The sequence below is a fragment of the Phalacrocorax aristotelis genome, chromosome 11 (genome assembly GCF_949628215.1).
Source record: "Phalacrocorax aristotelis chromosome 11, bGulAri2.1, whole genome shotgun sequence".
In the NCBI taxonomy this organism is placed as follows: domain Eukaryota; kingdom Metazoa; phylum Chordata; class Aves; order Suliformes; family Phalacrocoracidae; genus Phalacrocorax; species Phalacrocorax aristotelis.
The window spans coordinates 24,347,964-24,489,105 of NC_134286.1; the positions used below are offsets into that span (position 1 = coordinate 24,347,964).

The following is a 141,142-nucleotide window of genomic DNA, read 5'->3' on the forward strand; positions in this document are numbered from 1 at the left end:
ACCGAGATCCCACCACCACCTTCTGTCATGGGACACACAGCAGCACAGGCTGGCTGGAGCAGAGCGGCAAGAGGATGGATGAAGGGGATGGGGTTGGGACAACCACCTGGCAAGCTGCAGATGGTCTGGGGCTGTCTCACCTGCCAGCTCTGGGTCAGGGAATGTCAGGTCTGGAAATGTCGGCTGTGACCCCTTGGGGCTGCAGCGAGAGCTTGCTGTGGGGCTCTGGATTAGCGGGGTCTTCAGGCTGATGATGCTGCACGGAAGAAGCAGGAGCAGTAATGTCAGGCCCCAGCGAGTGGCTCGTTAGAGTCGTGTTTGTCAGCAACACCACACCATGAGAGCAGAGGTCTGAGATAATGAAAATGCCACAGGCTTGTCCCATAATGAAAGCAGCTACTCAGCGTTGAGGCCAGTTTCCATGTGTTGGTGGTTAATGTTTATTGGGAAAAAGCCTAAAGCAAAGGAATAAGGTAAGAAATATTTAATCTACAGTGTTGGTTTGCACCATATGTTTTCCACTTAATAAATATTTTAGGCACTTATGCTCAACAAAGATGGGCTCTGTCTTCGATGGGCTTGTGTGTCTCTGCTTCCCCTGGGTGAGGCAGGTCCTGGGCTCCCCCCCCTCGGCCGGTGCCCCTTCTCAGGCAGTCGGGGGGAGATTTGTGCCCTGTGGGCCCATCTCAGCCTGCACAGCCCCTGCACAAAGTCCAGCTTTGTCTCAGCGGGGAGAGGATGGGGCAGCACGGGTCGTGCTCCTGGTCGGCCAGCCCTGCCCTGCCTTCTCCCAGGGACCCACAGTGGGTCGGGGCAGGGGCTCAGTGCCGCTTGGAGCCCAGAGCTGGGTGCTGAGCAGAGGGTCCCGCTCACGCTTCTCCTTGCTGGGGCCGGCTGAACTCCTGCCTCTCGAAGCAGCTCTCTGGGGCAGGGGCAGCAGGATCGGCTCCCTTGGCCCACGGCCACAGCTCGTTTTACCCAAATACCGCCCTGCACGCTGGCAGAGCCTCACCTCCAGTGACACGGGATGGGGAGGGTGCGTTTACAGCCGGGGCCGAGCTCTGGGGCTTTGGCAGGCGGCTTGAGGGTTTGTGCTGGGGCAGGGGGACACGGGGAAGGCTGGCACGGCCCTCCTGCGACAGAGGCACGGGAAACCGGTATGCGCCGCGGGCGATGAGCTGGCTGTCAGTCCCGCTGTGCTGGGGCAGGGGATCCTCCGCAGAGGGGAGACGCCACGGCCAGCGTGCAGCCCCACCATGAGCCCAGTGCAGCACCACAGTGAAGGATGGGGTCAGCCTCCATCCCTGCCCTCCCACAGCTCTTGAGGCATTTGTGGGCGGGGGGGTGTGCGGGACCTGGGCTCAAGGGCAGCAGAAACAAAGCTCCAGGAGTATCTGGCTGGGACTCAGAGCTTTCCAGCAGTCCCTGTGGCCATTAAAGCCTTGGGAAAGGGAAGGCTGGAGCACTTGATGGCCCGACGACCTCCACAATGTGCCTTTGCGTGACATCCTCTGGGGCTGACAGCAGGGTGCAGAATATTTATGTGGATGGGGCTGCAGCATATCGTATGACCTGCCACCCCACCCCAGCTCTTAAGTCTGAGTTGCAGTCCAGGTCAAGAAATGCTGTTGTTGGATGGTATCACATATGGCCCCGCTTCTGTGGATGCACAGCCACGTTTGGCAAGTCCCCCTGCATGAACATGACACGTAGCGTCCCCCCCGGCGAGCAAACCCTCCCATCTCCTGCTGAGCTGCCCCACGGAGCCTGCTGCGCTCTCAGGGGCCTTGCCAGCCATGGCTCAGCTGGGCTGGCTTCTCAGCGCCAGCCTGAGGTCTGGTATGTAAAGGCCGCCTCTTCCGTGCTGTCGATTTATTGCTACACCTGTGACTCGGTAACCCTGAGGTTTGTGGTCTGCGTTTTGTCAGAGGGTTGGAGAACACCAACTGTGATGGCCAAAGAGATCATCCCAGGACCAGGGACGTCACAGACTGCACAAGCTCCGCCACACACAGACATATCCAGTAACGTATATATATTATATTATATTTTTTTATATATATATATATACACATTAACAAAGAATTTGCAAAAAAAGAAACCAACAAAAAAAGGGAAAAAACATAACAGGAAGAACAACCCTCCCCCAAAACAAAACCAAGACAATTATGTTACATATGGAAGAGGAGAGCCTGACGGGCCACACGGCAACCAGTTCACCACGTCGCAAGTCTATACAGTGGAGTCACCAGGAGCGGGGGCCAGCGGCAGCACCCAGCCCCGCGGGAAGCCCCGGCCCCACCATGGCCCCTCCACCCGTGTCCTGCCCCTCCCCAGGGGCCGTGGGAAATGTGTTCATTCATAACCCAGGGTTGCGGAGCCTGCAGGGGCTCGGATTGGATGAAACTACTGCTGTGTCATCGTCATACACCAGGCAGTTTTAACCAATGGGGTCTCTCGCTCATGGGCTGGGGGCATCATTCACAGAGCAGGGACCAGGGATGGGGCAGCTTCTCCCATCCTCCCAGTAACACTCAGGTGGGTTTTGCGTTTCCAAAACCAGGAGAGGGGAAACGCGGGTGACTCGGAAAGGGCTCCCATCCCCAGAACCGCCCGCTCGGGGTGCGGGGTCCCCTGGGCACCAGCCACGTGAGCTCCCCGCTTCGTCCGCCTGCCTGGCCCGGGGTACGAGACGTGTGCAGTGGGGTAGGGGGATCCCACCGCGATTAGTGCAATTTCATCAGGTGCAAATGTCACATTAATGGCTCGTGTGCTCTGAGTCCTCTAGCAATAAGCCAGTCAAAGCGGTGCCGGCGGAAAGCTTGGCACCTGCGCTGCAAATGCTAAAATCCATCTCCAGTGCTTGGCCTCTGTTTGAGGTTGACACATTATGAGCAGCCCCAGACGGGACCGGCACACAGGGAAAAGACTTTAATGACAGCCCCATGCGGTTCTCAAAAAAAAAAAAAATCCCACTGAAAATGGCAACGTATCCTCTTAAAATTAATTGTGTTCGTGTGCTTAGCTGTGGGGAATGGCAGATGCGACCGTACTGCATCCCCACCCAATGCTCTTGCATGCTGGGGCCAGAAGAAGCAAATAAAACCGCTCTGTCTGCTCGGGAGGGATGCAGCGCCCGCCACGAGCCCCTGCCAAGCACCCCGGGAAAGCAGCCTGGATCAGAGGCAAAATCGCCCTCAGCTTGGCAGCGCAGGCAGCAGAACCCTTCCCTGCAGGTGACGTGTGCTCCCTTCCCGCAGCGGCAGACAGCCAGCCACCAACAATGTCAGCCAGGTAAAGCGGAGGGGTGCTGTGCTGAGAAACAGGCTCTTTTTATACACGCTCTGCCTGGACAAAGCTATCGCCTGGCAGCTGCCCCTGCCAGACTTAACAAGGGTCCCCCAGGCTGGGTCACTGGCGGGGAGCACCCACCTTTGGACGGGGCCAACTGGCTCCAGCGGGATCAGCCAGCCTCTCCTGCAGCCCTGTGAGACAAGCGCCGAAGTGCTGTCACCCTGTCTGAACCGGCCACCTACCCCTCCAAGGCTGGGCTCTGAGGTAGTTCCCTATCAGCAAGGTCCAAAATAAGACAGGAAAAGGCCGGCTAGGAGGTCTCGGCCTGACGGTCCCTGTGCGATGCCACCAAGGCATCTGACAGCACCACATCCAGAGGAGAAAAAGGAGTTTTCAAACACCACGGACCGAAGCTCAAGCACCAGCTCGCCTCGGGCCAGCGTGCTGCCGGAGCCCCCCACCCCGGGCATCCCCGCCGCGCCGCACCGCCTGCCCGGACAGTGCCAGGACCCTGCTGCAGGTGCCCGCATTGCGTGTTCGCTCCCTGCGATGCAGGGACCGGCGTGCCCGGCCCAGCCCCTCCTGGCTTTTGAGCAAACTTGGGAACTGAAGCTTGGCCAGGGGACTTGGTGTTTGTGGCTACTGGGAGCACTGGTGGCAGCCGAAGAGCTCCCAGTAACCAGGGGCCGGAGGCCCTGGGACGGATTCAGTCCTTTGCCACAGAGCAAACAGGACGGCTCCACGCTCACACCACCATGGTGGAGAGCAAACCGAGAACCAAGATTTGGGGCTGTAAATTGAAATTTTGGGTCACAAAGCACAGAGATGGTCTTTGGGCAGGGTTTGACCATCTGCTCAGCACGGGGAGACGTGTTTTTTTCTGCAGGGACGCCAGACATGAAACTAACAGAGGTCTACGCGGAGACGCACGTGGCGGGGCACAGCCGGCCGGACCCTGCGTTGGGAAGGAGCATCTGCCAAACCTCTGTGCCGGGGGCGAGAGCTCCTCGGCTTGCTCCTTAGGGGTGGGGGCCTCCCTGACTCCTGGTGAGCTCCTGGAGGAGGAGACACGGTGGGCTGGGGGTCCGCAGCTGGCTGCCCTCCGCCGTGGGACTGCAAAGCCAGCCAGGCGCAGGGAGCGCTGCCCTCGCTCTGCAGCCCATCTGCCACACAACCAGCGTCGGCGCTCACCAAGCGCAAGGGGTGCATGCAGTTATCTACCCCGCCAGAGAAGCTGCCAAACTTCAGCCAAACAGAAAGTCCTCCCCAGCAAATGATGCTCAGGTGCCACCTGGCTCTCAGGACAAGCTACCAGTGGGCTCTGGAAAGCCAATCCCTCCTGTTCCAACCTGCACCTTGCGGGGACGCGCGAGACGTCCCCCTGGCCGCGGCAGCGTCTCAGAAGGGCACCCGAAAACCCGCCCCAGCCTTTCCAGCCCCCAAAAGAAGACAAAGCCATCCAGGTGACAATCCGCTTCGGGAGAGATCGGAGCACGCCACCAAGGAGTTGCACAAGCCGCACTCGCACACAAGCGGAGCTCGCCAACAGGAGTTTATTTTCAGCCACGGTTAGAGGTTCTTCCTCCTTCCCCTTAAAAAACCATGGCGCTGCATGTGGGAAGGTGCTCGCCTGCTGGAGCGTCACGGCGGCTCGCGGCTCTCCGGCACAGCTGCCGGCAGGCTCCCGGCGGCCGGCTCGGAGCGCCAGCACCCGCCAGCATCGCTGGTGCCACCGCGGGGCACGGGCAGGGCTGGGGCAGCCTAGTGACAGGCTTTCATCCCTGATACGTATGGGGACTCCTGGGGCCTGCAGTTACACTCCTGCTGCTCTGGGTAATCTATGAAGTCTGGGGCGGGCAGACCCGAGAGGATCATCAAGGATTTGTTCCAGATGGTGAAGGTTGGACACACCGGTAGGACGAAGGAGACTTCGAATGTGTGCAGGTGGAGGGAGTTGGCTGGGTCATAGAAGGAGAGCGCATTGTTGTCGTAATCCAGGAGGATGCCGAGGCGCTTCATCTGTGGGTGGACCTCCACCAGCATCTCCTTGTTGTTGTGCCTCACCACGAAGTTGTTGTTGCAGCGGGAGAAGACCCAAGACGAGGAGTTCTTCCCGATCCACTCGTTCTTGGGGGCTGACTTGTAAGCCACGCCGATGGCGTACCTGCAAGAGCGGAGAAGCTTTGCTTAGCGACCTTCAGCCTTGGCACAGGACAAAGTCCAGCCCCGATGGCTGCCGGCACCCCGTGCTTTAAAAGTCTGCCTGACTGTGGAAGCAGCACGGCAACAGCTTTATGCAACTGAAAAGCCGCTTGCAGAGGCTGGGCTGGGGAAAAGCATCACTCCCTCCCCATACAGCCTCCTGCTGCCAGGCGGGGCGAGAGGCAGAGGAAGCAGTTCAGCAGGAACCGTCCATTTTAGCCCCACTGTGCTGCACAAGCAGCTTTAACAACGCAGCAGCTTGATAACGCTGCTGTCATGCCTCCTGGCTCAGCTCAGCAGCAGAGGCTTTCTGGGGATCTGCCTGGTAGGGGCTTTCTCATCATAAACCCCAATTGTTTCACTTCTGAGCGTGCTTTGTGCGAGGGCATTTTTCATCCCGGGGGTGGATGGGAGGCTGAGCCCGATGGGAGCGAACGCTGGGAGCGGTTTCTGAGCTGGGGCTGCTGCTGTGCTTGCTCCTTGAGCCCCCCCTTCCCCAGCAGAGACTGGAGATGGGCACAGCCAGAAACCAGAGCCGGCTCTCCGGGTCAAGGGAGAGTAGTTTTCTCCATTAACAACAGCCGAGCACCAGCTCCGGTGTTCTGCCTCCGGCAGCAGCCACAAGCACGGGGTTCAGGGAGAGGCATGAAGTGACACCCCTCTCCTCCAAACCCCCAGGACAAAGAGCTCTGGATCCTCTCCCCCCGCCACTGCGGAGCGGAGCTGCCAGCCCACTGCGAGACCCTCCCTCCTGGCTACGCCCCTGGGAGAAGAGCATCACTTCTCTGAAGCTGGTGGCCATGAGTTAGGGGGCATGAAGAGAGTGTGGGCCACGTCTCTTTGGGTTTGACCGCTGCCACTCTCTGTTCTCAAAAGCCCTGCGGTCACTTGGAAGAACCAGCAAGCTTTGGTCAAGAGCGACCGGCTGGGGAGAGCAGGGTGGGGGAGGAGGGCAAAAACAGGCGGTGATCCATTCCCCAGACCGGGCTGGTGTGCACCGTGGCCCTTGCGGGTCTCTCGGAGGAGCTGTGTTTTACAGCAGCACCCCAACACCAGCTCCTCCTCGGCTGGAGCTCCTGGAGACGCACGTGGGTTTCTAGGACGAGCCGAGCCCTCGCTACACCCCACGAAGGAGGCAGAACACGAACAGCACTGGCACCATTAACCCCTGGGAAAGTATCGCCCTGCTGGCAGCGACGACACCGGGATGGGGTGAAGCGGGGAAGGGCCGCTGGTGTCGGTGCGGCTGAGGTGTGGGGGACCAGGAGGTGGCACTGAAGGCTGCTGAGAGCTGCAGGTCCCACTCCGCCTGCGACCAAAGCATCCTTGCTATGCGCCTCACCAGGACACAGGGCCCTGGGGCTCGCTCTGAGTCACAGCCACAGCCAACTCAATTAGCTGCCTTCGAGCACACGGCCGTGCCCCGAACGCACGCCTCTGCAGAGCCCAAGGAGCTGCTGTATATTTGAAAGCTATTTCCTCCTCTGAAGGTCTTGCAGTATTCAGTCATCAGCAAAACAACACCTGGAACAGATCCCTTTCTAAGAAACGGCTCCAGATATAATTATTGCTTGAGAAACAACTGACAAACCAAGCTGCTGAAGTCAGAAATGGCTTTTTAACGAAGGGTGCACTATGTTGCATCCCTGATTCATCCCCTCTGCTGCTGCCTGTGTGCATTTTGCAGGCAGGGGCTTGAGCTTGAGGGCAAGTCTGGGCTGGGGGCACCTGCTGAGGTGCAGTGAGGAGGTGCTACGGGGTCAAGGGTGCTCCTTGCCGCAACTGAGAGCGAGAAGCTGTACTGGGGGCAGTGCTTCTGTGCAAGCAGCTCTAACAAGGGCGCTGGGGAGAAGTGGGACTAAAGCAATCCTCATCCTTGCTGTCCCGGGCAATGCTGCCTTCATCTGCCCCGGAGCACAGGGAGGCTTCGCTCTCACCCTCCCACCCCCGCAGCATCCGCCTGTGGAGCCTGGACCAGAGAACCTCAGCTGAGAGCAATCACTGTAGAGGAGGCGCTGCATCCCGGGCCGCCGTGCTCCACCACGCCTGGTGGCCTTCAGCAGATGCCAGGGTGGCCCGAGGCCGGGACAAAGCTCAGCATTCCTGCCGGTGGGAGGGAGACACAGACTCGCCCTCCCTCGAGAGAAGCAGCTCGTGGCAGCGAAGGTGGCCTCTCCCGAGGCAGAGGCGCGTGGCAGCAGCGCCAGGCGATGGAGAACAAACAGTGAGTGAAGCATCAGCCCCTGCTTTGCCCCAGTAGCCCCTTTGCCATCACAGGGCAAAGATGTACATCGATACGAGTAGGGGGACCCGCTGCTTGGGATGGTTTCTCCTGCCAGCCTGCAACATGGGGGTACGAATACAGGGTGAAATAGAGTGAAGCAGGCATGGGGCAGGCTCCCCCTGAGCTGCCTGCCCTCACAGGGACACCTCAGTGTCTCACCAGGCCTTTACAAACCTCCTCTGGAGACATCCCTGTCTCCTCTGCTTGGCCATGGCCCCGCTCTGCTTAGCCTTCCAGCTCAGACTTCATAACCATGTCTGGCCTAGCTAAGTGGGACCTTGCATGAGGCAGCCCAAGGGAGGGCACTGCACATGGGAAAAAGAGCAGATTTAAAGCTCCAGGGTGAGATTTGAGCCCTGGCAGGCATTAACAGTTCAGCAGGTGAGGGGAATGGAGAGACAAGCTCCACCTTGCAGCCTGCCTGGATCAGACCCAAAAGCTTCTGGCAGAGAGGAGAAACTCATAAACCTCTCGAAAGCCACAGCCACCCAGATTTAGGGTCTCGACCACCTGCCCATGAGCAGCTCTGCCAAAACCCTGGCCTTCAACCTTAGTGGGTCTCACAACATCTCTGGGGAAGTATGAGGGCCTCTAGAAGAGGGAGGGAAGACCGCAGTGCTGCCTACCAGGTTGAGGATCCCACCACCACCTCCCAGTAGTGGCAGCCGCTGTCAATGAAGACGTTGCCTGCCGCACCGTAGCACCCTGTCCCGCTGAACCTCTCCGGTGTGTGGCTCTTCTTCAAGGAGCTCTCGTCCTTCTCCATCTGCAGTCCATCATTGGAGATCTTCAACTTCTTGTGAGCCATCTTGGGGTCCAGCTTAAAAGGCTGACCTGTTAGGAGAAGACACAAGGATTAGGATTTGTTTGTTACTGTCATCGTGAAGGCAGAACTGGCAGGAAATGTCTGCCCCAGGCTGTTTGGACATCCTCCACGAGCCAAAGGTTCCCCACCAGCCAAGGACACTAGACTGTAGATGCCCAGCAAGACTCTGAGGCACGTCCACGTGCCTTGTGCGCCTATTGTCACGGGCTGATCCGTCAGCTGTCGATCCCTGGGCTGCTCCCGTGCCCCCGGTGCCTGCAGCGGCCTCCCCAGCCCTGCTGGAAGGAGAAGGCAAGTCACTGCTGCCCACGCCTGCAAGGAGACCACCACCCCGGGCACCGCCAGCGAGATGGAGCAGGGACGAGAGCGGCACCTGCACTGTGGCCTCATTCCCCAGCCTGGGAACCACTCACCTTCCTGGGCCAAGCAGAGGGACAGGAGATGGACCTCCGGAGGGAGAGCTCCCCGTTCCCGGAGGGTGCCGACCTGAGAGCAGCCAGGCCGGGCAGCACGGCATGCCGGGCAGGGCTGTGTCACCCTGGCAGGGATCCTGAAGTGAAGGGCTGGAGAATGTCGAGGGTCTCCTTATTGCACATTACCCCCTTCAAATGCCTCATTCTCCACCAGAGCGACTCCCTTTTGCTCTCTGTTTATGGTGTAAAATGCTGCGGCAGGAGCAGGGGAGTGTTTCCAGGTAATGGAAATGGCACTGAAGATGCCATCGAGATGCACTGCAAACCAAACCTACGCAGGGCTTGCAGCCTGAATTCCTGAACAGATCCATACTCTATTAGCAGTAATGAGAGTTATACGAGCACAGGGGAGGGAGAACAGACCCTTAAGTGCTGCTATAACGATACCAAATCACAGAAGTGGCATTGCAGCACCGAGCACACCCCCGAATCCCCGTCAGCAGCTGACACAGACTGCTCCCCGTAGCACGCAGGCTGCTAGTACGTGTTAGAGGAAGCACGCCCGAGGTTTTCCAGCGCTTCTCCACTGCCAGACAAGGTCTCACCTCTCAGAGAAGACAGTCTGGGCTGTGCACGTGGTGGTGGAAGCGAACCGAAGGCGCCGGGTCCAGCCCGTGTCTCACGGAGGCTGGAGGGGAGGTGTGAGCACACGGGCCAGCCGGCGCCCGCCTGCCCCGGGGCTTCCTCCGCAATTAACAGAGTGGCGTTTGATGGCTTTTTCAGATCTCTAATGCTGGCTTGAAACCCAATTGCAAATCCTTTGTAATATCACCAGCACACACAAAGCCAAACTGTTTCCTAACTGACACGCACTGCCTGTCCTGCTGGCTTTGATAAAACCCTCCTGAAGGCCCGCGAGCCCAGGGCAACATCTGCCCTCCCTCGTGTCAATAAACACCGCCTCTTTGGGGGCACCAGCTCTGCAACATAAGCAACAGAGAGTGCTAAGGATTCTTCTGGAAGGCTCCCGTTTTTGGTGCCACGCAAACCAGCCCTCGCTGGCTGAGTCCAGGTCTTGTGCGTGCAGGGACACAGGCGTGGATGGGGGGGGTCAGACAAATACTTGCAGACTTCTTCGGTATGGAGGGTTGGAGGATTTGGTACATCCCCTGCTTGGGCTGCTGGTGGGCAGCCCTGCCAGTGATGCCCAGGCTGATGCCCAGCCCCTGAACCCCCCACCGTCCTGCCAGAGCGGCTCTTCTGAGCCAGGCTCAGCTTTTTGTGGGGTGGGAAGAATTCACAATCCCTTTTACCTCAATGGTTTTTTTTCTCCTGTAATAACTTAGGGTCATTTTAAGACCAGGTGTGGAAAGGAGAAGCCAGAAGGCTGCGTTTTGAGAAGGTGGAAACAAAGCCCTCCGTTTCGGGGTGGTGAGGGGAGGGAGCCAGTGTGCTGGGGAGCCTCTTTGCTCCCTGCTCCAGCATTTTCCAGTCACTCTCTCTGCTCTCGGTTCAGGACAGACTTCAGCTACTCTATACAGCACCATTTATTTTGTGTGGCTAAACGAGTTTGCCCAGCCGTGAGGATCTCCTGGTCCATCCCCATGTGGTCTCAGGCTTCAGGCACGGGCCGTGCCTCTGTTGACAAGCGCAGGAGCATCCCCAGGGGTGCTGAGGGCTGGTGACCCACCCTTTCTGGCTGCTGCTGCAAAAGAAAACCTACTGTGGGAAACCGCTGCTCCGGCCCCTCACCCCTCTACGGGGCGTAGGGCACCCATCCCCAGGGGAGCGGCGGCAGGAGCCCTGCGGAGCCCGCGGGCACTGCGCTGCCGGGGAGGGGCTGCGTGTGGGGTCCCGCGAGAGCGGCGGGTTTTCCTACGGACGGTAAAGCAGGGGTGGAAGTTGTGCACCAAACATTTCTGCAATACTCTGGTTTAGGAGCGCTGCTGGCAAAGCGCGATTGATGAGGGCACGGAGCCTGGCCAGGGACGCGGGGGAGCTCATGGCCCCTCACTGCTGGCACCAGTGGGGACCCCACCGGGGCGTGGGGCCACGCGTTAAGGACTGCTGCATAATGCAGGAATAGCAGGCGTAAAATTAAGTTGCACATGCAATTTAATTCTGGTGCTTTTTAAACCCTGTGCTCTCAGCTCTGCAAATTTAACGGTGGGTGGTTGTGTTTTTTTTTTCCCCAAGAGGTTTCGCCATCTGTAATTCCCTATTTTTTTCCTAACAGGAACTGCCAAGTGGAGTCCTGATATATGATCAGCTGCATGTGAACCCACATCAACAGCGCAGTCGAGCTAGAGCAGCTGCTGAGCAGCAGCGACAGTGATCTCCTCTCCACGAGACAGAAAAAAATCCTCCGTGCTCTGCCCCAGCTCACATCGCTGCAGGAGAGACGTGTGAAATGATGGGGCTGCATCCAGCTCTGGCTCTCCAGGTGACCCCGCGCGGTGCAGGGCCCGCCGCACCAGGGCCCTTGACGCAGCTCTGGTGATAGATCTGCTGCCAAACCGTGTCCTCCTGCAGCGGGGGCTCCTTCTTGGGCCGGCACCACTCCCACGCTCTGTGCACGGCTAGGAGGACAGCCCTGCCCGCGCTCCTCCTCGGGGCTGGCAGGGATGTGACAGCACCGCGACGTAGGTTGTGCAGCAGCTCGGCCAAACCCGGGCGATCGCCCCGGCACCCCCTCATCGCCCGCTTCCAAGGCACAGACTTCATCTGACCACCTTATTTTTCAGTTATTTCCCCCTAGAAGCCCCCAGACTATCCCCGTTTTTGCAAACAAAACACTAAGTTTCTGCAAAGAAGCAAACTGAATTCTAGTGGTTTTTGTTGCTATGCGTTTTCATGCAAGCTACAGTAAAGAGCACATAGATACCGGGTAGGATTTCTACAGGGAGTCATCTAGCTTAGCACAAAGCAAACTGAATACGGCAGCTGCAACAAAACACCTTAAATAACTGCAAACAACTTAAAAACCAGGCTTTGGCGCCCAGCGCGGCCCCTGGCCTGGCTCAGGGGATGGTGCTGCGCTGCACAACGAGCCGTGCCCTCCTGCAGGCTCCCGTCTTCGGCAAGGGACACCCAGTCCTGGCGAGGAGAAATGCCCGTGCCGACGCTACGCAGCGAGGGCGGCTGCAAGCCGGCGCCAGGAGCCCTTGCCAACGGCCGGCGGCGTTGGCTACGGCAAGGCCGGGGGGCTTCCAGGTGCCACCCCGTAATGCAGCTCATCCGCGCTGCGCTCTGACGCCTGATGGTAGCTCGGGTAGGTTTTCCTGGGAGCCCAATTTGCTGGATAATTCAGTTGAGAGGCCTGAAAGTAAAGCTGCAAATTGGGAGTGACCCGCCCCCTCCTTTCCTCTGGCTATTTTAATATTTCTGTAGCTATCTTTTTTCCGGCAGTAATGTAAAGAGACAAGCTCTGAGGAAGGGAGGTATAAAAATACTCGGCTCCGTCGGGAGCGACAGTCGCAGCCCTTTCATGAAGACGACCACTGTTTAAGGTCGGTGTGAACAACTGGAACCCGACCCTTGTCGCTGGTTTGTGCGGGCACATCCTGGCCCAAGGGCTCGAGCAGTAGCTGCGGACAGTGTGCTGCGATGGGCAAGATAGGAGCTGAAAAGCACACAGGCTGGGTTGCAAAACCTTGCTCGGGACAGAGGGCATTTCCGAGGACGCAGCCGGGTGCCTGCTCTGACCCCCCTTCCCAAAATACCACCCTGGCGCCAGGAAACAACACAGATCTCACAGACCCTCAGTGGTCCCAAACCCAGCTGCCTCAAATGCCCGGCGTGCGAACCCAGCTGGGTCCTCTGCATTTGTGGCTGCCTGCACCATGCACCCCAAACGATGCCGGGCTGCACAAGGCGGGTTATGGGAAGATGCTGGAGGATTCATGACTTGAGGAGAGCATGGCTGGGAGAAGCAGAGGGCCCCTGATGCAGGGCGGGTAGCGGCAGCGGGGCTGAGCCGCCAAGGGAGAGCCCAGCCAGGCGAGGGGGCTGCCCACAGCTGCGGGGTGCTCGCCAGCGCCCAGCTGCACCTCCGTCCTGCGGGCAGCACAACCCAGAGGTGCAGGGAGAGGAGAGCGCTGTGTTTTTCCACAGTCAAGGGAAGACAAAGCAAGAGAACAGAATTGCTTGGTGCTGCTGGGCTGGGGGGAGATGCCAGTGTGCTGGCCGGGCTCCCGCCACAGGACAGACACAGCTCTGCACTGTTTTCTGGCGGGGCTTCGACTGCACAAGACAGAGATGGGCAGAGCAGCCTCCACATACCCGCTCCCTGCCCAAAGCCTCCATCATCCTTCCCTGTGCTCCCAGGTTACTGCACCTCTCAGGCCGCCCCAGCGCTGCCTGGCAGAGCTGGGAGTTATGGCGGTGCCTCCCGTCAAGTTTACATTAATGTATATATATCCTGGGCCAGTCACTCAGATAAAAGTTATCTCAGAAATTCAGCTTGCCCGAACATTCCCCATACCCCTTTGCTCGTTTATCCATCCACGGTGCCTCCATGGGGCTTGAGAGCCGTGGGAAACCGGCCAGCTCCAGGGCTGGACACAGCAAGCTGCGCCCCCGGGGTGTTCACCAGCTTCTAACTGCGCTTCCCTTCCCCACGAAGCCTCAGGCGGTGCAGCGTGTGAGCGGCGAGGAGGGCACCTGGCTGGCCTTGGGTGTGCGGGGGCAAAGAGGGCGCAGGGCGCAGCCGACGCTGCCGCTGGCAGAACGTCCAGGGTTAATTAGGCAAGTCAGCGGTGTGCCGGGCACAGGGATGGGCAGAGGGGACGTGCTGGTGGGCAGGAGCCTGCACGACTCCGGCACCTGCCCAGTGTCCCTGGACCTCAGAGGGCTCCTGCCACCCATCGAGAGGAGGAGCAGACGCACCGGCTCCGCGTGCTCCCGCTGGCCCTTGCTCCCTGGAAGAGGTGCACAGGGGAGGGGGGCGTGGAGGCAGGAGCACATGAGGCTCGCTCATCCTGGGTGATCTAATCTAATATTCTTATTCGGTACTCGGCGCGGCCCCTGGCCTGGCTCAGGGGACGGTGCTGCGCTGCACAACGAGCCGTGCCCTCCTGCACGCTGCCGTCTTCGGCAAGGGACACTAATATTTAGTTTTCTAAATTTCTTATTCTAAATAAGAATATTTAGTTTTCTGTCTTCCCAAGCAGTAATTTGTCTGCAAGACAAGGGCTGTTACTGGGGAAGCTACATTGCCAGATTTTCTTTTCTTGACATTTCATGGAAGGAATCAATTATGGTGAAGCTCAACAGGTCTTGCTGACCATGGCAGCTCTGGCATGTCGAAAAAGCCATCCGGAGGGACAGCCGAGGCAGGGCTGCATGTTGGTTTACGTAACAGCTATGGAAACAACTGGACCGAGAGCCCCCAGGAGCCAGAGACAAGCTCTGACCTTCAGCTCACGGATGAGGAGCAGCAAGCCTGCGCCGTTGGGTGGGTCGGAGCAGCGGCCGGTGCCCCGCGGAACGGCAGCTCCCCCCGCACCCCCTCCTCCCGCTGCGAGGGCACGGGCACGGGGCAGAGCAGAGAGGGCAGGCAGCAGGCGACCGCGCCGGGCGGAAAGCATGCTGCGGAGAGAAAGGCAGGGGTGGATATGTGCTGCCGCTCTCAAGAAAGGACCTCCGACCCCGTTGCAGATGCCCACGGAGCCACAGCAATGCACCGCCAGCTCTTCTGTTCTTCCCCTGTGCCCGCAGCAGCAGTGTCCCTGCTCTGACCAGCCATCTCAGATGCCACCCGCGCCTCGTGTTCAGAAGTACCCACGTACAAAACCTGACGGAGCTGTGACCCTGCTGCTGGACTGTCACCCTGGTGCGCAAGCCCTCCGCCAGCTGCCCTGCTGTCACAAGCAAACAGGCTGAAGGCGGCACCTTGCAGAGTGAGCTTGGCGGCAGTGATCACCGTCCTCCCATCAGACATCACCTCGAGGAGGCAAAGCTCCAGGCCTGGAACGCTGAGCTGTCAAGTCGCAGGAAAACTATAAACGCATCCAAATCGATGAATCTTCCAACCATTGCCCTGCTGGGCAGCTCGCTTAGGACCACCCTCCTCCTTGGAAAGCGTCTGCACTAACACGACCCTGTTGTTAACAGGGGCCTCGGAGACTGTCCCCAGGCAGCAAACCCACCCCTCCGGATCAGCCCGACGTTTCAGAGGGGAGGGGGACGTGAGCCACCCCGTACTACACCGGGGGTCTCGGCAAGAGATGCGTACGTCAGGAAGAGACGAAAATGTGAGTGAGAATAAGACCAGTCTGCAATGGTCAAGGCAAGGACTGTAAAAACCACCTTCCCTGCGCTTTATTTACTGCCAGAGCTAGGTCTGTCCCTGTATTCTGGCACTTCCATCCACTTTTGGACACTTGCTAATAAATAAGACCTATTCAGACCCAGACTCAGCAAAGGAAGGTTTCTCTCTGTCACTAAACCAGAACAATTCTCCCCAGCTTTTCTGTTCGGGCAGTTTGGGAATGCAGATTTAGCGCCAGCACTGACAGCACTAATGCTGCGGAAATCAATATGTGTCCTGACACTGACCTTCTGGCGATGAAGGAAACTCCCCAAACATCACTTCAGGAGCAGAAAGAGGGCTGTGAAATATGCTAATTGGCCCGTCTCCTCGTTGAGCTGCTGACATTTCCGCCAAGGTTACGGCAGCTGAAACGCGTGTGCTACCTTCTCATCGCCCGCGTGAGAAGGGGAAAACCCTGCTGCCACATAACGACAAGCGCAGGCAGGAGCAACGGCCAGCGAGGATGTGCTGGGGGTGCAGCACGAAGCAGTGGCGCCTTCAGCCGGCACCACCCCGATCACGGGCAGCTGACCCCCCAAAGGAGCCCTTGTACACGAAGGCTGGCCGCAGAAGGAAATAATAAATATATATTTTTGTTAAACCAAACACCCAGAGGTTTCCCTCAACTCTCTTCCTGGCTGCAGATAAATGCTAAGACAGTGGCAGATAGGGAACGCGTGCCCACGACCGCCGTGCGCCTCCCCCTTCCCATCGCCCGAGCAGGAGGCGCCTGATCGCTTCCTTGGTCATTGGAAGGAGCTCGTGGCCCCCACAAAACGGGGGTCACACACAGCCGCCTGTACAGCGCTTCAGGTGAGGCTTGCTTGAGGTTTTCAAGGCGGGGGAAGCCGCTGCAGGCACGTCCCTGCGGCAAGGGGAGCTCAAAACCTGACTGGGCTCTTATTTGATCTCCTAAATCGAATTCACCTCCGAAGAGGAGCCCTCAGCAGCGCGCTGGCATCTCGGGTGGCTGACTTAGAAACAGCGGCCACAGGAGGGATACATTTTTAATAAACAAGGCAGAATTGGGTTGGCGTTTGCTCCTCGGCAGCTTCCCTCCAGTCCCACTGCTACACTGCCTTTCCTTCGTTTCATTTGGTTTAAAGTCGCGCAAAGAAAATGAGGAGGCGGAGGCGATAAATCATCTTGGATGCCTAAGTCAGGGCAGGAGCGACCGCGACACTGGGAAGGGAAGCACAAGTAAGCACGGAGCAGGCAGCTGCGTGCAGGAGCCTGGAGAGCTGACTTCTTTTCTGCCTCGACATCTCTCGCTGTCTCTCCTGTGGCGTCCCCGGGGCAGCGGGTGCGTACGGCCCCCATGTCTGCTGCGCTTCAGTGGGAAAGGGCCTCCCCCCTCCCACTGCAAACCCGGGAACTCCCTCCTTGCTGAGGCCGGTCTGGTTCTGCTGCCCTCTGAGTTTTAATCGGATCTCACTCTGATTTCCCTAAACATATTTAACCCTCCCTGGGCATCCTCGGGGCGATGTCAAGTGCAACTTCTTTTCTGCTTTGTGTGTGCTACAAAGCCCCATCCACCACCGCACGGACACGTTTCCATCTCCTCATGGCTCCCCAGAATTGCAACTCCCTGTGAGCAAAGCCATGCACAAGCGCACAATTGCCCTGGGACTCCATACATCAGCCCCAAAAAGCCCAGTGAGGTAAAACGACCAAGAAGATGGACTTTTCGTGATCTCCTAAAATGCCAGCTGTCCCAGGGACCCGTAGGGAAGGGTGCTGACAGGAGCAAAGAGCTGATCGGAGCCCCAGGCAGCGTGGGGTAGCAGGGGACCATCCCTCGAGGCAAGGAAGGAGCTGAGACACCAAATAAGATGGGCTTGTTGAATGATTTAAATAAGCTGGGGGTCCCCATCACGCTGCCGGCAGCTGCGGGCTCACAGGGAGTGGCTCAGGCGAACCCGCTGGACTCGAGCGCCGATGAAGCTGCTCTCCCAGCACCCACCAACGCGAGGCGAGCGCCCGGGCACGTACTGTTTGTCTTGAGCCTGGCGGGTTCGCTGTTTCGGCTGCCTGCCTGGTTTATGGCCTTGACGAGGAAGATGTAGCGGGTGCCGCTCTGCAGCCCGTGGACGGTGTAGTGGTTCTGCTTGATGTTGGGGACGATCATCCAGCTGTCCATGGAGTTGTACAGACCTGCAGAATGGGACAGGGGGAAAGATTTATTCACAGGAAAAGACAGAATATGAAGACCATGTGCTGCTAAAGCAGAGCTCACCGACCACGCATCCCTCAGGCTGATTTACCGCCTGCCCATGAGTTAAGAGCACCTGCAGGAAAATTTCCATAGATGATAAACCCCAGCAACTCAAAGAGCCTTTTTTATTATCACAAAGGCAACTCTTGGTAAGGCGAAGCCAGGGGCGGGGTGCTGGCATCTCAAGATGCTGCCGTGGGAAGTGATGGGGAAAGAGGAATTCAGCCGGTGGCACCTTCCGCCGGGGCAGACAGCACGGGCAGCTGCCGGTGCCCGGAGGAAGGTGATGCCCACCTTCATCCCCTTTCATTTCTTCACTCCTGCAGGACAACCCGCCTGCTGCTCTGGAGGCTGCGCTACGCAACGCCAGCAGCAGGAAGGGACAGGTTTGCACCCTAATCCTCCTCCTGCATGATGCTCAGTGCTCTGCGGGGGGAAACATAATCCATGTCCAAATGTTATTTGAAGTAGAAAATAGAAGAGATGAGATACCGATTGCAGCCTACACGCGGAGCTGCGCTCACTGGAGCACTCAGCTTTCAGCCAAGCACTGGTAGGTGTTATCTCCCTGCAGACAAGGACCAGCCTTGGATTCTTCATCAGAAAGGACGTGGCCGAAAGACGATGGTCTGGGAATGATTTGGCCTCCCAAGCAGGTTTCTTTCCCAAAACAAGCAAGAAGGGGTTGGCCTTGAAGACTGAGGACTTCTATCCTTGCCAAAGCTTAAAAAAATCCTTTTTATTGCAGCTTTCGTCATCCATAAAAATATCCCAACTCCTGCCGAGCTCTTGGCTTTAAAGAGAGCATGAAGGTGATGGTTCCACAGGCCAACTGTGTGCTCTTTGAAAAGGTATTTCCTTTCACGGGAAGCCTCCTCATGTTCCTGCTAGGTGAGCCCTAGCGCACTATTTCCAGCGTCTCTTCATGCATGACTTCAGCCAGGACTCAAACGGTTCTCTTCACCCAGACCTGACTGTGTTATTTCAAGTGACAATATATTATTCATTTTCACCTCTGAGATGTTAAGTGATGTTTTCTTTACTCCTTCTATGAAGAGCTACCAAAGACAGCCAAGGAAGCTGCTCGTGACGTGTGCCCCTCTGGGCTTTCTTCCAGAGCTGCCCTTGCTGTTCATCACCATTCATCCACAGCCCCACGTCCCCAGCGCCCGCGCCAAACCCACACAGCCCCCAGAGGCAGGCAGGTGACTAATTCCCAAGCCCCTCGATGGGTTGGCGTCCAAGCCACACGCCCACAGCGGTGTATGGGGGGAGGTGGGAGCCAGACCTTCCCCGAGGGGCCCTGGCACGGCCCCAGGGCGAGGGCACAAGTTGCAGCAGGGCAACTTCTCCTTAGATAAGGAAAAAATTCTTCTAGCTGAGGGTGGGGAAGCATGGGAGCAGGGCCCTGAGCAGCCTGGCAGAGCTCTCGGTCAGCCTGGCTTATGCAGAGCTGGCGCAAGTACCTTCAGGTGTCCCTCCCCACTTAAACAACTCGGTGATACCGGCGTGGTCCATGTTTCCTCCTCAGCTGGCAGGGGCAGGGGAGGTGGGGGCTGGTGGCTACCCAGGAATGGAGCCAAAGAGGGTGCTGGGCTCTCCCAGGCTTTCAGAGAGCAACAGAATTCATGTTGTGGCTGGGGGAGGAGGGGAGAGCTGAGCAGGGGAAGGTAGCTGCTGTAGCACCGGGTACCCGTCGCTAACCTCTGACCAAGAGGAAATAAATCATCTTGTTTTCCAAAATGAGGGCAAAGGCTGCTGGCCAAGGCCAGGGATGCAAGTATTATCCAGCTTTGAAAGTCACAAGCTGTAACTTTCTCTGGCAGCTTCCTGCATATTTTAAAGTGCACTTAGCAGCCTTCCTGTGCCACGACACTGTGCTTCCAGCACTGGTGTCTGACACGTGAGACAAACTGACAGCGGCCCAAAAAGTCCACCCTGAAGCATTTTGTCAGCGCTTCCTACGAGTGCTACTAAGGAAAACCAGGAATAAAGCTTCCTTGCAAGAGCCATGCTGTGGGGGTGCTGCGCTCCTCCGAAGCGCTTCAGGATGGGCAAACTGGAAGCTGTATTTTTAGCCTCCCTTTACAACATCCATATTTTTTTCCCCATATGAAACAATCAGTTTCCCTGGACTCTCTCCTATAACCCAGCCCACAAATTAACTTTCCTCCAGAATGCAAACCCCCTCCAATTTTAGGAAAAAGGCAGCGTTACAAGAAATTGTAACAGGTACCTATTTCTGATGCCTCGAGGACTCACCAGGCACCCAAAGCAGTAAACCACTGCTGCTGAGGCTGGAAGTCGGCCTTGGCTTTATGGTGAGGACAGAAAAGCCAGCTTTTTCTTTTCAGATAAACCTTCCTGATAACAAACAAGGAGGAAGACTAAATGGCTCCTGCTTTTAGTGACACGTCTGTCCTCAGGGGTGGGGGGCACGGTTTCCAGCCCCGGCTTTTTCAACCTGCGGTTTACCAGCTCTCCCTAATAATAAGCCATGGTGCTAAAAAGATCAGAGTGTGAGCCTCTTTCAATAAATTCAGGTGAGTGGGGAGGAAATTAAATGGAATTTGGCACATTCCTCAGGCAATTTCTGGCTCGTTTTACCTCCAAGCCTTCAGCTGATTCAGGATGTCTGATGAACTCTGCCTGGCTGATATTAGAGCAGAACTCCAGCCCCGATGTCAGACGGGGAGCTTTGCACGGGTAAGTACAACCACCCGAAGCCTCAGCTCAGCTCTACTGAGCCCGGCGTTGTTTCGCGCCCCGAGAGCACGTCTGGCCCCGGCCGGCATGGCGCGGCGCTGCTGGGACCCTCTGGGCACACGCTGACGGCGGTTGGGCACCGCCACCCCTGCACAGGGCTGGGATGCCCCTGCAGGGCAACTCTGGTTGTTCAGGTCCTGATCTTCGGAAGAGTGGCAGAAGGCTGCCGGGACAAAGCGATGCTTTGCCAGAGGCACTCTGCCTCCCGCCAGTTTGCAGCAGGTCTCTCCCACCACCTCCTTTTCCCTTCGTTCCTTCTGATTCTTTTACTGCCTTCGCTGCTTCTGTTTTCCATCACACTCAGGCAGCAGGACCAGGGGCTGAGCGCGTCCCTTCAAAGTCACCGCAACCTCGCCTTCTGCTCGCTCTCGTTGAAGATACACCATCCCTCCAAGGGTGCCTTGCAAACGCCCAACCATCCATTGCGCAGGCGTCTCTGGATCCCATCACCTCCCTCCCCAAAGAGTGGAGCCACTGATAAATGCACTGTCAAAATATTCATAATATTAAAACCCCCATAACTACCATAGTCTTCATCAAATAACAAATATTCAGGAAGAAGCTTTGCACCTAAGAGGCTGCTGTCCTGACCTCGTGGCAAGCCTGGGGGCAGGTTCAGCCCTATAGAACTGTTTTGAAGCTGTCCCGTTGCACTCAAAGATATGAATGCATGGAAGATATGCTGAGCACCACAGTCCATAGAGGCCAGGCTCTCCCAGGGCAGCTGGGTGCCGCAAGCTGAGCGGCAGGTTCCCTGCTGTCTGCCCATGGAGCTTCCTAAGTGCTTAGGTACCACCAGAGACCCATCAGCGCGAGCCCTCCTCGGCCCTCGGATCCCATTCCTGCCACGGACATTTGTGGTAGTGTGGAAAAATAATTAGGTACGACAGTCATGTTCAGGAAAAATTACCTGGAGACATGCCTCAATATTGTTATGGAGGGTATATAAATCATGCTTAATTCTCAGCCCCGCGAGCAGCCGGTGCTGCCCTGGCCGTACGCCCGGGGCACGGTGTGAGATGGACCAAACACCTCATCGAGCCAGAGCCTGCAGACACCGAGTGCAGGGCAAAACAACCCAGCTACGGACCCCCGGCACGGGGCAGGTCCTCCATCGTTTTCATTACAGCCCTGAGCCCTGCCCTCGGAGGATCCTTCATTGCAGTCGCCTCCCCTAATTCCCAGCCTTTAAACCTGCTCATTCTCCCCGAGAACCTTTTTCTTCCCAAACCAGACCACAGTCCCCCAAACTGAGCTGGCGTGCAGCGACTTACTGATGAAGTTGGCTTGGCCGGTGAAGATGGTGTACTGCAGCTCGTAGGAGCTGACGCTGAACTCGTCCTCCGAGATCCAGTGGACGGTGATGGTGTCGTGGGAGGCCGTGCAAAGCTCCTCTCGGATGGACGGCGGGTTCGGTGCTGTGGGACATCACAGATAACGTACTTCGGTAAGTTTGTCCTTTCTTTTCTCAATATACCTAGGGCTTTTTTGCTCCCTTAAGGATAGAGATGGGCTTGCGCGGGGAGCAGAGTCTTTCAAGATCAACAACTGTCTCATTTGATCTGTCATCGCGTTTCTTAATTAGTTACACTTTTTAGAGCGATAACAAAACACCCAGGGGCCAGTGTGTTCTCAGGCATGCCGGAGTGAGGGGTTGTCACTGCTGCCTCCGTCAGGTCTGACACCCCCACCCCGAAACGGGCTGAGAAGGCACTTCAAAATCCAGCTATTTCTCAGCACTGGTTGTGGAATAAGTATTTTGCCCCGTAACTGTTCTGGACACAGGTTTGTTGTTAATTTTTCAAGGCAAGCTGATCTGCTTCATGATGAAGGAAATTGGATGTGGGTGAGTAATGATGTCCCCGCTTCCCCGGAGCTTTCACCCCTCCCACGGCTCGGCCCAGCAGCAGCCTGCTGCGGCAGGGCTGCTCCCGGCCGAGGATGAGGGTGCGAGCAACGTGTAGCCTGTGCTACGGGCACCACGGCAGCACCAAGAGGCCCACAAAAAGGACAGCAAAAGGGAAATGCTAAAGCATGCAGTGCATTAGAAGTACAGTAATCGGCTAATTCACTGTTCCCTCTCCGTAACCCACCCTCCCGGATCCTTACGGGCATCAGCCTCCGCCCCGGGCCGTGGAGACTGGCTTTTTCCACCTGCTTTCTGAACTTTTCCACCTGCCCTCTGGCCAAGGCCGAGTGCAAACAGGAGGACGGGGACACGTCACCATCCTGCGGACGGCACGGCCTCTGCTCTGCCGCAGCTGACCAGGCACTTTTTACTGGTGAGAATAAGTAGCAACCTAGCTTGCTTTAAAATACGGCCACCAGCCCTCGGCGGGGCGCGGGGGAGGAGGGCTGCGGGGAAGAGGCGGGGTGCAGGCAGTGGGGAGCGCACCTCTGCACTCACCAGTTAGGTAATCCAGCCCCTCCAGCAGCTTCTTCTCTCTGGAAAAATCTAAAGCAAAGTTTTCAAAGGCATCATTAAAATTGATATCTGGTATCAGAACTTGAGAGGATGCAGTTGCCATGGCGACCCTGAAAGAAAAGAAGAGACCATCAGTACACATCAGGGTGCTCCAGACAACCTGCAGCTGTAGAGACGGGGGATTAAAAGGGTGCAAGCAGCGGTGACATTACTTACCATCGGGAAACCAGCCTGCACCTACTAACCACTGCTCCTGCCCCAGGGGGGTGGCCCAGCCTGGGGACAGGTCCCCAGAGAGGTGGGGGAGGCTCGATTCTTGGGGGCCCCAGCCCTGATCACCCCCCGAGCTCCCTTTGGATTGGCATTCCCACCACCTTCTCCCCCCAGGGAATGATGTTTGCTCCCACAGCAGGTGTTCAGCTTTGTTAGAACCTGCCACGCAAGTCCTGCCCTGCAAGGGACAGGAACCAGCAACGCCCCTGACCAGCAATCACTCGAGGGCAGCACGCTGGAAGTCTGCAGGGGGGAGGCAGGGTGGCCCCGGGCAGGGACCTGTGACCAGGGGACAACCCCAGGGGCATCCTGTCGGTGTCCTCAGCCCACCTCTCGGCCACGTTCCTGGCTGTCTGCAGGAACCGCGCGTGGTCGTTCTCCTTCAGGATGTGCTCGGCCTGGTTGATGAGGACCGTCGAGCGCTCGAGACACTGCCGGCAGTTAGCGACCTGCTGGGCCAGCTTCCGCAGCTTCATCACCTGCGAGAGGAGCAGAGGGAAGCAAAGGGGCTCGGAAGCCAGCACACAGCTTGAAAAGCACAGAGGAGACCCCGTCCTAAACCAGGGGCTGCGCGGGGGAAGCAAGGAGTGGTGCGATGGCACGGAAACGCCCCCAGAGACTCTGGGGAGGGAGAGCAGCAATGCCCTTTCTGTGTTAAATTTTGCTCATGGGTGGGAAAGCCCCAGGGAAAAGCCTCCACGATGCTCGGAGGGTCCCACGCGTGATCAAAGCAGGAGGGCGATGCATCGTCTCCCCGCCCCTCCCATGCAAATGCAGTGTCACCCTCCCTGCGCCGGCTCTCAGCAGCTTTGGCTGGGAGAGGAGCGCGCCAGCGAAGCAATTCAGCACAGGGCAAGGAAACCTCACACTGGCTCAGTCCCAGCAGAACTGCTGCAAAACATCACATCTGCAGCCGCAAATCATTTTGCAATTAAAGGTGAGGAGCTGGAGTAAGACGGGGCAGGAGCATTACCCGCAACACAGGGAAGCGGGAGCTGAAAAACCAGCCCAGGCACCAGCCTGCACCCAAAACCAGGGCGCGTGGCTTGGACAGGCTCTGCTCCATCCACACAAGGGTCCTGTGAGTCCTGCACAGCCCGGGCTCGGGGCCAGGGCTCAGCGCTCTGCCGTGTCCAGTGGAAAGGCAGACCTGGCCCAGCCGCCGTTCCAAAGGGGACATGAAGGGACTCCAGGGAAAAGCACCTCGGGCACTTTGGTCCTTTCCCTGAAAAGCTCTGTGGAAAAGCTCTGTGGAAGGTGTTTACTGACGACTTAAGACAGCCCTGAACAAGCCATCAAGGAATAAACAAAGAGAACAGGTTTGATGGCACCTCTTCTCTCTTCTGCAAAGCACCGGTGCTCAGCAGCAGTGAGGGGAGCAAAGAAACCAGAAGAGAAGTTATTTCTTAGGCAAAATCTCCATGTCTCAGGGGAACGTTGTGCTGCAGCGCTAGGGAAAGCCCCTCTGAAACTCCCAGCTCCTCCATGCAGCCAGGGCAAGCCAAAGGGAAGGCAGGCACATGCCCCAGGTCATTCCCAAAGCTGCTCCTGGATTGTGATGGTCACGTTTCTGTAGGGTCTACTGAATTAGGGCCTACAGCTCCAGCAGCAAAACAGTAATGAGATGTAACCCCCCTTCTTTCCCTCCTGTCTCTACAGGTGCACACACACGTGCGGAGTCACCCCGGTGCTGACTGCCCATCAGACTGCACCCGGGTACCAGTCGCCCAGGGCTCAGGCCCCGCAGCATCCCTTTGTCCCCCGAAGGCCACGGACGGCTCCGAGCAAGAGTTAAAGGGCTGGAAACCCACAGGTGACGGGGGCTCGTCAGAGACCGGAGAGCTTCACCCTGGAAATGGGAAACTCAAATGTGAGCCAGGAGCAGAGCAGGGCGGAGGGAAAAGGGAGGTTACAGAGGAGCTGACACAGATTTTTGGGGTAGTTCTCCTGTTTAAGCTGGGAGCTCAGGAAAGCCTGGAGGCCAATACCGTGTGTTTAAAACCCGCTGTACCATTGCTCTGGCTGTCTGATGCTTCACTGGTGCCAGAGACAATGTTTTGATTCAGGAGGAGCCATCCTGCGTCCTACATTGGCACCAGCACAGACAGAAGAAAGGAGGCGAATCACCACACTGGGAATTACATTGACAGCCAAGCTGGAAGTAATTCTGTATCTGGAAAAGCATCCCGAGAGGGGCAATGAGGCACTTGCTAATGAACCATGAATTCCCGCTGCCCTGTTCCTGCATGCGTCTGCAGCAAAGGACCCTGCAGACACCCAGGGGAGGGGAAAGCAAATTTCAGCAGCTGGGAGTACCCAAAACAGCAGATTCTGAGATAATAAATCCCACCTCAGACCTCTGCCCTGTGCTCTGCAGCTGCACCCCACACAGAGCTCTCCTGAACGCATTGCAAAATATACCTTCAAATGAAACGAGTGGTCCTCCAGGATCACGCCTGCGGCACCAGCCAGACAAACACCATTTCCTCTCGCTTATTTAGCAGACGCTTGTTAGCTGCGTCCTCTCTGCTCCTTACGACCACCAACAGCTCTCCCAGCCCAGCCCGCCTCCGAAGGGAGCAGCCGGTACATTGTGCGGCTCGTCTGCGCGCCTTCACATTATTTCCTTGTTTCCCTTTTTGCAAGCGTCGCGAAGCCGCCGTGACAGCAGCTCCCGGAGCTCCTCGCGTGGCAGCTCCTCGCTCGCTGCCCTGCTGCACGGTGTCGATCCGGCACCCACCCCCATCTGCGGTCTGAAAATCCGTCAGGAAGCAAGAGCAGGAGCTCCCGGAGGTGACGAGAGGCTGCTCAAGCTGCTCTTCCGAGGTGTCAGTGCTGTCAGTGCGTTTACTATTAAGGAGCACACTAATCCCCCGGCTGACAGCAGGGCCCTGCTCCCCTTGCACGGCTGCGGGCATCCTTCCACAGCTCATGGCACCTCTACAGGGGCTCAAAACAGACAAGACCAAGGGTGAAAAAACCCAACAGATGAGCTCCAAGCACCCCAAGGCAAGGAAAAGCCGCAACTTTGCACCCCTCCTGAACATGGGAGGTTTCCATTGCAGCAACACGGCTGGGTGCCAGCGGACGGAGCCCTGCGGGAGCAGCGCAGCACCCACACGGCTGCACCCGCTCCAGCACCGGCCACGGAGCAGCGTGCCGAGATGCAGCAGGAGGGGACCTTGGGGTGAATCGCCAGCGAGGTGAGGGCTCTTGGATATCCTCTAGCCCGCTCTGTGAGCTCTGCGAAGGTGCCCAGCGTGAGGCATCCCTGGGGAACTGCCCGTTGCATGGCCAGCACAGGTGAGGACACCACCCATGAGAGGTGAGGATGCCCCTGGTTCCTGCCTGCTCCAGCCATCCGGCAGAAACACCTGCCAGACCCTGGCACCCACCCTGTGAGATTTACTGCCCCGAGGCACCCCGCGCAGCAAGGAAGCTCAGGTTCAACCTGGCAGGTGACAGTGTGGCCAGGCAGCCGCCACTTGTTGGCAGAGGTGGCAGAGCTGCTCGGTGACCAAGGTATGAGGGAGCCCTGCACGTTCTCCCTCTTCCTTCTCTCAGGCCTTTGGAGGACATCGGCTCCCAGCCCCGTGTCCCCACGGCATGATGCTGGGCTGCGGCAGCCCCCTGCACCCCCTCTGGCACCCGCGAAGGTCCTGGGTGGGTCTGACCACGCCACAGCTGCAGGTCCCAGCGCAGAGCTGCGAGGCCAGAAGCGGCTGGAGGATGGGAGCAGGCAGAGAAGAGGCAGAGAGGGACGGCAGCAGCAGAGCACGTCACCACAGTTTAATCACTCTGCTCCCCCCACGGGGGCTTGCCAGCTCCCAGGCGTGCAGCCACGTACACGTGCAGGGTTGGTGTGCTGGTGGCCGGGAGCAGGACCGGACGAAGCAGGTAGTGCTTGTTACACCGCACGACACTTGGGTTTGCTGCCACCGCTGTTATCAGGACCAGACGTGCAGCCTGCTTCCACCGCAGCAAGAAGCCACGGGCTCCGACTTGCTGTTGACTTAATGCTCGCAGGTAGTTTGAATTACAGCGATAGCAAATAACACTGTGAGTTCAGGAGCACTCCTGCCAGGGCCCCGCAAGCTGCCACAGACCCAACACGCTCCTGGGGTTGTCCTACAAGACCTGGTGTGATCAAATATCCAACCTCTCCGTCAGGGCAGCGGCGCTGGCACCTGGCTGCGCCCAAGGGCTGCACCCTTCAACCAGCCAAGGGAGCTGGGCGGTGCTTTCCCCTCCTGATATGCAATAAGCAGCAATCACCCCCAAACCCAAACTCTCCTGGCCTCTTCCCGGCAAGGCAGGGCTGAAAGCACGGCTGCCTTGGGATCCTGCCCCTCACCAAGCCACCCCACCACACCTCCCTCCTCCGAGGAGGGCATCCCACGGAGACCCAGCGCAGCGCCGGTGCCTGGCCAGGGCTGGGGGGAGTCGTGCAAAGAGCAGGGCAGTTGGCTGGTTTACGGAATCAGACGTGGATGAACAAAGCCAGCAATACAGCATCTACACGATGTTGTGGGTCACTCCGTAGCCACTGCCATTTGCTTCTCACATCCTTCTCGCTCCCCGGCGCGCTGGCAAGACTATTAGTGCGCAAGGTGTGATTCACCCAAGCCAGCATCCAAACAAGACAAACGGCACGGACCCGTGACAGAAAGCTCAGTGAGGGACACATCCGCCCGGAGCCCCAGGGTCTGGGGGGATCCTCTCGGGCTGGTCAGGAGCTCTGCAACCCCACAACGCCCCAGCACCAAGACCTGGGGACGGGGAGCGCTCCCACCCCATGGAGCACCCCGGGGGACGGTGGCGGGGGGAGAAGGGCGGGGAGCAGCATGCCTCAGCTAGCTGTGCCCCGGCGGCACGTAGCGGGGAGGAGCACAGGCTCATCTTCGATAGCAGCAGGCGGGCGCAGCTCCAAATGGCTATTTGCACAAGGAAGCAATTCTCCTGCTGGGGCTTAATGGGCTGATGCATAGTTCATTTTATGACCAGACTTGTCAGAAAAAAATTACCAAAAGGAGGATAAGGAAGAGAAATAAAACTACTTTTGTGTCAAGGGGGGACTTGGCGAGCTCTGGAGTAGCTGTCAGCCTGAGGCAGGGGGAGGCAGCAGAGCCCCTGCCCTTGCCACGACCGCTCCCAGGAGCTGCTGGCACACCCAGACCCAGCTCTCCTCGGCCGCGTCCCTGCGGCCGACCACAGCCACATTAATCCCAGGCAACGCCTCCCCTGTGCCAGGTGCCGCGACACGAGCACTGCACTGCCTGCGCAGGCGACGCTGCCTGCTTCCCTCCCGCTCCTCCTCTCGCACCCCCCCGACCATTTTCTCTGCCTCCTGGGTTCTTCCCACGTATCCCCGCCACCTCGGTGCCACGCTCGCCGCGGGGTGCTGCCCAGCCTCAGGGACGGTGGTACCCGAGCCCTGCGAGGTGCGAGCCCAGCTTGGAGCTGCACGTGGGCTCCTCAGTATCTAATCTGGTCGGTTTCCAAAGACGTGTGCGTGATGCATCCAGGAAGAGCTCTTTTTTAGCATTACTGGAATAAGAGATACCTAAAGGCTGGGCATGGTTTCCTTAAGTCTAAGGTACATGGCCCCAGAGCATGACAGGTGTCATCCTCCAGGCATCCTCACCTGGCATCCCTGGCTCCCACCCACGGCCAAGCACAAACTTTAGGCTGCTTTGCTGGCCCTCACATCTCTCTCGCTGCCTTGTGAAGGCGGAGATGCTTCACCTTACAGCTACCAAGGCAGCTCTGGGACGGAGCAGCCAATTCCTCCCAGGACCGCACTCCAGTGGGAGACAAACCGCTGCTTCAGCATTTTTGCCTGCATAGACTTTCCTTCTCGGGCCCAGGCCTGCCGTTCTTTCCAACGCTGTGCAATCAGGCTGCTCCATGCATCCGTTGGGCCATTTGTCAGGAAAAGCAGCCCAGAACAAATGGAAAACCAAATGGCAATTCAGCAGGAAAGCAGTATTTCTTGCTCCGCAGTTGGAGCACTTCAATCCAGCCGCAGTCTCCGGCGCTTCCTCCTTTCTTTTGTGTTTGGAGCTTTTTAAACTTGCCAGTGTTTGCGTCTGGGGCTCCTCGGAAAGGCTGCTTCCCACTCACACTTGGAAATCATTGCTCGGAGGTGTCGAAAGCAATGGAGGAGACCGGCCCAGCCTCCCCGCAGGCCAGCGCCGGCAGCACAGGGGGCTACAGAGGGGCACTGCAGTGCTGCAAACCCACATGGTTCCATCTCCAGCCCAATTTCACCAGAAAAGAAGCTTATTCCAGTTTCCAGGTAACTTTGGTAACCAGACCCAGACCTCTCCCCATCACTGCCAGCACCACCATCCCCACATCCATCTCCCACTGGTGCAGCGCTGGGTTTGCAGCTACGTGGGCACAAGCTGCTCCTACCCTGGCAATTTATAAGCAGCTGTGCGTTTCTTCTGCTGATGGTTTTGGGCCCTAATCGGGGCCTCTCTCCTCTACCCAGCTGCCAATTTGGAGGAAAATAACATCTTTGAGCCTTCCAGCTCTCTGCCAACCATGGCTGAAACTGGACAACGTGGTCAAAAGACGTTAGGGGGAGAGGGTGGGAAGCGAGAGGCAGACAGACAGATGGACCAGCAGAAGGCACCGTTACATAAAATATGTTCCCCGAAGTGGCTGGGATAAATGCATGCATTTTAAAGCTTCCACTCCTGCCGAGGGTGTCCGAGAGTCGTGCTGGCTGGCTTTCCTGTCTGCATGCAGCGCAAGCCACTCCCAAACCATTGCCTGCAGAAAGATCTGTATCTGGGGCGATGCTGCTCCCTGGCTTAGCTATCGGCACCGCCATGGATGCAGAGCTGGACCCTAGCGCACGTTCCAGCTCAGTAAGAAAGGCAAAGGGCTAGTGCACGCAGGCTGTAAGCTCCCATGGACGCCGCTCAGGGCTAGAGCTGATCCCTCTAGCCTCTCCCTGTCCCATGGAAACCACCGGGAAAAGCCAGGACACCTGCAACGCTGGAGGAAGGGTCCAAACACCCCCTCAAAGAAAAGGGTGAGAAACCAACTATGCCGTAGTGGAGAGTGTGTAGCCTCTCCTTTATCTGCAGTGCAGGGCTCCGATCGCCCTTCCATATTAATTCTACATTATGATATTAGCACTGCAGAGTTAGAAAAGCCCTGAGGAAGCTGTCCGGACTGATCCAAGCAACTGCACCAATTTGTCATGCTAATTGGCATGCCTTCCCTCCTCCGGCCATGTCAAGCACGCCCCGTGTCCTCGGCAGAAAGCCCTGGGGGCAGCAGCAGCAAGGGACACTGGGACTCGCGCACCACTTGCGGCGGCAGGGAGGCGAAGCTGTGTGCACGGGTGGCTGCGCAAAGCCGTTCCTTCATGGGCAAGGTAACGCAGGCCCCTAGCAGCCCCTCCGCACGTGGCTGGGACATGCCAGCATCACGGGCTACCGAACTGCTGGGCTGTCCTGGAGAGGAAGGACAGACCCTGCAGCGGCCGCCCCACGAGCACAGGAGGAGACCCTCGAAACGCGGACGCACGAGCTGGCCCTCCTTACCTTCGTCTCCTTGATCTTGACAGCAATGACCTGCTTGCGCTGGCGGATGATATCCATGAGCTCATCACACTCCTCCATCAGCTTGGCCTCATGCATTGCTGTGTTCACCTGCCAGGAACGGCAAAAGTACACACCGTTAGGAGGGACGCACTCGTCCCGGAGCCTGGCAGCCCCACGGCTCTTCCAGCGCAGACCTGGAGAGACACAATACATATTCTCCATGCTGGGTCCCGGCTCTGCCGCCAGCCAGGGGCTGAGCCGGGCAGGGGGTAACAGCCCTGCAAGACAGGCAGAAGCGGGCTGGCTCGCCCGCATCCACTGCCGCTCCAGCTGGAGGAAAGAAAAAGGCTGAAGAAGGGTGTGAAGCCCTCCTTGCGGCACGCCCAAGGTCAGCGCTGGGTGACGAGGCTGTGCCGGGTGCCTTGTTGGGCACACGCTCCTCCATCGGTACTGCCCGCTCCCCAGGACCTGCGGCACGGGCTGCGGGGAGGTGGCAGCCCGGGTGCAGCTGGCCACGGTTGCATCGCCTTCCAGCAAAGCTTGGGTACCACTGCCCGGCGCCAAACACCCAGCGCTGGCCTGCGGCAGCCCTGCACAAGGATGCTCAGGGATCGCTCCACCTCCACTCCCTGGGCAGGCGGTATGTTTTGGGGTGCTCTGCACAGCCACAGCTGCACTGCTTGGGCTGCTCTCGGCCCTCCCAAGCGAGCCCCCATCCTGCCCTCAGCTGCGGGGCAGCTGAAAGTTATCCTGCCCGAGCCGTCCTGCTCTGAGGTGAGCAGCGTGGCTCCCTGCAGAAGCAGCCAGCTTCGCTGACCCCTCCTCCCGAGCAGGACTCGCAGCGCTCTCATGCACCTACACTGAGGCAGTGCCCAAGTGCTAGTTAAAGCAAGAAGAGGTTTAAAATGAATGAGAACACCCTGCTTGGAAGAGCAAGGGTGGCCGCGGCTTCAAAGCATCTGCAAAAGCGAGACCAAGAGCAACCGCTTGGTGCGGGCAGAGGGAGGGAGCCCAGGCAGGGCCCGCGGGGGGCTGCCAAGGGCACGTCAGGAAACGCCGTGTGGGGTCTTGATGAAAGGGCTGAACAACTCAAGGCAGAGACAACCACGGGCAAGCTGGGCTGGCGTAGCCACCCCACCTCTGCTCTGGCCACTCGCTGTGCTGGGCCGCGGCCCCGAGCTCTGCAGCATGGTGCAGGGCCCCTGGGAAGGAAAATCTTCCCCATCCCAGTGCTGCAGGATGCTCTCGGTGGGGCTCCAGGGGCTCCAGCACCTCCTCGGAGGCGGCTTTCAGCCCACAGAGCGGGGAAGCTGGGCGGCTGCTGGGCATGCCACGACAGTGCTGCCAACCCGGCAGGCAGCCCCAGGCTCCACGGATGCCTCCACTACCCTTATTTTCAGCCACAGCACAGCGCTTGCAGCGCCTGGTCGTCACAAAGCACTTCTTGAGAGCCCCTCTTCGTGCAAAGCCTTTTAGAAATAGCCATCTTCCCCCTAAAAAAAGTATCAGATGCTGCTGGCAGCACGTGCTGCTCTAAAAAGCCCCATTTCTTCACAGTGCAAAGGTTTGGCAGGATGCATGCCCAGACCACAATAAATCTTCACGCTTTCTCCAGCTCAAGGCAAATTTCTTACTGTGCTTGCAGTTCGCTTCCTAAACTGGGGCACCGTCCCCTAATGGGTTTTGCTCTGGGCTCACTACGAGGGGAGCCTGGTGATGCTCAAACCCATAATCTCCTCCCTACACCATCCCCTCCTAACCACAGCTCCCAGTGCAAGGCACGCAGCTTCGGCTGGACTGGCGCCCAGCGGAGTAACAGAGCAAACATCAAACAGCGCGCTCACGATCACGGCCATTCCCGACTGCTGCTGATATTCCTCCCTCCCCAACCTCATTCCTGGTATTTATGGTTCAGCGGCAAAGAAACACAAGCCGCGACACGGCACAACCAGTTCCTCCTGCCACCCTGCCCTCCAGGATCGCTGCACCGAGTGACTTGAGCCAGGGGATGAGGAGACTTAAGGTAGCGCTGGGCATCCGAGCCAGTCCCTGCGGGGGACTGGAGATGACAGAATCAGATAGGCCAGAGCTTCCCAGAAGTCACCTCCAGGTCTGATATGCTACTGCAGACCACCTTGGGCATGATCCGGCCCCTTCTAGACCAGGTCTGCTCTCCTGCGGCCTCTGCCACGCAGACGATAATTCTGCTGCTTAGCATCTACAGGGAGATCACATACGCTCTCCCTCCCCTGCTGACCAGCAAGATACCCACCAACCGGGCAGGGCACTGCCAGCAGTGCACGGCTCCCACCGTGCTTTTGGGGAGAGCAGCAAGGAGACGCTCCGGCTCCTGCGTCAGGAAGGGACGGATGCTGCAGACGGGGGACCGGCGCGCGTGGCTCCTCCGTTAGGTTTGGACTCTGGGGCGACTGATTCTGAAGCTTTGCTCTGGAAGGCGCTACTCAGGATGGCCTTCTCGTGCCTGGAGAAGGGACCAGGCCCTCACCACCCCAGGCTACAGAGCCACGTTCCCTGGCTGAGACAAGGGTGGGAGGCCGCGAGAGAAGGCAGCAGGACGCAATGGCAGACTTGCCCTGTAAGGCTCCAGAGAAGAGAAGCCCAAGCAGGCGACGCATGGATGATTTCCTCCTTCTCAGATCTCCCAAGGCCGTCGCTCCTTCTGCACAGAGATCACTGCTGCGGGTGCAGGGGCTCTGCCACGCGGGTGCCGGGGGCGTCCCAGGAGCACCGCGTAGGAGACTGGAGACCTCAGAGAGCGGGAGCCCTCCCGAGGTGCTCAGGAGCCGAGATGCTGGAGGATTTGTCCGAACTGCAGCTCCTCCATCTAAACCCAAGCATGAGCCCTTCGGACAGATGGGGCAGTAGGGTGCAGCAAGCCAGGGGGACAGCGAGCCGGGGACACGGGGGGCTCCCGCCCTGCCCCTCGAGCAAGTGGAGGTGAGCTTGGTGTCAGCCCCAGGAGGCAGAAGGAAACAGTGGCTTGTTTCTGCAAAAGAAGCTGCATGTGTCCTGCTTAATTTAAGCTAATTAATCCCTGCTGGACCCCTTTTTCAGGCTTCAAATACAAAGGTTTTTTTTTCTTTTTTCTTTCTTTTTTTTTTTTTTTTCGTTTCAAGCCGAAAGGAAGGCGTGCAAAGAGTGTAGTGAAAGCACGGGGAGATCGTTCAGTCCTCTGTCCTCAGGAAAGACCAGCATCCTTGAGGGGGATGGACAAGAATTGAGGATACACTTTACAGAAGGGGAATTGAGCCCTATCAATTAAATTAAATTATGTACTAGAGGACATAACTAGGGTTTCTTCATTTTGTATTCTCAAAGCTATGTGAAACAGTGGAGAAGTCTGAAGGCAGCCCAGAGTTAAACACATTTGATACAAGATCTTTTTTTAAACCTGGCCAGCAGATTATGCAACACTGAAGTGGGAGACAGCCGATGGTCTGCAAAGATAACTCCACCGAGAAAAAACAGTGGATAATCTTCCAAATCTGCTGCAAGGCAGCAGAGGGGGAAATCAGACCCAGGGTTTGGAGCCTGCAGCAACCTGTGCTGGCAGCAGCAGAGGTGCCAGCGCTGCCTTGCAGCCCAGGCTGTCACAGAGGATGCTGGCAGCCCACTCGCCCCTCGAGGCACGAGTGCAGACGGAGGTCGCCATCACTCAAATTTCCCCGGAGCACAAAATCAGGGCTGTTTGCAAGTGTTTGCAGCCCCGGTGTTTGCTGTGGCTGGCAGGAGGGAGCCCTGGGTGCCAGGACTGCAAAAACAACAGCAGGAGGAGAAGGGGCGGGGGGGTCCTTTAGCAAGTACCACGCTCCCCCTCCAGCCTGGCACCCCAAAAATCCTGGGCTCCTGGTTAAATTTATCCTAAATATGAAAACCTACCCAGGGCAAGAAATCTGCAGCTCAGCCAGCATTCATGCTCTGGGAGACCGAAGGCAGATGAAGCCGCGGAGGCCACCACAGTCCCTTTCCCCAGCTGCCTTCTGTCCAGAAAGGAGCATTTCCAGGCCAGGGTCCCACCCCCAAAGCGCCAGCAAAGCACGGAGGTGAGATTTCAGACCAACACAGCTCTGCTGGCAAAAGCCCTGGCTCAGGCACAGCTAGATACCGCCCAAACCACTTTTTATTAGGATGAACCAGTTCCCGGGTAAATGCTGCATTTAGGGGTGAAGACTCAGCGGGTGCTACAATTGTAGAAGAGCTGGGCATGGGGGAGAGCTTACAGACATAAGAAGGGGGAAAAAATACTTCACAGTTCTCAATGTGTGTGGGGAAATGTGCGAGGGACAATACAGCCCTACAATAAAAAGCAAATGGTAAAACTCGAACCTGGAAAAAGCTCACGCTGCAGCTTGTGGAGGGAAGAGGAACATCATCTCAGCCTGAGGCGTGATTCACGCACTGACAAACCTCCTCCTCCACACCCAGGCAGGAACCCAGCTCTGAGACGGAGCAGAGGACCCTATCCCACCCCCACAGCCCTGTCACCCCCAAAACCACCCACAGGTTTCTGACGCTGTAGCAAGGCAGCCATGCCCCAGGGGACGTGCAGCAGCTTGCAGCAAGGCCAGTCCCGCAGCTGCCGTGGCACAGAGGGCCACCAGCCCACCGTGCAAGAGCGGCTACGTGGGCAGCACCTCCTACCGTCCTCCCCAACGGGGACATCGGGCCGGCTGCCTCCTCTGCTGCGCGCCCCGGTATTTTACAAACTCAGCCTCTCCGTAGGGTCGTTACCTGCTCTCTTTGGTCCACATTTTGACCGCTGTTGCAGGATTTGGTCCCTTTGCCCTCTCTCTGCAGCAGCCTCCCACGCACTGTACGGGACGGTGTCAGCCCTTGCGATGCCAACAGGCAGCACAGGCTCGGTGGCTTGGGGACACTCGCAACACTCTTCTCCAGAGTGCCTTGCTCTGCACCCTCAGGGTACTGGTGGCACAGCTTGCTGGACGTGTGGGACTTCAGCTGAGCATGACTCCATGGGCAGAGTACATTGGGACTGCATGTGTCCTTCTATAGGCAACGTCCACAAACAGCTCGAAAGCAAGATCCCCTGCAGTCAGACTCGCAGGGGAGTGCAGAGGGGCAGAGATATTTTCTACTTCACACTTTAATGGGCTGTCTGAAAAGGTGCCTCTAAAGGGCAGGACTGCATAGTTAGTAAGGCTGAGAAATGTATTTCAACTGTTATTTTAAGCAGAAGGACTGACAAAGCTGAAAACTCCTAAACTATGTAGAAAATGACAGCCTAGAGGTCTGAAACTTCCAGAATCAGAACAAAATACCAAATAGCTTGCAATTCCTCATAGGTCAGTTCATTAAGATGCTGGAGCTGGATTCAGAGGAGGAGGAGGTTTGGAAAGACTTCCCATCGTGCTGGCACATCCAGATGCATCCCACCTTGATCCCTGGTGGGTTCCTGGAGTCAAAGCATGACCCATAAGAGCAGCGAGTGCTGATGACTGTCACCACAGCCCTGCAAGGACTTTCTAGCTCCTTCTCTGCCTGCAAGACACCCATTTGCCATCTACTGTACCATACTCGCTCCAAACCCACCTAGCCCTGGGGGAAGAAGCAGCCCAGGAGACACCTCCGACATTCCTACTGCACGGCCAAAAATCCCTCTCTCCACCACAACGCGCTGGCAGAGGGAGAAGCAGGACAAAGCGAGTGACGGGGAGCATGGGCACCGCCACGCTCGGGAAGGCCAGCAGTGCTGCAAAACCCAGGTCTGATTCTTCTTATTTCAGTGTGGAAACTCAGAGCGGGTCTCGGCTCCTTCCTCCTGGCACACTGAGCCGCATCTGACGGGGGGCTGCGGCTGCTGGTGGCGCACGCAGCAATGCTGGCACCCCTCTCCTCTCTCCAGATCGGCAGGACAGCAACAAGGACCTTATTTATTGAGCAAAGAACAAACTGCTGTTGCTGCCCGCAGGAAACGCGGGGGTTAGGAAGCTCCTTCCTGAGAGCACCCGTTGCGCTCTGAGGTGCAGGTAGTGAAGAACAAGCCGCAGCTCCCTGTGCAAACACATCCCCGCGTGCTTCGCTAGGGGCAAACGGCTCCAGACGGCACACGCAGCATCCCCGGCAGCTGCCTGGCCCACGAGGCAGCTCGGGGAAGTTGCGTGAGAAGCCGCAGGGCTTGCACTGCCCCAGCAAGGGCTGGGGTGGCCGAGGGTGAAGCAAATAGCCGCCGTGTTTGGTCAGGCACGAGTCCACACCAGCGACCCCTGCAGCAGCCTAGTGGTTTTATTCTCTGGAAAGGTGTTGGTTCAAGGAACCACTGCTTAATTTAGGAACAACAACAACAACAACAAATCAATAGCCTATTAAGAAACTAATTGCAACAGCCTCTCTTCAGGTATCACTTCAGTAAACAAACCTGCAAATTAATTTGCTATTAATTGGTAGGTGCGCTTTGAAACAACAGCAAGGGATCAACCGCCTTTTTCCTCTCAAATGTTTTCCACGGGAGTGCATCACTTACGAACCCCTGACTCCGGCGCCACAGCCAAGAGGCAGCGTCAGTCTGCTGGCGCAGGCTCTCCCGCGCACAGCTCGCACAAGCGCTTCCCTTGGCGACGCAAACAAAAGATGCCTCATTGCACACCAGGAACACAAAGAGTTTTATAGATGAAGTGGTCAAAGCAGCAAGGTCAGCTGAGTCCCTTTCTTCAGCGGGATTAAAGGTGGTATCCTCTCTTCCGCCGCCGCTGCTTTCTGTAATCCCCTCTACAAAGCCTTTCCCACTTGCTACTGACTTAAGCCTGAACGTTGCCATTCTGCTACAGACAGCAGGGCTCAGGCAGGAGAGATTGCAATCGCCGCCGCTGATGGCAGGAAGGATGCAGGGAGGCAGAGTGCACGTGTTTGGGAGGAGGAAGTAAAGCAGGGAAGAAGAGCAGCCGCTGCAAACCGGCAGAAAGGCTGGAATCAGCCTCGCCCTGCAAGAGGAAGCTGCTGTCAGAGCAAGGACAGAGACACCGTCCCCGCCTGAACCGAGGGGCTGGGGACAAGCCACTCCACCTACGCTGCCACAGGGCGAGGCCAGCCCTGAACCGAGAATCAATTAGAGAGATGAGGAAAATAGCTTTAACGAGCAGGGTGAGGTTCAGCGGGGACCAGCACGGGGCACTGCACCGTCCCGAGGAACGGCAGCGAGGCAGCAGCCTGCAGAGTGGGTCGGAGGCGGGTCGGCTCAAACACTACATGGGGGACATGGACGTGGAAACTGCCGCCACCGCCCTGGGACACAGAAATGGGATAATAGCCCAGAGACAGCCAAAATAACCCTTTCCTCTCTCCTCAGAGCACTGGAGGAAGAGCAGAGCGTTGCTCCGGCTGGGGAACTGCACCGGTTCAGAGCACTGCATCTCCAAGAAAGCACGGACAGCGAGGGGACAGCCTGGACTGTAGAGCAGCTGGGAACTGTGCTGTGAAAAAAAAACCCAACAGTGAAACTTGGTGGCACGGCGGAGCACAAGACAGCAGACGCCACGGGAAGAGGCAGCATCTCCATCAGGACCGGGCGGGACAGGTGTCGCCACGATGCGCCTCAGGACAGGCACCCACGGGGGATGATCCCTTCCAGTCCTGGTCTGGGACCCTGCGCTTCCACGTTCACGGCACAGAGCGTTTGAGTGGCTCAGGAAAGAGCAGGATGAGAGGCTTTCCCAGGGTTTTTTGCCCCGGCTAGCAGCAAATTACACAGCAAAATGGGAATACAGCGGCTGGAGGCAATGCCTGGAAGCCCTCTTTTTAGAGTAAAGGTCAGAAAAAGCACTCTTGTGCTAAAGGGAAGCAAGCCTTGCCAAAGTGCTTAGGAGGAAAGAGACACAAATGAGCCTTGATTTCACCAGCAGGCTCAGCCTCGTTGCTCTGGGTGCCGCACCACACAAAGGACCCTACCCCAAAGCGCTTCCCCAAATCACACCAGACCCCACTTTATTCCCGTGGGAAGAGCAGTCCTCATTAGCAGCCCTGCGGAAGATGTAGGCACGTCCTTCTCCAGCACGAAAGACTTGCCTGCAAACACGGCGCAGCCCCAGCACCCCGGTGGTGGATGCACCAGCCCCGGGGAGCATCAGTGCAGGGAACGACAGCTCCTGCGCCCCAGGCTGCGCTGGGAAGCACCCGCCCCAGCCCTGCAGAGGGGAGGACCGCCTCACCCACAGCGCACCCAGGCATTCCCAGTACCGCTGCCTGTGCCTCCGGCCCCCTCCGACCTCCAGGCTGACTTGAGCTGCTCGGCTTCACTCCTGGGGCAGGGATCTGCTACAGCCAAACGCGTCCCAGGTGAGAGCACGGCCCACCCATTAAACACTTGGAAGCAGCTGTAGGGAATTTATATTGCTTCTTTGCCAGCACCTGCAGACACCCGTCGCTTCCCTCCTCTCCGTAAGGCTGTGGGAATGACTTTTGCTCAACCCACCCCAGCATGGTGGGGTTCCACCCTCTCCTTCCCATGAGGAAATGGTTAAAATATAATTAACGCAGCACAAGCACCCTGGAGCTGAGAAGGGTCCCTGCGACAGCTTCCAACCTGCCTGGGGAGCTGCAGTTTTGGTGCTGCCGATTGAACACACGCTGCAGTTATGTGACCACGACTCCCTTCCCAGGCTGGCCGTGAGGACGGCTGGTCCTGCTCCGGGGCGGCCCCTGCTACGTGAGGCTGCCCCGGCCGTGGCTGCTCCGCCGCCGCCCTGCAGGCGCGACCAGCAGTGTCCTTCCAGGCCTTCCCGGAGTGCTCGTCACTTCGATATTCACGTGCTCTGCAAATATTAATTACTTTAACAGCACCCCCAGACAAGAAACAGGAGGTGTAACTAGCCCAGAGTTTCACAGGGAATTTGAAGCATGGTCAAAAGGATTTGTTGTTTCCGGGAGCGCAGCTGGAGATGCCCCAGCTTTTGAAGGCAGGGTGCAGGCTGTAGCACGCTAAGCATCCACAGCAAACTCTCAGATGAGGTTTTTCAGTACTCAGCCCCAGCAGATCCCACCTGGGCACCAAAGGAAATAGGAGCTGCTGGCAAAACTGCCCCTGATCGCAGAAGGCAGCTACGAGAGGGGTGACTCCGCTTCCCCCCTCTCTGAGAGCTCAGCTGCGTTTGCGCACTCGGTGTCACCTGGGTTTCAGCCCAAAGCACCCTCCGCCCCCGTGCACAGAGCAGCCAGCAGGTCCTCCCCTCCTGAGCCAGCCCAGCAGCCTGTGTCTCTTCCCAGTGGCTCCCAGTCACGCCACTCTCTCCTTCAGACCCTACAGGGCCCTGGGAACCATCCCCACGTCCTCCATCATTTGGCACTAAACTCCCCGAACTACCCAGCCTCAGCAAAGCCTCCCACTAGCCCCGTGGTGTCCGTGATGCTTCCCATCACACGCTCACCCCTGCTCCCAGGGCAGCCCCCGGGAAAAGGACACAGGAGCAACCCCACGCACCCCGTCGCTCGAGCTGGGAGCTTCCCAGCGCACCCTTCCCGTCCCCAACCCGGTCTCCCAATTGCTCTCACCGACCTCCACTTGCTGGCAGATCTGTATCAGCTTCGCCATCTGGTTTTCCAGTTCACTGTTGCGTTTAACCAGGTTGGTGAGATTTGTCTCCAGGGTTTGCTGCGAGCCCAGGAATGGGAGAGGAGAAAGAGAAAAAAAAACGGAAAGATCAGTAAAGCTGTCCTCAGTCCCCCATTAGCAACTGAGGCCATTTGCCACCCAACACGCTGCCCGAGGGAGGAACAGCCCGAGTAACTTTGGGCAAAGGCTCTTGGGCTTCTCGGCAGCTCCTGCCTGTGCTGGTGGGTTGTGCAAGTGCTTGGCCCCAGACACGGGAGCCACCAGGCTTGGCACTGCGGTGGCCCCGGGGAGGTCACCAGCCGGAGGGGACAGCGTGGGTGTCTGCTCTCTGCGGCTCCTTTCGGAGATGGTTTGAGAAGCTGGGGTGGGCTGTGTTCCTGCAGCAAAGCTGGGTTTCTCCTGCATTGCCTGGAAAACTTTACAGGCAGCCAGAAAGACATCAGGAGTATCTAAGTTTCTCGAAAATGTTCTCAAACCGCTTGCTGCTGCTGAACCCTCTGACAAGGTGGGAGAGACTAAACATGCTGCTCTCCACGTTTCTACTAGGAAAGAAGCCAACACAGCTATTTTCATAATCAGTTTTGTTTCGCACATTGTAAGGAAGCCAAACAAGATCCTGCTGAAGCATCAGAGAGGGATTTCTCTCCTTCGCAAAGCACCTAGGCTGAAGCAACACAGGTACAGGCAGGGAGAGCAACATGACAGCTCCAGATGGAGCCACGGGGGCAGCTCAACCCACGGGAGCACCTCAAGCCATGGGGACAGCTCAATCATGGGGGCACCTCAAGCCACGGGGACACCTCAATCCATGGAGGCAGCTCAAGCCACGGGGCGCCTCAAGCCACAGGAGCATCTCAAGGCACGGTGGCACCTCAAGCCACGGGGCAGCTCGCCGCACACAGGCAGCCAGTGATTGACAGCCTCTGCCAAGCAGCGGGGGCGAAACCGTCCCCAGCCCCTGCCAGGCTGCCCACCGCTGCCAAAACCTGGCCAAGTTCAGCTGCTCCCTCCCACCACGTCCCAGCTTTTTGTAAGAGTATAAAGAGCTACTCTGCTTCAATGGCCAGCCAGGAAGCCTGCCCGCTCTGAATGAATTGCTGCTATTTCCCACCCCTGCTCTCCCCTCCTCATCCTCTGTGGGTACCAGGGAGAAAAGGCCGCCTGGAGAAGACTGTGGTCCCGGCCACCAGCTGCCTTTCTCTCGTGGGAGCGGATTGCCGCCGGCAGATGGCGACCCGGGCGGCGTGGGGATGCCCAGGGAACGTGGTCCGGTTCGGCCCGTGGGCTGCAGTACTCATGGAGCAGAACACAGCCCAGCGGAGCGCAGAGAAAGAGCCCGTTTGGAAAGATTTCAATATCTGTGGACACGCAGTGGACCCGTATTTTTTTGGATATCAATAATTTAAGTGACACTGCATTTCCATTAAAATACGCAGACCACTAAAAGGAAATGTTTTATGACAAAGTGCTTGCTACCTGTTGCAACGTTTGTCAGGAAAATGATATCCTATTAATATTTTAAACTTCAGGGCTGGAAGATGATCCCTGCAGTGTTTTATTCATCCTCGGCTAGAAACTGCAGTCCGAGGCTTTCATCAAGACTCCAGCAGACGCATAAACATGGCCTTTCTCTGCATGCACAGATAATTTGGGGGCTAGTTAGCCAAGAGAACTTGAATCATAGTCATGAAGCACAGGCAAAGCATTCATTCCTGAGAAACTACTGGCTCCTAAAATACTCCGAGCTCGTTTGCAATCCTGCAAATTGCTAGCCAACGGCGGGTGAGGCAGAGCACAGGAACAGGCTTGAAAAATGAAATAAAACCCAGGGTGCCTTCATTAAGCGGAAAGTGCTTTGCACAACAACGCTGTATCGATAATGAAAAAGCCAGCTGCTAACAGTTCCTGCCACCCTCTTTCCTTATAGCTCAATATTATTAAACATAATTTGACTAAAGCATTGAACATTTAACTTGCTAATTATCTTCCTCATCACCAACTCGGCTGCACTGAAGTCGCAGCTTTGAAATTGCAGCCGATCTGCTTTAATGTTCCCGGGCTGTTGATGGAGGGGAGGGAAGGGAGGCGAGCTGGAGACACTCTTTGAAGCACACGTGCAGCGTCCCCAGTTTTCCAGGGGGCAGCATCACTCCTCCCCCACCCACAAACACGCACAAAACCTGCCCCGAGCACTCAGCCCTTCCTCAGCGTACGCTGAGAGTGCAGCGACGCTGAAGCAGCCAGCGGTGTTTGACTCGTACTAACGACGGCTCAAACAGCAAGCACCCTCCCTTGCTGCTCCCTGTCTTTGCAGGGCTTCCTTAGGAGGCACCTCTGACTGCTGCAAACTCTTGCACGGCACAAGAAGGTGCAGACGGAACCATTTCCTTCTGTTTGATTTGCTGAAACAAATAAAATACACTAGAAGCTTTGATTACACCAGCTGGTTATTTTGTAGGTATATATAAATTACAGCAATTATAGGGGTTCTTTTTTAATTGCATTATAACATGCTCATAATTTCCCCAAACATTCACCTTCTGGCCTGAAATGCAGAATAGTTGATTTCTCTACAATTGGGAAGAGAAGTGAGAAAAAGAGATTAAAAGGAAACACCCCCATGTCCTTGAGCAGAAGTCACCGGCGCTCAGTGAGACGCAGGGGCTGGCGACCCCTCCGCCCGGAGGGGACGGCAGCACCGGAGAGGAGCAGTGCACAGGCACCGGCACCGCGGCGGAGCAGCTGAGCCTTTCCCAGCCCGAGCTGGCTGCGGCCCTGCCGCTCGCAAAACACCCTGCCAGGGTCAAACCTGCTCCGGCAGCTTTGGCAAAGCAGCTCAGCGGCTGCACCCCATTTACCTGCAGGTGACCAGATGCAAAATAAATACCTTCGGCACCCAACCGAAGGAGCTGAATAACACGGCACTGATGTGCACGCACTGATGTTCACTTTTCATTTAGTTAAGCGCATGATGAGCAACAAAAACGTCACGATTTTCCTTTTTCTCTAAATATCAAGCAAGCATTTGAACTAAATATGGACTTCTCTATTCCTGTTTGAAGACAGCGTCAAGGTTGGGGGTTCAGGACAACTTTAGGAACCATCAATATTAGGCTTCCTCCTGGTGCACTGTGCTTTGTCAAACACAAACCTGCCTGCGCCCGGCAGAAGGGCATCCTGCACCCCCTGCGCTGCTGGGAGCCGTGCTCCCCTGCAGCTCCCCCGCTCCACACCAGCCTGGAAACTGATCTGCACTGGGAAATGCAGTCGGCCTGGTGGCTTTAACCAGAGCAGCCTCTGAGCCCCCAGCAGGCTGGCAGGAGAAGGGGTCCCTGCTGCGCCGCTCGGGAGTGTCACACAGACCGGGTCTTGCTGGAGCCGCCGCGTGATGGGGGTCTGATTCCCACGGGCTTTGAGTCACGCGAGCCTCAGCTCTTCTCCACCGGTGGGAACCCTGGGCGCAGGACAGGAGAATCTGGAGCACCCGGTAGCCTTAGACACAGGGGCTTTTGCTGCTGCTGGTCTGTGCTGACATTAACTTGCAGCCAGCCCCAGTGCTGCTCCGATGCGTGAGAGGGCTCAGCCCAGCGGGCCTGGCGAGGTGGCACAGGAGGGTGTCATTTGGCTCTGCCTTATTACAGGACCAGCTTTCCACGTTTATCTTCATGCCAAGGCAGCCAAAACGGGAGAGTGTTTACTTTCAGTGATTTATTTAGGGTTTTTTCGTTGCCCTTGTTCATCTATAATTGCTTTCAATAAAGGACACGGGTCCCTGCCCTGCTCCCTGCACGTACCACAAACACAAACCACATGCGCGTCCATAAACACACATGCGCACGCACATGCACGAAAGCCAAACCAGCTGTGAAATGCTTCTCTGCACGCCCACTGCCCAGCCCCAGCCTCCGCGGCTGCAAAGTGGCAGGAAAATGGGTCCCTGGGTGCCTACCACCATTCACCAGCTTCACCAGAAAGACGCAGGGAAGGGCACCTGCGGCATCTGGGTGGGATTTCTGCCAGACTCGGGATGCAGGCCAAGCCCTCGGTGGCTGAGGATGTGCTGTCAGGTCTCCTGGCAAGGGGAAGGATTGCTGCTGGGTGTCCTCTGCCCACTTTGCAGCAGCACAGGAAAGCCAGATGCCGCCAGTACCTCGCCCAGGGCACGCGGAGTCTGCCACGACCACTCCTGCAGGAGCTGCTCAGATTTTAACACCAAAAATCAAAGCTCTTGATGGCATCCTGCAGCTGCAACGCTGATGGAGCTGCAGAAAACCCACACCCGTGTCCCTGCTCCCGGCCAAAATGCTGCTTTGCACTGAACTTCTGCCCCGGGCACCCGCTGGCTTCACGGGGATGAAGGGCACCGAGGCAGCCCACCTCGGGAACGCCAGCGCAGCCTCTCCTCGGAAGCGGCAGCCGGCCTGGGTTAGCTGCAGCCAGCTCCCACCAGGGCCAGCCCCGACCCCACCTGTCTCCCTCCCTCGTGGGGAGGGGGAGCGATGGGGTGGTTGTGCAGCATCCTGCCAGCTCCGCTGACGCCAGCCACCTCCCCGCTGCCAAACCAAAGGCCTGGGCGCCGGTGAGCACGGCACAGACCGGGCTCTTCCCCGTGCCACGGCAGGTCGGAGCCCTGGCACTGCTCCTGTGCCGGCGGATGCTCCCGCTCCCAGCTCCTTCCCCGCCAGGCAGGGAGAGCGCACGGCCCACCCGCTATTTACCACTGTCAACCCTGGTAGCAACACATCCCCCTCAGATGGTGCTTATAATCAATTCCCAGCCCTCAGCAAAAAAAAAAAATATAAAAAAAGGAGAGAAAATATGATAAGCAAGTCAGCTGCCTGCCTCTGCTAAAAGCATTTCCCCAGACAATAGGACAAGTGACAGAAAGACACGACTGAGCTGCCGAGCGGCTCCCGCACAGCTCCTGCCTTGTGACACTAATGCATTTTAAGTCGCTTTGGAGCAAAACATACTGAGTAAAAGCTGAATTAAACTGCCAGCTTTCAGTGCCTGGTATCACCCTAACCGGCAGAGCTGACCTAGAAAACCAAGCGATTTGTTACGGCAAGGTTCTGACGGTGCTTCTAATTGTGCTGAACAGAGTCTGGAGCAGGCGGCTGAGCCAGGCATCGAGGCTCCAGTAGCTATCCCACCAGTCAGGCACTCGGACGGAGGGGGACGGGGACCGAGGGGGAGCGCCTGGCCAACAGACGAGGACGTACGTGAAAATGCAGTTCGGTGGACTTGCAAAGACAACCTGAAACATCCCCCTCCACGTTCCCTGCCCCGTCGGAGCAATTAGGAGCGGCTCTGAGTCTGCTTATCAGGTTTAAAACCTGACCGGCCCTTTCTACGCTCACCTTCGTGCTGGGTTGGGAAGTGGCTCTGGAGGAAAGCTCCCCTGTGGGGAGCAGGGCTGGTGGCTTGGGGTGCAGGGGACACGGTGGCAGGCGTCCCACCGCACAGGGCTCCCTGCCACGTCCACCTGAGCGGCATCGCAAGTCCCGCGGTGGGAGTCACCTGTGCTGCCCCGGCACGCGGTGCCCACGCAAAGTCCCTGGTCCCAGCCTGGAGTCCCGGGGGTCCCTGGCCCATCCTCTTCACCCCCCGCACAGCAAGCACAGTGTTCTCAGCCCAGCCAGAGCTGGGGCTCTGCTGGACCCTGCTCTCGGTGGGGCAAAGCCACCATTTCAGGGGCTGTGCTCCAATTTTCAGCGAGATAAAAGCGAGGAAGGAATCAGCCCGGAGCCCAGAGGGGAAGCTTTGCTGGGCTGAGCAGGGACACGGGTACAGAGGGAGGGCAGGCAGGATCAGAAATGAGTGCTCCTCCATGCAGCACTTCAACACGGACTGCATTACCCCATGCTGTATCTAGAGTCTCCTTGAGAATTTAAATTTAGGAGAGAAAAATAAAAGAAAACACCCAACTAAGGAGGGCTAACTGAATGTAAAATTTGCAGCTGTTTGTTGTGCCTCTGCCTAATTAGCACATATTGGATTTGCGTCTTATCAGCTCTTCTTGAGCATCTTCTTTTGGACTGAGCAGCCAGCATTGCTTGAACTCGTCCGATTACGGGGAGCGAAGCCCTCTTCTGTCTCACCTCATGAGAGGTAATGCAACACCCTGGGTTTGTAACGCAATCCCTCCCCGCGCCGGCCGCGCTTTGCACGTACCCCCACGCCCACCCCCGCAGGACGCCTTTACAGGCGCAGCAGGTTCCCAGCACCTCTGGTGCTTAATTACCGGATGGTCCCAAAACCAGCCTAATGAGGGCAGACAAACCTGTGCAGAAATCTGCTTAACCACCAAAGCAGCAGTGCGATATTTACTCCTCCTTCCCACGGCAGCTCTGCCGAAGAGCTGGTGCGTGGCTTCTTCCCTTCGCCCTTTGGCGCATCTGCAGGGCTCCTGATCCCTCCATCGCTGCAAAGGACGAGCTGCCTGTGGATGTGCTGACCCAGGCGGCCACGAGGGTTTGAGCTTGACTTGTTTCCCCACCAGGTTTCCAAAGCTCCTGACGTGGCACTGCTCTCCTCCAGCAGCACGGTGGGCAGAAGGCAGCGTCTGGCTCCTGCAGGCAGCTGCTCCGTGCATTGGTTTCTTTTTATTTCTAGCAGTATCTAACAAGCACCGCTGTGGCCACTGGCTTGTAGCATCTAGAGCTTCTCACCACAGAGGATGCAAGTCCATCGCCCAAGGAGGGACAGGGAATTGCCACGCAGATGCTTGCTGGGGAAACCCAGTGGGCAATCAAATGTCCTGATGTCTCCGAAAGCGGAGACGCCCCAGTTAGCTGCAAGCTGAACACAACCAGTTAGAGTGTGCAACTAGGAGATGACCCTCCACCTGTGCACACAGGTGCTGCCCAGGCCACGCCATGGGGGATCGCTTGGGGCACGCGGGGGCAGGAGCCTGCGCTGGCGGGACCTCCCTGGGATGCTCCTGCCCCATCTCAAGCCTCCTTTCCTCAAGAAAGGCTGCCAGGGGCTTCTCTTGCCAGGCTCCCTCTAAATGAGAAATGGATTTCCTCCAAGGGGAGGCAGCCAGGCTTCTCCAAACCCATCACCTAAGGAGAGGGTAATGTTTTTTTTTACCCTTCACATAATTGCAGTGGTTTTCACTGCTCTGGACGTCGGTGCTGCAGGTGATTTTCTCAGCAGCTCCCCCAGGGCCTGGCTGCACATCAAGGTGGAAGTCTTCATCAGAGCCCAAACTCCCTTACCCCGCTGGTAGGGAGGGAAGCGCTCCCCGCACGCAGGTGCGTGGTCGCACGCCTGACGGAGCTTAAGAGCAGCAACATCAAAGGGTCAGCTGGCTTGGCAACCCGCAGCCCCCCGAGCCACACACCAGCAGCCCCAGGGGTGGGAAGGGTCTGCAGACCGAGGAAGGTGCCGAGCAGAGCAAGCGGGTGCTCCTGGGCAGGGAGGAGAGTTTTCTGCCCGCAGATGTCCTTACCCAAGAAGCAACACGTTTCTGACACGTCATCCTTCCCTAATAGAAAGGATACGGGAAAAATATCTGCCATGACCGACAAAACTCTTCCGCTCGGCACCCGGTGCACGGCTGCAAGGAGCCCTCAGCTTACAGGAGACGAGCAATCTCCCAAGACTCACCTGGCCTGTACAAGAGCCGGTGTCTCCCTGAGGTGGGTGCAAGGCTGCCGAAACCTCAGGCCGGTGACCCCAAAGCACTGCAGCCGCAACAGCTGCCGATGCTTCCCAGCCCGCTGCCGCCCCATCCCTGCCCTGCAGCGGGGCAGGAGTCAAGGGCAGACCCTGGCACGGCCCGCAAGCCCCAGGGTCCCACGCGGCATCTTCACCGCACGTCATCTGCCCCCGCGGGTGTCTCGTCGGCCTGAGCCACTGACAGGACGTGAAATGAAGGGGCCGTTCGTGTGCGTGCAGCTGCCTGAGTTACAGAGCGAAGCACGAGCAGTGGGTTGCTTCGTTAGGGCGAGAGATTGAGGTCTGAAGCCAAAAAGCAATGCAGTTAATAACGAAGACGTGCCAGCAGCAGCCGTTCCTCCTCTTGGATATGCCAAGGGGTTGGCGGGAAGCAAGAGGAGTGGCCAGGGCTTCTCCCAGGTGTTCCTGCTGCCCTGTCACTAGCCCACGGCCACTAACGGCACAGCGGTCGTTAGGGGCTCCTAGGCAGGGGAGTGGGGCGGCCCCCTTTGCAGCAGCAAAGGCGAGGTAACGAGAATGGCTTGTTTATCCTTCCCAGGAAATTCCTCTCCTCCCGCGGCTTCAGATGAGCTCCGGGTTTTGGCAGGATGGGAGGAGGCAGGATGGAAACCGTACCAGCATCGCTCGCAAGGAGAGTTAGAGCAAGCCTCTTCGATCTGCAGGGACGTGGTTCACGACCACCGAGGCAGCTGGACAATCCCGCAGCCGGTGTGAAGAGGCACTTGAAAGGACACGTCATGTTTTCACTCACCCACGTTTAGCACTGTCAGCTTTGCATGAGGATGTTCCTTGGTGCCACTGAAGCAGCCTCGGTGCCACGACAGCTTTACACCTCGCAGGGAAAGCCACGTCCTGCAGCCGCTGCCCTGCGAAGCCACCAGGAAACCTCGCCTCGTCCAAGATTTATAGCAACACCCGCTTCTGCAAGGGCACCTCATCCTCCCGGCAAACCTGCGCTGCGGTTGAGAGAGGCCCAGGGCTGGCCGCGGGGCCGAGGCCACAAAAGGCACCTCTGGTTTCCCAGGGGGATGCTAGCAACAGCCAGCGCTTGCCCCAGACGCCAGCCGGCGCTGCCAAGGGGTGCGTGTTCATGGTGAAAGACTCCTCATGAATTAAAGGTGCGCTTTCCTCGCCCGTTGTTAAATCGAGCCCTGCAGCCTGGCAGGGCTACAGCACCCACGTTTGCCATGCAAGCGAGGCGAGCCAGGGCTGCGGACCCCTGCGTGTCACGCAGCGAGCACAACCCTGGCTCCGGGGTCTTCCCCTCAGGACCTGGCCCCGAGAGACCGTAACGAGATGCAGAGGACACACGCGTGGGACCAGGGCCAGGCATGCAAACGCACGAGCGAACTTCCCTCATCTGGCTCCGCTGACCTCCTCCCTCCCTCCCCCGGGTGCCCCTCGCACCGGCGAGGCACCGACGCACCCCCTCCCCACCGACCTCCCCGCAACGGGTGGGGGACGTCCACTGGCAGGGTCACAGATGCCTTTCGCAGCTTTTGGGGCTGGAAGCTCCCAGAAAGGAGACCTTAACACCAACATGACCCAGAATATTGTGCTACAAAGCTGCAGGCTCCAAAGCACCTCCTGGACCTTCCCCCCAAGGTACAGCAGCTTTGTCAGGACCCCTCTCCTCCCTCTGCCGGCGACAGTCCTTGTCTGCCAAGGAGGACAGAACCTCTCACGAATGTCCAGCTGCATAATTGCACCTACACGTCTTTCTGAAGCCCACCACCCTCCTCTCTTGGAGCTCAACCCTCTGAACACAGCAAACGGCCAGACCTCTGCATGCTCTGGGGTGGGGACCGCTCCTGAGCATCGCGCGTACCGCGGGGACACGGCTGAGGGATGCGCCCTCCTTCAGCAGAGACTTTGGCTTCTAACAGCGCACAGGTACGCATGCAGAGCTTCTGTCTTCTTAACGTACATCTGGTTTATCAACTAAAGAAGCGAGATGGAAAAAAATGGCTGTGGGTGAAACCCGCTGCCTGTCAATGGGAGCAACCCAGGGTCAGGCTCACCTCCTCCCGCTCGCTCTTTGGCCTCATTTCCCCAGGAACACGACAAAACGCTCCTGCTCCTACAGAAAGGCGGCCGGAGGAGCGGGGTGGGCAGAGCATGCTAGTTCTCCTGTAAATCAAAGCTGCCCCGCACAGTTCCAAGAGGGGAAAAAAATCACATGCAAGAGTTTAATATTGTCATTTCTCCAAAGCTGCTGATTAGCTGCAGACTCGATCTGAAGCATCTTTTTGGCAAGTTTTGTTGTCTGGCTGCTGAGCGTGCACCTCGAGGACTTACGTTTCCCCTGTTTGCTCTTTCTGTCCCTGTGCTACTTAACTGAGACAGGGGCTTTGCTTCTGAAAATACTCCTTCAGGCAAAGATCCTGTAAGAGCCCTAACACCTGCAAGTCCTTGGCACGAGTCGTCCACCTCACCGCAGAGAGAAGAGGAATGCCTCGCTGGTGATGGATAACCTCTTGCTGCTGGAGCTGGTCCACACAAGCCTGTCTCCCAAGGAACGAGCTGTTCCCTGGCAAGCCACATCGATCCCTTTTCCTGGGTAAAACCAGAAAAAGGATGAGAACAAGCCAGCTGCCGTGGAGTGACTAGACCCTCTCCTAAGCCATCGCAAGGCGTGCAGGCCCCAGCAGCAAGCCCACCCAACTTCAGCCCGCCGAAGCATGGCACGCTCCTGCGGTGCCGTGGGCAGCCTGCAGCTCCTGGCCTTGCACGTGCCTCGTCCTGGGGGAGAAAACCAGGAGCTGCCCAAAGGAAAGCCTGGTTTTCACGCTTCCACCAACCTTCCAGCCGAAGCAGTTCCCTTCATCCCAGCGACAAGTCAGTGCAGGGCACGGCATGGCAGCTTTTTGGGCAGTCTCTCCTCCACATCCTTCATCCCTGAGACATCTTGGGGCAGATCTTGTTACGACATCTGCTTCCAGGCTACGGAGGTGCACGGACGCCTGGCAGCTCACCTCCAGGAGCCCAAATGCGGCACGTGGCCGCCCGCTGGATGCGGGAGCACCGCAGCGTCTCTCCCCGGCATCCGTCTGCCCGAGGCTGACGCCATGGGTGGGATAACTGCTGCCTGCCAGCCAGAGTGACAGCAGGCCTTGCAGGAGGTCGGAGAGCACGAGGAGCTCATTTTAATGGTAACCAGCTTCCACGGTCAGCCCTCCACTACACGCTCCCTTGGTGGGTGAGATGGGCAGAGGATGCACAGCAGCATTCGCTCACCCAGAGGTAGTTGTTTGCATCCAGTTCCCCCCGGACTCACCAGAAGCGGTGCTCAGAAGTGGTTCGTCCCTGACGTTTACAGCTGGAGCAGAGCAGCGGAGCCACCCTGGAGCGTTTGTTCCTCTCTCTGGATGTCAAGGTGGACCTGACGGGATGCTGCCGTGGCGGAGGGCTGGCCTCAGCCGAGATGGGGCTCCTTTCAGGCCCCTCCAACTCAGCAGCGTGATAGACCCCCAAAACATTAACAACTTAAAAATAAATCAAGGAATCAGAAGAATAAGAGCACTGGTGGTACCAAAAAGCTTTGATTTGCGGGCCAGCTACAAAGAGGAGCGCCCGGGCACCAGGCGGGACACAAAGCCTGGGGCAGCTCGGGAGGAGCCACGCCGCCGGTGCAGCCCCCAGGACGAAGGGCGGCTCCCAGGAGCATCCCCCCAGCATGAACGCGGAGCCGACTCTGGCTGCAAAGCCCACGTGTTGCACCAGAGACACATCGAGACCTTTGGCCCTGGGGCAGCCAGACCGGTCCCAGCACCCACGGCAGCCTCTTGGATCCGCTTTCGGGCAGACCCTGAGGCACAGAGATGAGCCTGGAGGACAAGGTGTCCCCAGCGGCTTCATCCCTGTCCCCAGCGAGGTCTGAGAGGACGGGGTTACATCAAGGGCTGGACGTGTCCCTTGACCTTCCAGCCTAGAACCACCCAGCTACAAAACGGAGGTAACGAGGCACTACAGAGCTCGCTTAATGAACACATCTTCAAAAATACAGCAGAAATGCATATGGCTTATTTAGGTCCTTCACTGTTTACGTCTTTTAATCTTTTCAAAGCAATTCTTCTACTATTGGATATTACCACGGCTTTCTGTATCATGGCAGCAGTGTTGAAAATTGTTTAAATATTTTATTAAATTCATCCTGACTGTGACAAGCCAGTTTTTATTCCTGAAGCCATCTAACTGTTATCTGCTTGTTTGAGCTGTCCTATTTAAACACTCCAAGACTTTACTCCCCAGTTCAGGCTGTGTCCCTCCAGCTTGAAAGAATGTGATTTTCAGACATCTTATTAAATTTGCTACATTTGATGTAAAAATTCCCAAGCTACGGTGAGTCCTGGGCTTATTTGTTTATCTTCCACTACATTTATTATTCCTTTAAAAAGAGAGGGCCAAAGAAAAAGGTTTCCACTGCTTCGAGCAATGTCTTTTTCCAGGAATTTTCCTCTAGTGAGCAATTTCTACTTTCTTCCAAACCAGTGCCAGGAGGTCGTTTTGTGATGCGCTGTTGTAGGTACCACCGGCAGCTGCGTGTCCCAAGGCGTGGAAGGGCTGCTGGGGAAGAAGCCTCCCCACCTCCCCCATCTCTGAGCCCCATGTGGGGATGGATTTGGGTGTGCTAAAGGAGCCGGAGCCGGCAGCAGCCCCGGCAGTCCCTTCCCAGCCACAGTCCACCCACGCCAGCCCCAGAAATCCCCAGGGCTCATCTTGGGAGAAAGCCTGTCCCCACGGGAACCGAGCATCGCCTGCACCCCCGCTTCACCGAGAAACCCCGTCTCCTGGAAAAATAAGCCATTAATAACTACTCTGTTTTATGCCTCCACAGTTACAAAACCAGGAAAATTGAGGAAAGGGGACAAAGAAAGGAAGAAGACACCACAGATGTCCCCCTGTTCCCTCAGCCCTTTCAGTCCTTTCGGGTTTCCGCCTCTCCCACGCCGCAGGAGGGACCCCGGGCCTGAGCACCCCGGCAGAGCGATCGCCGGGACGCGGCGCGGCCGCGGGGCTGCTTCCCCTGCGTACATTGCCTTCAGAAGAGCGGCCCCGGGCTCCGGCCAGGCGCCCGGTTAGAGCTCAGGGAGGTGTTATCAGTCCTGGACGAGCACTAGGGACTTCGAAACCTCCCTGAAGCTTCCTGCAGCTCGTTGTTTTCATTGGGGCTGGGTAAGTTTATCATCCTTTCGGGCCATCGTGGCAGAAGGCGCAGGCAGCCTCGGCACCGATGCCGAAAGCCCTCCCTGCATGGGGTACAGGGACAGCGTGCTTGAGACGAGAGTGTAACAGAAGGCTTGGCCAAACCAAACGTTTTCCATAGACAGAAATTAAAGTTTTGTTTCAATTTTGACCCCCTCTAACAGGGGGGAAGGGCAGGAATGAGCCAGCTGGACTTGGGCAGTTACAACATAACCTCTACAGCTGCACAAAGCGTTAGGGCTTCCCAAATTTTTAATGGTGAGAAGCAGAAGTCATTAATAAAAGACCGATCTCCCGATGCAAGATATCAAAAAGGAACCGAGCAAACTGTGCTTCAGAAGCACCCCTCTCTCCACCGATGAGAATAGGCACCTGATGGACTGGCTTGGATGTAAGCATCTCCAGCACATGTGACTCCAGGTTGGGAAGAGCAAACCCATCCAAACCCAATCAAAATCAGCAAAATTTAAGGTAATTTCAGAGTTCTTCCTCCTTCTTAAAAAGGCACAGTTAGGAAAATACCCCTGCAAAGTGCTTCACTAGGAGCAAGGGGGTAACCTTCAAAATCAAGTGATTTACCACGTGCCTTCTCCGTTCCAGCTCTCCCTGACCTCTGGGCGCTGGAGCATGCGGCCACGGCACCCCAGCAAGTGTCTGTCCCCTTCCTTGTCTGTCATGCATGTGATAAGATGACAAACCTGACAGCCTGCTAGAAAACCGGCTTCATTTAACCAGAAAAGCAACAGCCTGATGATTTTTCCTGATCGGTCTCTGGAGGTTGCTCCTCTCACCCCTCAGAGCTCCTGCTGGCGGTGCCCCCATCGGAGGCGGAGGCTTCGCGTGCTGGCAGCAACGCAGGTCCCCTCCCGAGATACCCAGCGCTCTGCGGACACCTGAGGGGACCAAACCCCGCTTCGCAGGGCGTGCTGGATCTCCCAGGGTCTGCAAGACCCCGGTGGGGCGGAAGGCTTACACGGTCCCGCGCCCAGAGAGCTACGGCAGCAGCATCTCACGAGCCAGAGCGGGGAGAAACCCACCCGACACCCGTGTCGAGGTTAGGCAGAAGTTACACACACAACCCTTGGAAGGCAGCGACTTCAAAGGGTTTGCAACAAATCACAGCCTGCCATGTGCATTAACAACCCCAGACGTGGGGAAAGGATTAGAAACTGGGCCACACCGAGCATGTGGAGGACTCCTGAATGCAGAGGAATAACTAGAGGACAAAGCTAACAACAATGCAGCTCGACAATAGATCAGACCATGAGAAAACAGTTCCTGCAAAGCCACTCTGCTTTACAGCTGAGGAAGGACTGTCAGACATGAAATAGGAGTGGGATTGCAGCTAGCAGTACCCTGCTACCATTGGCTTTGAAGCCAAAAGTGAACAAAACTCCTTTCAAAGTATAAAAGGTAGACAACACAGCTTCATTCCTATAAATATGTATATCCTCGTGGAATGAACGAGTGGTGCAACAGAAGATGCATCCTCTGAAGGATTTATATGAATCCATGGCAGACAAAGACAAAGAACAACATAAAAGTTGCCCTTAGAAGACGCCCTGAAAAGGAAGGGAAGGGGAGGTGTGTGGAGACCAACGCCCGCGAGCATGAGTCTTCCTGGGTTCACTAACGACAGTGCAATTACGTTAACTGCTCATGTATCGAGATAATGGTGTGGCTATGAAGAGCCCTTAAGAATATTCCTAAGGGTATGAGACAATCTCACGTGCAGATGGGGTTTCTGGGAAAAAAATCCTGACAAATACCGATCTGAGGCGCACACAGGGAGCGTCGGACTAGCGGGAGGCTAAGCGTCACTGATAATGTTTGGGATCGATTATTAAAGATAAAAGAGGACAAGCTAACTAAAAGAGCACCAGCGAACATTGCTGCCGTTAAGGTTCCCTAAGAAAAAAAAAATAACATCACAAACATCCTTGAACATGAAACACTAAAAGGAGTTTGGACTCTGAAGAAGAACAACGTGGAGAAGATTTAGGGAGGAACCGGGGAAATCTGCGAAAGGACAAACGCAGTGAGTGAAGCGGGATCCCAGCGGCTTCAGTGGGACAACGCGAAAGGCCAGGGCTGGGCACCCCTTGGGACTCTGCTCCTGCAGCGTCCGAACTTGTAAATGGACCAGAGGGGAAACGGAGCCACCGCGAGAGGCAGAACTGCCACGGGAGGCTTCAGCCGAAGGAGAGGTAGGAAGTCCTGGTGGGAATTATGAGCGATAGGGAAGATGTGCCCCTGAGGAACAAACAAATGACAGCAATACTGTGGCAAATCAAGGCCTTGCTAAAACACTTGCAGAGCTGAAGCTCCACATCAGAGACCCAGCTGCAGCTCTGGGGCTGCTCCCTCTGGGGGGGGGGCTCCGTCCCCCTGCCCACCCTCACTGCCCTGCCCGGGTCAGCCCCCCCACGGGACCTGGAGCTCCACCAGCAGCCGTTCGGTGCCACGGAGCCACCGGGGGCCTCTCGGAAGGCTTTGCGGGTCACCTCCTGAGCCGCTCTGGTTGCAGACACCCTTCGCTCCTCACCTTTGAAGCTCTCGATGCGATTCACAACCAAGAAAGCTTCGTTAGTCAAAAGCTCGCCTGCATTTACTCTCTCAAAACTGGAGAATAGAGTTATCTGGGAAGAAGAGCTGTTAGTTCACCCCTTTCATTTTCATGACTGAATGATAAGCAGCACAGCGCCTGCGACTCCTTCCTCACTAAAACTTGCAATAAGCAAGTATATAAAATCGCAGCGGACTGTATCAGCTCTTGTCGGCATTTTAAGCACGGTCTGACAGCTGAAGGGGCCCTGCGAAGCGTCCTAAGGAGCTACAAAATCATCCAGCGGGCCATGTGCAACACAAGGCTCGGCGCGTGGCCTCAGTCCGGAAAGGTCTGATGGCCTTTCCACATCAGTGGTATCATCTGAAGCGCTTAAACACCCAATCCGAGGCTGCAAAAAGGGAATTTGGCATCTGGCACGTAATTTATGCAAATTCATATTTGCACTTAATAAACGATCAAGCTTCTGCTGCAGAAATGAAGAGACGGAGTTCAATGAGTACTCAGAAAGTTTAGGAAAGTGCTAGAGAAGTTCATGGACGATTCATACATTTCCGAGGAACATCTGGTTTCCATTCAACAATGAAAAAGACGCTTTGTGATTTTAACCAGAGAGATAACGGCTTTATCGAAGATTCACTAATTACTACATTCAATTTCTATCACACCTCCCAAACCAAATTAGCAAAACTCAAGCAAAAAAATAATGAAAAACTGCAAGGAACTATCTGTTATACCCACTTCTCCTTGCTGCCTGGTCTGCATATCAATATTTAGATTCAGCTGCTCCAAAACTGAATATAAAATGCATAAAATGAATTAGAAGTAGAATTCACGCCTAAACACCAGGGAGATATGTTTTGAATTACAAATACAAAATTAGCTTGAAAGTGAAACTAAAGCTCCTGCATTTCAAATTATTGTGGAAAATGTACTGAATTCTGCAGAGATGAGAAAGTTACAGCATCAGAGGTTGATGACAAATGACGGGGGAGAATCAATTCAAGGGGAGCTTGACTTGTGTTATGACCACGACGCAGAGTTTAGCTTTACTAAGCCAAAACACTGCAGAACACGGTTTTAATCTAAAATATTAATTGGCGATAAAATGCATAAATTGTGCCTGCAAATGGCTCATCCTCTGGATCGCCTGTTAGAGCGAATGCTGGATGACAGCGGGATGAGGGTTCAGACGTAGGGAAGGGTCGTGAGCACTGGGTGCCCACGACCGAGGACGGGGAGAGCGGCACGCTCACACCTGGGGGAGCTCAGTGAGAAACCCAAAAGGAAGGAAACCTCCCTGCGCGAGGGAAGGGGAGGATCCCAGTGAAGCGCCCAGATTTTGTCCCCTCGCCCGACCACGAAGCAGAGGCGGCTCTGGCACCGCTTGCGCGGCCAGCTGCCCCCTTCTGCCACAGACGCCTATTTCCAGGCAGATCAAAGGTGTTGCCGGTGGCTTGGCTGGGGTCCCTCATCGCATCTCACCCCCAGCCCCAGCCCGGCGGTGGAAAGGGGCTGAGCGATGAGGAAAGCCCAGCAGGCTCGGAGCCCCGCTTCAATCCCCCGCCTGCGGCGCCGTGCAACAGCTCCCTCCAGGCGGGAGTCCTGAGGACCGATCTAACCCCCACCAAGCCCCCGAGAACCTCTGCCCGCAACACAGCCCCCCCGCAGGCACTGTTAGGTAGAGAAGGGCTGCCATACAGCTGCGGTGAGGCAGGAGCTGCCGGCTCCGGGGCTGCAACACCCATCCCTGGGGCTGCAACACCCGTCCCACCTCTGTGGCACATCCCACCGACGGGGACCGGGGCTCAGCATCTCCGACCTCGGCACTCAGAGGCACCAGAACAACCTGCCCAAGGGAGCACCCTCCCGGCACCTGCTCATGACCGCTCAGAGCCCGTCCCACCACGGGGCAGGAGAGACATCGCCAAAGCTGTTTAAATATTTACTCCTCCAGCCCCGAGCTGCTCTTGCCCCCTCCCTTTCTCACACCCCCTCCCTCTTTCGGGGTCTCGTGCTGGAGAGGGGACACCGAGACAGCTGCAAATGAATGATAACGAAATACAGAGCCTCCTATTTGGTGCCTTCCCTCTCCCAGCGTGCCCTAAAAAACTCAGCTCCCAGCTCTGAGGATCAAACAAGACGATCAAACGCTCCAGCAGCTGGTTTTTAATTCCCTATTGCTCCAACTCCTGTGCACGCCCAAGAGCCTTTTTTCCCTTCCTTCCCCGCCGTCTCTGCAGCAGAAGTAACAGCAGTTTGCAGCCACAGGAGTAGAGCAGGCTGAGGCACGAACGGCAGGCGTGAGAAAGTCAGAAATCAAATGCGCCTCTTTACCTGCCCCTGTACTGAAGGATTTATCTCAGTTTAAAACCTTCCCTGGGAGTCGGGCGGGTGGGCAGCGTGGATGGGCTGGCCCCAGGCAGTGGATGGAGATGCTTGTGGGACCTGGCGCTCAGGCCCTCACCATCCAGATGAGGATGTCCGCTTGCAGGGCAGAGAAAGCCCAAGGTCTGCCCAGGGCCCTCCTGGCACGTGGCTTCCCAAGAGGTAAAGCCACAGGAGACGTGCGCAGGGCAAGGAAAAGGATTAGAAAGTGCATAGGGTCTTCAATGAGGCTGTAGGGACCTGTGCTCTGCACCCACCGCAGCCGGGCATCGCTCCCATGGCACGTCAGCGCCAGAGCAGCCACGGAGGGGGAGGCTGGAAACCTACCTTGATATTTAGACCATTATTTTAGTCGCAAAATAGATGTATAGGCACTTCGCTCCACATTTAGATTTGCAACACCCTATTTTCCACAATGGGAGAGGATCTCCAGAAATGGCAGGTGGTGATAAGCCCCTCTGATGGAAGGCATACCGGGAGCGAGCAGGAACCCTCACCGGCTTCAAACGCCTGTGCTGGCCTTTCCTGTCCCCCTAAGGAAACCACCAGCGCTGGGAGGATGGTCTCTGCTTTACACTTCAGCTATATTTCTCCTCAAATTTGAAATATTCAGCTCTTGGCAGAGGGAATAGGGGAGACGAAAGACCAGAGAAGCTCCTAAAGACCACAGAGCAAAGACCTACTTACTTTACTTTTGGGGGCAGCATTTTCCAAGGGTTCCCTTCCTCCTGAGGGAGAGCCTGACAGACAGGGGACCCCAAAAATGGGGAAGATTTCACAGGGAAACATCCCTAGGAAAGCTGCACCACTTGGTGGCATCATTCTCAAAAGCTTGGCCGAGTGGGGACAGTCTGCCTAATGGGTGTTGCAGCGATTAGCAGCATCAAATTATCTTCCGCAGCACACAACAAATAACACTAATGGTAGCGATAATGTCAAGCAGAATTACATTGGATTTTAAACAGCACTGATAGCACATGTTAAGCAGACATATAATTAGCACTGTGGCGCCTTGATAATATTAATAACATAGCTAATTATACTGATATAAATAGCAAGATTAATTGTCACAAAACATCAGTATCAGGCTTTGAAAGGCATCCCCAAACCTTGCCACTGTTTGTCAGCACCCGGGCGCTGGGACCATGAGAGACAGCAGCCACACGTTCCCGAGGGCTGGACCGACCCGGAGCCGAGGGCTCGGCTCACCCCTCGCCGCGGCTCCTTCCCGCCCAGGGTGGCGGCAGCACCCCCGGCACCCCTCGGAGCAGGCGCCAGTGGCGGCAGGGCAAAGCCCGGCGCTGAGCAACGCAAAGTCCCCCCGATCGAGGACATGCTTCAACATCCCCGAGGACAGCCGGGATGTCCTTGGAGCCCCTGTCCCTGTTCAGCCCCTGCGGTCTTGTTTGCGTTAGATTTACATCGCTCTACTGAACGGCTTGTCTGAAGGAAATAAACCCAGCTACTTTCCCCTCCAATAGCCCGAAGACAAACGGAGAGAGGCGTTGTAAGCCATCGCAGGAAAACGTTTTTGCATTGGGGCATTTGCTACGTCCCTGTCCACGCCCCTGTTCATGGGAGCAAAGAGAGACCCCGAGGCTGATTTAGAAACCCAGATCCCAGCGCTGTGCAAAGCTAGGACGGTGACAAATGGCAACGATTAAGCACAACCTGCCCTTTGGGAGACATAACCTCGCTCATCTGCCGCTGCCTCCTGCCATTAGGCTGCTTCGTTAAGCGGAAGGGCTGGCAGGGAGCGCAGCACCGCTACCGGCAAAGGATGGGCTGGAGGGCGACCGTAAGGTCTCCCCTCCTCACCTCTCTGCGTGGAAGAATAAAAAACGAGGATGAGCTGGGCAGAAGGGGCACAAACGTAAGGCCCATGGAGGCTACTGTCTAAACAACTTCCAAACCCTTGCTTCGTGCAGGACTTGCCTGCGCCAAACTCTTCCACCTTTCTGGCACCAGCACTTGAAGGCCTCCAGGGACACGTTCAAGACGGCCACGTTTAGATGGGCTGTGCCACATTTCACGGCAAACTTGCCCTGAATTTTCTCCCGCTCTCACTCCAAGCCACGCCGTGGGGAGAAGGAGCCGTTCAGCTGTGCTGGCTTTGAGGATGCTCCAGGCTTCCCCCTTCCCAGCACCTGGCTGCGGGGGCAGAAGCCAAAGCCATGGGAAAGCCGAGCGCTGGCGCTGGGCTTGCTCCCCCGCTCCCACCCCCGCCAGCCAGCCCAGCAAAGCTTTTCCTGGCAGGCATTGCGAGCGTTGCCCAAGTGTGAAGGTTGCAAACCCCCAGGTTTCTCTTGGAAGCAGATACAATGCCCCAACCAACAGCCCGGGATGGGGCTTATTTTGGCTGATTTGTTGCTTATGTTAAGCCAGGGTGAGACTGTTAAAACCAGAGTTGGAGATGTTGAGATAGATGCACACCAGTACAAACTGAGCCTCAGGGTAAATGCATTGACTTCAGCAGGGTTATGCTTTGAGAAGACTTTAACTCCTTGTGCAGACACGAGCACCACAAAGTCCCATTCCTTCTGCCTGCTTTTTCCCTTTGCTGCTGTTTTGCTGCTGGAATAGCAAACAAAATGCCTAAACCAGCCAAAAAGACACCCGAAACACCACTAAGCAACGGGACAGACAGCACTTTTGCAGTTTCTTCTGCAGCCAGAGCCTTAGCACTGCTTGGGGACCCCCTTTTCCCCTGCAAGGCGCGGGATGCTACAGTGGACTTTCAGAGGTGCGTACGGGAGACGGCGCTTGCAGAGCTGGTGCCTCCGACTGTCCCGTAAGACCAGCCAGCGCCGCGGCTGCTGCAGAGCCCGGGCACCGTGGGGATGCCTCCGACGGCCAAGCCCCGGGCCGGCGCGGTGGGGCCGAGCTGCAGCCTCCTCCCGCGCGCCTCTGCACGCTCCCCTGGGCTGCCCCGGCCAAAGGCAAGCGCCAGCCCCGGCCGCAGAGAGCCTGTTTTCTCACCTTATCCAGCAGATCTCGGGCACCAGCCCCACGGATTGCACAAGCTCCGATGTCTTACAGCAACAGGCACGAGAGAAGACGTCTGAACAAGTTTCCTTTCCTGGATAAAGCAGCCCTGCCCGCTGCGAGCTGCCCTCCCCAGCCTGCGCTGCCCACCGCTCGAGGCCGGCACACGGTGCGGCGCTGGCAGACCCAAGGCGCTTGACGACAGCACGTTTGGGCAGCCCAGGCGAAGCAACCGTGTGCCCCGGCCCTGCCTTCAGCCAGCCCCACAGCCCTGCTCGTCTCTCCAAAACCAAGAGCCCGCGCCAGCCCCCAGCACCCGGGAGCATCCCCCCGCGCCCGTGCTGCCCAGCGGACTCTGCTAAAGCCTCTCCGAAGGCCACCTCGACGGGAACAGCCAAAAAACATGCAGACTTTTCAAAAAAGTTACAACATCTGGAAAACGCAGAGGGGAGGGACCACTGGAGCCTTCAAGCCGAAAGCAAGGGTAACTGCTCACGCCAAAACCTGTTTCAGCTGCTTTAAACTTGGCTAAAAAGTCTCCCAGTGAAGTGTAAAGCTCCCACCAGTCCTTGTTCCCTCCTCAAGAAAAAAAATATCCATTTCTGATAATGAGAAAAGGAAAAATTCTCTTTCCTCCTCCACGCTAGGAGGGAAACCCTAAGATTTCAGTTATTTCCCCAGAAAACTCAAGGGATCAGTGCTCTCAGTCAAGGTTGAAGTTCGGAGGGCAGGATTCGCTGCTACTCTGGAAAAAACCCAAACATACCAAAGCGATGAGCTGCTGTGAGGTTTTGGTGCATCCCCCCAGGGACTTTTGGCAAGGTGACCCAGAGTCCTCCTCTCCCAAATCCAGCAGCCCAGGCTTCGCCCTCGCCCCAGCCACTCTCAGCTCTCCCTCTCCCCCCTTCCCGGCTTGGCTCCCGCCTGCCTGTGCCCGAACCAGGCAGCAGCGAGCAGGCAGGCGGCGAGGGCCGGCGCAGGAGGGCGCAGACACCCACCCGCGCTGCTCCAGGGCTGCCCACGGACAGGCACCTGGGGAGGCACTGGCTGCTGGGACCGATGCAACCTCCGCGTCACTTCAGACCTTGCAAAACCTCAGCGATGGAGCAGGGCAGCAGCAGAAGGCCTGCAAGGCGCAGGACCAAGTGGAACTGGTCTTTGCAAAGCAGGGGGCTTGTCTATAGAATTTGTTTTGCTTGTAGTCATAACTACCTGTGATAACCTCTGACCGCCTCCAGGCCTGTTCTCCGATACAACCGAATCATTCTGCAAAAACGCGGTAACAAAAAAAAAAACCCCCAAACCCAAACAACAGAAATCAAAAAGCCCACACTCAACTTCAGCCTTTTACGCTGGAAAATTTCACCCTCAAGAGTGGTGATTTGGCGAAGTAACTGAAAACGCCATCTAATCAAAGAAAGAAGCAGCGTTAGCAGACTGGGCGCACCCTGGAAAGGCAAATGCCACCTGTCTGAGGCACGGCTGCGACAGCGTACAGCGCACAGCGCCGAGGCTCCAGTAAAGCTGCTGAAGCTGAGCAACACCGAGGAGCATTAACTGAGAAGCAGGTGAGCGTCCAGAATAAACACAAACTGAACCCCTGGGCTTGGACCTGCAGCCGGGCTGACATAACACATTAACGCAGCAAATAGATCTTAAACCGCATAATGAAAGCCCCGTGGGAAGCACCTCGCTGCTACGTGCAGCACCAGCTTTGGGAAGCACAAAAGCTCACCGAGTTCAGAATGGAAAAACCTGCCGGATTTCACGTGCGGCTGAGGCGGCTCTGAAAGAATAAGCGGCTGATGTAAACCCAGCAGCAGCATCCGTGCCCTATACAAAGCCATCCACTGTGCTTCCTCCGAGCGAGCGCCAGCCTCTCGCAGCCTCTGCACTGCAATGGGATTAAGCGTTGCACTCTCTTACTCACCTCCCTCCCGCCGCCAGCCCATGCGCTCGATAACCATCAGCCAAGCGTCCCCCAGACCAGAAGGTTTACAGAAACCCGGTGTTGTTCTTATCTGCTGCCTGTCTTTTGAGTCTTTAAAGGTCACAAATCTGTGTATTTAAAAAGCAAGCTGAGCTTCTCCTACAGCCCCAGAATTCCCATGGCTGCAGGCTTCAGGATAATACAGATGCTCGGAAACGCGGGGAGCGGAGCATGATCCAGCAGACATCCTGCGGGGGGGGAGAGCCCCCCATCACCGACCAGGTTATTCCCAGCCACGCTGTTTCGGGTGTCACAGCTAGGTGTCACGATGCCTTGCAACCCTGTTTCTGGGCACTATGGGCAATGTGCCCACCAAAAAGCACAGCTGAGCCTGGAGAGCCGCTGGAGACCTGCCCGGCTCCGTGCTGAAAGCCCCTCACTGGCTGCAACAAGCAGCCGCGGTTCCGGCACAACTTCCCCCCGCGGTACCCAGGGCGCCGAGGGCGGGCAACCCGTCGCACCTTGAATGTGCCCAGGTGCAGCTTGCAGCTGGTGGGCAGCAGAAACCCACGGGAGGGTTTCTGACCTAAGCACCGCCACAGCAGGACCCCCGCACCCCGGTCCCAGCCGCTGCAGCACCCTCCCTCCAGCTGCAACGCTCCGCGGCTGCAAGGAGCACAGCAAACAAGTAAATCGGGCTCATTCTGCAGGACACAGCAACTCCACAATACACTATTTTTATTGCCCAACGAGCTGGTGGCTTCGAGAACAATGTTTTTCCAGCACGGGCTGCCTCCTATAATTTAAATGAGAAACAGGCCTCGGTGGAAACTAATAGAAAGGGAAAGAAAGCAACAGCACCTTCCTTTGGTTTCACCGAACCGACACGTAGCTGCACGTGGCGGCATTTAAATCACAGCTCCGCAAGCGTGGAGGGGGTGGAGGGGGAGCGCGCACTTATCTCCCCACTGTGTTTATGTTCGGGTGTTTATCAGCAGCCTGGCAGCGGCTAGAGGCAGCCCCGCGGAAAGCCGGCGCTTCCAAAGGGGGGGGTCCGTGAGCGAGGGGCCACGCGGAGCGCTCGCGGCGTCAGCCAGCAGCCCGCTGGCAAGGGAAGCCCAGCTGGCCCCCGTGAGCACAAAAAAGGGTTCATCATTTTTTGCTTTTAGGCTTCTGTGGCCAAGGCAAGGGCCCAGCTGCAGGCTCTGCCCTGGGTACTGCAGATCCAGGCTGCCGGCATCTCCTACCGCGTTCTCGAGCCCTGGTCGTGGCCCCCAGCTGCCCCCAGTGATGGGGCTCTGCCCACCTCCGGGGGAAAGTGCCCCCAGCGAGCAGCCTCTGTGCATTTTAATCGACGGGAAAAGCCTCCAGACAAGGCTGACGCGGCCAACACCCCTGCTACCCCTCTCACCTACATCCCTGATGCAATAGCAGCATTACCCCTCACTGCAAACTTTGCCTTGCTTCATCTCCGAGGCAGGCAGGCCGCCCTCCAGCATTCACTCGTGAAGGCTTCCCTTCAGCCCAGGCTTACCTTGCCAAAGCAATGCTTTTAAAAACGGTCTTCTGAGTGCTCTAGCAAAACATAGAGAGCTGCCATGGGAAAAGCGTTTACTTGCAAACCCATCACGCAGCCACAAAAGGCTGGGGCGGGCAGCGCCGAAGCCCCCGCAACGCTGGGGTCGGAAAGCTTATTGTTTCCTACTGCAACTTAAATCCCAAAGTCAAGCTGATTATTTCTCAGAGACACTTCGAAGCAGAAAGGAAACAGATCTGCTCTCTGGCACAGCTGGTGAAGGGGAGACCGAAGCATCGCAGGCAGCGGCCCCAGGGCCCCCCGCTCGCCCTTGGCGTGGGCTGCCAAGGGGCACAGCGCCCGTATCACCCCCACACACACACTCAAACCCTCTCCCCGCGCATTAGGCTTTCCAGCGCAGACCGAGCGGCGCTCCGAGCCTTGGGCAGCCAGCATTTTTGCCTGGTGAGAGCTGATGCTCAGACACCCCAGGGGCCGGGAAGCTGGTACCTCGCCGAGCCGCAGCGAGCATCCCTTGGGTGCGGCAGCAAGACAAAAAGCTTTTGGAGGGGCGTGCGGCACCCCCGCAGGCAGCTCCCTGCCCCGGCAGCAGAAAGTCATGGGTTGCCAAGCCCAGGCATTCAGTCTGCGTGAGTCAGAGCCCGAGTGAGTCACGAGACCAGCTGGAAAATCCCAAGAGTTTCAGAAAATAAATAAACACCTCGTGGGTACTCTTTATTTGCCTCCTCGTTCTTTTCGCAAGCCTTTGGAGTGGATTTAAGTTAGCTTTTGAACTTCTCTCCAAAGTCTCAGAATAACACACAAACCAACCCTGTGATGCTTTATGTGACATGAAAGCTGAGGCTCTTGCATCCCGCCTCCTCCCCAGGGGTGGGCTTTCCGAAACCCCCCCGGTAACTGGGATAGCACCAGTTGCCCCTTGCCCCAGCTGCAGTCCCACTGGGGACCACAAAGGCTGGAGCTTTGCCTGGCTTCAGTAGGCAGCAGCGGGGCATGAACGGCACAGGGAGCAACGCGGGGAGCTGCCCCAGAGCATCCCAGCCCCTTGGGTCCCCGGCTTGCTCCCGAACCACGACGGGCACGGAGAGCAGGGCCGGGCGAGCCCGAAAGCTCCTGCAGCAGCTCCCGGAGGAAGGTCAGCAGCAGAGCAATGACTTGGGAGGACGCTGCACGTGGAAGGAGTAAGGGGAGTTCCCACAGCCAGCAAAACCGCAGCCTTGTCTCCGTCCGCACCCTTTGCCGCGGTAGCAGGAGCCCCTCTGCCATCAGCCCGGGCACCCGAGTCGTTTCCTGCAGCGGATCCGTGCGTTGTTCTAACGAAACACTGGCACGGTAAAGACGCTCCCTGCCCGCTCCCCTGGCCCCCTCTGTCCCCAGCAGCTTCTTTCCTGCGCATTCACCGACGGGTCAAAAGACTCTTTCAAAATTTAGCAGTGTCAAGGCACAAAAATAAAACCACCACATTGATCTTCCTGGCAGAGCCCTCCACAAAGAAGGCTACTCAGAAAACCTTTATCTAGTTTTCTTTTCTTGCCTTTATTTTTTTTCCCCGTCCCCTCATCTTTCTTTAAAAGCTAATCTTTGCTAACGGGAACTTTTTGTTCCCTCTGACACTGCTAATATATGTGTTGGCAAGCATGTCTGCGAGCATACATCTTCTGTAAGAGACCTCGTCACGGGCTTTGAAACCAGAGCAATTAGCATTTTATTTTTATTTTTTGATTGCAATGTCCTACAACCGTTTAAAAAGCAGTTATTCAGCACTAAATAACTCTCAAAATCAGATATTATTATAGGTGTGAGGATCTTTTTGCTTACCCAAGAAGAATTATCCAAGGTTAAACAAAGCTCAGCTGTGGATAACTTGAAAAATAAACTCCCTGGTTGGGCATGACTCGGGTTTAAATTATTTCAAAGGCTGTCACTTTTATTACTCTCTATTCTCCTTACTTTTCCGCGCTTTCCTTGTGCCTCAGCCCAGCAGCGAATGATGCTGGGAGCCCAGGCCGGCCTCTCCGGCAGGACAGGACCGCCAGCAAATGCTCATCGCTAGGGAAAGACCCTGGATCATACGAACCCATCTGCCATTGCCACGTCACCCCGAAAACAATCCGTAAACTCTACAGATAGTAATTACAGTGATTTTAGACTTAACAGCCTCTCCACACAACCCCAGCAGCGGATGTGCCACTACCACAGCGGTGCTCGGAAGGAGCTGCCCTTCAACCACGCTAAAACCAGCAAAGCCTTGCCCAAAGCTTTGCTGAGCCGAGCTGCTGCTGCTGCTGCAGCCCATCCTGCCCCAGCCGAGCCCCGCAGCCGCCGCCGGCCACAGGAGGCTCTTCCCAGCACCTCGGGGGATTTCGAAAGACCTGCTGGGGAAGCTGCTCGGTTTATCAGGATTTTGGCTCCGTGCACAGAGCCCAGGTAGAGCTGTGGAAGAGCTCTTCCCTCCTGCAGGCATCCAGGCCCTGCTGCCTGCCCCCCATGCCCTCCCCTCTGCGATAAGCCATGCCCAGGGGTACGGCAGCACCTATCTTCAGCGAATTTCCCACCAGCTCCATAAACCCAGACGCCGACAGGCGCCTGCAGCTTTGCTGCGTTAACCTCCAGCTCCGGCACCGCGCTGAGCAGCCCCGGTGGCACAGCCAGCACTGCCTTCTCCTTGCAGCTCCGTTGCAAGCTTCCCATCCACGGAGGCATCGCGCTTTAAAACAAACACCCCATTTAAAAAAACAAAAAGAAAAGAAAAAGAAAATGCAGAGGTTCCAGGGTGGGTTTTTTGGCATAATAAGGATTTAATGGATGCAGAGGGCTCAGGTCAGTGCCTGGCTTTGGCTTCTGCCTTCCCCGCGCTGCTCTCCGTGATCAGCAGCGGTCCCAGGGGACATTCCCACAGGCTCTGGTGCAGCACATATTCAAGCACCAAGCCATGCCCAGATCCTGATGCAAACTAATATTTAATTCTCTGTGCTTCACTTTCCTCAGCAGCGAACTCCCAGCGAGCCTGCAAGGATTGCTTGCAGCGGCTGGGTGCTGCCAGGCGCAGCCCCTTGCTGGAGCTGCCTGCGGAAGGTCTTCATTCATCCCTCCCCCGTCCCATTTCAGACAGGAGAAAAAAAAAGCACAAGTTTTGCGCGGGGAATAAGATCGCCGAATAACATCCCCCTCCTCCAAATATCACACACAGTCCACCTGTTACGGAAACACAATTTTGAAAGGGGTCGGGGGCGCTGCCTGCGTGCTCGCCCTGCCCTCTGCTCCAGCCACGCGCAGGAGGAGGTAAGGGAGAGGTTTCTTGTGCTTCAGTAAGTAAAGCTTCAGAACAGGTCTAAGCCTTGCATCCCATGGGAAAGTTCCTTTCCCCAGGGAGGGAGAGCTTGGGTCTGCCACCGCTGTGACAGCCCTGGCTATAGCCCCCCCGCCCCCATTTCCAACCCACTGCCAAATCGTGCCACGCGCCGCGGCTGAGCAGCGGGCTCGGTCTCCTCACTTCGGCACTGAAAAAGCCAGGTTTTTCTATGCAGAAGAGAAATTAAGCCAGAGTCGCAGTATCCCTGGGGGAGGAGAAACAGCTATATCCCAACACATCTTCCCTTCTCCTCCTCGGCAATAGGCAATTGAATCGTTACAGCTTTCACAGCCACCACCCCCCGTAATAACCCTTCCCCAGCCCCAGGCTGCACCCCGCGTCCCCCCCATCCTCGTCGCTCCCAGCAAACACCTTCATCCTTGATTTTACATGAAGGGAAGACTCTGCATCACATCGTGACCGAGGCAAACTCAGGTAGGGAGAGGACCCCTAGGTTGTTTTCAAAGGGTCCATTGCAAATGCAGATGAACTCAGGCTAAGGACACCATTTCATTCATGAACACCCAGAAACTGTTGCACGTCCGAGCAGCAACCCTCCACGGGATGTATCCTCCACCCAAGAGAGATGTTCTGCTTCTCCCAGCAAGAGCACATGCCGCTCCAACAAGCTTCTTGGCAAAGCCCGTTGGTAAAAGAGGAAAAAAAAAGACAAAAAGCAGGCGCTTCTAGACCTGGATCGTAACTGCACTGCTTTGGGTGGAATATTCTGCTACATTTCAAAAAATAACTGCATATTCATATGAAAACCCCACGTTGTCCAGCTGCTCAGGCTCGCCAAGCCCCGGCCACCCCGCAGTGAGGCAGCTCTGCTCAAACCTGAGCTTTGATGAAGAGGGGGGAACCCAGCCTGGGCCATGCCATCCGAGCTGGGGTCAGGAGAGGCTGGGGAAAGCTCACTCCTACCTCCGTGCTGCCAAGCCCCTTCCAAAGGGGGTGGGGGGAAGGTGGGTGGGAATGGGGGGGGTTCCCAATCAGCTTCCCATCTTCCTTTCCCAAGGCTCTGGTCCAATATAAAAGTGGCTTTGTCTATGCTGCTGCATTAAAACTGCATGGCTTCCTTTGTCGGGACACCACCAAGCAAGGCTAGAGCAGAGGAGCTGGTTTCATTGATAATTTATGAGACAATTTATTTCAATGATGCGCTTGAGCGCAACACCTCACTGGGGGCTGCCTGTTACCAGCAGCTGAAGAAGCTCCAGGACTCATTCAAACCTTGCAGCAAAGGATAAAACATGGAAATAAGAGCTGCAAAACAGCAGGAGATGAGAGGAAGGCAGCATGGGCAGGCTTCTGCATGCCAAAACGGGACATTTCAACTGCTTATTGGAAAGACTGGCCCACACTGACTTTCAGGGGGAAGGTGTGGGTTCCCATGTGAAGAGCCCACTGATCCCCAAGCACGTGTGTCCTCCAGCAAACCCCTCCTGGGAGGCACAGAGATGGTCTAACTGAAACCCCTCTTGGCAAGCGATACAAATTCAGCATATCAAACCCCAACGCTCAGAGCTTTGACCCAAAGGCATCATCCACCTTGTGCTCCATCAGAGTGGTGCCACCGCCCCAAAGTCGTGAGCCAAGGGAGAGCTGATCCAGCACCTCTGCGAGCAGAAACAACCATTTTTATTTCTATCTGTCAAGGGACAGCTTCTGCCTAAGGATGCTCCTCTCTGAAGCCCCAGAAAAAGCCCAGAGGGAGAGCCTGGGCCCAAAGCGACTCACACAGCAGCGCACGTGCCCCTCCTCACTTTCGGCTATGACTCAACCAAGCAACGCACCCAAAGCGGCTCCGGGGCAGTCTGGCATGTGCCGCGGTGAAGGAGAGGCAGAGCCAGGCGCCTGGCGATACCCCAGATGAAAATCCACCCTGAAACCACCTCCCAGGCAGCGCCAACAGTGCCCTGGCTGGCAGCGAGAGCCGCCCCACCGACGCGCTGCTGCGCCTTCTCATCCACTCTTCCCTCCGCCCGGAGAGCCTCAGCCCCCCATCACGCCTGCCAGCCACGCAGGAGAGCGCTTAGTATTAAAAGAAGCAAAGAAACTCTCTGTGTTTTCACTCCTATGGCCCTGGGAAAGGGGATGCACGGGGGCACACACAGAAACACACTCGGGCTTCAGTGCGGAACGGGGCTCCTCGTCCTTCCCTGCCCTCTGCAAGGCCTTCCAGGGACGGCAGCAGTCGCCGTGCACCAGCCTGAGCTCTCACAGCCTCCCAAAACGCTTGCCCCGTTACTTTCTGGTACAGCACCGTTTTTATGCCCCCTTTGCAAGCGACGGCTCTGAAGAGACGCTGAACTGCAACACATCAGGTCAGCGGGGTGGGGGGAGGGTTTCGCTTCTCCAGGCACAGGGAGAGGTGATGCCACATGCCCTTGAATTACCAGGGCTGTCACCGGTTGTCATCGTCCCTCCAAGGCCACCTGGTCCAGCTCACAAGGGAGCAGGCGCCCCTGTAACAGCCCAGCATGGCTCACGGGGATTTACCACCCCTGCAGTTCTCAGGGTAAAGGCTTCGAGGCTGGGAGGTTCCCCGGCAGTTCAGGAGGAGATGCTGGAGAAGTCACCCACGGGCTGGGAGGCGGCTGCAGCTGAAGGATCCCCACACATACCGGGGATGCTCGCAGCCGGAGGGAGGGTCTGCAGCCCTGGGAGCCGCAGGGATCCAGCCGCGGGGAGCCACGCAGAGGCACGCACATCGGAGCCCATCCCAGCAGGCAGCTCGACGCCAGGAGCGCGAGCCTCTCTGGAGCGCTGCTCCGCCGCACATCGCTTCCCTCCATCCGCTGAGCACGGTGGCAGTGGGGCCGGGGGATGACGCCCACCGGCTCTGCAACCGGCAGCACGCACGGCCAGAGCCTCACCCCTCTACTTCCCCAACGGAGGGGTTTGATCTGCTCTTTTTGGCCTCCTCCCTTCCTTTTGGCCCTCCTGTTATAGCACGCTCCCGCGGCCACAGCGGCACCAGCACGCTTATGCATTGTGTTAATTAAGCCTGAGTGGAATATAAAACAACTCAGCATCTGTCTGATGCACAACCCCTGGCTAGCACAGCCTCAGACCAGAATTCAGAAACAAAATGAAAGAGAAACAAAAAAAAGAAAAAGAAACAAACAAAAAAAAAAACCAGAGAAAAGGGCAGAAAAATTGATTAAACTCCAGAGTTTGGTGAGTGACGTGTTTAATTTCTAATGTGGGTTTGGGATTATTCTTTTTTAAGATTTTTTTACCAGCCCAGCTGGTGTCATCCTCTAACACCCAGAGAGCAGCAAACAGATTGCAGGAGACTACTCATTCTCTCGCTGTGCTTTCTGTTATAAAAAAAAAATAATAAAAAAGATAGATCAAAGAAGTGAAAACCTTCTGGTAATTTTTTTCCTCCATTTCCCAACTGGTCCCAAACATATTTCCCACTGGGACTGACAAGGAACACTGTCAAATTAAAAATCACAGCTTTATGAATCAAGTGGCACTAGATGAAAGGGAAAGGCTAGTTTTTAAGCAAGGGATGATGCGGAAGGTTTTGAGCAGATCCTGCCCTGGCCGGACGCACAGGCTTCCCAACGCAGGGGCACTGCAGAAGCAGGGGTGCAGAGGGGGCCCCTGCCACGGATGGAGCCCCCAGCCTCCCTGGGGACCTGCCCCTGGGCCACGCCACCCTCCTTCACCTTCCTCCCAATCCTAAACTTTAATATGAATTTTTCCCATGTTGCCACGCAACCTCCGAGCATCCCCTGCCGCTGTGCCTGGCCGGGGGTGTCAGCCAGACGCCGTGACCTCAGGACCACGGGGACCGCGTCCTGCCCAAGCTCTGCACGGAGCGGCACCGCAGGGGCAGCGGCTCGCCGGCACCCGCGCCACATCCCTGCCGGGCCGGCTCACGGAGCACGGGGCGTGAAGGGGCACCGCTGTGCCAACCCGCAGCTGCAGGAAGGTGCAACCAAAGGTGCAGGCGCTCCCCGCAACGCCAATGCCACCCCTGCCGCCGCCGGCATCCGGGAGACAATGGAAAATCAAGACCCCGATTTACTCCCCTTTGAGTGCATGAGCATCTTCACCACTACAAGCTAGCGGCGAGGGAAACTTGATGCACTCGCCCCATCTCACGTTTCATTGAGAAAAACACACAAACAACTGAGGTCACGGAAATAATTTGCTTCTCTTCTCCCAGGAGGTAACAGCTACGCTACAACGCGGTTAGGGCTCGGAGGGCTGGTGGTGAGAGAGGAACCAGGACACCCAAACGGCGGGTCCTGGGAGCACTCGCCACCCGCCAACCAGCCAGCACAGCCCAGCCGAGCCGCGAAGATGGGTGCTGCTGGGGGACGGCCGCCCGTGGGGCTAGGCTCCCTGCCAAGGGGAGCAGACCCCGAGCACAGCATGGGAGACGTGTCTAAGAAAAGCCAAAGCAAGGGGTGAAGACCAGGAGATAAATAACCAGCCCTTCATCTCCGACAGAAGCGTCAGGCCAATGGACAGACAACGGGATTCCTCTCTGAGCACTGCTCCGGTCCCAAGCAACCGATGGTCGTTCGCATGAGCACAGCTCCCACACGGCTCCCCAGCAACGCCTGCGTGCGAGCCCCGACGGGAACGATGAGGATATTTCCTATGGGAGAAGCTCCAACCCCTTTGGTGGACAAGCTGGCGCGTTGCAGCTCACACCTGGGGCTGGGGCTGGGAAAACTCCTGTGCACCCGCTCCCTTCAGCCTCCCATACATCACCTGTACGCGGGCTCTGCTGCCAGAATCCTAAAATTCACCCTTTCTTCTTATGACTTTTAAGATTAAAGCGAAAAACCCACCACCCTTCCAGAGCTCCAGCACTGAGGGAATAGCACTGGGCCCCTCAAACCTAGTGGCATTGCAAAGATAATCGTAACGGCTGCAAATCTTCTTTGCTGCTGATCCACTGTAAAGAGCTGACATTTAGACAGCGCGGGAAGCCTGCGAGCATCTGAGGAGTAATTTGTCACTGGGACCACATCAAAGCAGCGACTTGCCAAGCATCGCACCAGCGTGAAGCCCACGCAGGAGCAGCCGCTGTGGATAAACACGTGCTCCGGCAGCGGGAGCAGGTAGAGCCTCGCAGTCTTGGGTCGGAGGAAGCGATGTGCTGCTCCGAGGTCCCTGGAGAGGCGGCCGAGTCCCCGGGCTTCCCGGCTCGCCAGCATCCCACAGCTTCCAGAGCCTCCAAACACAGAGGGGGTAGCTGAGGACAGCAGACGTCGTGACCCCTTGGCTTTTTTTGGCAGATCAGCGCTTCCCGAGCCCAGGGCGAACGCAGGGGCTGGGGAAAGAGCCCGGCCATGCAGGAGGGCAAATCCCAGCAGAAGCAAAGTTCAAGCCGATGCTGGCAGCAGCCTCGCCCACGCGGGAGGGGACGTGGTGCTCTCCTCTCCTGCTCCCGGCAAGAGCATCAGCTCCTCTGGAGGCAGCGGAGGAAAAGTCATTGCTGCGTCAGGCGTGCAAAAATCCACAGAAGGCCCAAAGAGGCACTTCGAACCCCTGCCAAGCACGTGCTGGACTCCTCCGAGTTCCTCCTGCTTGCTCTCCCGAAGCCATGCTAAGGGCTCGCGGGAGCTCCCCAAGAGCGAAGAGCGAGACTCCCCCAGACCAGGCTGCCGGGACGCGGCGCCGTACCTCCCCACCGGACCCGAACTGCCCCCTCACTGCTCCCAGACAGCTCTGGGACCGCCTCGAGTTGTTGGTCGGACTTGATACGCAGTCGAGAGAAGGAGAAGGCAAGATTCTCCCTCTAATGAATGATGAATTAACTGAACTTTTCTGAACTCAGGAAAAGCAGATGGAGCATCGCCAAGGGTGGGGAGACACCTGCATGTTGACCCCCGCCCCGCCCCGGTACGGCTGGTGCTCTCGGAGACAGGACGAAAAGCAACCCCAAAGGTCTCCACGCCCGATGAGCAAACGAAGCCCCTCTTTCCCTGCATAATATTGCTCTTTTCGAGCTGTCAACCAGTGACCCAAGGAGGCTGAAAGTATCCTTCCCTCCAGCATGCCTCCTGGGTGCCGACTCCTACCTCTAGAAAGGCCAGCAGCAAGACTTTAAAACAAAAGTTGAGACAGCAAATCATTAATGGCACATAGCGTTTAGTCAGGAAAACTGACAGGTCCATTTGAAAACAAGGGAAAGAAAAATCAATACCTCTTCCCTTCACCGGCTGAGCTCGGAGCTCGGGAGGCGGCGGCGCCCTTCACTAGGAGCCCCTCTCAGCCCTCTCGTCTTCCAAACGCCAGTCTCACGTAGCACTGCTTTACAGAGCAAACTGAGGCAGAGCAATTAAGAACTTGCCAGGGGCAAGCAGGGAGTAGGAGGCTGAATCACCATAAGCTGTTCTGGAGGGGGTGCAGCCCGAAGTACAGCTGGCAGAGGACAGCCTGTCCAGCCAGCCTGAGAAGGACCACGCAGCCGCCAGAGTGGGCTCACAGCCAGGGACGAGGGACTAGGACAGCATCTGCGCCTACGATCTTAAATTAATTTAATCAATCTTGGCAACGATTAAGTTCTTCCTCCAACTCAAAAGGCTCTTCAACGCAACAGGAGGCTTCAGGGGAGTAGAGAACTTCTCCAAGCTGCAGTCCCAGACGACAGTCATCCCCAGGAGCCCAGTCCCCCTATCCTTGCTCTGGCGGGACCCCCAGCACCCGTCCCTGCTCCCAGCAGAAGCTCCGCTCGCTAAGAGGGGAATTGGAGCCCCAGGCAAGAAGCCGACGAGGCCAGGCGTGCGAGAAGCCACACCGGGAGGTGGTGCAGCACCCCTCTTCGCAGCAGGCCTGGCGGGAGCAGGTCCCCACAGCTTACGCTTCGTGCTCCAAACTACCTGGCTTTCAGGAAAGCAAAGACCCTCCAGCTCATGTTCTTAGTGAACGCTCGTCAGATCAAGGTGCAGCAAGAGTAAAAAGCTGAGCCAGCCGCTGCTTTGTGAGAACCAACTTAAGCTGCTTGAAAGGCTCTGGCTGACATCTCTGCATGGCTGCTTTTCAGGTGTGCTGCAGAGACGGACAGGCGCCGGCCAGCACTAACACACCTGCAAAACCAGCACTGCCTCCTTGCAAGTCCTCTGCCAGCGCAAGTCATAGGCTTGGCAAATCGGACAGGTGGAGTTTATGATTTTTTCCATGATGGAGCTTCAGCTGAGACCCGCGAGCTTCCTATGGAAAAGGGTTGGATGGCGCTGGGATGATCTAATGGCCTCCAGAGCTGGCAGAGTCAGGCGACCCAGGAAAGATGTAATTTCTTGCAACTTTTGCAGCAGATCTTGATCTCACTGACAGATGTGCCAGGAGCGTCAGCAAAGCACGGGAAGAGGCCATTACCCAAGGTGCAAGCTCTAGCAGCGCTTAAGGAGCCAGGAAAGATAAAGCATCTCTCTGGAAACAGAGCTGGTGCAGGTCTCAGCCCTCGGCCCAGCAATTACCAGCAGCCCCGTCTCCTCAAGGGGCGCCCCCGCTGGAGGAGAAGGCCCCCCACAGCCTGCATGCCAGCGCCTGCGCCCCGCCATCGCGTCCCACCTCCCGCCCCCACCCCGCAGATGCACAACCAACCTTCTGCATTTGTCCTCGCCTCGCACATTCGAAACAAAGTCAGCACGTTCCTGTTGCAAACAGCGCTCCTAAAATAGGTCCTTTCCCCACGACACCATCCCTACGTAAGGCCCTCGGCTTCCTGCCGAGGATCCAAGAGTCAGGAGTTTCTGGTAAGAAAGGCAGTGCTGTCAGAAGCTAGGTGTGGCTGAAAAGAAATCCGGACTTAAACTCTCATGGCTTTAACCCAGTGATTAGTCCCATAAAATGTTAGCGCTCCCCGGACACTGCTACGGTGCTTATGGCTTCCCCGAGACCCTTGCCCAGTTTTACGCCTGCAGATACCATCAGAAAATATCCAGCTTTAAACTTTTGCACCCAATAAACCCACAAACCTCCACCCAGCGTTAATGAAAAAAGGTTCCCCGCACCCGTCATCCCGGAAGAATAGCATTTTAAGCAGCATGGAAGTACTCGGGGTGAGTTATTTTGAGATAAACCTTTACAAATACACTTTAAAAAGAGCTTTCCATTTTGTTAGACGCCACACTGCAGCCCACGTTACCCTTGAACCACAGCTCTTGGAAACGTCATCTTCTCCTTAGTACTGGGAGAGCTTCAGGCAGAATACAATTCCTTCCTTGGGAGGCCAACGAGGGGGCTTTTTTTGTTTTTTTTTTTGATGTTTTACATTATAGGCTGTATTTTTATGGGTTTCACTCCACCGCAAACGTCAGACGATTGCCAGGACGCGGAGCTGCAGTGGGCGTATCCAGCAGGCTTTTTTGCCTCATGTCCTTTATTTTCCAATCGTCATCATAAAAACAAATAAATAAAGCCAAACAGCGCACACTGAAGGACAACCCATGCACATTTTCTCTTGGATGCCGGATGTTTGGCTCCCAAAAGCCCTTTAGAGAAACAAGGAAGGAATCTAGATTTATTGCTTTGGCACATCCCGCACTGCACACGCCTTTTTGCACATTATTTTCTGAGCTTATCCCATAAATCAGAGATGCCCGTAAGAGTGGAAAGGGGTTCAGCAGGCTCCCAAGGATTCGGCCGCATATCACGCTGATTTTGTAAACCAAAACACCCAAATCCCGCCCCGTCACAATCAGATGTGCCTTGGAAGCCGTAGCGCCGGGTGCTCAGCCACGAGCCTCGCTCCTTGCCTTGCGACCTGCTGGCCACGCACGCAAAGGAGCCGCGTCACGAGCCGCGTGGTTCCCCCGAGCCGCGCGCTCGCTGCCCCCGGAGGGACAGCTGTCGGCACGCGGAGGGCGAGCGGGAAGCCGGGCCCGCGTGCTTTTCGGACCGCGGCGGTGTGAGGCTTCGGAGCCTCCCCGCACGGAGCGCAGCCTGCCAAGCTGCTCCACACACGGCTCCTTGCTCCCGCTCAGCCAGATGCGCTCCAATGGGGCTCCGAACAGGCCGTGCTTGGAGGAGATGGCAGCACCCAGCCGGTTAATCCAATAGCTTTCGCGGGTGAGAAGGGCATCTCACGCTAGGAGCATCCCAGCCCACTCCCCGCCACCATGGCCATGCGCGCCTCCAGCCACCGGCAGCGGCACGTCCTGCCCTCAGCCGCTCTGTCCCTCCCTGCGGGAGCCGGGCTCTGTCCCCGGGGCACGATGAACAAAGCGCTGCTTGCCCGAGGCCGGCGGGATCGGGCAGCGCGACCCCCCAACAGGAGCTGCCCAGGGCAGCACGCGGGTGACGGCGCTGGATATCCCTCCCGAGAATGCTCTCTGGGCAGGGTGCCATCAAAGCGAAATACACTCCCAAACCAGCCAAACAAACAGAAGGCAACAGGCAGGAGCCAGAGAGACGCCTCACCCGCACTTTAGAGAGAGAAACGATCAGAGCCATCTCTGCTCTTCATGTCCGAGACTCCTTTTGGTCCAAGCATCAAAGACAAGGACGTCAATCGACGCCCCAAAACCAGCACATCGGCTCAAACGGACACTTCAGACATCTGAAGGCAGCCCTAATCCTGATGCGTACAGCCAGAGCACCATCATGAGAGAAAGGCAGGTCGCTTGCTGCCTCATTAGCTTAATTAGTAAGCAAGAATTCGCTCTCAGTGCCAGCCCAGTGCTGCCATTCAGCCCGGCCGCACGGCCCATGGTGGCACTTCCATCTTCTGACAGAGATGCTACACGTTACACACCGGCAGCAGAGAAGCTTTACGCTTACATTGTACGTTATACAGCATTATACAGTCACGACATCCTGCGAGGACAGGGCTCTCCGGCTGCTACAGATGTGGCCTCCTAGGGACCAGCCAGCCAGGAGCCCTGAAAAAATGTTAGAGGTGCAAGAACTTGTTCATCCGGAAGCCAGCTCAAGAGATTTTGGGGACACACCTCTGCTTTCCTCGTCACAGACATGCCTGTTTATAGGCAAAGATCAAAACGAGCTGGGCTGATCTACCAGCCATTCATAGAATCACGGAATCATTTCGGTTGGAAAAGACCTTTAAGGTCACGTTAATGGTCACAGCCCCCATCGCGAGCCGGAGCCTGCCAGCTCCGCGGGACATGCTCAGCTCCGCGGCAGGTAACGCGCACCTTCCAGCAGTGGGGGGATCTCCCTGGAGCCAGTGGAGGAGCAAGCCCAAAGCAGGAGCGGGGACGCTCCAGGGGCCAGCCCACAGCCTGCTGGAAGAATAGAGCAGGTCACCCCACGCTCCCCTCATCTCAACGTCCCAAGATGCGTTCCCATGCCCAGTGCAGGAGGATTTTTATCAGCAGACATGCTGCTATTGTACATGAATTTCTATAAAAGGGCACACTGAACTACACTGATAGGATATTCAAATCAGGTTTTTTAAAAAAGCATGTCAGCCATCATGGTAAAATCACTTAATGACACCTGTAAGCCTATTTAAGGGTCTAATGTGACAATAATAGCAATATTCAACATCTCAGAGCATGACTTTGAGGCTGCTAAGATATTCATGTGACGCTCGCCCCAGCACACGCAACCGGTTCTCCAAATCACTTAAAGACACTGAACGTTGCTGGGACACATTTTCCAAGCGAGAGAACGCGCCACGAATAGCTGAGCGCAGGCCTAGCGAGAGCCAGTGCCTTCCCGATTGCACACAGAGCATAATTAACTGAGCTATGCTAATTCGCACTCTTGAATATTCATTACGCCCATAATGCAATATATCCTGAATATTAAACAACAGCTACTCAGGGCAGGAATATTAATCTTTTGGCGAAGCTGCTGGTTGTTTCGGTGAGCAGCGAGCTGCGGGTGCCAGGCGGGAGGGGGAGGTCCAGCTCCCCACCCGCAGACCCCCGGCCCGCGACCGGCGAGCTCGCAGCGAGCTCGCAGGCAGGGGCGCAGCGGGAGCAGGGCAGCGCGACCTGCTGCGCTCGGTGGGGATGCTCGTGGGGCAGCAGTGCCATCCGGCCAGGCCGCAGGAGATAAAAGCAGGGCTATACTCTCCAAACTGCTGGCTAAGCACTTTTTAAAAAAAAAAAAAAAAGAAAAAAGAGAAAATGGACTTTCTCTTCCTCAAACAGAGCGTGTTCACAATGCGAGAGCCTTCCAATGCAAGCAGCCCAAGACCCCCGTCCCCTTCCCAACGAGGTCTGCCCACCACAGTCTGACTGCAGGCAGGGCTTGTCACCGACACGCTGGAGTCACTGCGCAGTGCTGGGAACAGAAAGAGGGAAAAGTCCTAATACAGGAGAAAATGCAGCAGCCACGAGCTCTCCAGAAACGCAGCCGTCGGACGGAGGAGCATCGAGACACACACCCTGCTCAGCCCGCGAACGCGCGAGGGCCACCCGCACGGGAAGGTGTTTCTGAGTAGCGCCAGGCCAGAGCACTGAACTGCTTAAAAACCAGCTAAGGGGGGGAAAAAGCAGGACGGATAATCAGACCCTGCTGAAGACACATAAGGACACGAGGTGGGGCACCTACCAGCCAGCCAGAAAACATTTTGGAATACGAATGTCGCAAGGGAAACGCACCTGCAAGTCCAAAAAGAAGAGCTTCCCCCATGCGGAGCCCCCGTGACAGACCCGAGGCCGTGGCGTCAAGGGGGCAGCAGGGAGCGACGCGGGGACCCTCGCAGGGCTGTGGCGCAGGAATCGGGGGCACGGAGCGTGGGGCTGCCAGAGCGCGCTGCTGAGCGCTCAGGAGAAGCCTCGGGAACACAGCGGACCGCAGGACATACCAAGTGCAAGCTCCAAGGGACTGGGCTACCAAAGCCCCGAAGCAAAGAGGAAAATTCAGAGTAAAAGCTCAGAAATCACCGCGCCCCCCCCCCCCCCCCCAAAAAAAAAAGAACAGGTAGCATGAGCCAAGCAGGAGCACTGAGCACTGCAGAAGAGCTGAGAATAAACAGTCTTAAACAGCATCCTGCCCTTGGGCAAGGTTCAGATCTGCAAGGAGCGAAAACATCTTACAGGAACCCAAGGAAAGGGAGCAAGAAGCAGAAAAATGTACCTGAGCACCCCAAAGAAGAGCTACCAGAGACAGGACTCAAGGCAACGTGGTGCAGCTGGTGGAGCATCACCTCCCATGCAGGGAATCCTCCACTGCTGGAGACCCTACATGGGATCTGGAGCTGCACTGATTTTTTTTAGTTTTTGTGGGTTTTTTGTGGTTTGGTTTTTTTGTTTTTTTTTACTTTAAAACACCTATTCGCGCACAACTGGAAGAGCTGAAGTTCAGCTCAGACCCTTAAAACCTTCACAAAACAGAAGCCTTGAAAAGATAATGGCTTGCAGTTGTTTCAGGAAACAAAAGTACCTGTTCTGGGAAGGAAACCATGCACAAGAGGGTAAGTTTTCCCTAAAAGAGTTTATATTGCAGAGAAACAGCAGGAGTACATGGAAAAAAAAAATCAGAATTAAATGGAAATTTAGAAACTGCAAAAGACAGCACAGATTTCAGGCATCCAGAGAGATGCTATAAAGAAAACTATAACATAAAAGTACCTGTATTTTTAAGAAATCTGTTGACACAGAGGGAAAAAAATAATCGGTTAAATCCCACGACAAGGGATGGCTAGAACAAAGCTCAGCTTTGATGGGAACATAAAGTGGCTTGAAAAACTACAGGGCCAAGGCTTAAGGACTGGCATAGATTTGCTTATGATGGAATGTTGTATTAACTGTTAGATCTCAGAGATTCTTCCCCTTCTCCAGAAACAGCACTGAAAACTCTACTGCTCACCCTGTCACCTCACGCATAAGCCTGTTTGACGGACACCTCACCAGCTGCAGAAGAGCCCAGTAAAAGCCACAGTTGGACTTCCCAGGTGTTTAAGACCCCATTTTTTGCAGCGTTCGAACCCATGATTTCAGGTCCAGAGCAACCACCGCCTGACGGAGCTGCGCAAAGCAGCATTAGGGGTAAAACCCATTGGCACAACCAACGGGGCAGCATCTCCCAAACCCAACGCTGAGCCGAGGCTGCCAGGCCGTTGCCTGACGGGACCCCTGGACCAGCCTGCCTCCAGCCTCCGCACGAGGCTCCTCTAGCGCCCGCTTGCCTCCTGCGGCAGGTCCAGGCGACCGAGGCGCCGGCACTGCCAGCGCGCTCGGCGAGGCAGCCACAGCCAGGGCAGAGGCCACCACGAGGTCCCAGCGCAGACCTGGGCCACCACAAAAAGCTGAGCAGGGCACGTGCTGCCCCCCAACATTTCCCCGCTCGTTTTCACATCTCCCTCTTCCCAGAGCCCAGGGGTTCATCCCTCTCTAAGGAAGGGAGAACCGGAGACTTTTTTCTGCTCATCGTTAATTTTCTTGGCAGTCTTCAAGCCCCGAGGTCTACAACATGAGCAAGAAAACAAAGGGCCACAAACCCCAGGTCCTGCTGCAGGGAGCAAGCTCCTTCCCTTGCAACGCACCCCAGCTCCTCCACCAGCCCTTTTGAGCAGGAAATTATGCCCCTCCAGCACCTGCATTCCCCTCCCCGCCCTGCCCAGCGCCGGCAGGAGGCACGAGCAGCACCTCCGTACACATTATTCCCACCTAACTAATCACCGTGTAAGAGTCAATCATCATAAGATATAAAGTTAAGCAAGAGTTTAATACCTAATGATCTGGAGCTGCTGCACTTGTACAATTTGACATGCTCATAAATTTTTCATTTCTAATTTACCAGTGCAACAACTTCTGCCAAAAAAATTCCCCGTCCCCCTTCGGTACCTTGGACATGTTTTCATTTCTGGTTAGCCCCTCATGAAAGTGCTGCAGGGCTGCTCGGCCTGGAAACACTGCCTTTTGAGCCCGGTTTATTTACAGAGTAATTAAAAATTTATGTCTTCAGAAGAGCATCCTTGAGCCGGGTACCTGGCTGCATCACGAGAAAGCACGGACCCCACCGGCGCAAAACACACCGTTGCATGCCGGGAGCGTGGCACAGGGCCACGGCAGCCCCTGGACTGGCTGAACGGCCCTTGGCATTGCACGTCGACGCTTTCCAAGCCTCGTCTGACCACTGCCTGGGCTGGCATCTTGCCAGCAGCCCACAGGGCAGCAGCTAATTAAAACGAAAGCAAACCACCATTGCAAAGACTACTCACGTGGAGCGCAAGGGATGGCACGGGGACGTCTGCAGTCTCCCCGCCAGGGATGATGGGGTCTGAGCATCCTCTGGCCTCATCCTTAGGCACGAGTAGGAACGTGGCCCACACGGACTCATCGTGAGCACGTTGCCAATGTTGATGGCAAAAGGTTCGGGGACTTTTATTCCTCCGTCTTGTGCTTTTGAAAGCATATCTGATGGTTTGCTGCTGCAGCACTGAAGGCCTGAAGGAGCCCGCAAGCTGGGAGAAGCTGTGGGGCTGTGGGCGAGGCTGCGGCAGGCACAGGCACCAGCTGGTGTTCAAATCAGCCGCATCCTTTGAAAACCATCCCAAAAGCCAGCACGTGGAAGGCACTGTTCAATGCTTTCGGCAGCCCACCAAGGGTCAGTGTCTTCCCAAGCAAGACATCTCCCAAAGCAAGGAGCTGAAGGGACAGGGCTGCTGCCTGGGCATCTGGACATCCCCCATCTGCCCTCTCCTTGCTCCTCTGGGCACAGCTGCTCACCTGCACCATGTCCCCTAACCGATGGATTTGTACCGAGCACCACCAGGCAGCGGGTCAATGGCACGTCCCCTGTTGCCTTCGTCCTCTCAAAACAAGTCAACTCTCCAAGCACACCAGCCCCCATGAGCATCTTCCCCGGACCGCCCTGCGCCCGCAGCCTCAGTCGCTCCTCAGCTTTCACACCACACCGCCTCCATGCTCGTACAGCTGGTAGGAACCACGAATGTTGGTTTACAAAGCCCAAAGGTCAAATTCATTCATATCCTTAACCATCACCTTCATCACTTCCTAGTGCTTGAGGCTGACGCAGCAGGTGAGCAGACTGACCACCAGCCACGTTCTGAAATTAAGGCATTTGGGGGGGGGGGAAGGACAGGGATGGGACTTTAGGAAAAGAAGGTGACACCTGTTATTTAAAAATAACTTCATCTGCTTACCATCTTGCTTCTTCCATAGACTTGAGTTCTGACCTGCTGTCTCACAGGACTCGAAGGCTAGAGAATTAACCCTTTAGCCTCATCAAGTGACTTTCGCACAGCTTTGCACTTTGTTTTTCCAGCTCAAGCTGCTCTTGAGATAGCAACATTAAAATCAGCTTGGATATGAATGCAGTTTTGGAAAAAGCAAGAGATTAATCTAACCAATGCAGTTTTTTAGGTCTGCTATCTCAAGACCCATAATAGCCTAATTTAAAAAAAAAATAAAAATCATGCAAACCCTCCCCCAAAAGTAGATTTTTCAGGGGGGTGGGGAGGGGGGAAATCAAGGATCCCAGCACTCAGTGCTGATTCCTGGTCCCCGTGACCTACAAATGATCTGTAATTAAACAGTCACCAACACTTGCATCCTCCGTGCTGATGGAAAACTTCAGCTGGGAGCTCCACCAGACACCGGAGCACCTTCTGATCCCTCTCCTGTCGTGGAGCAGAAGAGCCAGGAGGGTGCTGTATTTCCGCATGACTCACGCACCGCGGGTAAGCGCTACAGCTGAAGCCGTGCCCTGCTTGCGCCCGCCCAGCGCGCTACCCACGCACGCGTCCCCGCGCGGCCGGCGGGGCGACGCGCTCCCGAGCCAAATGGCAAGGGCAGCCCCGGCCGCAGCGGGGACCGGACGCCGGCCCCAGATGTGCTCACGAGCCTCCTCCTGCCTCCTGGGGCTTCTGCGGCACCAGGGCAGCGGCTCCAAGGCGGACAGACCGATAGGCAGAGCAGCCTGCGTTGCTGATGCTTCCTGCTGGCATGCCAAAAAACACACCCCAAAAAACCAAAAATGCAGAGCCGCAGCTCCAAGCTTCGTTTGCAGCCTTATTTATTGCCAGCCTTATTTCCACGGCTACAACTTCCAGTGCATAGAGCTTCCCTGTGTCCGAGCAGCCTCCACCTCCACGGGGAGAACACGCCAGGTCCCGGGGACTGTCCCCTCCACAGGGCTGAGCGTGGCTGCAGGCGCCCTTGGCTCATGCCGACGTGAGGCACCCGCGGGGCCCTTTCACAATTTCCCATTGAGGGGTCCTCAGCTGTTTGTGATTTTGGTATCGAAGCCGCAGCAACGACTGACTCCCGCTGCGCGGCACCCGAAGGGCACGCTGAGCTGCTAGACGGAGGCCAGGGCAACCACTTGGTAGGGGAACCTGGCAGAGGATCAAAGGCCTTTATCTGCATCAGGGATAAGATGCTCTTCTGCACATGTTCATCAGTTGAGTGTTTGCTGCTTTGCAAGGGGTTAGGTTGCCACCACAAAGCGATGGGAACAATAATCCCCTGATGGCAACACCGTTTCGGACCACAGGCCTCCCCTGCTCAGAGAGATCTCTTGTAACCAGTCACTGGATTACAACTCAACCAGGGATAAACCCACAGTGTGCTTTTATTGGTTTTTTCCCCACTGTCCACCTGCCTTAGGAGAAAGAAACCAACGCTAAAAGGCCTCAGGAGCTTGGTGGGGAGTGGAGATGCCTGGACTCATGCATAGAAAGCCAAAGGAACAGCAGGTAAGGCTGAGGAGCAGGCTGGCAGGTGAAGGCAGGGGCTCTGCTTGCCCCGAAACGCCCGTCAATAACCCCAGAGCTGCGGCCCCAGCTGGCGGTCCCGCGCTGCGGCAGGCTGCGGTGCAGGCGCCTGGTCTCCCGCACGGCGCAGCGAGGGGGTGGGCACGCAGGAAGGGATGGACTCGCCTGCACCAGTACTGCAACCGTTGCAGGAGAGCTTGAATGGTGGCTTAGCCAGGGCTGCCACCAAAGGTGGGGTCGAACCCCCTCCGCCAGCACGGCCAGGGCTGCGGCACCCACAGGTGACCGCCCGTCACCCACCAGGGTCCCCAAAGCTGTGGGGCGGTTGCAGCTCCCACCCCTGCAAACCTGGTCTGAAGCCTGCCTCAGCTGGGTTTGCATTTCCTCCTCTAAGTGGGTCTCAAGCAGCAAAAGCATATCTGCTGCTGGGTAAGAGTAACGGAGCCGATCGCTACAGCACAAGCACAGCTTTCTATATTTTTGCTGGTAACAGCCCCCCCCACGGTCTGTGTAGGAGTCACAGCAGTCACAACTGTAACCCTCATTATCAGCTAACTCTTCTTTGTGGGGGGGAAATATATATATATATCTATAAAATTCAGCTTGGCCTGATGGCAGTACAGTAAATTATAAACTAAGCAGCAATCTCAGTGACTCACACAGCGCAAGTGAGAACATGTTCACAAGTGCCAAGGCGGAGAAGCCCTATATTGCAGCATGCAGAAAGTTTTTTTCCCCCCTCATTTTTCTACCCCACCAGTCTCTTAAGAGCCTTGGAATAACCATCAACTTCCTGCACACAATTTGTCTAGCACAGGAACTGCTTGGGGTTTTTTTTTTCTCCTGATCTTGAGTCCCACTCACACAAACCCACTGCAGGCAGCGCACCTCTGAAGTGTCTCAGATGCTTCCCACCTGGCTTATTGCTCTTCCTTTAGCAAAGAGCAGATATAAAAGCGTTACAAAAACACATATTTTTTTCTTTTTGGTATTTCCAGCCCATCAATCCACAGAAGCCCCAGCAACGGCAAAGGAAAAGCCTCCTCTGAGCTGGCCCTTATCTGGCTCCTGCAAAGGGGACAGAGCAGATGGAGAAGCAAAGGACAGCAGCGAATAATTAAGGCAAAATCCCCCTTTCTCTGAAAACTCATTCCACCACAAATCACGGATGGGAGGAGCCAGCCAGAGCTCTTCAGTCAAAGCCTTTCTTGCTGTAATCCCTCCCTTGGAGGGAGTCACCACGCAGCATAACCTCGCGCCCGGCCCCGGCACAGTGGCAGCCACCGCCGGCGCAGGCAGGGCTCGGGGCAGGGCAGCGCTCCGCAGAGAGGATCCTAATTATGAGTTTCAAGAAATCTGAATTTATAATTGGCTGAGATTTTACTCAGCAGATAATGCACTGCTGTCCTAGGCGCTCGCTTTATCTAGGTCAAGCCATTAGTTTTGCTCTTAATCTACATACATTTTTAATTTGATCTTTAATGTTGATTTTCGGCCAGCAAGACGAGCTGATGGGCTCCTTTACCGCTGATTGAGTCCAACATCTCGACCCTTCCCGAACACGCAGAGAGGGAAAACAAGCACCGACATCCCGATGGGCTTTGACTACTCGCAGCCAAGCTCCCGCATCAGGAGGGCCGGCACTTCGCCACCGCAAGACGGGCTGCACAGCACAGCAGCGCTGGGAGTCCGAGGCCGAGCGAGGACACGCCAAGCAGCGCGCACCCCAAAAGACACACTCAGGCGGCACCCCAGGAACTCCGAGAGCTCTTGCCGGGGGGTTTGGGCGGCCAGCGACCTGTAGGGCGAGCTGCAAGAGGACAAGAGACACGAAGATGCCTTCAAAGATGCAACATTAACTGAGGTCCGCTTTCTGAAGGCACCACCCGATTCTTCTCCCAGCTGAACGGGCACCGCCTCAAAGCTGAGCGGGTGTTGGAGCCACTATGTCGCCACTAGCAAACTCGAAGCCTCGAAGCAAGTAGAAAACACAGGCAGAAATCCAACCCCTTAAAAGCATCGCGCCTCCTGCTTGCCCTCCCTCCAGGTCCCTCTCCCATCACCTGCTTGCCTGCCCTCGCCCACGCTGCTCGCAGGGCGAGATGCCACTGCTAAGTATTTCATCTCCCACATCCGCAGCTCTCCGAGCACTTAAGCACAGCGCTGGGAAACAGCCACTGTATTACAAGGCACTTCCCTACCAAAAGAGCTGTTTTTCCCTTCCCTCGTGGTCTCTGTAGCCGACAACCCTTGACGTGGAGCCTTCCCAGGGAAGCAGGATGCCACTGCATCCATCCCAGGCACCCCAGCTTTGGAAAGCTCCTGGACACGCTCCCGCACCACACGGGTGACCCCAGCGCAGCGACCTCTTGCCTGGCATCTCCCGCGGTCCCCTCGAAATCAGACACCCCCTGACCCACGCTCCATCTGACAACAGGGGCCAGGCTGCGAGTCCCAGCAAAGGGGAGGGGAGCTGGGAAAACCCTCTCCGTCCATCTTAAAAACAGGTGGATGCTTTTGCTGCAGAAAATCTAGTGGCATCGGGTGGCCAGGGTTGAGAATAACTGCAGTTCACCCTGCACCATCAGCACCCCTGGTGTTTGCAGCACTCCTGCCAGCAGCCGTTCGAGCTGGCAGGCGACGGCCGATGTCCGAGGCACAGTGGGCGGCCAACGGAGCTGCTTTTACAGACGAGCCGACTTGTGGGCTTCAAAGAACCGGGTGCAGAATTACACACCAGCAAACAGGAGCATAACCAGGGCAAGAACTCCTCTATCGCAAAGCAATGGGCATTATGTGAGCAACCGTGGGGCGGGTCCAAAACCTCAGCCCGGCGATCTTCATGACTTGGATTTACTGCAGTTCAGGAAAACTGCTCACACTGCCCAGCTCCTTTATAATATAAACAGGTGGAGTTGAAAATGCATAAAATAAGAAGCCTTAATATGCATTAAAGGGGTTAAAGATAGTTCCTAAAACACCTTGAAGCGTACAATATGGCATGGCTAGATGGTTGCAGAGCCTCCATGGGGAGCCACGCTGCAGGCATGCACTAGAGATTTCTGATGTAAAACACACCCAGAGGGGAAGGGGAGCACTGGGAGATGGTTTCGGGTTTAGACACAACCATACGGTTTTCAGGCATTCAGCTATTCTAAAGAAGAAAAAAATAATTCCCCGCCAAAGATTTTTGTGGAAAGCACAGCCCTTTTGACAAAATGAAGTTACTTGGTTCAAAACGCAATTTTCCATCAAAAAAACCTGACTTGAAAGGAGTTTCCAGCTCGCTCTAGCTACGGGATCAAAGCTGGAGATTAAGAGCAACTGCTCGCTGCTCGACGCCCAAGCGTACGGCGATCTTCAAGGGCAGGCTGGCTGCAACGTAACGCACTGATTAATGATTTAAAGGCAGAAAGGAGGGGGCAGAGCCCTGCCGTGGGGCACGGGGGGACTTCGGGCAGGCCCGGGGGGCAAGGCGGCCATGGGAGGGAGCAGCCAGCTCCATCAGCCGCAGGCTTCCCGGCGGCAGCATCCCACCAGCGCTCCCATCCCCGCGCATTTTTAATGATTTCAAGTATTTCAGATACTTGCAAGGATTTCAAGTATTGCCAGAGAGCGCATTGTGGTCGGAACTATAGACTGAGGCTGTACAAGGAAGACGACACAAAACACTAACGCAAATATTGACTCTGCTGGTAACGCTCGGCATCGATCCCGTGCAATTCTTGCAGTGGAGGCAGAGCGTTAGGAAAAAAGCCATCCAAAAAAAGCCCAACCAACGCACAGCCGGAGGCAGGGGTTGCAGACACGTAACCGAGGTCCCCCCACATAGGAGCCGTGCCTGGGAGAAAGGACACGTCTGCCACCGGCGGGCGGGTGGGCTCGGACGGAGGCATTGCAGCCCCCCTCTCCCCTGCTCCCCAGTTCAGCTACAGCTCCTGCCGTTGAACGGGGAGCTGGGCAGGATGAATCGCAGAGAAAGAATGCATCTAGCAGGGGAGAGCTTCCCTCCTTGTCCAAAATCACTTAAGGCTGTTATTTAAAACAAAAAAAAGTAAAAAAAGTGTTCTGGCAACTTGCAAAATTTGGCTGCTTGAAGAAGCAATTTAGGTTGTCAAGGGTTTTTGTCTTCAGATGACTTTGCCTGGCTAGCTGACACGGGACGGGGTAGGGGGAAAAATATTAAAAGGGTTTTAATTTCTATCCCCAGCTTTTATTGCATGCAAACATACACGGCCGTTTCTTTCTGAGGTTTCCAATTTGCTAATTGAGACATTTCCTCATGGAAAAAGAATGTCCTGGACTAAGGACCGGGCTGCTGGCACTGCTCCGCACACCGGGGGAAGCTTAGGTGAGGCGTGATGCGAAGACGAGACAGGCACATCGAGGTCCGACGGCAAATCTCAGCCGCCTCGGAGCCCAGATGCTTCGCGGGCACGCACCAGCACCGATGCCATTTGGCAGCACCCACCGAAAATCGGACCTCGTGGCTGGAACATGGGGGAGACAGAAATAAGCCACAGGACATCCTAGAGCATGTTCTTCCTCCGGCTGCAGATGTTTAAGTCACATCACTGGGCACGTCACATCGGGTTTGGGAGATTCTGGAGAAGGGGAGGTAGGAAACCAGCCCAGGAAACTGGACACCTCGGGAGATTTCTTTCCAGGCACCACTATGTTTAACAAAATAAAAGAAAAAGGGGGGGGGGTGGGGAGGGGGGAGAAAAAAATCCGGCCTACATATAAATGACCCAAGTCTTCTGTATTTTTGCTAGAGTGATAGAAGTGTTTCTCCTGCCCTCATAAAACACAGGAGCGGACAGATGGATTTTGTTCAAAACATTAACAAGACAAAGAGCCAAGAGAAGCATTTTTGGGTCAGAACAATCCCAGAACATTAAGGGAGAAAGGACCAAGGAAGAAGCAGCTGGAAACACATGAGAAGGGTTATAATGGGAATATTCTGCCACAGTTAGAGCCTCACCAGCGTGACCTCTAATGGGACCAGCTATGGTTTGGCGTTTTTTTTTAGTATTTAAAAAAAGGAATTAAAAGCGTTCTGCAGACTCATGCGGAATGCACGGGGGACAGAGAGGGATTTCTAACTTTATATAGGTCAAACATCATCCACACGGGTTCACATAATATGCAGTACAACCACAGCCACTGCATAAAAATTAAGCTTCAAAGTACTCCAGAGGGATCCCTGGGAAGTTTGCGCTCTCCTACCTGAAGAGCGGCAGAACAGTAATTCAGCTCGGATCGATACGTGCTACAAGCGAAGGGGGCTGGAGGATGACTGCCCGTTTCTGCTGCTTCAGCTCCGGGGAAATTAGGATGGAAAATGTGGGCTGTCATAGAAAAGAGGTTCCCCACCACGGGAGCTCCCCGCTGGTGGAAACGCTGGTCTCAGCTGGAAGCAGGTGGAAGGGAGACCCCAGGCAACAGGGCCACGGAGGGGATCTTCAGAAGCTTCCAAATCCTGGTCAGCCCCCAGCCACCTTCCCTGCAAGACGGCAACCTCCCTTGGCACGGTCCCTCTGGGAGACGCAGAGGGCCGCTCGGGCCAGCCCCTCCGGCAACGGCATCTGCAGAGCCCGAGTGCTGAGATCCTGCAGGAGGGTGAAGGACAGGGGAGGAGTTTGGGGTGCTTGGGAAGCAGAGGGGAGCTCCATCACTGCCTCACAGAACGGTTTGGGTTGGGAGGGACCTTGGAAGGCCACCCGGTCCAACCCCTGTGCCGTGGGCAGGGACAGCTTTCACTGGGTGAGGTTGCTCAAAGCCCCATCCACCGTGACCTTGGACACTTCCAGGGTTGGGGTGCCCACAGCTTCTCTGGGCAGCCTGCTCCAGCGTCTCACCACCCTCACGGAAGAGCATTTCTTCCTTATGTCCAACCTAAACCTGCCCTCATTCAGTTTACAACCGTTGTTGCCCCTTGTCCTGTCGCTACAGATGCTGGTAAAAAGTCTTTCTCCATCCTTCTTAGTAACACCCCTTATTCAGTGAAAGGCCACAATAAGGTCTCCCCATGGAGCCTTCTCTTCTCCAGGCTGAACTACCCCAACTCTCTCAGCCTTTCTTCATAGCAGAGGGGTTCCAGCCCTTGGACCATCTTTGTGGCCTCCTCTGGACCCGCTCCAAAAGGTCCGTGTCCTCTTTGTGCTGGGGACCCCAGAGCTGGACGCAGGGCTCCAGGGGGGTCTCACCAGAGCAGAGTGGAAGGGCAGAATCCCCTCCCTCCACCTGCTGGCCATGCTGCAGGTGATGCACCCAGGACACAGCTGGCCTGGGCTGTGAGTACACACTGTCGGCTCATGTCCAGCTTTTCATCCACCAGCATCCCACGCTCTTCTCCGCAGGGCTGCTCCCAACCCATTCATCCCCTATGACTTCCCAGGGCCCAGGCCTCTCTCTCACAGAGGAGAAGCTTTGAGCAAGCCGGCTCAAGGAAGACATGAAAGCACTCTCCGGAGCACTCCTCAGGGCATGGTGGTCCTCAGGCATGGGTAAAGCCTGCAGAGGAGGTTTCATGGACAGCAGAAGGGTTCTTATGCTCTGCAGCTTTCCAAAAGGAAATGCCCGCAGCCCAACCCATCCTGCTCCCGTCCTCCAAAAGGGCTGAACAGCCACAGCTGGAGCACAACAGCCTCAAGGCATCGTGCTCACAGGTCACTCCGGCCACTCTTTGCCACGGCAGCTCCCTCGCAGGACAGGGCAAACCCCAGGGAAAGCCATGCTCCTGGGGCAGCAGCTGCAGGGCACCTCGGTGCCCAGTGATGCTTTGGTCTCTGGCCATTTAGGGAGAAGGACCGATGCCTGGGCCTGGCACACGCGCACCATCAGGAGAAAAATAACATAGCAAAGACTTTGCTCTAATTGTGCAAGCGAGACCCAGCTCAGCCTCCTGATCCCGGGGTCCTGGAGGAGCCCGCAGGCTGCATCCCGCAGCCCACATAGCTTTCAGATGTTTGATTTAAATAAGAGGTGCCTCCTGGGTCACCTGGGATCTGCCCTGAGAACCACCCCTGGGCAAACACCAGCCCCTACGGACGACCTCGCCCGCGGGCTCACTGCAGCGGCGCTGGGTGCTTACCTTCAGCTTTTCGAAGCGGTCGCTGAGCGATGCCACTTGGTGGTCCCGGTGGCGGCCCACCAGTTTACATAAGGCACAGATGAGCTGGTCGTCAGCAACACAGTACATGTTCACCTTCTCGTTCTCGTGCTCCAGGCACGTGAGTCCTCGGAAGTGCGCGTCAGGCACGGGCTCCACCAGACGGTGGCTGGTGAAGGGCTTCTTGTTGGGGTGGGTGGCCCGCAGGCAGCGGTCACAGTAGGACACCTCGCAGGTGATGCACGTCTTCACCGCGTCCCGCGGGGGATCCTGCTCGCAGAACTGGCAGGCGATCCTCTCGCCGGCCACGGACATGGTAGGGCTGTTGCGGTACGTCCTCTCGCGGCGGCTCTCGCTGGGGGAGTTGGGGCCGCTCAGGGATGCCTTCTGGAAGCGGTCGATGATGTTTTGCAGGGTCACATTCCTCTTGAGGCCCTCCAGGCCCCGGTGGTTGAGGGAGATGACATAGCGGCACGTGGGGCACTGGAAGGCGGTGATGGGCTCAATGGACTCGCTGGAGGAGCAGCTGGACACCAGGATGCGGTGGGCACAGCTGAAGCAGAGGCTGTGGGCGCACGGCAGCAAGAGAGGGTCTTCGAATAACTCCAGGCAGATTGGGCAGGTCAATTCTGACTCCAGTGTTTCCATCTTTAGTTAAAACGATCCTGATTCAGCATCAAAAACCAGGGAAGGTGGTCTGGTACCTGGGAGAGAGGAGAGAGGGGCATGAAGCAGGCGCCATGGGGAGTGGGACACATCACCCCTGCAGCACCGCGATGCTGTTACTGCAGCCCGGCCAGGCTCATGGAAGCGCTTCACGTGGCCGAAGCCTCTCACCACGCCGCCCGCCTGAGCCGAGCCACTGGCTCGGACCAGCGCCCAGAGGCGCTGCGGAGACTAGCGCCGTTCGGAGGGGAAGGGGAAAGGGCAGCAGCAAGCTCCTCTCCATCACCTTCCAGCCCAGCCAGGGAAGAGGACTTGGACAACAAGGCTCGAGACAGAAACAGGAGAAACCACATGATTTCATGTTTCTTTTAGTGAGCGCTGCCCAAGACAGGAGCAGGGGGCCGTGCTGGTTTCCCTGCATAAAGGCTCTGCTGCATAGCAAAGATAAACCTCTAAATAACCCTGCTAGCAGCTACACAGTCCTGTCTCCTTTAGGTGAAGGGGAAACGGTGAATCATGTCCTGGAAACTCTGAGCAAATACGTCAGGAGCTCTACCGTACCATCCTCCTGCTCTGTGTTTCTCCCAGCCACCCCCTTTTAGGAGAGGGGTGGGAAGAGCAGCAAAATTACAGCCTGCAGCTTCCCTCTCTCAGCTGTCCTCCGCTGCACTCCAGCAACAGCCAGGGATGCCCAAATCAACTCCAGCTGAAGGCAAACAAGCTCGTATTTTTAGATCGCCTCCCTGGCAAGAGGCTGGAAGCGGGCTCTCTGCAAGTGACCAAACCTGCTGTCGCATGGTTTCCAGGCTCCAGTTTCACAGAGCACCAGGTTGCACCATGAGCGCTGGCCCAAATGCTGTCCCCTCCGCGTGGCCGGCAGCCACTGGGCTCCCTCCCCGCCGGGGCTGCAGGGCAATTCCCCGCCGGGGCTGCAGGGCAAGCAAGCAGCAGGCCCGGGGGCAGCACACCGACAGCCCCATCCTCATAAAAACCCCATGGAAGCCACTGCGGGCACAGGCTGCAAACCCACCTGCAGACCTCGTGCCAGCTTCTGGCAGGTCTAAGGGGGAAGGCAATAACAACCCGGCAGGTGCCAAGGGGAGAAACCGCACGCTTCCCTCGCCAGCTCCACCACAGCCACGCGCGGGGACTAATTACCGAGGAGGGGGCCGGGGCAGACTTCGCGGCAGCCCCGCTGCCTCCAGCTCTGCTCTGCATTAGAGGCAAACCAGCAATCAATTAACCAGCCCCGCTGCTTCCCCGCGGGGACCCCGTGGAGGGAAGCGCTCGCAGAGCTGCTCTCTGCTCCGAATTAGCGTGCCGCTGCTCTGGGCTGACACCGGCTGGGAACGTCTCCTGTAGGGGAGAAGGGGTGTTTAATTACCTGGGAAGGGGGAGCAGGGCAGGGTCTGGCCGCACGGTGCTCGGACCCAGGAGGTGCTGGTGGGAGCTGCGCCCTCCGGGGGGATGCTCCACACGGGAGGGCACGTTGGAGGGGACAGTGCGGGCTGGGCAGCAAGAGCTGCCAGCCAAGGAAGCACGGAAGGGGCAGGCTGGGGATTCCTCCCCAAATTCGTGACAAGATGGCCTCTAGCATGGGGGTTGCCTATGGGGAAAATGGCTTGGGACTTTGGTGCTGGTACCCTGGAGGCAGGAGAGCCACAGCTGGGTGTTACAGCCTGCTAGCCACCATCCTGGGGCAAGGGTGCCCAGCCCCAAGCAGTTACCTTTTTTCCAAGACCAAAGACCCAGCCAAAAGCTCGGTCCTCTCTCCAGCCAACATCCCAGCAGCCTTCACCAGGAATGAGGCTTTGCTTTCTAATTAAATCAAAGTCAGGGAGAGACAAACAGCAGCAGCAATCACCCAGGGGAAACCACACGCTATCATTCCTCAGATCCAACTGCCCTGGCTCCTTCGGTTGCCTCATCCCCATTGCACATCACCGCCTCTGTCCCACCACAGACCAGCAGCCATCATCAGTGACAGCTCCTGGACCCCAAATCCAGCCACGGGTCCAGCAATCCCTCGCCAACCTACAGAGCGTTTTTCACCTTGTTGGCTCGCAAGCAGCGCTGCACTGGGTGTTATTGCATTCCACTCCCACTGACCAATAAGTTCAGGCTTTGTGTGATGGACGTTGGGCCGGTTTGAGAGCTGAGCATTGCTCTACTGCCTACAGACACCAATCAGCCACCCAAAGTCAAGGTCTGGGTAGCAGAGCCTCAAGTCCATAACCATGCCCTGTCAGTGCACCCCATTAAGAGCATCAGGAGACATGAGCGGGCCCCGTTTGAGGATGACTGCCCATCCCACTGCTTGCTGCGCTGGCAGCACAGCCCTTCTGCACCTGCACGCTGGTTTCTCCCACCAGAGACCTCCCAGAGCCTCTCCCTGGCATCCCACTGCCTTCCCAGCCCTACCCCGTGCCCTCCCAAAGCAAAGGGAGGCAGCTGATGGCACGGGATCAGGTTCAGCCTCTCCTTCCCCGCCCGTGCTCCGGCTCATGGCCAACACCCAGTGCACAGATGGTGCCTGCAGGTCTCCTTCAGCCCCAGCAAGTCAGGCTCCGAGGGATGCCCACCACGACACGCGCTCCCGCATCACGGTCACAGGGAAAGCCCTGATCTGCCACAGCCTGGCAGGAATCCCCTCACCTAGGCACTGCTGCAGGAGTGGACCCGATGAAAAGCAACACAGTGCCCGGCCAGGTTTCCACACTCAGCTCCCACTCCCGAAACACCTTGGCAGGGTGCATGGGCTCCCATTTCGGGAGGAGAGGAAAAACTCTGTCAAAAGGGGCTGTAATGCAGGTGTGATGGGATGAACCAACAGAAGCAGGAGAGGGTCTGGCTGCAGAAAGCCCCGAGCAGTCCCCCTGGGCAGGCAGGGGAGGTGGCAGCAGGGCAAGCCAGCGCCTGTGGCTCAGCAGCCTGGGAGCCGCCGGGGCAGGAGCGGTCCCACCTTCTGCAGGTATTTTCCAATCCACCTCCTCCTGCCAAGCGCCTCAGAGCCTCGAGCGATCCCAGCGCTTGCGGCGTGCTGCGGGGCCGGCTCCAGCCTCACCTGCAAGCGGTGCTGGCAGCCGTCCGCAGCCATGGCGGGGGGGCTCTGCCTGCCCACCCCAGCGGACGGCTGCTTCCAGTGCCTGCAAATGGCAAATCACGCAGGCGCCCCACTGCAACGTGCCGGCACCGGTCCCTGCCTATCGCACTGTCGCTTCCTAATTGCCTGAAATAGGATTTGCAAGTGCTTGGAGGAGATCTTGAGCTCTTCCCTGCACCAGATCAAGGAGCTTATAAAATTAAGCAATTGGATATTTAGATATGCTAATTCTGCAGCAACCTTACCAAGGCCTGCACAAATGCAGCCTTGCATAGATGCAGATACACACGCATTTTTCTCTCTTTTTTTTTCCCCCTCCTCAAGAGAGGCAGTGGAAAAGCAGCTGCATCCAAAAGAGCTGAGGAGCGCAAAGGCTCCCAACAGCTTCCTCTCTGCGGCCCCCAGCGCTTTTCTCAAGCCTTGGAGCCCATCTCAGCCATGGGAAAGCGGCGGGGAGGAAACGCTCCTGGCCGCCTGCCCAGGAGCTCTTGCACACTCTGCAGCAGCCGTCCCCTGCCGCCGGCTGCATCTGCCGCGCTCCCCTCCACCAGCCAAGCCTGAGAGGGTGAGGGGGTCCAGGTGCATAGCCGTAACACCCCCATCACCATCACTGCACCCACAAGCAGCTCCCCGGCCCTTCCCTTCGGGCACTCGTGCCGTAGAGCTGTACAAAGTGCCTCTGGGTCAGGGCTGGTCCTTGCTTTGCCAGGATGCTCCAGGTAGAGCGGCTGCCTCGCCGTAAGAGGCCAACGCTCCCGGCGGCACATACAACCCCAGCACGGGAGCAGAGCACCTCTCACCTCCCAGATTCATCCATGGATTCTCTCCAGCCAGCAACACACACAAAAAAAAAATTAAGGACAAGAACAGGATTTATTTCAGAGTCTGACCAAAACTGAGAAAAGAATTTAAAAATAAGGATTGGTGGAAGCAGCTCCCCAACAGCCTCCGCAGGGCAGTGTGAGAGCTGCTCGTGGCCAGGCCAACCTCCGGCGGAGCAGACGAAGCTGCAACACACCCCGCCACGCTGCCACCAGCTCCCGCCTACCTTTGAAGTGCCCTTGCTGCCATCTGAGGCAAAAAAGATGCAAAAAGTTTAAACAGCCTTTTGCTCTGCTCCTGAGGGCTGTTCTTATGTTAATGTTGTTTTCCTTGCTGGGACAACATCCTTTAGATCTGAGATAACCGAGAGGAGCCTCAAAACCCAGGCTGGAGCAGAAGCAGGGACGAGGAAGCTCTCTCAGAGATGCACCTGGGCGAAGCAGTTGGCGCTGCCTTCTGAGCCTTTCATGCCTCTCACTTTGATGTTCGCTTTGATGTCCGGGATTGACGTGGCACGAGGAATAGCTGATTAGATTAAAGTCTGCCTTGTTTAGAGTCATTAGCTCCCTAAATATAAAATATTAACACGGTTTGCAAACAGCCCCGTGTCACTCGCGCCTAAGGGTCAGCCGGTCCCGGCCGTGCCCGCGCCGGCCCCTGGGGAAACTCCTGGCAGCCAGCGGCTGAAGCAGCGGTTTAACAAAGCACTAACACAAAACCAAACATTTTTCTCGTGGAAGCAGCTGGGTGGGATTTCTCCCATTGCGTAACAGAGCCACACAGCGTCCTTCCAGCACACGCACAGGGTGCCTTTGCTCGGCACGACAGCAATGACGAGCGGCTTTAAGCGGGGCCAGTTGGCCAGCGGGCCCCCGTGCCGCCGAAGGTCAGCCCGTGCAGCCGGTGAGGTGTGGGCAAAGCACCCTCCTGCATCACCGGGACCTGCCTCCCCCCGTGCTGCGGGTGGGCGCAGACCCACGGGCATTGCACATCCCCACGTGCTGCTCCGGGTCTCCCCGCTTTTGCTTCCCTGACGGTAGGCAAGGCGAGAGACACAGCTTGGGGAAAGGACAAGCACAGGAGACGCGCATGTCGCGGCCGCTGCCGCCCTCGCCGGGGTCACCGCTCAGGGTGGTGGGAACCCCCTGGGTGCCACCAGAGCTCCCGTGCCAGCCCAGCAGCCGGGAGCGGCGCTTGCACCCCAGGCCTCCTCCTCCCAAAGGGACAAACCTCAGCAGCAGCGCTTGCAGTAGACACCCCCCGGCTCTGCAACCCTCCAACACCATCGGCAGACGCCGCTCTGCCGGGCACACGCACACCGTACCGTGCCCGCGCGTCAGTCGAGGCCGAGCACCCCCCACTCGCTGGACAACAACAACCCCGAGGACATGTTGTTGCTCACTCTGAGAAACAGAATCGGCTGTGTTAATTTGAGCTCTGTTCAAAACCCAAGGGAAAGAGAGGAAAAATAAAAAATTTAATAAAAAAAAAAAATCAGTGACTGCTAAAGAAAGAAGGGCAGAGCGAGAAGGGAAGGGGGAAGGGGGAAGGCAGCAAGCTCCGGGGCAAGCAAAGCGAGGCTGTGGAGGTGGTGGCAAAGCCAGCCGCCAGCTCCACTGGATACCGAGCAACCAGTGCTTTTACTTTGAGCCTGGCTTTTTGACAGGCTCCGAAACTCACGCGCTGACTTGGAGCAGCACGAGCATGGCAAGCCCCAGCGGTGCACGCGACATCCTAGCAAATTATATCAAGATCATTTGGTACAAAGGTTCCCCTGCTGCCTCTTGCAAATCATTATTTTCACAAGATCAAAGCCAAACACGCTTCATTCCTACCTCAAGCTCAAAGGTTCATCGTGAGCAACGCAAAGCCTTGCCACCAGGGAAGGGAGGGAGGAGAGAGAGAAGCAGCAGGAGGAGATGCTGCTCACATCACCCCTTCTATACTGGGAGGGGACATCCTGGTGTATATTACCTAAGGTCCATGGTCGGCCAGCCCCAAATTCCCCTTAACCCCTCTGACCACCTTCAGGCAGCCCAAAATTCCCCCTGCTCCTTCCGTTTGTGGTTTCCCCTTGGACCCTGGCGCAAGAAAGCTCTTGCTCAGACAGCCACACCATGAGTGCCCCGTGCCGCAGAGCTCGGATACCAAAAGTCAGTATGACAGATTTAAACACAGACACAGCACAAGAGCTGCAGCTTCTTTTCATTTCTTGGGCTTGGCCACAACTACATCTTTAAGCCGGTCCTCTCGCCCCTGCCCACGGGCAGACACGGCACACGGAGTGCCGCAGCTCTTCAAGCCCTGCGAGTTACGGGTTTGACTTATTTAGGATGCAGTTCTCGGTGCTCTCCAGGCAGCAGCGTGTAATTACTGTATAACTGCGCAGGGTTTATCAGGCTAAAAAAACCCAGTCCCTCCCAGCGTTTGGCTTCACTCCCATTTGGCGGCAACAGGTCAATGCACCTCGTGCACGGCGAGCACCAGCCTTTGACAAGCTGGACGCAGCAGCACCCGCTTCCCTAACTGGTTAGAGAGAATTTAAAACCCAACAACATACGTGTGCAGGTCACATTTTCCTCTCCAGCACACCCTCCTGACCTCTGCCAGCCTTCACTTTTATCAGTGTTTGCTAAGGTCACCTGAAATTCCTCCCGGTCTCTCCCAGCACCAAAACTGGGCAGGACTTTGCCAGCCTCTTCGAGCCCCACATTGCAAACCATGTCTCCTCTCTGGACCTGCTCAGGCAGACGCTAACTATTCTTCCCTCCCCCCACCCCTTTTTTTTCCCCACCCCAGAAAAACTTCAGCCCAAATTGTTCAGCCACTTCCAAGAATGAGGCTTAAAAAAGCAACATTGCTCCACCCGTACATTAAAAAAAAAAAAAAAAAAGAGAAAAATTATGGCAACCCTTTCCTTAATTGGCTCCACGACAGCAGGATATAAAATCTGGGCAGCAGTTGTCTGTGTGCTTTTGTTGTCCTCAGGAAAATTAGCTCGAAATTGGATCACTGTTCAGGGAAAAAAGAACCCATCCAGCAGCCACGTCCTGTCACCGAAGAGCCCCGGGTGCCCAGCGCAGCCCCCCGCTCCGGCTGAGCGGGACCCTCCCGCAGCGGCAGGGACCCACTCCCCGGGCCCGACGGGGGAGAGGGGCTCCCCCTCCACTCCCCCCAGCCCTGCTGCCGACACCGCACGCCTGCAAACATCAGCCTTCCCGAGGAACTGCCCTAAATTTGCCCTTGAGACAGGTCTGGCCCATGAGAAATGGGGTCCTATGAGGAAAAATAGCCCCCGACGGTGTAGTTTGCAACAGCTTCTTACCCAATGAAGACACTCGAGGGACAGAGACGGGAGGCAATTGGGCTCATCCAGCCAATTTAGACCTAGCAGTACCTAATTTTTCTGTGCTTGACTTGCAACCTTGATACGCTGGTGCGTGTAGAGCTGCTCTGCATATTTAACACTAAAATTCAAGCTTTAGGCCCCAGACGGTGAGGAGCATCCTTCGGCCAGGCCGTCGCAGCACGCGCCCCTTCGCTTGCTCCTTCCTCCCAGTAAATCTGAAAACATCGAACAGAATTTGACCTTTCCTCCCACAGCTCCTGCCTTAACAGTTTCCTTAATAACTTAGTGAATTTGCCCAAGGCTTTCTGAAAATCCAAATAATTCATCTCCCAGCGGCTCTCCCCAGTCACCTTATCACAACATTGAAAAAAAGATTAAAAAAAAAAATCCTGAGTAAACTGGATTTCCTGTATAAAAGCCATGTGTTGTTGCCCTTAATCTATCACACCGAAGTGCAGGCAGTTCTACACAAGCTTTAATTATTTTCTCAGCCAATTTGCTTGGTGCTAAAATAAAGCTGGCTGCTCTGTAATTCCCACAGTTCTTCTCATACCTCTTTAAATATAAGGACAGAGCAGAAGAGGCTGTGCTTCCGTGCAGCAGTTGCTTTTAATGAGAGATTACTTTTTTTCTGGCAGTTCAGCTGCTTCATTGTTAAATTCCTTCAGAAGAGCTGGCTGGAGCCCACCGGGCGCCGGTGATTTGTTGCTCTTTAATTTCTCCGTTTGCACAGTACCTTATTCCCCAGGGGAATTTCATCTTCATCGCTGCCTACATTGTCTTGACTGATGGGATGAAACGGTTTCACTTCATCACAACATCCTCTTTCTCCTGAACTTCTCCCATCAGGCTCTGGTGACAGAGCTTCTGCCCCCAGCTCCGTGCCCGTGCACAGCTGGCAGGGTGCCCCTTAAACACCTCTGCCCTTGCAGCTTGCACAGCTAGTTTCGGTTGGGCTCCCCCCAACCCTAAAGAGGGGATCGTTCCCCATGTATGAACTCTGTACAAGCCTTCGTAACCAGCACGCAGGCACTGCCCTGCCGTCAGCATCACCAGCACAGCACGCCCCGCCAGCCACCGCTCCCCTTCCCTGCTGCGGCAGCTCCCGGGCCGCCCCTCGAGCTGCTCTGCTTTGGGGTGCTGTATTTTCCACACATCCCCCCCCAGTAACACCTCTCCATTTGTCACGCAGCTCCACAAGCCTCCACTGCCCCCCAGGGATCTCTGTAGTTTGTATAGACACAAGAAGCCCTCGCCCTGGCGGGCTCTTCCCAATACTCCCCCAAATACGCTGCCCCCAGCTCAGCATGCCCTGCCGTCCTTCCCTCCCGCCAGCACCGGAGCTGAACATTTCCCATCGTTTTTAAATGGCTAATAATACTTTACAGCTGTGCAGAAATCAATTGATTACGCTATTGGTTCTAGCAATGCCATGAACCCTTCCCATCCGCAGCCACCTCCGATTTGCCTGGTGTGAAACGCAGAGCCACACTCCTGCGGGCTGGAAAATATGATGTGGGAAGGGCTCATGACAATAGGAGGGGTTTTTTGGCCTAGTGTTGGTTAAACCATCAGCTGCTAACGTATTTGTCTAGCCTGATAGGACTGCAGCGTAGGATGAAGCACAAAGGTTGTGCTGTTTTAAGTCAGTCATGGCTGCACAAGAACACAAGCCATCACCAAGCTGCGCTCCTCATCCACCAGTTACCAGGTGCCAGCCTTGCAGCACTTCATTTGGATTTTGTGGAGATCTTGAAAGCACCCTAAGCCCACCAGAGTCCACGACAGCCCTCCGCACACGGAGCCGAAAGCTTTACTGTAAAGGCAAAGTCTTCAGTGCGAGCCCAGCACGACTCACGTTTCGGATGAGCTCACCAGGGAGCAGAAGCAGCTCCAAGGAGCCCGTCTTAGGGTACCCACATAGGGCAAGGATGCTCGGGCCAAAGCCCACGAGGTCTCCACCAGGGAGAAACCTCATTCACCTCCAAGACATCAGAGAGGCAAGCACCAAACAAAGCCTGTCTGGTTTTTGTCCAGTTACTTACCAGTCGAAGGGAAGATTTTACCTCTTTCCCACAAACAGTGCCCGGCTCGGCAGCGTGCACGAGGCACTGAGCTCTGCCCTGCTCGGTGAGGCGACAGCTCCCCGAGCACTCCCACGGGACCTCAGCACAGTGCCTGCCCACCGAAGGCTCCCAGGGGATCCAGCGTTTGGAGTTTACAGGGTGCAAAGCAGATCAGGGAGGGACTTCCTGCAAGTTGCTCACCAGCTCTTGCAGCCAGGCGCACGAGAACCGCACCGTTACGATTTCTCAGCAGCTGGAGCGGTTCAAAGAAGCCTCACGCAGCAACGGTGCACATCCCCCTCGAGGAGCCTTACGGGGCAACTCCCGCAGACGTGGCATGGAAACCCGCCCCTGCCACCTCCTTTGGCGGCCTGGGGGTTGACAGGACACAGAAAGGTGCACGGCATATTTCCAGACCCCTCCGACTCAGCAGGTCCCTGGAGCGTTGCTTTGGATTCCTCCTGAACGCCACGGCTCCCCGGGGGCCCTCTGCGCTCCGGCAACTAGTGAAACCACGGACTGCGGCAGCGAGGCTCACCCTCCTGCAGGCGACAGCCCATCGCAGACCTCTCCACGCACCGTGCTGCGTCCATCCGTCTGTCCCAGCCTCCCCAGCTGTGCATTTCTGCCTGGCACGGCCAAAACCCAGTAGCCCCCGCCAGCAGCTGCCACCGCGGCTCGGGGGCCGATGCCCCGCGGCCAGGGATCACGGCGATGCCGGGCAGCCTCAGCCCGCGATGCCAGAGCCAGGGACAGCTGCAGGCTCCCGGTTCCAAGGGCTGCAGCAGCAGCGGGAGCAGCCCCACCTTCCCAAGACCGGCACAGATGCAAGCGAGCCACTTCCAGCCCAGTCACTGAGCGAAGCAGCTGGGGACTTGGCGCGCCACCAAAGCAGCACATCCACCGCTCCCATGGCCCTGGTGCCAGCAGCCCTGCCGTCCCCCTGCAAATCCTCCTTCCCCTGCCCGCCAAACCCCTCCTCTGTTCCAGGTCTCCCCACCTCCCTCCTCCCTTCACCTCTCCTGCCGTTATTTGCTCTCCTGCCACCCTGGTCTAACGGCTTCAGCTCCGCTGCCCAGCGCAGTCAGCCGCTGTGGTAAGGCACGCGAGTGAAACGCAGCACTCGTGTCAGCGCTGGCAGCTCCCGAAGAGAGACCTGCGCCTGGCTGGCTCCTGCCAGACCACGCATCGCAGCAGCTTTTTGATCCAAGCCTTCCTCCAAGCGCACCCCGCAGCTCTGCGTCCTTCCCCTCTTCCTCATCCGCCGCCTGCAATGCAGCTCCAGCCCAGCAACGTCCCTGCAAGCAGCCAGAGGCCCCTGGCCCTACAAGGACAAGGGGAGGGCACAGCTGCAAATGCAGTGCAGCAGCAGCTGGTGCTTTACAATAACCTTTTGGGCTCAAGAGCACGTCATGGCTTTTATCCCCCAGACGGATGCTGCACGGAGATATCCAGCCCTGCGAGGAGCCGACCGATGTAGCACCATGCCAGGCACTGCCAGGCCCCACAGCCATTAGCTACAGGGTGAGCAGAGCCCCCCACACCACCACCCAGCACCCCAATATCTACGTGCACCAACCATGAAAGCTCAGCTCCTTCACTAAACCAGAAGCAAAGCGAGGCAGTGCAGGCAGCTGCACATGAATCCCCCACGGACCTCGGAGCAGCAGGGTGGCTGAGCAGGCTCGTATTTCGAGGGTGAGCCCCTCGGTGTCTCCGGCGGCTGGAGAAGCAGCAGCATTCACAGCCCCAGCACCGTACCAGGGGATGAACATCCCTTGGGGACTGCGCCCCATGAGCAAGGGTTATCCCCGCTCCAGCGCTTCCTCCTGGGCCACCAAGTCTCAACACCAGACTACAGCGCTGCCCAACCACGGGGGAACAGGGTATAAAGAGGTGCTGAGAAATGACCGCAGCAAAGGCGAGGCTGGGCCCACGGCGAAGCTCACTGCAGGACAGAGCCAGGAGAGCCAGTGTTACTGCAACGCGAGCACGGCACAGCAAGGAGCCGGCCCGTCACCGGTGCTCCCAGCGACCCTTGTGCTGTGCAAACGTCAAGGCTGCTACTGAAGGGGTTTTATTGGGGGACAGAATGAAGACAGATCCTCCGCCAAAGGGGTTCCTCCTGCGCAGCTCGGCCCCATCCCAGCAAAGGCAGAGCCCAAGCGTGCCAGCGCGGTGCTTGACATCCCCCTGCTGCGAGCCCCAACCTGCGCTGCAGAGCGGCACTGGGCAGCCCTGCAGGGGAAGGGAGAAAACTGGAATGGGGCCGTGCAAGCCAGGCACGGCTCCAGGAGGCCTTGCTGGCTGGACCAAGGTTTCCACCAACTTCTCAGCCTGCTAAGGGCTACGGCACGTCCCCAGACAGTGCTCTAAAGAGCACACGTGCTACAGCGCTGCCTCAGCCCCGCGAGCTCACAGAAAAGCAAGCTGCAGATGATGTCGCTCCAGTCTCATTTTGTTGTTCAAGAAAAGGGCTATTCCATCCTCCCCGCAGAGACCCCAACCTCACACGCTGCTAACTGGAGGCTGTGCAAGTTAGCCCAGAGCCAGCCGCCACCACAGAGCCTCGCCGCGCTCCCCAGCCAAGCGCCCACTCCGGCCTCCAAACCCCAAGCCACTAAACACGACGGATGCCACGGAATCGGGAAATTCAAAGGCTATTGTGCTGCTTCGTGCAAGTTTAAATATATCTGCACGGGCTCCTTGGGGTTGCATTCCTGGTGAAGCGGGTAAGATAAACAAGGCTTCCTGCAGGAACTGAAGACAATGGCGGAATAATTAGCGTTAATCCCCAATGCAGAAACAATGCAGGTAGCAGATATTTTGGACTTTCACACCCTCCCCCCCGCCACATTCAGGAAGAGGCGCCCAGATTGGTGTAACTTGGCCCACGGGCCTCAGCTAAAAGACACGGCTACTTACGAGGAGAGGAGCAACACACCGCCAGAGCAGAGGGACCAGCCCGGGGCTTCACGGTTTCAGGCCTTCCCTTGCAAACGGAGGCTGGCACATCAGGCACGTGTTCTGCAGACATGTTTTTCCCAGCATAAACGGCTCCGCGCACCACCAGGCTCAGGCGAGGGTCGTGGGCACCCACATGCCGAGGGTCCCGGCGCAGGTTTGGGGACGGAGCTTGCGCCTGTGCCCCGGACGTGTTCTGCTTCCAGCACAGGCAGCGATGCCGCACGGGACCTGCCACAGGCAAACTCGGAGGAACGCTCCCGTGTTGCTGCAGGGCTCCAGCAAGGAGGGTGCAACGCAGCTGCGGACCCCGCTCCTCTCTCGACAGCCAGGCCGGAGGGTGTTAGAGATACTCTGCTGTTACAGGTACCACCTCTTCATTTCAGAGGGGGACAAACCAACACCTGTTTTCAAATCACAGCAATTTTTTTTAAACCGTTTTCCTACACCGGCCCCTTGGGAGTGCTCTGTACGTGAGCCAGATTGCCCCGTCTCTCTCCCAGCGCTGCAGACTGACAGAGGGACGTCAGCGCTGCCTGGACGTTTTGCCAGAGCATTAAACAGGTCATTTGAAGACTTTCATGACAAAATGCTCCTGCACTCTGAGGTGACTCACAACCATTAGCATCCCTTTGGAGAGAGCTCTCCAGCCCTCAATCACTTCTGCACATAAGCACTTTTACCCTTCATCTCAAAAAAAAAAAAAAAAAAAAAAAAAAAAGAAAGAGCCAGCACGCGCAGCAGCAGCACCAATTCAACTTGCTCAGCTTTCCCCCAGCTGCCTTCCACCTCACACTGATTATTTTGGAATTCTATTTGCTTTGCTGCCACGCTCGGAGCCCTCGGCCCAGGGCTCACAGTAACGTGCTCAGGGAGCCCAGCGGCCAGCCCCTGCCCTAAGCACCCCGATACCGGATCTCCCGAGGCACGGCAGCTGCCACGGCAGCACAGGGCTGCCGACACCTTCGTAGCTCCCTCGGCTTCCAAACCGCTGACCCCCAGTGAGCAAGTGGTGCTGGCTTTGTAGGAGCTGGATGTTTTCAGCTTGTTGCTGTTACTGCCACTGTGTGAAGCCCACCCACCTGCAAGCACTAAGCTCTGCTTTCTGCAGCTCCGGCTCAGCTGGGTTTTATCACCCAGCCTAGAGCACTGGCTTGGGAAGATTTGCACCCCAGACCCAGGCGGGATCTGGCCCAGGCAGCAGAGACAGCTCAGTGTCACAGCTCAGGGGGTCCGTGGGCACGGCCTGACCAGATCAGGCAGCAGCAAGGTGCTTCCAGCCACTTGCATGAACCCCTCGGTGCTGCCCCGAACACCCTGGGCATATTTATCAAGGCGGCATGCTACAAGGCGATACCGCTGTGCAAAGGAGCTCACGCTCGAGGGCGAGGAGGCTCCAGCCATCACCTGCCCCCATGTCCCAGCCTCTGCTCTGGATGCCACCCAACACCCCCAGCGGCGGCCCCTCACGCTGTGTGGCACATCGCAGAGTGCTCCCCCAGCAATACAACACTCCGGGAGCAGCCCTGGGACCGGTCCCCCGCCACCAAAGGAGTTTTCTGATCAAAACCAGGCTATCAGCAGGACACTAGTAAGGCTACACCGCTGCAGGGCACCATCCACCATGCCCCACGGCTCGTGCCAGTATGGGGATTAAACACCAAGCAAGCAAGGCAGGTCCTGAGCGCACACAGCCGGCTTACAAACAAGCATCCAACAGATCAGAGTGAGGCGAAAGGCCAGGGCACAACCCTTGGACCCGCTGCTCCGAAGCCCAGCGCAGGCTGCATCCCGGGGCACACAGAATAATTACAGAATCCCACCCTATTTCCCCGAGGATTACAGCCGCAGCGGGTTGCCTCCGCCGCCCCCATCCCCGACCGGCAGCCCACGCTCCCCAGCCGGCACAGCTCTGCCACGCTGCCTCACCCAGAGCGCTCCTCCCTGTGCCAAGGGGCATCCGAGGTAATTTTGCCAGCGTGTGGTGGCTACGGATCTCCCCGCCATCCCTTTCAGCTCTCCTTAGATGCCATTCACGAGATGAAGCAGGTAACTACAAAGGTAATTTCCTCCTGCCATCCCCGCTCCCTCCCTGCCTGCGGGCTGCCGAGGGGAGGCAGGGGATGACTGTTAGCGACAAGAGGCACAGCACAGACAGTACCTCTATAACACTGAAGTGTTCTTTTAATGATCTGAAAGAAAAAGAAAATGCTCCATATTTCGCATTTGTAATAATCACAGACCCTGCAAGAGGCTCGCTGGAGACAGGGTTTCACGTGCCGAGGAGCCTTCGCCTCCGAGAGCACCCGACTGCCTTGATTCTCTGCAGGAAGCCCGCTGCATCTCCACAGACGGAGGGCAAAGCTCATGGCTGGCGAAGAACAACAAACGCACACAAATCCCAACGATGCTAAAGGGAGCACAGTACTTCCCAGGTCACACAGGGGCCACACAGTGGCCAGAGGCTTAAAGTATTGGCAGGAGTGAGAGAGTTTTAAAAAATATATATATATAATAAATATTTATATAATAAGTAAGTATAATAAATATATTTTTTACATATAAATATATAAAAAAATCAATTCAGCCTGGCATGCCTAGACCACGGTCTTTCTCAGCCAGGGCTGGAGCATTGAGCAGCTTTTCAGGCAGTGGCGAGGAGCCCAAGCCCCCTCTCATCTCCATACGCAACCAGGACACTGGGGCCAGTGGGGGAGCCGGCTCCTCTCCCACGGCAGCCCCAGCAAGGCAGAGGGCATCACCCCGCTGCGCTCTGACACCTCAGCCCTGGGGCATCTCGATCGGGGATGCACGTCACCCTGCCACCAGTGACCCCTGCAGACCAGCCCAAACCACCTCCTGACAAGCAGGGCGATAACGCTGCTTGATGGTTATTCATGAGATGAAGCGCTGCCGAAGGACTTCAGGAATCAGATGAAAAAAGGCCGAAATATTTCCTGCCAGAAAAATGTGAAGGTGTCACACGTGGAGACAGGGGTCCAGGAAGGCAACAGCAGCCAGCACCCAAAAAAGCATCCTCTGATGACAAGCAGAAGCCAGGCTCCCTCCTCTCAAAGCACAGCGAAGTCAAAGACCAGCGCATGATTCTTCCCAGACATTTTCGCCCTACGCGCAGGCTCTCGCAGCTGGCACGCCGGCAGCCCCAACAGAGCCTGGGCAGGCGCCCGCGATACCAGAAGCAGAAGCCACAGCATCCCTGCGCTTCGCTCGGGTGGCATCAGTGCCCGGGAGCAAGCCAGCAAGGGCATGCCGGAAGATTTAGCAACCTCCTCCTTAGCGGCAGAGCTTGGCACCCCGGCTTTGCGTATCACACCCCCCGTGCGAACGCGCAGAGACCTGCTGCCCCCCTGCAGACCCAGTGCCGGCACGCTCTGCCCATGGGCAGGGGCAGGGCAAGGGGCGAGCACAGGGGTCATGCCCCGGCCGGGGGTGGGAGAGAGGGAACGGCAGAGCAGGAAGCGTACAGGGGGCACGGTGCAGGACGCAGCCCGGGCGTGGCAGGAGCTGTCGGGAGGCCCTCATGTCGGGAGGGCAGCGGGGGCTTGGAAGGAGGAAGGATGGGGAAACCCAGCCTCGGAGCCACCAGCAACGGGGAGAGCAACTGCAATGGGCTTGAAAAGAGATAAGGGAGAGCAAGGACATGGTGGCTGGGGAAACGGGAGCAGAGGTGCCAGGAGAGAAGGGAAGACACAAGAAGAGCTGAAATAAGCCTGTGCTGCAAGCAATAAACAGGAGAGAGCATCTCTAGCAGAGCTTGAGGAAGAAATCCTCCTGGTCCAACCACAAAATGGCTGCAGAGCCTTTATCCGAGGCAGCTGTGGGTGCCAGGGAAGAGGAGCAACAGAGGGCAGGGAGATGGGATGGAGCAGCATAGAACCGGCACAGCAGGTGGATGCTTCAGGAATTGGAGGGAATGACGGCTATTTCGAGGGAGAACAGGGAAGCCAGGAAGCATCAGGTCTGGATTCAGGGCCTGGGAAGAAAAATCCCAGAGAGGATAAAGAGGAGCCTGGCCCTTGGAGAGGCCAGCCCTCGTTGATGAGGAAACAGGAGATTTCCTGGGCGGAAAGCAAGGCTGGGAGGCAAAGCACAGAAAAGCAGGGGCTCAGGAGAACCTCAGGCATGATGGAGGGCCCTGCAGAGATCCCAGAGGACATCTCCCACCCACCAGCCATGGAAGCAAGATGATTATGGCCAGGATTGCCCATCACAGAAAAGGCCCCGAGTCGTGGAGCTCGGCACCTACCACCCTCCTACAAGACAAAGCCCAGACTGTTCCTCCTTCCTACAGGCACACAAACCCTTCCAGCACCACAGAGCAAGAGACGGAGCCACCCGCAGCCAGAGAAAACCTCCAAGGAAGAAAAAATAAAAATCAGAGCACATTTCTGGGAGAGGAAAAAAGCAACACAGGCAGACAGAGGCATCGGCGGAGAGAGACCAGGCCAGGTCCCAGCATGCCACAAATATACCGTGATGCAAAGCGCAAGCCAGAAGAAATCAGGGCAAACTTGCTAAACAAACGCAATTGAGTTTGGCTCGCTCTGCTGCAGCTCAGGGCCGTGCTGAGTTCCCGAGCCGGCCGGGACCCCTGCTCTGTGCTCCAGCCCCTGTACAAACTGTTCAGCTCGGGGGGGGGCAGGCTGCTTGCAGCGATGAGAAGACAATGTGAGCACTAAAGCAAAGTGATCAACAGAGAAGACCTTGGCAACACAAGCGCTGCCTAAGCGAGCCTGCCGTGTTTACAGACAGGGTTCAGGAGACAGCCAACGTGCGTGCAGGCTGCTCCCGGGACGTGCTGCCGGAGGAGCTCCAGCAGCTCCCGAGCACCAGCTTTAAGAACATAGATACATTAACATCAACAAAATGCCTTTATATGGCCTGAGCCAATATATCCCTGCACCAATTCAGAGTTTTTGCATTTATTCTGCAGCTGGTGCATCCCCCCATCCAACAGAGAGAGGAAGAACTGGGAAAAGGCAGCATGGACCCTCTGCCCAGCTTTCGGCATAACCCACAGGCGACCCTCGGCAGGGCTGGGCAGCCGTGCTGGGCTTTGCACAAGCTGCAGCTCCACAGCTGGAGGCAGAGACGCCACTGCTGGCACGTCCTGTGCCCCAGGGACACCCACACCACCAACCCTGTGGGCACTTCGGGGTCTCCCTGGGTGCGCGACAGGGGCACCACATCATCGCAGCCAGCAGAAGGCTTCTTCCCAGGTGGCAGAAACCCCTAGGGGGCCCCGAGAGCAGTCTCAAGCCCAAAAGACCCCTCGAACGGCCTGATCACACACATAACAGAGGCCACCGCATTTTGCCCCCAGCTCGGGTTTGCCTGGCACTTCCCCCATTGCCCGCATGCCTTTGGACCCCAGCAAAGCACATCTCTGGAGCATCACCGCCTCCCTTTTTTCCAGCAATTTGTCACGTACACTATTGAAAATCCATGCCTTGCTTCTCATCTGAATTGCCCAGCTATGCTGGGGGAGCTGAGCAGGCAGCAGAGCTAGGCAGACCATGTAGAACCACTCCTCTAGACACGACCACTACCCTTACAGGCACCGGGCTATAAGATTAAAATAGTTCCTAAATGCAGGATGCTTTCCTTGCTCAGCTTGACCATAACTGCCTGGAAGATTTTCTCTCCTCTGGCCTAAGGGCAGGCTGCAAAGCAAGAACGTCCCATGTCCGCCCAGCACATCATCCATAGGGCCACCCATGCCCCCCAGGGCCCCTTCTCTCAGCATTCGTTTGCTATTTCCTTCAGTCTCTTCCCTCCCCAGCCATAAACCCGGCTGTTTGGGTGACCTCTGGACGTGGGGCATCACCTCGACTTTCCTCTCTGTATTTCAACAATTGTTCTTCCAACTACATTGCTTACAAACAGCCCCACGCTCGCACATGCTGGGCTCGCCGGGACAGCTCGTCCCCTCCTTCCTCCCTGGAGGAGGTAGCTTCCAGCAATGCTGTCCCTAAAATGGAGGGTAATCGACTGTCCCTCCTTCCCTGGGAGCACACCCACCAGCAGCTTGCTCCCCCTGTGGTGCACATCCCTTCCAGACTGCAGTCCCCCATGTTAAGGTCCCTTTTAACAGCTTGGCAACTGGCCCTTCCCTTCATGTCTGGGCTCTATTTGGTCCGAGCAAATCACTCCAGGGAGAGACACCCCCTCTAGTAACAACCACACCAACTAACAGGCTGATGTAGGTCACTTGCCACTCAATCCTACTCTCAGACTCTCAGGTGAGAAACCAGGTAAGTCACAGACACACTGAGGTCTGCAGGGACCTCTGGGGACGGAGACCAACCCCTGCTCACGTGGGGTCACCTGGAGCAGGCTGCCCAGGACCGCAGCCCACTGGGTTTTGAGTATCTCCACGGATGGAGACTCCACAGCCTCTACGGGCAGCCGGTGCCAGCACTTGACCAATATTACAGTAAAAAAAAAAATAGTGTTTTCTTGCATGAGGTTTCAGCTGAATACAAGTAAGAAGAGGTGTGGACACCTCCTCCAAAGCCACAGTACCAGGGCAGCGATCACCCAGCGGGTACTGGCTTAAGGGCAGGTCTAGCCAGGATAAACCCCCTTGTGCAGGCCTTCTGAAGCCTGGATCCACATCTGCTTCCTTGCACAGGCAGCAGGTCCAGCTCCGGGGCTTTGGAGCACTTATGGGAGGGATGCCACGCTCCCGCACCTGTCCTTTCCCCCCTGCACGGGGTGCAGACCCTTGCCACCCTCAAAAGCCCACTCCCCCGCTCCCAAAGCGCCTGCTGACAGCCACTGCTGGAGAGAAGCTGCTGAGTAAGACGGGCAGACAGCAGGTCCCACAGGCACGCCAGAGCCCCAGACATCCTGCCTGGGCAAAGCAAAGCCAGGGGAGGTGCAGCATCTCAGCAGCACGACCACAAGCACAGCAGCCACCAGTGCCACCATCACCCAGTGCCACAGTGGGGCTTCACAAGGGTGCTCAGCATCAGCACCTGGCAGCGGGTGCCGCAGGCAGCAGCCCGAGCCAGCACAACATCCAGCAAAAAGCCCAGTCTGCACCTTACCTAAGCGTTAAGCCAGGTCGCTCTGCAGCTCAAAGCATCCCCTCCAAATTCCTCCCTCCCAGGACACCCCGCTGGGGCAGCGTACCGGAGCGGCTGCTCACACCAGCGTGCTCAGACTCCAGAGCTGCGCTCTGTGGGGCTGCACGGCCGCCCCAGCCCACCCTTGCTTCAGGTACTTGAGCGTAATTAGATGGCCTTACCCTGCCTAATTTCAATCAGCCCACTTAAACAACCAGATTTAGTGGGGGTTCTTCTGACGACTGTCCATGAAATACATTTAATTCACTCTGTGCCTCTGAAAAAGCAAAAGCTAATTTATTCCGCGTCATCTCTGACTTGCTGCCAAAGGATGCTGCACGGCTGCATTTCAGAGGGGTGTGCCTGTACGCATCCTCTCTTTACTCCCGTACAGATCTTCAGCCAGCTTACATTTATTACGCCGTACTTGAATCCTACTTCAGGAAGGGCTCTGCCTGCTGTCTGAAGTTAATTTTTTCCCCTTCGGTTAAGCAACTCAAAATTGGGTTTGCGTATTAAGATGAAATTTAATTTCTAGGCCATTACCCCACTGTGGTCTAGCTCCTGTGTCTGCAAAATGAGGAATAAACAAACAGACCTAGCAATTCATGTCCCTCTTAGACGTGAATTCCAGTTATAAACAATAGTAATAATATTCTGCAGCGGCACAGAGCCCCTTTCATTTCAGGATCTCCAGCCACGCCACGGAAAGCAGGCAAAGCCTTGTGACTCCTGGCATATGCCAAGTCACTCGTGCAGCGCTGGCACACAGACCTTCTAAATCTTTTCTTGCATGGCCTGCAAAAAGCACTCTAGGATTTGCCCTCAGTTTCTCACTGACGTAGCAGGTTTCCCATTATTTCTCATGCTAGCTCTTCTCAAGCTCCTGGGGTTCCTTTTCCCCCTCAAGTAGAGTCTAGATAGGGAGATATATAAAATACACAGTTTTAAGACCTGAGAGCTTGCAGGATCCAACTCTGCACAGCTGTTTAAAAAAAACAAACCACAACAACAACAAAACAAAACAAAAACCACACACAACCGCCCCCATTTCTATTTAGCCTCTCTACTCTTAAATTCTGAGAGCAAAAAAAAATCTGGCATCTCTTTTAATCCGCACGGGTGAGAGCAAGTGTCCCCGCTCATCCACAGGGCACTCTGGCTGAAGATCGCATCCGAACCAGATCCCATCCGCATCCTCTTCCTTTTGAAGTGTGGAAATCCCACGGGAAATGCCCAAAAGGAAACAAAACCAGCTGCCAATACCCAGCTGGGGAAGAGCAGGCGTCCACATATCAGGCCAGGTTGCTTGCAGCAGGCTACCGAGCACACTCCTCCGCTTGGACACATCCCAGCCAGCACAGATTTAAATAATAAACACGGTTTTCATCGGGAAACACCCTCTGAATCCCACAAGCGATTTCCACTTCAATTTAAAAGACTCCCCTGGTTCAGCGCAGCCCAAAACGTGCCCGGACCATCCCAGGGCAGCCCGGGCCGAGTCAGGGAATGGCCTTGGAGCCGCAGAGCATGCCAGGCTCTCCCCAGGCACCTGGGTGATGGGGGGAAGCGATGGCACTGGTGACAGTGCAGCATCCCCTTCCCGGTCCTGCACCCTTGCAGCGGCCGCAGTGGAACACAGGGTGACATTCAGGACAGCCCGCGCCCCCCACGAACAGCCCCATGCAGGAGGGGACATCGCGGCGCGGAGGGGAAGGGCAACGCTGCTGGGGGGCACGACGTGAGAGGGATGACAGCTTGAGCCTGGCTGCGAGGGAGACCCCAAAGGCAGAGAGGAGCAGGGGAGAGGGGCGGCAGAGGGATGCCCCCTGCCCTTCGGCGCCTGGAGGCGCATCAGGTTTGTTTGCTCAGGAGGGGAGGAAGCCAAGCCCAGCTGGTGACGTGGGGACAGGCGAGCTGCACGAAGGCAGGCCAGCGCCACGGAGCTGAAAGGGGCACAGAGAGAAGACAAAAAGAGGTCTGAACTCACAGGCATGCACACCTGAGCCCCCACCCAGAGACCCCAGGCCCAGTCAGGGGCACCCCAGCCCCACGGGACAGGCTGTTACCCAGCTCAGAGCAAAGGGGCACAGCACAGCCAGGCTGTGCCAGGCAAAGAGCTTCAACCCAGCAGGCGACGAGCATCCGGGCACGCCAAGCTTCCCATCACCAAGCCCCGTCCTCGCACCAGGGTGCTCCCCAGGGGCAGCACCCCCCTGCTCTCCTCGCTGCGCTGGTGGGCATTGCCACGGTGGGGGGGGCTGCCTTCCGCCCCCCCAGCAGCAAGTTGGGAGCCCCAGCTGAGCACAGGCACGCATGTCCCCGTCCGAGGCACAGGACCCTCCTGGAGCCCAGCCTGGCACTGCCCGCAGCGGGCAGGGCGAGGGCAGCCCACGCAGGGACGGAGCAGAGGCAATGACGGAGCCCGGCACTGCCAGCGAGTACAATAAGCTATTTCCTGAGAAAGGCCAGCGTGTCCAGAGGCACAAAAGGAACCATTCTGCCGCCAGCCGTGCTCCCCAGCCTGCTCAGGGCCAGGATGAGGAGCTGGGGGGAGGGCAGATGCCGAAGCCACTAAGCAGTGCACATCTCACTGATGCTGGCAGAGCCCTGCTGCCTCCACCCCGCAAAGCCAGGGCTACAGCGTGCCCAGCTCTTCCCCCCATGTCACCCCCAGCTCTGGCCCCCATGTCACCCCCAAGGACAGCACAAGCAGACGAGAGGCAGGTCCTGGGCCACTGGAAAAAAGAGCTGCTTCTGCGATGTTTTCTAGCAGCCACATGCAAGAAAACAGGAAGGCAGCCGAGGATCCGAGGGGTGAGAGGCTGCCTCCCCACGCCGCTGGGGCTGCCAGAGCCCTGCCGCCAGCCTGGCCGCGCCGCCCTCACACGGCACAAGGCAGCTTTCAGAGCACACAGACACCCCATTCTCCCCCACCACTGACCTCCCTGCCCTGGCATTTTCGGGACCCCAGGCTTCGCACCATCAAGTGATCGCGCGGGAAGAGGTGGCCAAGGGAGGCCAGTCATCGGCTTCCCCGCCGCGTCCTCTTGTTAATCAGAGAGGCTGACAGAGTTGCTCATTTGCAAAGATGACAGTAAAGCCAGGCACTCATTAAGCTGCAACATGCACTCGTTTTCTAGGGCAAGAACATAAAAGAGAAGCAAAAGCAGCAGCGCAGGTTCAAGCCTCGGTGAGGAGACCAGTGCCTGACCCCGAACCTCCCCAAGTCTGTCGCTTCCAAGGAGGATGCTAAGGGGAGCATGGCCTGCAGCCACAGACCCTCCTGAAATACGCTGCTAGCTCGCCCCGAAGAGCAGAGCACCAGCCTAACAGAGATTTCAACTGAGCGAAGGTGGGTATATTATGGGAAGCAGTCACTGCCTCCAGAGGTACAAAGCAATCACACTGCTTATTAGCTTCATTTGAAGAACCTGCTGTACGGCCTGCAGAGAAAGCTCCAGTTCCAGCGTCTCCAATGGGACAGCCAAGAGCCACAGCCTCTCCAGCAACCAGCCTCCAAGGTGTGATGACTCCCAGGAGTGAGGAGCTCACCCCAAGATAACAGACTCAACCCCCCACCTTCTACTTCAGGCAGTCCAGTGGCCCCAACCACCGAGAGCACAGAAACCCCCTCAGAGCCGTAGTCCAGGGGATCCAGGATGAAAAAAACCAAGTGCAGGTTTGGAAACGTGTCTCCCCATCCCCTAGAGGAGACGATCAAGAGACAAGACAATCCTGATTTTAAAAATGAGTCATTTATCAATCTCACATGGCATCAAGGGCGATCCCACCCTGCTTACAAACATGTATATATATGCAACGACATACAAACTGCTAGCACATCGTCCCCCCCAGGCTGCGGCTGTGCCAGCGAGGCCACTGGAGCGCAGCCCGCCTGCAAGCACTCTTTTCGAGGGAGGGAATTTATCACCCACTGTAGCTTAATTTCTTTTTCTAAAGCAACGTTTACAAAACAGGCAGTGCAACTCTCAGGACCCTGGCTGTACGCACGCACTACTTTCACCCGATGCCGCAGAAGGCTCCGCAGGGCACAGACCTGTCTCTAATTGCTTGTGAAGCAGCCGGCACACCCAGGGCTCTGTAGCAATAACACCACCTGCCTGAATTGATGCAACTGCTTCTGTCGCCGACGTTCATTCTTCCTCCCGTATTTCTATCCCACTTGCTGTCTTTTCCCAGGCGGGTCCTCAAGGAATACCCTCTTGGGTGCACAAGCATTCCGACACTGCTGCCCAGGGCAAGGAGACCACCACAACCAGCCTCCCTTCCTCCCATTTTGTGGCTAGTTTTTATTACCCCTTCAACAAGGGTAAGAGCCAAGTGAGGAGTTTCGAGCGTGCTCCTAGCAGGCGAAACGCAGCAGCTACAAGCACAGCACAGAGCCCACGGCACCTGCAGAGGCCGGAGGACTCTGCCCGCAGCCTGCCGCCCAGCCCTCTGCCAGCAGCTCTGCCACGGCCCCGCTCCAGCACAAACCGAGCCGGGCTGCACGCCACCGCCTCGCCGGGGCTGGGGAAGATAAGGAAGGAAGGGCACTGCCGACCTTATTGTAAGGGTCAAGGAGCAGCTGAAGCCCCCGCTCGACCCCGCGCCTGCAGGGCGGCGGGTTGGCGGCGCTTCCTGGCTTTGCCGGCCACTGCCCGGCGGTGAGCTGGCCTCTGAGCCGTGCCCCCCGGGAGCCAGCAATGCCCCAGCACGACGCGCAGCGCGCCGGCAGGCACCGGCTGCCAGCTTCGGTCCGGCTGCAGCAGCTCCTCGAGCAGAGCCGGTCTCCTTGAAGCCGCCTTCCAACAACAAAGGCTTGGTCGAGGTTTCAGGGCTCGCTCGAGAGCGCGAGGAGGCCTGGGCGAAAGCCAGGCAGGGCAGGCAGAGCCGGAGCCATTAACACCCGGCATGTCAAGACTTGAGGAAATTATGGAGCAACAAGAGCCATTTGCCCTCTCCAGAAACTCCACAACCCGTTCAGCAGAGCAGCGCTTTGCCGCCCAAGCTACGTTACAACCATCTTCAGCTGTGCACATTAGAGCAATAAAATATGCGGTTGATATGTTTTTGGAGGCAAGACACATAAATAAAGCGTGAGGACAAGGAAATTCAGCTCTCGTGTGTCACTCAGGCACATTTTCTAACAGCTCAACAGATTTTCAGCGCGAGCAAAACATGCTCCGCTTCAAGACTAGCAATAATATCTGTAAGAACACAGGCAATAAAACACCAGAGCGATATCCCAAGAAATGCCGCCCAGCCCCTCGGTGCAACGAGGGGGGCTGCGTTAGCGGAGATATTACACATGCCCATCTCCTCCCTCCCGCTCTCCAAGAAGCCTGCATGACTCCCGAAGACGCCAGCCTCGGGAGAGCCCGTTACCTTTTAACTTCCATTTAACTAAACTTTATCCCGGCTAAAGCCGTGCCACGCTGCTGGGAAGGGAGCCGGGCGCAGTCGTGGGGCAGCGGCTCCACGCCGAGCTCCGTGCCGGCACCAGCGGGAGCCTGGCACCGAGAAACGCGGGGATTTCACGTGGGATGACCGGCCTCAGGGGCAGGAGGGCTGCGACACGCTGTACCTGGGCAAACCGGGGGGCGGGGGGGTGCGGGGCCCTCGGAGCAGCGGGCGGGAGAGCTGCCACGGCGCGGGCAGGCGGCCCCGGACCCCGCTCCCGCCGGCCGGGCGATGCGCCGCTGCTCCCGGCGGGACGGCTCCCGGCAAGCGGCGAGGGCCGGGAGGGGCGCGGGAGGCCCGGTACCCCCGGGGCGGGGGGGGGGGGGTGTGTGAAGGGGTCGGGGCCCCCGCTGTCCCCACCGAGCGGCGGAAGGTGCCGGGGCGGCTTCGCGAACGCGCTTCGCAGCCGGGAGACCCGAGGGGAGGGGGGGGCCGCCACCGGGCAGCGGCTCCGGGAAGGGCAGGAGCCCCCCCTACTTGCTGCAAACGCCGGGAAGGGCCGCGCCGGGGCCCCGCCGCCGCCGCCGGGCCCGGTACCCCCCTCCCGCGCCGCCCGGGGCCCGCCCCGCTCCCCCGGGGCCGCCACCTACCAGCGGGCTGCGGCAGCCTCCCCGCCGCTGCCCGGGCATCTTGGAGGCGCGGCGGCGGCGGCGGCGGCGCGGGGGGACGGCGGGAGGGAGGCGGCGGGAGGGAGGCGGTGGCGGCGGCGGCGCGCGGGGCGGGGGGGGGCGGCGCCGCGCTCGCTCCCGCCCCCCCGGCACCCGCCCCTCCCCGCCGCAGGTGAGGGCCCCAACGCCCCCCCCCCCCCGCATCCCCCCGCATCCCCCCGCCGCCCCCCCGACTCCCCCGGCACCCGCCCCTCCCCGCCGCAGGTGAGCGCCCCAACGTCGACCCCCCCCCCGGCATCCCCCCGGCATCCCCCCGGCCCCCCTCAGCATCCCCCCGTTCCCCCCCGCATCCCCCCGCCGGCCCCCGGGGTCCCACGCACGCCGGACCCCTCGGGCGCCTGTTTGTTGGCGCTCCAGCACGGTGCGGGGTCACGGTGCGGGGAGGGGGTGGTCAGGTTTGGTGCCCCGCAGGGAACCAGGCGCGGCTGCAGGGCGGGCCGGGGGAGCGCTCCTAGGCCCGGCTCAGCAAGGCGGGGATGGCTGGGCCCTCCCCCGCGGCAGAAGCGCTGCCCGGCCCGGTGCCGCTGGGACACGGACACAGGTACCCACGGCAGTGACAGCAAAGGGAAGCAAGGGAGGGGAACCCAGAGCGTAATTTATTCCCTGGGAACACGGATACGTGCCGTACAGGTTATTTATATTTGAAGACTGCCCAGAGTGTTAAATGAGCCGTCTCTTTAAAATAAACACGAGGGAAAACACATCCAGGCTCCTGCTGCTCCTTACGGTGAGCTCGGGAGAGAGTTCTGCAGATGCAGGAGGAGGCTTTTGGTGTGCAGGGACCTGCAGCTGTTTTGTTTTCCGCCCTGAACCCGCTGCGATGCCATCGTCGCTGCACACGCACACGGATGCGCTGTATTTCTGCAGTCGGACGAGGAGCACATGGTAGCTGTCACGCTGTGACTTTCCGGTGGAACAAGACAACCATACTCCACCAAGCAGCGGAGGTCAACACCACGACCGCGGCCAGCCTTGTTCTCACCTAGTTCACCGTGCAGAGGAATTACAAATCCATTTCCCTGGGAGGATCTGACAGGGGGGTAGTTAATATGCGCCATTTATTTTGCATTAAATCCATTCTCTGCTTTTCCGGCAGCAAAAATTCAGCCTGCGCAGCTGCAGCCAAGTCACGTAATCCATGGCTGTGCTGGGACCGGTCCTTGTCGTTTGCATCTGTGCAGACCAAGTGAGAAGAGAACAAACAGGCAAATCAGAGCCTGATAGGGCCCGATCCTCCTCCGGTTCAACAGGCAGGAAATTAAAGCCACTTTTCCGAATTCAGCGCTGCTGGCAGGCCACAGCAGGTAGCCAGGGTCGGATTTAGGCTGCTCAGCGCACCCTGCGCTGGTGGCTGCGGCGGAGCAGCGAGGATAATAGCACAGATGTGCAGCCCTGAGATAAGGCACATCAGGCTGCGGGAGAAATAAGGCCGCTAACAACTACCAGATGGCTGGAGATCACAGCAAAGCACCACTACCGAGGACTCGTGGTAGCAGCCTGGCTGCACCAGGCTCTGTGCAGTGACCGGGACTGCCACGGGGCAGCTACCGTCAGAGGCTGGCAGCTCAGCTCCGAGCCGAGCTCAGAGACTCTCAGGCTTCCTCCCTCAGCACACCAGGGAGAAATAAAACCCGTACAGCAGGCGTCGTGCAGGGGTGGCCGCTGCATAGCGTCACGATGTCAGCTCCCAGCTCTGGCGGCAGCCTCACCGCAGAGGGAGAGCAAGCTGGCAGGGCTGGGGAGTGGTGGGCTGGGGTAGCTGCTGGGGTGACACGGCGGAGATCAGCCTCAGTGGCGTCCTCTGCCCTCGGGAGCCAGCTGCTGCGGGTGCTCAGGCTCACAAGCCGAGGAGCAGCGATGGGTGCATGCAGCTGTGGCTCCATCTGCAGAACAGATGCAATGGTGGGGCCCAGGTGGGCCACGACCCACCGGACCGCAGCTCAGCGACAGAAGTATTTCTGGTTTTTTAAGTCCCCCAAACAGTTTTCCTAAGAGATCACCAGCAGATGACTGCCCCACTCACGGCTTGATGAGCGCTGAGGTTAGTTTGGGCTCTGCATTAAAAGCTGGAGGTGGCAGAAGTGACCTTGGGCAAATATTTACAATTACAGCGGTGTTGTGTACGTGCGTGTGTTCAAAACACAGAAGGGGTCAGGTTCAAATGGCACTTTAATTGAGCAAGCAGGGCAGCAGGAGGGTAGAGCTCTTTATGCTAATGTCCTAACCACTACGGAGTGAGTCACTTCATTAGGGGCGGGGAGATCGTCTCCATCTGCCCACAAAGTCATTTTGGAGTGGCAAATGCTCAACAGCCCTTCCAGGAGGACCTGGGCATTTTGAACAGGGACTGTCATGATCTTCGTAACGTGCAGCTGTGAGCATGTTGCTGGGACTCAGGGAATCACGATTATCCTGCCCAAGGCTGGTATGCATTAGCATCCGCGTTTCACAAATGGGGAATGGAGACACTCGAGTTGTACCGCGTGCCTGGGATGCCTACTGGATAAATAACACAAGGTTATAAAGCAGGATTCCCCCTCGAAAATTTGTTCTTACAGTGGAAATCATAGGGGAGGGGAAAAAAATCCTCTTAACTTCTGAATCCCTCTTCCCGGTTCTTCCGAGGAGCCGGCAGGCAGCTGTAGAGATGAGCAGGGATGGATGATTTCCCTGAGAAGAATCTCTTCTCGTTTTCTTTTTATATTTTGATGACTTCATTCTTCTAGCTTTCATTAGCACCTCCTTTATCTCCAGTTCTTCCCCAAAGGCATTCCCTTCTTCCTCCTCGCTGCTGCACAGGGAGCAGCAGCTGCCGGTTCACAGATGGGAAGTGGATGCTTTGCACCACCTCATGTTGAGGCCTGGAATTTCAGAGCCTGATCCGAACTCCAGCTCTCTCCCAGGATGAATAAACCAGAGACCTCACCTGCCCCAAAACAAGCTCTTCTGGCTTAACATCCACTTGCCCAACGCCTCTTTGTCTCGCAAGGAATCAGTCCCAGTGTCGTGCACCTTCTTAAGGCTCCATTGTTCAACACCCTCCTGCAGAAGCACCAGCAGCAGGGCTGAGCCGCCCCCGCAGGCTGTGAGGGCTGATTTGCAGCACGGAAAAACTGTTCTCTCAAGTGCATGGTGCATCTCTTTGCACACAAACCAGCCCCCAATGCTTTCTCAGTCCAGCCCAGCTCTGGAAGGAGGGTCAGAGGGGCAGGAATTTGCACCACCTTGTTTGTGAGTGATCCCGTCCTTCTGCCTCCCCTGGGACCCCTGGAAGGGAAATTCCCACTTGGGTGAGGAGTCGGTCCTTGCCTATCAAGCCCTATCTAGCCAGGTTTCAAGCCATAATATGAACATCTCCACATTTCAGCTGTTTGTTCGCATTCCCCTTACACCAGAGTTCAGCCGTCCCAGTTAGTTGCAGGTGAAGTGGGTTTGCTCAAGGCGAACACAAGCATTAGCAATTCCAACCCTTACCTATGAGGAGCTCTCTCTGGGGAGAGCCTTTCTCTCCCTCCTCCAGAGGAAGACAAGATCTCCAGGAGGAAGGTGAGGCACTGCAGGGGAAAGCCCAGACCTTTCCCACAGCAAGAGAGCCGGAGCAGTCCCCAGTTTTGCTTCTGTGCTGCTGGGGACCAGCTGTGGGATGGGATGAGGCGCTGAGATAAGGCACACATTACCTGGAGCTAGCACTGGAGCTGGAGGGAGGCAAGAAACTCCCCACAACAGCATCTGCAAGAGCTGCTCCTTGTTTTTGAAGCTCCTGGGCAGGGGGTGGTGGGTGCCTCCAAACCCCACCTTGCCCTGACAAGCCCCAGTCCTCCCCCGTTTCCCAGACTGGGCTGGGCAGGTGCATTGCACAACGTGCTCCAGCTGAGTCTCCTCTGCCTCGCCAGGGTCACGACACGGAGCCAAAATGCTGCCCTCTCTGTGCTTGCAGAGGGACCCGAAGCAACACATTCCTGGGGCAAAAACTTGGGCTGGATTTTAGAGGCACAGGGGTGGACTCCCACAGATCCCCGGATAATGGCTCCAGCATCCAGGGCCCTCACCACCAAAGTAAAGCACAAGTTCTCTGGTCTGTATTTCTTGTTTCATCAATCCCTTGCTAACACAGAGAGTCCTGCTGTACAATAACTGCTTCCCCCACAGTGACTCTGAGATGAAACAACTCCTCAGTTAGCTAAATAGGTTCAGCTTCACAGACTTTCTGCTAAGGCGAGCTTTGCTGGGGCGTGGAGAACAGACAAAGCAGCACCAGTGCCCGCTATTTTCCCTTCCAGCTTATGGACCCGGAGCTCCCAGCCTGACTGTCAAAGCCAACAGCACCCCTGGCTTTGCTGGGGGGTGGGCAAAGAGAAGGTAACAGCCACCCCAGCCACATCCAGGGCTGGAAGAGCCTCTGCTGCCACAGAGGCATCGGTGCTGTGCATCCACAGGATGAACGTGCCGATCATCCACATGGGGCACAGCATTGCTTCACGTGACAATTTGGTTTTCCCTGTTCAGGCTGTTTTTTAAGCCTAGAAAATGGCACAGGAACACCACACGGAGCCCTCAGACCATGAAGTTAGGTGCCCAAAAGGACAGCCTGTGCTCAGCCCCTTCTGCCTGTGCATTGCAACCACCTTTTATTATACTTTTCAGACTCAGCAGAGCTCCCTCATCACTCACTGCAGAAGATGGATGCTGCCAAGGGTGCGGGTCTGGGTGGTTTAGTGACTGGGGCCATGCTCTGCAAGGACCCCCTTTGCTTTTTGGGGAAATGGAAAGATGCCTGGTGGCTGCAGGCGGAGAAAAACAATGCGATAGGGTACGGACAGTCCAGTGCCACCCTGGAGACGTGGGGGTTTATCTCTGCCGCCACTGCAGAGCTCCTGTTTGGAACTGGCCACTCCTGTACTGCTCGTTCTCCGAGTTCCCGTGTCGGTATAAGCCTGGTGAGCAGAGCGTGACCGGGGCCATCAGCAGATCTACACACAAAAAGTCCTGTCTTGCCAAGCACTTAGAGGGTAGAAAAGGGACCCCGAGTACCTCAGGCCAGGCATGCAGAGGGATCACATGCTCTCTGTGCTTTTCCCTAGTATCTTTGGGCCATGGGTCCCAGCTTCCAGGTATTCATGTCAGAAAAACATCCGCTATGCTTGTGGAGCACATGGATAAGTTATAAGCTCCAGGGGAAGAACACATGAGGGCATCTGTAATTTTGCATTCAGCACAGCATTTCACTGGAGCTCAAGAAAAACCCGGCTAGAGCTTCATTTTGGAGAGCAAACATAGAATTGTTGTGTGAAAACCCTGACCAAAGGGTACAGGGTCCTGGGGAAAAAACTGCCAAGAGTCATGTAGTTAAAGAGTACCTCACCATACATATGCATGAGGGGAAGCTGTGTAAGGTGGAAAGCTTCTCTTCCCGGTATGTACAAGCTGATCCTTGCAGGCTTGAGAACATGCTTTTAAAGACAGCGGTAAAACAACCCCCAGTCTAACATTGGCACCAAGGAGGCAGGTGAGCTGGGGGCGAGTGCAGCCCTCTCGCTGTCGTACATGTATACACATGTGTATACACATATATAGTGTATACAAACAGCTATATATATACACACACATATATTCCCCGGCTCCATGCAAAGCACAGCTTAGGCAACCATCATGAGGCTCCTGTAGCAAATCATGCCGTCTTCTAGGATGCTTCAGGGTGACCTCTATGCTTTGCAAAAGAGAACCTGGCTTTCAGCAGCCGAAACAGCCTCCCCCCCTCCAGTCAGCCCCTGGCATCACGAGACCTACCCTGACCCTGCCGTAGTGCAGGAAACACTCCCACACTCCCCAGTTCGCTGGTCACGCAGGCTGGGAGCCGCCCTCCAGAATTAACTTCCATCTCTCACTCTTAGCCTCACAGGGCGACAGGTAACACAAATCCTGCTGCTAGCTTTTTCACCCTAGCATTAGGCTAACTTAGGAATTAAACAAAGCAAATACATGTTTACTAAGACCTAGGTCAGGCTTATAGGCAGAATAAAGATAATAGACTCATTCCAGAGCACTCAAAATTTCCTCAATGTCCATCATCTGCACTCCAAGGACCTTGAAGACCTCCCACCCTTCCAAAAAGCAAGGAACTGCTTCCCTAGCTTATATCCCATCACCCCATTCCCCCCATTCCCCCCTGCCCCCCCCCCACAACACTGGTTTAAATCCTCCTGGAGGGTCCATCTGGGTCCGTCCAGAGCATTCAGCAATGATTTCTCCTTGTTTGCACCTGATCAGCTGGAAGGCGAGTGGAGGAAATGCATGCTAAGCTCAAGGTAATTTGAGGAGAAACAAATCACAGCAGATCTCCTGGAGTTCAAAGTAACACCTTTGGGCAGGAGCAAGCAAGTGCTAGGTGAGGAACCGGGGAGTCCGCGCTGAGGTTTGCCAGGGCAGGGCGAAATCCCCGTTTCAGCTGAGCAGCTGCCCGTATCTGTGTGCGGTGCACACAGGGCCGTCCCGACCCCGCCGCCCACCAGCAGAAAATAAGCCCTGTTCCTAAACAGCACTTTGTTAACGAGGCAGAGGAGGGAGCAAAAGGCATGTTGAGGTCATTTACTAAATTAGGATGTGAAATTAGAGGCTGTTGCAAGAGGCAGTGCGGACTCAGAAAATCACTGGGGGATTGCCATGGGCTGACTTCCCATGGTTTCTTCCCAAGAGGTTGTACAAGGCAGGCAGGGCCTCTGCTGAGGTGCAGGCGTGGGGATGAGCAGTCTGTGGCGGGTGAAGCTCAGATGTTTATCTGGGGGAGTGGGAAGGTGCTGTGAACAGGCAGGCCTCCCCGGCAGGCAGCGAGCCTTAGGAAAAGACACCGTGTATGTCTCATGTGGCTGAAACCCGGAGGAAAGCTGGACACAGACTTGAAACGGGAGGCTGGTCCTTCTCCAGCAGGGAGACAGGCCAGCAGCTCATGGAGAGCCCAGAGAGAGCGAAACTGGCACTCTGCTCCCGCCGCGGCAAGCTAGTCAGATGAGATTTGGGCAGACGCGTGGCAGAAAATAACAAAATGCAAATCAGAGCGAGAAAAGCTCATCTCAAAAATAATGTGATACGCTGCTATTCAGCAAGAGGCGAATGGGAGAGGCAGTGATGCTGAAAGAAATCGAAGCACAATAGTGGAGTCTGCAGTATAAGGTGACAAGGAAAATGATGGATGCAGCTGGGACTGTGCTCACCCAGCAGCGGGTGAGATGTGGGGAGGTGATGGTCCCGCCGCCGATGGCTGTGGGGTGACCGTGCCTGCACAAAACTATAACAGGGAAGATAATGAGGCTGGAAAGAGGTGAAGGAAGAGCAAAGCAAGAGCACAGGAGAAGCAGGTGTCACTCCAGAGAGAATGCTTTAACCGGGGAGTTATTTCTATGCAGTTTCACTAAATGGTGCTGGAGCACTTGTCTCCAAAATCTTGCAGCACCAAAATGATTTGGTACTGGTGGAGCGGTGCAACCATCCTGCGATGAACTCCTCACCCTTTCCTCTGCATCCTTCTCTGCGTGCTCCCCTTGCACTTGGGGATGCATCGGATCAGGTCACAGACAGGGGAGTGAAAACCTGGTCAAAGTCGACAGAGCATGGAAGCAGACGACCCTCCCAGCCACTACTGCTGCCACCTTATTGCAGGGCGTCAGCCCCCATGTCCCCATCCAAGGCATGAGTTCCAGCCTCTTCCTGACCCTCTCCCCAGCGAGCTGCATGACTCCCCCCACCGTAGGACAGGAATGCCCTGTCTAACGTGCACCCTTACCCAGCAGGTCCCACTGGGAGCCGCATGGTGCTCCGTAAGTGGAGCAGCTACATGCTGACTTTTTGAATTAAACCAACGCTCAATCTTAACGGGGAATTAAAGTCTGGAGGAGGAGGAGGAGGGATATGAGGTTCTGCTCAGGTATGCACATGTACTGACTGCCTAGTCCCTCGCCTTCAGTGGGCACTGAAGCGAGCACCAGCGGCAGCGTGACAGTGCACAGTCATCCGCTGCCTTGCCCTGCGTCGAACGAGTCTTTTCAGAAGCTCATTTTTAAATAGCAAGTTTGACTTAATTGAATGCAGGGGGTTTTGGAGGAACTCGCTAGTCACTGGTGGCTGTTTTTCCAGACGCCTTGCAATAGCAGAGACTTTTCAGATGATAGGGACAAGGCTCTACCAGGATACTCCAGGGAAGTCATATTTAAAGGTAAATCAGGTAATATAAGGTAATGAATAAGTTGATAAAGAGAAGTGAAATAATTAATGACAACTACCACGCTTATAAAATGGATTTTGGCCACCTTTCTTTATAAGCACTACTTCAAGCCTGGCCAGTCATATTCCAGGTGCAGTCAGCGCGGTGCTGTGGGGGGATTAAAACCAGCTCCGGCCAAGACCAGGGTTCCTTCTAGGTTCCCTGGGGTCTGTCTTCTAGGGAGAAGCATCTTCTCAAGTAATGCCGAGCATCAGCCTGGTGGTGAGGAAGCCCCTTCTCTCCAAGCTCCATGCCAGAACAGAGAGGGACCCACTCAGCAAACCCCATGAGGCTCTGAGTCAGAGTCCCTCCTCCCCTCGCCAAAGATGGGTCTTCTTTCCCTTCCATTTCTGTCTCCTTTCCCTTGCTTTTGTTCCATACCTGTTCTCATAGCATGTATCTCGTAGCCATATAGCTTTGATAATCCACGCTTTGTTAGTGAGTTTTGGCTTTTTACCCAACTGCCGGATGCAGTGCCACTCCCATACACACCGTTTCTCCATTGCCTTTGTGGTTGGGCTGTAGGACCAGAGGCGGGGGTCACAGAGGAGGAGGAGTATACCAGGAGGAGCAGAGAGCATGGAGGATGCCTGTGCTGCTGAAATCCCTCCTGGGTTGTTGTGACACTGTAGGACCATGTGCATCCTCCTCTGGATCACATGCCGTAAGAAATGCTCATTCCACAGACATTTTAGGAATGAGCTTTAGCATACCCTTTTGCAGAAACCTCAGAGGACACATTAATACCACAGCTGAGTTTGGTACTGACATGCTGAACCCGAGCTCTTGCGTCATGCCAAGCTGAAAGGGCGACTGCCACCCTGGGCGTGGGGAGAGGAACTGGGGGGCAGTGCCAGGACCTTGCTCTGGCGCTGGTGTTCTGGTGGGGGACCTTGCTGCTGCTCCAAAGGGAGGTGGTAAAGCAAAGGAGCACCCGGGACAAGAGCTGAAGCTATGCAGAGAGGCTTAAAAGCAGTCATGAGACCCCAAAATCCCAGTCGCTCGCCAAGGCAGAGGTTATGAGTGAGTTCAGTCCAGCCCATGGAAACCTGCGGGAGGGAGCTGACACTGGATGGAAAGATTCTTTCATCTAATACAGGTCTAGCAGGAGAGCAGAGCTGGAAGTTGCACCCAGAAACTCAGATGAGAAATACAACACGCAGTGCTCATTACGAGGGTGATTAGCTATTCAAACAATTTACTGAGGGATGTGGTGGAGTCTCCATTATCAGAAATTTGAAAGCCAGCCAGATCGCTCTCCTTTCCCGGTTAAATGGGACCCAAAGCAGAGCTGATCTGTGCGATGGAGCACCCAGGTCATCTGGCTGCCCTCAGACCCTGGGAAGGGCCGACGGTCCATTCAGCTGACACAGCAAAACAAAACTACTTTCAACTTGGATGGAGATAAAAGGTAAAAACTTCACATCTAAGAGCTCTGAAGTATTACTACTGAGGTGGTTTATCTCATTGTTTTCCTGAGAGGCTCCTGCTAAACCAAACCAACATGCAGCTACCCAAGGATCTTAGATTAGACTCCAGCCAGCACCAAATTCCTGCAGAGCTGGGGACCGTCTAACTTCTTTTTTTTTAAAGCTCCGGTTCCTGGAGCCATGGGAGTATTTTCGTACCTCACCTTCTACTTACAAAGTCAGGCAAGTTTCTAGCATTCCCAGCAGCTCAGAAATGAACGCAAAGAGTACGTGGATATATGTTTTTAAAGAGAAAAATGACGCGAATCCAGGCAGCCGCCGGCAGCGCTGTGAGCGTCGCAGGCAGAGGCAGCGCTGCCGCGGTGCTCGCCGGCGGCAGCAGCATCTCTCTGGGTGGAGGAGCGCGGCCAGCCCTGGCAGCCTCCAGCTCTTCCAGGCATGGTCCAGCGTGGCATTGCCGAGCACGCGTGACGGCGAGGATGCCCGCGGGGGACCTGCTGACTGCCGGGCGGAGGGAGGAAGGTGGTGCTGCTGGTGTGACAAAGCGGCGACGTTTCCGAGGCATGCCCCATGCTGGTCGTACCCCAGGATTCGCGGAGGTGCTTTGCTGCTCACAAGACCTGCCCTTTGAAAAGTCGGTCTCACTCTCGTGCAGCTTATTATTTTAATTGCTCCTCACAGGGAGAAGGGAAACGTACTCCTTAACAGGCACATCCATTTTAATGGATTCTGCTTCACTGCCGAGAATAAGCAATCACAAATCATGGTCTACAAGGACCTTTAGAGAGCCCTTCTGGTTCAGGTATTTTTTTCACTTTGTCAGTGAAAGAGCACTTCTAAATACCTATCAGCCAGCCAAGATTTACCATTTGGGTAGCATGTGGCTTAACAGAGGGAGGGAAAAAGAAAATCTTTATTTTCAATTTGTTTTCTTACTGGGGAGAACGCTCCCTAACTGCACTGCATAACAGCTTCCCACAGCAGGCAGCTACCATGGAAGTACCGGGATCTGGCCCTTGCAGATGATGCGGTAGCTCAGGTGGGTTGTTCCCACTTTACATCTACCCACAAAGTTTTACAGCATTGAAAAAATTATTTCCACCAACTCAGGAGAAAGGGAGAGCTTGCTCACAGCGCGGGATGATGTTTCCGCAGGCAGGATCCTGCTACCAGGAAGGCATCAGCTCTCGGTGGGCTTGGCAGCGGGCAGAGCTCAGTGCCTGCCCAGGGCGTTCTGCAGGGAGGCAGGAGGCTGGGACCTGCCTGGGTCCTCGGGGTGCTTCTTGGTGGGCTGCAGCAGGCAAGGCAACCCTGGGGCTGTCGGCAGCCTTTGCAGAGCACTGCCACGTGCTCCCAGGTCTTGCCTGTCCTGACGGGAGCAGCAGCATGATCCAGAGAGGTCCTGAGGGCCTGAGTGTGTGCGGAGCCGGAGCACAGACCACAGGCTAGGAGACAGCAGGACAGAGTGCCGCCAAGGTGAAAATAGCTAGAGCTGAGGAGCACATGTGCTCCACCCTCAGCTTTCATCCCCAGCTGTGTGTGCAAAGGCACGGGACTGAGGTGGGGGCAGAGCACAGGGGTGACCCCTGGAGGAGCCGTGTCTGAGCAGGGACCCCAGCCCCATGCTGAGGACAGCAGCAACGGGGCAGAGGGACCACTCAGGCCACTTCCTGCATGACGGGCTTTTGCAAGGTGTGTATGTGTTGCAGTACGCGGAGAAGGACTGGCAGACGTTGGCCTCCGCCACCTCCCTCCAGGTCGCGGGTGGGATTTGCATCACCAGCACCCCCCCCTCTGAAAGCAGTGGTGCTGCAGAGGGGATGTGCGTGGGCACCCGCGGAGAAGCTCTCCTGCAGCCCTGGCTGCTCCCAGCCCCAGCATCAGCTCCTGTTCAGCTCCTACCCTGTGCTCCTGCTATCTCAGGGTGGGATCAGGCCGTGCCAAGCCCTTCCTTGGGAGAGAGGCAACTTTCCTGGCCCTGCCCCATGGCAGGAGCCGGGGCTGGGAACCGGCCGGGGCCCTTGCTGCTCCCGGCTGGAGGGCAGAGGTGCAGTGCAGCGGCGTGGCTCGCTGCCAGCCCCGTACCACGTATTTCAGCAGCTGCGCACGCCGAGCCTGCTCCAACTGGAACGCGTTGCTCCTGCCTGAATCACCGCAAGCAAGACCGTCCAAGGCCAGCCCATCCACGGGCTTTATCTTCGCAGGCTCTTGCTTCCCCTGCATTTGGAGCAGAGGCTCTCTCCCTGCACGCACTGAAGGTGAAAGTCATGGAGATGGCACCCGTGGCCGCGCCAGAAGGGAGAGCAGCGGCGCTTCCAGGTCTCAGGCAGTCACCGACACGAGCGGCACTGCTGCACAGCACTGTAAGGGCGTCTGAAGTGGGTCCCCAGACACTAAATCATCCGCAAAGACCTGTCCAAACCCCAGACGATCTGGGAACCTAAAGAGGAGCAGCAACATAGCCCAGATTTTTTTTTTTCTTTTCTCCTGTCTGTAAAACGGAAAGCAGTTTCCTCTGGGCGAACCAGATCTGCTGTCAGCGTTCACACCCAGGACACAGTGGCGGGCACTGCTCTACAGGAACCAGGAACTGAAACTTTGTGGAGGCCTAATGGGGTGCAAAAAAATCCACGGCGTGGAAGTCGGCAATAACTTCACGCTGCTGTCATGTAGTGATGAAAGGGCCAGGGCTCGTCTTTCCCACTGACTCATTCCCCTGGCTGTGGACAGCTTTTGAGTCCTTCCAAATTTAGCTAGATTCATGGTGGGTTTTTTTTTAAATCATTCATCAAATAACTTCTGCAGATAATTATGGGTTTGTTGCTCATTTATTAGCACTAGGCTATAATTATTCAGTATCCAGATGATTTGCTACGTGAATCATGTGGTGTTGAGTAGGTCAGATGAGTACGAGGCTCACAATTAGGATTTTAAGGTGTGTTTTCTCGAGAAAGTCTGCAATGCATCCTTAGACTCTGCTGTGTTGTCAACAGTGCGTTATTGGGAAAGTAGAGGCACAGCAGGTGAATTTGGACATAAATGTGGACAAGCTTTTGTAGATATGCTCATGTTTTGCCCAGCGCCAGCTACAGCAATGCAGGTGCAAGGACTTTGTTCTGTGTTTCCAGGTGTGTGATGTGATAGAGCCCCTGTGCATCAATATGACAATTCTGTCTCCCGCTGGTGCCTTTTCCAGGGCGTTTTGCTTTTTAGTGGCCAGATCCAGGATGTAAATGGCAGCGCAAAAGCGCTTAGCAAAAGCTTTTCTCCTGCGAAGTCACAGCGGACCCTGCGGCAACACCTTCAGCCATGTTTCCGTTTCCCATCCCGTTGCTGGAGCTCCCGGCCCCGAGGCTGGAGAGGCGCTGGCAGGGTTTGCGCCATTGGGGCACGCAGGCGATGCTCCCCATTTTTAGGGGGAGAAGGATGCCGTGATCCTGGTACTGTCCAGGACACAGGGAGCAGATCCTTTTGGCAACAGTCAAAGAGGAACAGTTGTCCTTTACGGCTCTGTTTTGACACCGCGGTTGCCATGAGGACCATATTTTGCTGCGGTGACGCACGGCGCAGCAGAGGCGTGGTGGGAGCAGCCTCTCCAGCTCACCTGGGGTAAACCAAGGCCCCGAGAACTAGCAGGTCTTTTAGGAGATCACATGCATACAGCAATTAAACCCCAGCGTCCCCGGTCCCGGCCAGCGCTCGTGGCAGGAGCCTTGCCACCGCTTCGTGTCCCCCACGCGCTGGCTTGCTGAGGGTGCCAACGGAGGCACAAAGCCCAGGCAGCCCTAGGCAGGACTTTGCATGTCAGAGCTATATGGGACCTCCCTCCTTTAAGTGGGGGCGGGCAATGCCACCTGCTCTGCATGCCAGGGAGGAAGCTGATGGCTTCCTGCAAGTCCATCTACATAGATTTGGCTATGCGAGCTGGGCTTCACTGCCTGGTCTTCCTTGGTACCAGAGCAGAAGAGGGACTTCCTCACACCCTGTATCTGCAGAATCAAAGGGATTGTGGGCTAGCTTTGAAGCACTGGCTTATCTTTCTTTTCTGCACCCAGCTGGGGAGTGGGATGTTCCACAGATCACAGACCAAAGGTCGTTTGACGGGGACCAAGAGGGTAAGGGGGGGGCTGATGGGGGGGTGGACAGCCTGGTTCTGTGTGGGGTGAGTTAGGCTGAGCTCCAGCACCGCCCAGACCCTGAAACTGGCCTCACCCTGCAGCCCACATGGAGTTTTGCTCCCTGGAAAACACCCCCATGGCTGGGCACAGCCACCCCAGGCACCTCCGATGGCAGCACGGACTGGTCCCGCTGCATCCCTGATGCATCCCTGTGCATCACCTTCCCCCTCAACAGCTTGCTCTGGTGGTGCGGGGGGGATGTGGCATTCAGAGAGCCCCTGAGCAGCCCCACAGGGTAAACAACCGTGGCTCTGCTTTGCCTCCAGCCGAGTGGGGTGTTGGATGTGGCCTCCTGAAGGGCGCATTAACCTCTGTGAATGATGCAAGGAAACGAAGAGCAAGCTGCATGTCCCAGCGTAGGAGTTGACTCCAGTGCCTGTGTCTCCACCAGGGCTCATCACCCTGCTCTCCAGGGCAGCATCCTCCTCCTCCCCCCGGACAGAGGATGCTCTACAGCCACTTTTCCAGAAGCCAGCACACGTGGCCACATCAATTGCTCTGGTATGTCACAGTTTCCTCCTGCTTGCGTAGGTGCCCAGCAAGGAGCTGTGGCCTGTTTTGGATCACTTGCCTCAAGCAGTTAAAATGCTTTGGCCAAAATCATCAACACCTCAAAATCCTGGAGGGCAGCTGTGAAATCCCCTGAGGAGACCCAGCACGTGGCGGAACTGGGAGTGACGCCGCAAGACCAGCTGCAGGCAACAGGAACCCACGTGCTCGACAGCTCAGAGCAACCAGCTTAGCCACTTGAAACAGAGAGCAGACGAGAAGACCACTTCCCACAGCTCCTGGATGAATATCCTGGTTGGATAACCAGGAACGTTGCCACTTCTCACTCTTGCGAGCACATCGTATCTGTGTGTCACTAACGCACTGACTCTGTGCAGGGTGGAAGGTGTCTATTTTGTTGGGTACTTTTCAGAAACAAAGGGCAGAAGAACTGATGCTAAGAGCTCATTGTAACTGCATGTGCCCAGAAATGTGTGGGAGGGAAGGTGGTGTCCTTCCCCCATGGTGCCTGAGCAGGTAGATACCTGGGAGACACTTGTCCTGGTTCTCTTCTGCTGCAAGGTAAGGATGCTGGCTCCCTGGCCATGTCCTCCTGCCTCCCAACAGACACAAATTCCTGTGCATGCAGAGCAGCACAGCTGGCCGAGGTCTGTCCCAGTACCACCTGTGGGAGTTTTATTACCAACTTAAAAGCGAGCAAAGCTAGACTGACACTAAAGGCACTTGAACACCCCACCCGTAAGAGGCTCTGGGCTCCTCTAGGGCGAAATATGAGCCACAGTCGTTAATAATCATCTGCTCTTTTCATGCCAATTATGTGCAGCCCTTGGGTTCCTGGCAGACTGCAGGCATCTCCTGCGGTGGAGCCCAGCCCAGCTCCCTCTTGGGCAGCCACCGGCAGCAGGGCGCTTGCAGCCCGGCGTGCTGGCGCCTGCTGGATGCACTCCCTGCAGCAGCGGGCGTCCCTGGGTGCTCCTTCGCAGCAGAGCATGGAAGGGCTCCCAGGGAGAACCTCTCCCTCAGGGAAGCCTTAGCCTTAGCCTGAGCCTTAGCCATGGGGCAACTTCCAACCAGGGGCCACCTCTGTGCCCAGTGAGGCAAAGGGGGTGTGCGCCTTTCTGCAGGGAAGGACCATCAGCCATCCAGTGTGGGGTCCTGGGCTTCACAAGGGGACAGGGCAGACTCGGTGTGGCAAAGAAACTTCAACCACTCTTTTTTTTTTTTGATACATCTTCCATTTTTCATTCCCATTTTCAAGTGACTGCTGCCTCGGAGGGGGAACACTCTTCTGAACATGTTTCGAGGGGTTGGGGCATTTTGCTTTCAGCTTTTCACCCAGATTTCTGGCTTTAGACATGAACCACAGGCTGCAGAGGATGGCACCCACACGCATGCACACATGCATCTTCCCCAGCTGCCTGGGTCTGGTTGGCGGCACCCAAAATGAGCAACCACAAGTTTTTACTCCTTACTTCCAGTGCTTAAACAAACCGTCCCGGGGCAGAGAGTGCTGGGAGCGATTCGAACCTGCCGTACGACCAGACGCTAGAGGGCAACGCAATCATGCAGGCTATTAAGCGGCAGACCAAGAGTGCTAATGAATTTGCTGGTGTGCACAGCCAGTGCTTTAGGACCTGCACGCCTGTTTTCAGTGCGCAGTATGCTGTCCTGCTGGGTCTCAGATGCAATGCGAGACTGTCAGGTCTGTCCCCATACCAATGCCTCAAGATACAAATGGCTCTAGACTGATTTTCTGCAAGTTTTGAAGGAAGGTTTTCAGCTGCCTTTTGATCAAAACACATTTTTAGGCCAGAGTAGTCCTCCAAGGGAATGTGAAAGGGTCATAAAATAAGCCCACTCGCATTCAGAGAGCTGGCAGCACTCGTCGTGCATCCCCCACGCCGGTTGTGCCTGAAAAACCATTGGAAGGGAAAGATGTGTGCAGGGGCATGGCCGATGCCTTCATGCTAACTCACCCGTGCCAGGATGGCAAAGACCCCACCAGCTTAAACATCACACACTGAAACAGGATCACAGCTGCCCTTGGCCTGCGTCGGCTGCCTTACGTGGAGCACTACGGTAGCCAAGCCTCAGTCGAGTTGCATCCATCGCTAACCACAAATAATTATGTAAGCCAGGGTTAACCCCATTAAAAAGAGAAAACGTTTACCCGTCTCAGCGAACACCTGGGGAGGAGCAAGGGTGGAAGAGCTAGGAGGTAAGCGTGGTCTCTGCGCTCGGGCTGCGCTGGGTCTCGGTGCGGTCCTGGCTGTGCCCCGCTGTCCCCTCCGGCTGGCAGCTGTCAGCCCTCGAGCGCAGAAATAGAGAGATGTCTGGGCTGACAACTCGGTCGAAGATAGGAACCTGTCAAGAAATGAACCAGGAGGATTGCCAGCTTGATTGGTTGCCTTGGGGAATCTTCCATTAGCAGCTTTGAAAGACACGTGTCATTTATTCTTTCCCTGTCTATTTTTCTCTTTTCTCTTTTGGAAAGAACTGAAACCTTCCTGGGTCGAAACTGCTGCAAAGATCCCCTTCCCGCTCCTCAGCTTTAAAGCTTATCTGTCTGTACAAATTCCTCCCTGCATTACACATAGAGCCTAACCTAATTTTTTTAGAATCATATTTATGGCTTCCTAATTAGGGGAAGAGTCATTGCAGAGGAGAAGGAAAAACAGATCCAGATCAGGGAAAGTTGGTGTCCTGGGGGTGTGCATGGCGGGTGAATTCATTAGACACGAATGCCTGAAGTGGAATGCTCTCAGAAATCCTTTGTACCATGCACTCAGGGGAGTCCGCCCCCTCTGAACCGGGTACGCATCCTTAAAGAAATTACCATCACCGTTCTGGCGCTGCAAATTGCAGAATTTTCAGTTTGAAAAGTTAATTTGAGGAGCTTTTTGTCTGCAGCTCTGGCGCGCGGTCTGCGTCCCCAGAACAGCCCAGCTAGTGCTAATCCTGGGCAATCAGGTGCCTGCGTGCGGAGAAATGCCAAGTGCTTTTCATGCTTCCTGCCCAGACCGGGTTTTAAGAAAAAAAAGATGCAATACTGGGGCTAAAACATTGCTAAATCCCTGTGATGCATGGAGACCTAACAGTCTCTAAAGCCACCTCTGCTCCGCGGGGCTTGAAAGGGAGCGTGCGACGGCTGTGCAGCACCACCTTCCCTGCGAAGCCCACAGACCTATCCGCGTGCTGGCCGCAGGGCCAGCTGGCCGCAGCGCCCGTTTGGCTTCGCCTCTCCAGGGAACAATCAGATCTTCTTCTGTTTGAGGTGGCCACTGGACAAACTGGGGGAAAAAAAACCACCCAGGGTGCTGTTATTTTCTCAGGTGAGTGTTCTCAGGCCAATTTTGGGTCTGGGGTCTGTTGGATTGGTAGCCCACGGCTTAGGATCGGCTGTGGAGCAACAACTCAAAGGCAGGAAGGTTTTGTTTCTACGTTGAAGTCTGCAAAATGTGGGACAGAGCACAATTCCCCGGCTCTGAAGGGAGGCATCGAAGCTTTGCTCGGGCAGGAGGGCTGCCTGGGCTGCAAGAGGGACCCAGCCCCTGGTGCGATGGGACAGTCACTGGCTGAATCCTGGTGGATCTGAGAGATGGGGGTGATACAGGCCCCCAGCAGCCCAGACAAGCAGGTTTTGTGCACGCTGATTTTGATTTCTAAAATCACCAGTCTGAGGCTCCTGACTGTCGTTGAACTCCTCCACACCCGCGTCGCCCCGGGCCGGTGTGCAGCAGGCTCTTGGTGACCCCAAAGTGGTAGACACAGAGTGGCCACTGTCATCTGCTTTCCAGTGCCTTTTTTCTGGAAGAAAATGCTGCCTGACTTCCAGTCAGCAACAGACCTGGAGCCTGGGAACTGATTTGACCCCTGCTAACACAGTCACTGCTTCCATGCTTTTCCTCCATGAACTGCCTTCCCTTGATGCTGTCTGTGCGCCTCAGGTTAACTGGCCCGTCTGTAATGACTGTTTAGTTTTGTTTCTCGCCCTCATGCAAACTCTTTTAGGTTTGCAGTATGGGAGAGATTAAATAATAATAATTCTTGGTTTTCTTGGCACGGGGCATGACTTTGTAAAGCCGTGCCGTGTCTTCCCTCGCTCCCAGGGCTCAGTTAAAGCTCTCAGAAATGCTGGAGCCCTACTCCTAGGGGCTGCGTGGTCTCAGGAGGAGCACACATGGAGGCAAGTGCCAGGAGGTGGCCGTAACTCAAGCGTGTGGCGCGACCTGTGCAGCGCTGGGAGGGAGGCAGGTTCCTCAGCGCTACCAGCACTCGTAGTTCAGTCCTGTCCTTTGGAAAGGAGAGCAACATGGATGGTGTTACCAGGGTTACATCCCCCACTCCGTGACCTTTCTGCTGAAGAACGGTCCCTTCTGTTTAACCTTTGTCCCTGTGGAAAAGGTTCAAATAATGAATCTGTCCCCTTGGAGGGTTACTGGGGATAGCTGCACTGCTTTCCTCCAGCTCACTCTGTGGTCAGTACCCTACTCCAAGCTGTATAAAGGTACGGGCTTTCCTTCCCAGAGAAGAGCATGTCCTTGGAGTGCCAGGTCTGTTGGCATTAGCCAAACCCAACGTGCTCTTTACCCTTAATGTTACAGCAGGAGCAGGGGCTCAGGAGGAGATGAGCGCATGAAGAATGGTACACGAGGGTGCCACCCTGAGTGTTGCAGTCCCTCTGGCTGCAGGTGCAAGAAAGCAGATTATATCCCCTGTGTTTTTCATCATAGGCAAAATCCTGTGCAAAGTGAGCTGAGTGACTTGGTCTGGTACCCTCACGCTGGTTTTCTGTCCTGCTGCTCTTCCCCATTCAGGGAAGTGGCCGCATTCCCCCGTCTCATGCCACAGCAGAAAAGGGGAGCGTGAGGAGCCTGGGTCAGAAGCAGCACCAAGATTCAGGCGTGCTACATCCCCCACGTGTGCTTTAGCCCCAAGACTGGCCCTTCCACTGGTTAAATCACATTGGAGCTGGACATGCTGGTCCTGCTGGAAACTGCACGGGGCACCCACGCAGACAAGACCGATGCTGCAGGGAGGGGCTGATCACGGCAGGGCACGCTCAGCAGACAACTCATTTACCTGGTGGCAGGAGGTTTGGATGCTACTTGGTGACTTTTAGCAAATCATGTTTTTCCAAACACTTCAATTTTCCTGCTGTAAAACAACGATAATAATATTTACGTACCTTGTAAAACTCCTCATCCATGGAGATGAAAGTGTGTGGCAGCAGCATTTCTCCAGCCCCTTATTAATGGCTGGAGATATTTCTCCTTTGCGACTCATGTTAGCTTGTACTCTCTTTGCTTGGATTCCCAGATAATACCTTACAAGCATTAACTCCAGCCCTTGTTTACTTCTCTTTTAGACATACCAGCCCCAGAACACTTCCAGTGGGGACAATTTTTTCCCCCAGAATATCTTTCCATTAGATATGAAAGGTCTGTGCTTTGCACCGCTGGCATAGCCATCTGAAGCTGCAGCCCCCTTACATGGGGCTGTTGCATTCCCAACTCAGATATTGCAGAAGTTTGCAAGAAATTTGCAGCATCTGCTGCAAGCAAGCACATCCATGAGATGCTGAGCACTCCAAGTAACTATGATCTATCACAACGTCGCTTGGCACGTTTGCTATGCAAGCTTGCTGCCCTGCACCTTCAGGAGGCTCTGCACAGAGCTAGTTGTACCATACAGTGTATTCCTTAATGCTTACAACCATGCAAGGTATGGGGAGCGAACCGGACTTTCAGGATTTAGAGCGATTGGCGCTGCCATTTGCAAAAAACCACACTGGCATTTGTATTAGCTGAATCAGACATACATTTTCATTAGTTCTCATTTGGCGTGTTTGGTCGAGTGACGTGCTTGTTCCCTGTGGTCAGTCCAGGGAGATGTGCTTACTCGGGATGCTCTGCTCAGAGCGCTGGGTGAGGCCCTGCTCTGAGACGCAAAAGCAGGTGATACTCCCAGCGCCCTGGCCCTGCTGGCATGGCAGTGAGGGGCACGTGGAGGCACGTACCCCCTGGATTTGCAGAGCACAGCCAGGCACTTGCTCCATGCAGGATGTGTGCACTGGTCCTGGGGGGCCGAGGCAGCATGCTAACAAGGCAGGAGGCCTTCAGGTGTGCTGCAGCCACAGGACCAGCATGGATATGAGGGAAAACAATCCATAAAGAGGCTTTTCCACTTCTCCTGAGCTGCCAGCATGCCCGTCCGGTGTCTCCCTGGCAGAGGAGGGGTACCAGCCCAGCACAAACCCACTCCCAGCCCTTGGGCAGCCTTGTCCCGCTCCAACGACAGTCTCGGAGCACTGTGGTGCTTTTGTTTTGGAGCGTTTCTTCTCTCGAGCAGGGGCAACCCTGTTCAGGATTCCTGGGACCAAACTGCCAGCACTGTTTGCAGGGCTCGTCCTCCCAGAGCAAGACAGAAAGAGCGAGTGGCTGTTGTGCTGCTCTGCAGGCGGAGAAGTATTTGCTGTTTGCTGGATGGAGAGCCTTCTGGAAGGAGTGTCATTAAGCCACCTGCCATCGCAGCCAGCAGCCGTGAATCAAGCCCCAAGACAAAGAGCTCTGCCACAGTCGCGCAGAGTTCATGCCCACCTGGTTAGCCTTATATTGTGCGGTGAAGATGGAGCTTTCCCAGCAGCCCCAGCTTCTTCAGGGGGTAAAACCATGCCTTAAACATCATTGTCTTGTAGACCTGCAAGGCCTCTTCCCGCCCCTCTCCTAAGCCCTGTGCAGGTTTGTGCCGGGAGTGCCGCGCCGGACCTGCAGTGGCTTTGGTCGGGGCAGAGGCTGGCCCGTGCTGGCAGTGCCCAAGGCAAGACGGGGCTCATCGCCCCTCCTGTCCCAGCTCAGCCCTCCTCCACTGCGGCCAGACTCTCCATAGGTGCAGTGCAGGCCAGATAAACACAGACTGCTGAATGAAGCAGCCCACTCCACGTGGGTCAAGCAATCGCTGTTGCCTGTGAAGCGCTGCTGCCTGCTGGGTGTCAGGGCCCCCAGGCTGGAGACGCCACTCGCACCTTCTGCCATGGGCCTTTAGTCCTCGCCTGAGCTATGTCCTAGGTTTACCTGTGGTCAGGTCAGGGCTCGGGCTCGATTTCCTAGGTGGACCTTGGATCTACGCTGTCTCCAGAGTGAGCCTCTTGGATGGGTGTTGTAGCTTTGACTCCATCCTGTCTCCTGGATGGACTTTGGACCCACGCTTTTAGCTGTGTCTTGACTTCTGCTTCTGGCTTTGCTGTTCTTAGAGCTGGGACCTGATTCATCATCTTGCTTCATCTGGGTCTGCCAAGGGACCTTGCTCTGGGCAAAGTGAGTTTGCAAGTGGTTAAGGAACGTGTCCTGGCTGTGAAGGTTCTGCCTGTGCTGGGGTGGCTCCAGTTCAGCAGCCCTCGGGGAGCAGCCAGCCCTTTCTGCTCCCTGGCATACTGTCCAGGGCTGTCCCTGGGGGCCTGGGGGCAAGCGGGCAGCAGGCCCGCTGCCGCTGGCACCAGAGAGATGGAGGACGCTGCTCATCCTTGTGCCCAAATGCAACGTGCCTTTCCATAAGGCACCTAGATACCTTCTTCCATGTCACCCCTCTGCATCAGCTGGGGTTGGGACTGGAGTGTGGGCAACAGTGCGTGGTCCCTGTCACCCTGTGCCAAATATATCCCTAGGCAGACGCAATTTGGCTTGGAGCTGCTGGTGCTTGCGTGAACCTTTCTGGGAGGTCTCGGAGCAAAGCTGCCTTGTTGGGCTGTTGATAGAAAAGGCATTATTTGGGGGCGTGGTGAGGAGGGGAGACATCTGGGAGGCCTGCCTGCTGCAAACTTGGAGCCTGGCCCCGTGTCTCTCCAATGGACCACTGGGCTGATGCCTGGGGATCACCCCCACAGAGACCAGGGCTCACCTCTTCCGCCGACCAGAGGCAGCACCAAGCCAAGTTCAGCCTGTGGCAGCAGAGCCAGGCCTAGGGGAAGGAAGAGAAGTAAGAAGGGAATTGGGCAGGAACGAAAGGGAGACACCAGCACCTGCTCCTCATTTTGGGAGCTGGTGCTAAAAGCAGAGGCTTGGAGGTGGTCTCACCCCCCAGCAGAGCTGCGGGAGCAGGGCTGGCATGTGTCTGCACGGGATGCTGCTCACTCATTTCCATGCCCAGAAGCCAGTGCTCTGCAAAATTCACTTACATTTCAGGGCATCATATCCTCAGCCCCTGCCTTCTTGCTTGTTGCTCTCCTACATGCTCTGTATGCAGCTGGATTCATCTTTATATTCCCGTCACCTCTCCCTCCCTGGACAGGGCCTGCTGGTGTGAAAACTGTTGGTCAGCCTGTAGCTCTGCAAAGGCTGCTCCCACGACCCTCTCGCTGTGCTGGACTCCACGTGGCAGCCCAGAGAGATGACTGAAAACCTAAAGCCTCTGGTCTTTTATTGGCACCAGACTGCACCTCCTTCCGTCAGGTTTGTCAGCCCCAACCTGCCTCCCAGCTTCGACCTTCTGCTCCTTCCGTTCCCTGCAAACTGGTTCCCCAGGAGAAGACAGACCTTTTCTTTAGGAGCCAGCTGGCTGGAGCCTGGGAGATGCTTCTGCAGGGCCCCTCGCTTGCCCCTGTTCCACCACCTCCACCATACACACCTGGATTTCCTCTCTTCTTTTGCCGTCTCCTTTCAGTGTTGGACACTGAAGCCCCCAGGATGGTCTCCTTCGCTCAGTTGATGCATGAAGCAACCAGCAGGCTGCTATCAATCTCGTACCAGCCCTTCGAGCTGCAACTTGCTGTGGGCTTGCAGAGCAAATCCTTTCTGAAACAGGGGAGAGGGCTGGATGGGGAAAGGGAGGCAGAAGAGGCTGACCATGCTGAAGAAGAACAGGGAAGCGTAAAAAACCAGCAAGCCTGCCCCACCAGATGGGTGTTTAGCATCGACTAGTTTTACTTTATATTGCTTTTATTGCCTCTGCTTAGGGTTCCCCCTCATTTTCCTACACTCCACAACCAGACAGCCTGGGACAGGAGGCACCCACATATCATCTGGCCT

General features: G+C 56.5%; 1 protein-coding gene across 1 annotated transcript; it reads right to left on the bottom strand.

Annotated features, from left to right (window-relative positions):
• Positions 1 to 4,831: 4,831 nt before the first annotated feature.
• MID2 (midline 2) lies at positions 4,832 to 117,757 on the bottom strand. Its single transcript, XM_075106445.1, has 10 exons — positions 117,670 to 117,757; positions 91,535 to 92,256; positions 40,100 to 40,195; positions 30,574 to 30,681; positions 23,342 to 23,490; positions 22,721 to 22,848; positions 21,588 to 21,731; positions 17,325 to 17,486; positions 8,407 to 8,614; positions 4,832 to 5,458 (listed from the first exon to the last, which is right to left on the bottom strand). Exons 2-10 carry the CDS (start codon positions 92,198 to 92,200, stop codon positions 5,056 to 5,058), a joined length of 2,064 nt encoding a protein of 687 aa, XP_074962546.1. The 5' UTR covers positions 92,201 to 92,256; positions 117,670 to 117,757; the 3' UTR covers positions 4,832 to 5,055.
• Between the last annotated feature and the right edge of the window lie 23,385 nt (positions 117,758 to 141,142).

Bases quoted from the DNA above. Each gene is read 5' to 3' on its own strand.
- MID2 (XM_075106445.1), bottom strand. From the start codon at position 92,200: ATGGAAACACTGGAGTCAGAATTGACCTGCCCAATCTGCCTGGAGTTA. The intron at 21,732-22,720 runs GTGAGTGCAGAG...GATGTCCCACAG, and splicing joins GGGGCTGGATTACCTAACTG to CACCGAACCCGCCGTCCATC. The intron at 5,459-8,406 runs GTAGGCAGCACT...CCGCTCTTGCAG, and splicing joins GTGGTGGGATCCTCAACCTG to GTACGCCATCGGCGTGGCTT.